General features: G+C 38.3%; 1 protein-coding gene across 2 annotated transcripts; it reads right to left on the bottom strand.

Annotated features, from left to right (window-relative positions):
* Nucleotides 1-40,220: 40,220 nt before the first annotated feature.
* LOC117001197 (KH domain-containing, RNA-binding, signal transduction-associated protein 3) lies at nucleotides 40,221-129,601 on the bottom strand. Of its 2 annotated transcripts, none has more exons than XM_033069329.2 (11): nucleotides 129,104-129,601; nucleotides 103,119-103,237; nucleotides 92,824-92,940; nucleotides 90,655-90,801; nucleotides 84,383-84,522; nucleotides 74,612-74,804; nucleotides 62,606-62,688; nucleotides 47,882-47,940; nucleotides 43,468-44,581; nucleotides 42,994-43,050; nucleotides 40,221-40,987 (listed from the first exon to the last, which is right to left on the bottom strand). In XM_033069329.2, exons 1-9 carry the CDS (start codon nucleotides 129,189-129,191, stop codon nucleotides 44,490-44,492), a joined length of 1,038 nt encoding a protein of 345 aa, XP_032925220.1. In that variant the 5' UTR covers nucleotides 129,192-129,601; the 3' UTR covers nucleotides 40,221-40,987; nucleotides 42,994-43,050; nucleotides 43,468-44,489. The 2 variants fall into 2 exon arrangements, with proteins under 2 accessions (XP_032925220.1, XP_042635560.1); XM_042779626.1 differs by having other exon boundaries at nucleotides 44,432-44,581.
* Nucleotides 129,602-144,179: the final 14,578 nt, after the last annotated feature.

Genomic DNA, 144,179 nt, shown 5'->3' with positions numbered 1-144,179 from the left:
ACGTGTATTTCTTAGACTATCCAAAAGGGTTCCTTCAACTTAGATGTAAGCCAACACAATGTAGGTTGAAAAAAAAAAAAAAAAAAAAGTAAAACGGTAAAACTAACCTAGAATTGATTGGTTAACTATAAGCCAAATTTCAGTTTCTCCAGGAGACATATCTGTAATCTCTATGTGCCTCAGGTGGAAGTATGGGGATTTCTGAAAACATTATTTGGGGATTATTTCAAGCTTTTTCTTTCCAGGCTGCAGTAGCTTAGCCCCTATCTGGACAAGAAAAGAAAAATGGTGCTTTCAGAGGCTTTTTTTTTTACACTCAGATTTGATCTGCCTCTAACAGCATGCTACTGCATGCTATGAATAAAGTCAGCTAGCAACATGATCATCTAGAAACAGGAGATCACAATTATTTTTCCTACTCTGCAAGTGACTTGGGATTAGACCTTGAATAAATTATTGTATTCCTCTGAGCATGTTTCCAAGAGAGACTGTGAACTTCCCATTCCTGGAGAATTCCAAGGCCAGGCTGAGAGGGGCTCTGAGCAGCCTGGTCTAATGGAAGGTGTCCTTGCTCATGGCAGGGGATTGGAACTGGATGATCTGTAAGGTCCTTTCCAACTCCAACCATTCTGTGATTGTACAATTACATTATTCTGTCTTCTTTAGTTTTCTGTTTTCTGCATGAGTAACAGAGTTGTGGTAGCTGCAAGGATTTGCAGCAGGTCTGGCTTTGATCTGAGATCCAGGTTACTACACAGCTGGACCAGAGCATCTATCTGTGTTTGCTCCAGGTCTTGCATCTCCCTGTTCTGTTCTGCAGTGCTCTCATGATGGAACGGTTTCAGACCACCCACAAGCACTGAACTTTTCATTTTTTACCCAATATATCCTTATCTTCTAAGAGAGTCTTTTCCTGGCAGTGAAGGTAAAAATTCTCCACGAGCTGAAAATGGATTTTAGTTTTTCACGGCTGATTTATGCACAAGGTGCCCAGTCAGTGCTCAGTAGGCTTCTTGATATTTTATTAGATGAAATTCAAATCATCTGATCCCCGTCTGTGCTTTTAATTCCCAATCTGTCCCTTTGGCTACATCCTGATTAATGAAATAAACAGGACCAGAACAGCACAGGACTGGGACCCCAGCATTGTTTGAAACACAAACTTCTATTTTCCTGCATTCTTCACTTTCACAGAACATGGTCAGGCTGGTCCAGGGAACAGTATGAGTCAAGAAGCAGTTTGGATGCAGACACATGTTTTGGAGAAAGGAATTTGGCCCCACATGCACAATCTGCAGTGTGCAAGTTCTCTCCACAGCCCGTTTGTTAGCAGAGACATAGACTTCCATATTTCACCTGGCTTGAATTTTGAATTGCGCCCTTAAAACATTCTAGGAACTCTGCTGCCTAATTTTGACACCCATAAAAGATTTCCCCATGAGGGAGAGGCTTCTTGGAACTCATATTTGGGAGAAAAAAAACTTTCCAAAAATGATCTGCAATTCCTAATAGCACAAGAAATGAATGACTGGTGCACTTTCCATCAAAATTTTGCTCTCGGATCCTCTAAGCATATCTAAAAAAACCCCTTGGTGCTCTTATGAGACCTGTAATGAAGTAAAGGCTGACACAGAAAGAACTTTAAGGAAAGCATGATGCAAATGCAAAATATAATTATTTCTGAACAGCTTTTAGATTTTGCAGAAAATATTTGCACTGGCTTTATACCTGTGCATCTCCACTGAGTTTTGCTGATCTACTTACAGAAGCAAGAAAGAAGATTCTGGCCTACAGAATCAAACATCAACAACAAAACTAGGGGGAAAATTTGCATTTTATTTTTCACTTTCCCAACATTTTTCTTAATAAAGCTTCAGATTATAAAAGCACAATAAATACAGGTAGAACATTAAAAATGCTTCTCCATATCAGGAAATTATGTTCTTAAAGCAATTTTGGATTCCCACCTGTCTTTACAATGGAGTGCTGAATAGCTTGTTTATGCTGAATCTATTGTGCAAAATATTAAAAAGTAATAAATCCAAATTACATAATAAAATATGAATTGAATTTAGGAACTAAAACCAGATTAAGAGGAAAAATATTCTCTTTTTTTTCTGAAACTATCTTAAAGCCTTTACTGACATTAATTTTATTTTCTCTACTAATTTTATTGACAGACAATTTTGATAGATTCTCTTTTTTTCCAGGTTTCAATATTTCATTACAGTTGGCAATCCAGCGTTGACATAGTGATAGGATTTGATATGACCCCCAATACTTAAAAGCCAACTTTATTTTAGAAGCAATAGCTTCAAACACTTTAAATAGACATGCAGTCCTGATACATTACACCTTTCTTGTGTGGGAGCAAAATATGATGTGAGGTGAGCCACCAAAATCTTTGCCTTGTTTTCCCTTGAATAAAAGTCCCCAAGGGAGCAGCTCTCTTTTTGTCTCTTTCCTTTGTGTTTATTTATGCATTTTATCTGTGCCACCATAGGAATACAGGCAGCAGGTGTTACAGCACAGCTGGTAAGGGTATCAGTGAGGTCACACAGGAAATTTTGGGGTGCTGCACCACAGCAGGGCCACTGACCAGACAAGGGAAGAACTTTATGTGAAGTGCAGTCTTCCAGTCCTCATGGTCTGCTGTCCTCATGGAACACAAAGAAAGTCTGTGACTGAACAGGGAACCAAAACAAAGATGTTCAAGACAATCCTTCACTGTTCCAAAGCAAGAGGAAACAGCCTCAAAACGTTCTTATTGGGTATTAGGAAATGTTCTGCACTGAAAGGGCTGTCAAGCATTGGAAGAGGCTGCCCAGAGCAGTGGTGGAGTCACCATTCCTGGGTATATCTAAAAGATCTGAAGACGTGTCACTGAGAGGCGTGGATTAGTGCTGGGCTTGGCAGTGCTCTGCTGATGGTTAGATTTTAGGGGGCTTTTCCAACCAAATGATTCTATGATTCCATGACATGGGATCTTAAGGACTGACCCAATTCTAAGCCTTCCCCTTCACAGACTCTGTAGCAGAGAGGAATCCTATGAGGTAAGGAGACTTCTGAGGAAGTAACAAAGGCATTCCTGAATATCCCTGGATTATGCTATGTCAGTGGAGAAGTCCCCAAGTACAGTAATTTCACGATTATAAGCCACACTGAGTACAAGCTGCATTTCCAGGTGTCAGTAACTTTTCATTCTGTGTCCATACATAAGCCGCACCTGATTATAAGCCGCACGTTACAATACAGGGTGTGATAAAGGTATCTATTCTATCACCATCTGTTGAGGGTGGGGGCAGTGATCCTTATCTCAATGGCAGATATTCTGCTAATGGGCCATCCATTGAAACCAGGTGGGGCATTGTTCTTTATCTTTTCACAACCCATCCTTCCTCCACAGAGTCATTTTCTGCTAATGGCCATTGAGTCCCACTGTGGGACTGATAAAATTACTGCATCCCATTGGGAGTTGCTCCAGCCAGGGGGAAAAGTCCAACATTTCTTACCAAGATAAAAACAGAGGTTTTGGGACACTAAGGGAGCCCCTTTCTCCACTGGACTACAGAGGAAAACTGGATTTCTCCACATCACCACTGGACCTCCGGAGGGAAACTGCACCTTGTACAGGAGCACTGCTCCAACTGAATCACATCTGTCACTGCAGGAGGATGCAGCCACCATTTAATGGGACTGCTACCAACACCCTGCCTGACAGGGTGTCAGGCTGTACTCTGACTGTGTCAGGGTTTGGGGTTTGTTTCTTTGTAGTATTGTATTTCTATTTTAATTTTCCTAGAAAAGAACTGTTATTCCTAATTCCCATATCTTTGCCTGAAAGCCCCTTGATTTCAAAATTATAATAATTTGGAGGGAGGGGGTTTACATTCTCCATTTCAAAGAGAAGCTCCTGCCTTTCTCAGCAGACACCTGTCCTCCAAACTAAAACAGCAACTTTTTGTTCTTTGTCCATATATAAGCCACACCTGATTATAAGCTGCACTTTGGGTTCGGACCAAAATTTTAGTCAAAATGGTGCGGCTTATAATCGTGAAATTACTCTACTGAACAAAATTTTGAACTTTGTTCCAATTATAGATATCTGCTTCATCAACTTCCAGAGCAGCTTTAGTCTTAGAATGACACAAAGATGTATATTGCTAGGGGCAGCAGTTAGGACCATTTTATGGTCTGACATACTCCAGCAGTTCTGTGCCATTCATTTCAATGATGCCAGCAGATAAACTGCTTCTCTAAATTTGACTTTAAATCTCTATAAGCACAACAATTAAAACCAACATCCTGATATCTAATTGTTCCCTTACGCTACAAGTGGGACATAAAGACCGAGTTTCTCCACATTCTTTCACTAGCCAGATCTGCATGAGGTGTCTATTCCAAGAGCTGCTAACAAGTAGCTTATGCTACCTTTACAGAGGCCTTGGCATGCTCCTATCATACTTTTAAGGTGCTTTAGCACATCAGCTCTGCCAAAACAAGATTTGCAACTTGGAAAACATGGATATTTGGAGAAAACATTTAGGCCTTTTGTCTTTTAAGGAAGCAAAAAGCTTTTTCCAGAAAGCCATTATTTCCTTGTTCCTACTGAATGCAACATTAGGGAGCTGTCTGAATATCAGTTATAGTGTTATTCATAATAACTGGATTCCATTTAAGACCCTAACACAGCTGACCTGACAAAAACAGCTATTACTGCACATCAGCCCCATGTCTATGGCAATGCCTTCTATTTAGGTGTCAGAGCTTCTCCTCAGGTCACTTTTATAAAGCAGGGAAAATGCAGTTATGCCCATTTCGTGCAAAGGAGGTGAGCACAAAACCACTGCAATGACTTACATGCAAAGCCTGTGCCCCAGACATGAATCACAATCCAGAATCTAAATTGCAACACTACTGTAATTTCCTTCCCTATTCCATTAACCCTTCCATTAAAATTTACCTAAACTAATGTAGCAGCAGATGCTCTGTGCACAGGAGTAGTGCTGCATCAGAGGTTTTCCCTCTGCTAGTCACAGACTGTGGAAGGGGAAGGAGTCACCTGAGCTGACTTGAGTGGCCTGTACTATAGATGTGCACTGTGTCTGATCATGACAGGGTAGTTGAGATCTCCTAGAGTCTCACAATCTGACTTTCATCATCTGATCTTGAAGACTGTCAGTCTGTGAAGTACTGTCCCACTTCAGACTTCCTTGTGCAGTTGCTCAGACACCTCAACCATCTCATGTGGCACTAAAAACCTGTTTGTAGGCAAACAAATCAAGATCCAGATTGGATCCAGCCAGCCCCAGTGCCTTTAGTTGGTGCAGAGTCACACAAGGAAACAATGCCTCTCTTTCACACCTGGCTACTCTTGTCCCTTTTAAAGCCATGTTCACTGCCCACTCTGCATGGTCAGCAATTTCCTACTCCAGCAATCTTCTAATGTTCCTCCTTGAATTGCTGCAAAGGTAATCCCCAACGAGTGAAAAACCTCATTTCTATGATTTTATGAGATGCCATTTGAAGGAGGTCAGGAGAAGGAGTTCTCATGTTTATTATTAGTAACTGGCAATTTAATTCTTCTGCTGCTTTATCTCCTTTAGCATCTCTTGCTTTAAGTTTAAGGCAGCTGCTCTGGGAGGTGCTCAGCTGTATGAATCATAACCTGACTTTGAGCAGGAGGTTTAAGTACACAAAGTGAGTCACTTGATTGATGGCTCGTTTGATCAGCTGTGCAGTCAGGGTCCTTGCTCTGCTGCAAACCTGAGTGCACAGTCAATACTGCAGCATCCCTGGCTGGCAGGAGGACTCAGGGTCAGTAGCTGTACTATAATAAAGCTCACAGCTGCATCACTGTGAGCTGGTGTCTTGTATCTCGCCTATCTTCTCTCCTCAGCTTCACTTCTTTGTTCATGTTCAAGTCCAGGTCTGGGGGCTTCCTTCTTGTCCTCCATTCTTCTGCTCAAGCCAGTCTGTCCCTTGTGAGCAGCAAAAATTCCTGTGGCCTCCTGTCTCCAACTGGTTGACCAAGAACAAGGTCTTTGTTGCACTGTTATATTTTCACGGGACTGAATTTAACCTCAGAGAATGTCCTTGAGCTTGAGCATAATGGACAGTGAAAATATCACCAGTGAGAGTTGGTCTGCTTCTATTGATTTGTTTGGTTTTTTATGATAGAAAACTGAAAAAGTTATGTCTTTTCTGTTTTTCAAATGATAAAATCTACTATTCAAAAAAGTGATATGTGAATCACAGGGACAGCTCAGCTATTGAGGGAACCATGGTGCCTCAAGGGAAAGAGAATACAGGTGAGGACACCAGCCTGAGGAAGACTGAAAAGCTCTGGACTATCTTTTTGGGATTTACCACAGCAGCTTAGATGGACAAATTCAATGGCAAACCTGAAAGGAGGTGATGTGGGTGTTCGTCTCTTTTCCAGGTAACAAGTGACAGGGTGAGGGGAAATGACCTCAAGTTTTCCCAGGGCAGATTTAGCTTAGATATCAGGAAAAAAATATTATTCATGGTAAGGGTTGTTAAGGACTGGAATAAACTGTCCTGGGAAGGGATGGAGTTGCCAATCCTGGATGTGTTCAAATAACTTTTGGTTTTGGCACTTGAGAATGTGGTTTAGTGGTGAACATGGTGGTGGTGCTGGGTTGATGATTGAATTCAATGATCTTAGAGGTTTTTCCCAACCTTAAAAATTCTGTGATTCTATGAAATATCTTTGAACTGCAATAGTTTGAGGTTCGTCAGAATGAAATATTTGGATGTGAGATGGGTGGACTTGAAAAGCCAAGTTTGATTTCTACTCTGCCAAATTCCCTCAAAAGGTCTGTTCTCTGGCCTCCAAGACCCCTGATCCCCCCAGCAGATTTTGTGGGAAGGCAGCAATGGCCTCTTCATAGGAAGATGTGGGTAGGAAGCACTTAACCCCACTGAACATGTTCAAATCCACGGGATCACAAGACATACAGATTAGGGTGTTGAGAGCTGGCTGATGCCGTTGCCAAGACCCTTGTCACTGTTTTTGAAAGGCCCAGAGGAGTGGTGGAAAAACTGTTTATTTGGTACTTGGGGACAAGGTTTGGTGATGGGCTTGACAGTGCTGGGTTAATGGTTGGACTCAATGATCTTGAATGATTTGGAGTGATGGTGTTTGTCTTCCCAAGTAACTGATATGAGTGATGGAGAGCTCCTTCCCTGGGCCCCTGCCTGAACTTGGGAAGTGGGGAATTAATTCCTTGTTCTGCTTTGCTTGTGTACATGGCTTTTGCTTTACTTATTAATGTGTCCTCATCTCAACCCACGACTTTTCTCACTTTTACTCTTCTGTTTCTCTTTCCCATCCCACAGGGAGCAGGGGAGGACTGCAGCGAGTGGTTATGTGCTACCTAATTGCCAACTGGGGTTACACCACAACAGTGTTATATAAAACACATAATTACATTGTATTAATATGGTTATTTTTGTACAATTGACATGTGTACCTCACATGTACTGTGTTCTATACATGTTACATGCAGTGCACAGCAGTTCATATGCAGACACTACAGAAAAAGCTTTTTATAGATATCTACAAATGCATTATGGAGTTGCCTATTACATAAAACCATCAGCAACAGCTTCTTGGGAAACCCAGTTCTGTCACTGCATGTTAGGGAATATCTAAAAACTGCACAGAGCTCCTCAGGAGACACCAGCCTTGTGTTGCCTCCTTCCTGCTCCCTGATTACATTTAGACAAGAGGTAGGGGCTCAGAGAGGGCTCTGCTGAGGATGAGGAAATTTGGAGAGGCAGGAGAGTTAGAATGTTAAAATGTCACCAGTCTTGAAAGACACCTAAAAACAAGTCATGGGAATGAGATTTCAGAGCCAGACACCTCAGTCTCACTTATTCCTTGTGCTAGCTGTCTGCATCCCTGCCCAGACCAAGCCCCCAGGCTGGGAAGATGACAGATAGGTTCATTACTAAACCTTCCATGCCTATACTCTTCCCAGGACCAGCCCCATGATTTCCTTTCAGGCTGCACTTTTCCAGCCACTCAAACACTATTTACAGCCATGTTTTGAGTCAATTCCCAGTTAGCAGCTTCTTGTGGAGCTTGGTGATGTCATTGGATGAAGTATCTTCTCCACAAATAAAGTACTATCCATTTGTACCAAACCTCTTCATAATCACTGGAATCTGTCCCACTTGCTAATGCAGAACAGAGAGGTCTGAGTAACAGGAAAATATTCTTAATATCACACATTATTTCTCCATGGGGCAATTTGTCAGAAACTGTTGTGAATGTTGTGATCCACATTCACTCCTATAAAATCACAGCAAGGGAGGGTACAAGAGAGTAATTTCTGGAAAAAGGAGCAGGTAAAGGGTGAAAAGAGCAGGATAAGCAATTCTCAGAAGCTCTTTGGAAAAATATAAACAATCTGGTAAGGGGGAGGAGGTGTGGGAGTTGAGCAGAAGAAAATTAAAAGGATAATTAGAAAAGGAAAAAAATTGCATTGCTGAGAACATTTTAGCTGGTGAAGCCAGGGATTTCAGATGAATTCACAGTATACAGATGGTAAAAAGGGGGAAAAAAACCACCAACCAACAGCACACCCTATAATCAGTTTCTTAGCATGAATATCAGGGGGATTCAGTTAGGGATAGGGAATAAGGAGCTGGCATCCTTAACACACAATTATTTTGTTTTGTATCTTTGCAACAGAGGAAGAGGGATCAGAGCAACCAGAAACAAAAGCCAGATCCCTGGTTTGTTGTGGGGTGAGTTGGAACAGACAAATAATCCTCACCATCTACCAAGACTGATATTTTAACTGCAGTTTTCATGTTTCCATGTGATTGTAGTTGGGATTCTCTTTTTTACTTGGACACAAATATCTCTGGGTACCTGGAAAATTAATTGATGAACAAATGGGTAAATAGATAAATCTTTTTGCCATATCAATAATCAATGTATCCTAAAGAAAAAGAGAAGTTGAATTCAAGAAAAATTATAACCAACTCAAACATCAATTCTCTGATAACATCAAATAACAGAAGCTGTAAGCAAAACAGGAAAGAAGGAAAATCATCTCCCCAGTGACTAAGAAAGCACAGATCTTCCCAAACAAATGGGTGAAGGACAGAGATTTGAAAGCTGCTCTGACAGCAATGCACCCCCATGGCATAGGGCAGAGACCAAGAAAGCAAAATTGCTTTGTCTCAACACCAAAAAGCTGTTGTCTTGCTCTGGATGCAGAAATGACCCACAAAAACCAGCTTGGAGGTCCCTTCACAGCATTCTCCAGAGCTCTGGATCTATGTCCCAGCCCTTTGGGGGCAGGTGGGGTGTCCCCATAGCATAATCTTTGGCAGAGATGTTTCCCTTTGGGCTGTTTCGTTTTTTTTCAGTAGCTAAACTGACACACTCTGCACAGTACGAGCTTCCTTGAGGGATATGCTTGCAGAGGTGACTTGTTACTCCTGTCTAGTCTAAAGCTGGGCTCAGCCTTTCCCAAGATGAAAAGAACCCTCCTGCAGACTTGGAGAGGCCCTAAAAATATGAAACATTTCATTAGAAAAACCATTTCCCACCGTAATTACTAGCAGAACTCCCATTGATTCAATTAAGGGAAGAACCACAGTGTTTGTGGCCCCCAAACCTGCTTATACACGAGGACATTTGAGTCATGAGGATAGTGACCTGAGGCAAGCTACTCACACACTTTATTTTTCATGGAACCACAATTCTGGACAGCACAGATGAGACCAAATTGATTTTAAATAGAGAAGCATTTTTATGTAAGGTCAAAGTATTCAGATAATTTTGCCGATTTCAATGATATTTCAAATTTATATTGTCACGTTAATTTGGGATGTTTTTAACAATGGTACTACTGAAAATAAAAGGAAATTACATGGGAATGAAAGAAAAAAATACCACAACCTTTGTGATTCTTCTAGTGGAGTCTCTTTCATGAAGATCATTTGATTTTGAAGCGCTGCAATTTGCACATTATTGGTTCGTGCGTGGCTGGAAACAAGTTCTATTTTGTGTGGCTTGGTTTGGTTTCTTTTGTTACTGCTGAGGTACTAAAAATTGTATTAAAAAAAAAGAAAAAAGATTTTCACAAGCACATGTGTCACAGAGAGTGGGAGATGAGGAGGTAGTTATCCATCCCATGTCCCGTATTTCCCCTCACTCCACGTGGTGCTGCCCATGAGCTGTGAATCTCTAGGCACAATCCTGGCTGCAAAGACACCAACCCCACCAAGGAGAGAACTGCAGCCCCCAGCCCTGGCCAGGGGGGCAAGCAGAGACCTGGCAGGCTCTCCCAACAGCATCTTTCCAGAAAAAATCCCTGTTGTCCATAGGGTTCCCGAATCCATCAGAAGCTGCTTCCCAGCCTTCCCACTCCCCCAGGACTGCAGTTCCACCCATCCAATGGGCTGCATTAAACATCAGCTGCTGTGGGAAGTTTCCTATAACATCTTTGGCCTAGATCATGTTCCCTCCCACCCTCTTCCTCTCCCAGCTCTTGGATGCTCCCAGACCCTTTTTGCATGGCCCAAAATTATGAATAAAAAGACTTGGAGGACCTGAAACTGAAGGAAATGTCAGATTATGGTGGCTAGCACTGTTTAGTACTGAAGTACAACCCTCCTTTCAGAAGAATTTCTAAAGAATAAAAATCTGCATTTCACCCTGGCACCAGGCCTGGCTTTGCAGCAGCCATTTCCATATTTCAGTTGTTTCTCCTCAGAAGCTGTGATTCCTTGATAGATCAGAACTTGCATCACTTCATCTCCCACTTAACTGATTTGATGAGGAAAATGGAGCTGCTGTGGTGGCAATTTAAGCATATTAAAGGAAAAAGTTAATCCAAAATTTTGATTCGCCAAATTTAAAGTCCATTTCCATTACATTTAATAACTTCAGCCTCTCTTAGTTCATCTGTACTTATCTTTAAGTCTGCATGGCTGGGTGGCATTAGAAATAAGGCGATTATTCATAGTAGGGTGCTCTGCCTATGAACTTTTTCTTAGCTCTCAGTAGAGATAAAGAATATTTTCTCAACTGTATATCATTTCATGATCACATGAGTGGTCGGCTCTTCTGTTCTTATAAAATCATATCTCACACCATCAGCCACAGACCTTTCAAAAAATACCAAAAAGGCTATAATTAATTCAAACAGAGTAATCATTAAAGTATGAGGATAGAAAGAGACATGCTTTTTCATTTCCCTCCGAGCACACATGAATTATGAGATCCAAGCCACAGCTCTTGTAAGGCACTAGTTCATGCATTTGTGGAGAGAGAGGAGGGAACTTGCTGCATGAATTCTCACCTTTTCTCTGTAAATCTGTGCACAAAGCACTTGTGTCTGAAGGCCTGGATCGTGACGTGCTTCGCCACAGCAGGGAAAAGAAGGTGAGGAAGGGAGCCCGAGGGAAAACTCTGTAAGGACTGACACTGGCATGGCTGGGAGGAGCAGGCTGGGCAGCTCCTCTGGGGCTGGCAGCAGGTGCTTCAGCTCTGGAGGATTTAAGGAGTGGCTGGGGAGGGGGGAAAGTGAGAGGAAAACTTCCACAGCACCCTGCAGCATCTGGTGCTTCCCGGGCTGTGGAGCCAAGGAGAGGGAGCGGAGCCCTTGGAGCCGGCGTGGGAGCAGGTGGGGGAAGGTGCTGCTGTTATTTGCAGCAGACGTTCCTTAGCAACAACCTGGAGCAGATGGAAGGCTGGGTACCACTGCTCAGAGCCTCCACCAGCAGCCCCTCTGCCTCCTCAGCTCTCCCTGCACTCCGGGAGCTGAGGCAACGCAGCAAATTCTACCCGAGAGCTTTTCTCCAGACAAAAGGAAGGGTAAGGAGATCACTTTGACTCATGCCAGTTTGAAGCTGAAGAGATGAGAGCAAATTTCATTAAACAAGTTTGATAAACACCAACAATGTTGTTGTAATTTGATAGCAGTTGTTACATATGCACATACACTTATATACAAACATATTCCATTACTATAACTGAGTAACTTGGACTTCTAGGAACACAGAGAAATCTCAGTGTTAAATTTAAAGAACATATATGTGATTACAAATATCTTTAGGTAATACTGAATCAGACTTGATTAAAAAAAATATATCAGGTCTTAATCTATATCTGAAGTAAAAGGAAGATTTCGGGTCATAATCTGCCTGAAGTAAAATACAAAGTGATTGATAATCCACAGTTAGAAAGGTTATTTGAAAATGGACAGTTCACAGATGCAGAGGATTTCAGAGAAAGTCTGCATTGACAGATGGATGTACTACCAAATTAAAGAAAACAGGAACCCTCTGTGGGATTACTAATTAATCTTGTACATGGAGAATGTGGAGAATCATCAAAGTTGAACATAGCTAACAGCAGAGGTGGGGCCTCCTGCAGAGAGCGTCCATAAAACAATAAAAATACCACCAACTTCTGCAGGCATCCCTCTTTTCTTCAAAATCAGGTGTGAAAAATTGAGCACTCTGATACCCTCTATTATGATATTGCATGTGTAAATATTGTCCTATCATTAAAGGAAGAGGAATTCTGTTTGTATTTGATCTGCCTACACACCCTTGAGGTTTGGCTGCAATCTACATGCAAAAGCAAGGGGGAACAAGAGTAAAAAAGCCATAAAATTTCATGGTCAATAAAGTGCCATAATTGTCTCTAGGGGGAAGGACAAAACTTCTCTTTTCAGAGTCTGTACATAACAATAAATATTGGTATTTCTTGCATCTTCTCAGGGGTAGAATGTTTGAAACACAACTCGTGCCTTCAATTCCTCTTTTCTGTTAATATCACCATTGACAAAAATCTGATAGATTAATTGATTTATCTTCCTTGATTACCTTGATTAATTAGGACCTAGGTGAACCTTTTAAAGACTTAGGAATAGCTCCATAGCCAGCAAAAGCAGATAAACACATGATTATGTATTCTGGTGAGTCAAGCTCACCCATATGGGATCTCATCTCCATTTCCCTTCTGCTAATCTACCTCTTAGCAACATTTTAGCAATTCCTGTGGGTGATACATCAGTGAACAGAAATTGGAAAACAGCAGATGAGTCCGAACTTGCTTCCATTAAAGACAATGGATGCTTTATTCCATTAACACCAAGGACACCAGTCTGAGCAATAATGGTATTTAATATTATTTCTTTGGCAATGACTGGATAAAAGGAGAAGAATTCCATTTTTTTTTCACTTACTGTAAAAGTACAGATTAAAAAGAATGCAACCAAAGCAAGGCTGACGTTTTCTGTTGTACCAGGAATTTAGGAATTATCCCAAATTGTGCAATTTTGAAGAGCTTTTTAATTTCCCAGGTTTCTCATAGGTACCCTACAGGTTTGCTTAATTCTAACCTTTCAGATCACTTCCTTGTCCACCATGCTACCAAATTTTCTGATAATTCCCGTTTTCCTGACAGCTCACCTGACAGACAGGACAAGATCTGAGCATGGAGCTGTGTCATGGATCCTCAAGAGCCAAAAATCCCTTTCTGATAATTACCAGACCAACGTGCTCTCAGGCTTACCAGGGTTTCCACAGCTCCAGTCAGGGCTCAATACCATGTCACATATACAATTCTTATTTTTTCCCCTTGACAAGCAGTAAAACAAAATTTCAGATCTTAGGTGACCAACTTCCCTACCCAGACTGCTCAGAATTCCAATCCTGGAACCAACTTTGGCACACAGGCATCACTTTGTTTTGTCGTTTCATGGTCTCATATGTGGTCATTTCCTAATTTCCAATTGCTGCCCTATCAGGTTCATTTCTATGCAGTATAAAGCAGGTTGGACTAAACCAGGGGGTGTTGTGTCTGTGTGTGTGAAATTTATCTGCTTGTTTATTCTGCCCTGTACCAGCTACAGAGATTTCCCAGACTGAATTACAGAGCTCAGGTAAAATCTGTGTCCCACACCACTGAGGTGGGAGACCCTGCACAGATCTGGCAGCACCCATCACCTGATTGTGCTGAGTCTGTGCAACCTCCCATCGAGGTCTCTGTGCACTGCAAAACAGCAGCTTCAGCATCTCACTAGATACTACTCCTTGCTGCCTTAATGTGAAATAAGTCTGATTTAAACTGATGAAGGATTGTCCAGGTAGGGATTAGCAGTACTTTTGTTATGTTGATTGATATCTCTCCTTTACTTAAACATTATTACTGTTGCTGTAATTTTAGCATATTTTTCAGTTGCAATCTTTCTCCAATCAGTAGCAGCAATTACAAGACACCATCTTTCAGCAATCTGCTCTAGTGGAAGGTCCTTGCCCATGGCAAGGGGCTTGGAACTTGATGATATTTAAGGTTCCTTCCAACCCAAACCATCCTGTGATTCTATGAACTTCTTAGCCATTATAAGGCAATAGTTCTCAAAATGCAGTATGGGCAGGAACTGAGATTATTAGGCAATCCCATACAGGACATCCTTACTCACAGCTGATGCCAGCATATCCAATTTCTTTATGTTTAATTAAGTAATTTAAAATAGTTTCTCCCACTCCTTTGCACACACACAAAGCAAAAGACATTATTGATATTTCCAATGTTGTATCCTTTATTACTTTATCCTCCATTCAGGGCTGATTCTTTTACCTGCTAAGAGAGACAACCTTTTTTTATGCAAAGCATTAGCAAGAATGACATTTCAGCACTCATCCTGAGAAAAGGACATTGCAGTGTCTTCATGGTGAGATAAATCCAGTGTAGCATGAATAAAAAAATTTCCAGTGCATTCACATTCTGATTGCATACCTAGTTGGAAATCTAGATAGCTTGTTTAAATCATCAGTCTGCTGAGTTCAATGCCATGGAAATTGGAAAGAAGTTATGCTTTTCAGGACCTCCTGTACTGTATCCTGTAGAACAAATTTGAATGTGCCTATGACCATAGCAGAGAAATTTGATTGTGACACTTGTTTTCGTGGATTGTGTCACTTTTTATACTACATTGACTTTTCAACAGGTTATGTCATTTGACTGCAGAATAATTAATTTTAAATACATTGGGTATTTTTCATTACTTCTGTTTGTGTTTGGGTTGTTTGGGGTTTTGGTGATTTTTGGGGTTATTTTTTTTGAAAAAGGTTCATATGAGCCTTTTTACAAAGGAGTCACATCTTGTATAATTTACTAGACTCACTGTTAATCTTATAAATAATATTGTTATTAATATTTTTATTATTGCTACTTCTATTTTCCACTCATGAAAGTAATAGCTTGGGAAATAATTCCTTACTTTGTCTTGTGAAGATTCATCCTATTATAGTAATTCCATTATTCTGGCTAATCTCTAAATACAAAGAGGAAATTTCCCTGGCAATAATGAAGATATTAAATAGCAAGTAGTGCATTTCTGGTGCAATCCTTGAAATTGTCACCAAGCACAATGATGGTGACCTGGGACATGAAATCCGTGATGCAAATTTCTCTAACCCACCCTTTAGTTTACTTTGATTTCAGTATTACACAATGACCCAGTCATTATAGGATACACAGATATAGTGCTGAGACTTAAAGGAACAATTGCAGAACTAACTTTTATATGTAACTGATTTAGAGGGAGGAAAGAATATAATCTCAAAAATGCTATTTAGAGAAGGTTTTCAAAGACAATAAAATCTAAGATGGAAGGGTAATTCCTGATATTGCATAGTTATTTCATTTTATTTTAGTTCTGGCGCTGAAACATGCCATCATATAAAACTCACTGTCTCTCATACTCCTAAGTATATTTAAAAATAACTGTAATTTTGTGTATCTTCATGGCATTTCTTTCAATATACCTTTTCTCTTATTTTTAATTTTAAAAGTTGTCTAGTATTAAATGTATTAGCTGTTCTGTCTCACTCTTATTTAAATTCTCCTGGCACTTCTGAAGAACTCTTTCCTGCAGAAGTGAGAGGCAGCTTTCATGCCAGATTGCCTTACAATTCCCCAGTGACAGCTCCCCCTCTCCTTGTTTACCTTCCTGTAATTAATGTAATGCCACCTTCATGGTATGGGGGCAGATAGAAGCCTTCTCCTAAATTCTTGTGTATCAGCATCATCCCTTGTGCAAGGTAGAGAACAGGACCTTGGTGAAGGCAGCACACAGAGGCTGGGGCACAAATCACCTCAAACTCTCCAGTCAGATTGTGGTGTAGTCTGAAAGAACATTGCCCCTAAACAAAGGTTTCTCATCATTGGCTTGTCTGGATACCAGCACAGCTGTAGGTCCATTCTGAGCTCTGTTCTGGACAATTTACATGTGTAAGTTGAGTCAATTCCCCATCTCTGTACCCTCACTCCCTTTCCTTAAAGCAAAACTCCATGCCCTTGTCCAAGATTCCCACCACCAAGAACACAAAGCTGCCCTCATGAACATCATGCAGCCATCTCTCCTAACCCAATGCTTTCTTCATCTGCACTTGCATCACCAATTTGTGCCTTACCAACGTTAATGGCCAAGAGGGTCCTTAGACAGAAGCACACATACCCTCAGCTCAGACACATCTCTAAATAAACCACCAGGTGCAGCTGCCTTTCCTCCCTTTTTGCCTTTGCTTGAGCACTGTCAATGGCACGCTCACCATGCTTGATAAACTCTGGAATAAACTATTCCAGACTCCTCAACTGCCTGTCTGTCTGTCTCTTCAGCAGCAATAAGGTCATTCTTAAAAATAAAGAAATACAAATTCTTTTCACTAGAAGGAAATGACCTTTATTTTTTGCATGTCTGAGTAAGCTGCCTTAAAACAGGATGAAAACTGTGACAGGAGATAACCAAAGATGGTAAATTTAGGCTGACACTTTGCGCTTAACTTGAACTAGAAAGTGTACAGTAAAAACAAAGATTTGGCCTTAAATCAGATTATTTTGGGAAACATAATTGTGCTATATGCTTAATATATTTTCAGGTACATCTGGAGCAGCCTTCTATAGGAGACAGAATCACTGGGAAGTCAGGAGTGCTGTAAGACCATCACTGGGGATCTGAGTCCCTTAGGACTGGATGCTATAAAGTTAAATCACAGCAACAGAGTCCCTGCCCAGACAACTCTGAAGTTAAATGCCAGAAGGGATACAACAGATGAGTCATTCAGGAAGACTAGGGAGGGATAAGAAGAAAGGCACTGGCTGAATGGATCTGATAACAGAAAGAATGAAGGTCAAAAGAAAAAGGTTTTTGAGTCTTGACAGGGTGGTTTCTCACAAAAGTGGGAGCTATGTGAAAGTACCAGTGAGCTTAAGGAAGAGTCCAAGAGAAACCTGAATGTAGGGATGCTTCTGTTACACATCTAGAACAGTCTTTTGGGTGCCTGGTGATTTACCAAAATATGAGTATTGGTCTAATACCGATACTCAACTTTGATGGACAAAAGACTCTCTAACAATTTAAAGTTAGGGTATGTTTATTCAGCGCTGGGCAGCAGAGTGGGGTAGTCCCCTAATACGCACTGCGAAATTACAGGTGGTCACAGAGTCTATTTATTAACAAAAGGTTTAAACAAATACATATTCATAATACCAGCCCCTCCCATTCCCCGCTTCCTATGGTAATTAGCTTGAATGGCTATTAAGCATGCGTGGTTGGCTTCTTGAATTAAGTCTGGGGTCGTTTTTGTGGGGAGGGGTCTTAGAAGGAGGAAGTAAAGTGAGTCTTCCTCGCCCTGAACTTTCAACTCTTTTCTATTAATGACAATACAAATGATTTCTGGGGATATTCCAATTTTTCAAAGAATGAGTTTCTGGTTGCGATTGTTCGTGCTTCTTCAGGCCTGCTTACCAGTTTCGTCTTTTCCCATTGTAAGCACAGTTGAGCAAACATGAGATGATGGACGATCAATCAATTATTTAAGTTTAACTAAAATCTTAATTTTTCTAAGATTAGTGTTTCACCTGGGAAGTTTTATAGTCTATCCAGTTTGAAGATAAGTGTTCTGAGATTAAAATCGTACAGCAAAACACTGTAAAATATAAAATGCAAAACCGCATCAAGTTAGACTTGGGACACTTGGGGGAAAAATTCTCCCACAGAGAAGTCAAGGCTGCTTTCCAACCAGGCAACCAATGAAGGCTCAACCCCAAAAACTTCCAGTGAAGCTGAAACTGAACACCTGGGTGGAAGTGGAACAACCAAGGAAACAAAGGCAAAAATCCAGGTTGCAGAGGGGATGGCTGTGTAATGTTAAATTCTTTGTAGGGCTCATGACGAGGATGGACTTTGAGGGTATTTAAGGAAGATGAGGCCATGAATTTTGCCATTTGTTATGGGAAACAAATGGCATTGAGGGAGAGGGCAACTCGTGGGAGCTGGCAGATCGTGGGTGGAGCCGAGGCAGGAGCTGACACTGTGATCCTGATTGAAAGAGGCTGGGGAGATAGTTCAGTTCAGTTCATTTGGTTCAGTTCAGGCAAATAGGTGCTTTGTTTTGGTGCACTTGTAATAAGAAAAGAGAATCCTGAGGGAAGCTCAGAAAGACGTCATGGTGGGATGATGTGGTCTCAGCAGCCTGGGAGATCACTCCTGACAGCAGTGATTACACAGAGAAGGAAGGGGAAGGTCAGCTTGTACATGACGGGCTGACAGGAAAGCTTCCTGCTTCTGAAAACAAGAGCTGATCAAAACCTGGGCAGGAATGTCATAATGGCTACAAAAGCCTTTAGTTTGGGAAAGAGTGAAACCTAAATTTGCACACTGCTGAGGAACTGAAAGTTCCACAGAATTGTGGGATTATCTGTAGCAAAAAATTTCAGATTAAGATTTTAGGCAGCAACATTAATAGGAGTAGGAGATGGATAAGGAGCAGAAATTGAGAAGGAAAATAGCTTTTTTTTTCTTTACCTTTTTTTCCTTTGAAGATATGTGAGATAAAGGAGCAGATAGGTCAAAGGGTAAATACTGGGATGGGAGAGTCAGTGGGGCAAAAAATGACAGAGTAGGGAAGTGGATTAAATTTTTCCACCTTCAGATCACTGGAAGGAACTTACATTTGAATTACCAAATTTCTTCATGCAGTTATGAAATACATACAGGAAGACCCAAGTTAGTGTAATCCCCAAGGAGCCTCAACTTCAGCTATAATTTAGGCACCAAATAATCCATATGGAAGGGGCATAGCATGGATTCTCCATCCATAGAAACACACTTAATAAGAATAATTATGTTGACATGAGAGCCAGAGCAGATGTTTCACCACATACGTTTCACTGCTCACAGCAGCATTTACTAAACCAGTACTCAACATCTTAAAATATTCCTCAGTAAAATACTGAAATATTAAATATTTCATTGTTGTATTGGTGCCTTTGTGATGTATATTTTGTTTCTTTTAAAGCAGAAAAGAGAGCTAACTGAAGCACACAAACTTCGCCCTGGAGCTGATGTTTTAAATCACAGTTTTCTGGGAAGATTGACCAGTAATCCTGGGTTATTCTGGGTTTTCATTATTCTTCATGACTTCAACACAGTGTCACTGTTGTCTTACTAACTTAATTGTGCTTGTTTGCTTATGCAGAATGCATCCTGACTGAAGAGTCAAATGCTCCTGGTAGAAATTCACAAAACACATCAGAATTTCCTCCCAGTATCAATAAGAAAAATAATACTGATTTGTCTTTAACAGTGACTGAGGTTCTTTCCATTCCTATTTCAAACATGGTAGAAATGTTGCTATTCTGAGCAGATGGTTTGTTAAAGTTGGTAGGTAGCTTCTTACATTTACAGTTTAAAATTGTAACTGTAAACCACACTGCATTGTAGATAAATTCCATTACAAGAATTAACACATAAAGTCTTATTCAATACCTTATTTTCATTTATTTTGCCATTTTAACAAGAAAGTTTTACCAATGGGGACTTTTTTCCATCCATATAGACCCAGTTCCAATTTCAAGGCAAGATGTTGGGAAATATTGCATCACTGTGTAAAAAATATCAACACAAAGCAGTAGTTCAGAATGACAGGACAACTTAGTGCCCAGCTGGGATGCCAAGAGAAAAATCAAAGCAAGCACTGGTGTCTGTAGGGTCCTGCACAACATGACAAATGTACAAAGTGATCTCAGGAGAAAGGAAGATGAGCTCAGGGAGGGTGTAATGAGCAGTGCTCTGTCTTTGGGAGTCAGCAGCACCAGGAGAAACTGTGGTTCCAGTAAAGCTCTGCTACCTAAAACACTTTATATTGAGCTGCAGCTAATCAATAGCAAGGAGAGCTCCTGTTGCTGTTTATTCCACAGGAAAGACACCACAAAAGCCTCCTGTGACAGGATCATGGCTGACAGGGGCCTTGGACACCCCTCTGAGAGCAAGGAAGGGCAGGACTGCCAGGCTGGGACCATCCTGCCTCCCCCTCCTGCAGTCTCACGGTGAACCACCCCCATGTCCAGTGGAGGGATGAGGATGTGCCTGGTGGGGGCATGGTCCCATCTAGGGTGACTCCTAAGGGATTGCTGAGGGTTTTGGTGCATGGGTGGGATGTGATTTCAGTTAAAAAGGGCAGCCAGAAGGAATGAAGAGGAGAGAGGGACAGGGATCAGTGCGGGTTGGTGTGGTTCACCTGTGCCCTTCTCCTGGGCTGTGCTGGTGCCTGAGGTGCCTGTCACAGCCTCACACTGCAAACAAGAGACAGGAACCATCATTATTCCCTGTAAAATGTGTGCCTGAAGCACTCACAGGAGAACATGCACCAAGTTTCTCAGCTGATCATCAAAAGGGAGGGGTACAGTGCTGATTGACCCTGGAAAAGGGCAGGGGACATGAGAAAAGAGGGTGTACCTGGTAGAGAGCTGAGTTTTTCATCCCAGCTACGTAGCAGGATGGCATTAGCTCTTGTGATTGAATGGAGGCCTATACATATACATCAATAAATAAATCAAAACCACAAACATGAAAGCTGAGAGTGTTTAATTCAGGCTTGACTGTTACTTTCTTCTCTGCCCCAGGATTGGACCACTGTGAGATATAAAGAAGCATTGACTCTATTAGGTTTGAGCTATTTACCATATTAATCATAATCCAGCTCACCTTTCAAAAAGTAAATAACATATTTAAGATTATCAGACTCAGTTTTGAGCAACATTTTTCTTATTAAACAAGCACACAGGACTGGCAAAAATCAATAGGAGAGTTAGAGTGGCCTCCCCGTAGAGGGTGTTTGTTATCTCCCGTAAGTCACAGTAAAAGATGACAAAGCTGCCACATCATGAGGAAAAGTAATTTTACAGGATTCAGGTGGGTTCAAGTTTCCATCTTCTCTGTAATCCAGTGAATCATGTGTTTCCAGCAGCTAAATGAGCCTGCAAGCCTGTCAGACACAGGTGGCCACAGAGCTCAGTGTGCTGATTTCCATTTCCTAGGCCATCTTTCCTTAACTTCCCTCTTTAGCAATAAAAAATGGAGTTCTAATTCTTCATGGGCAGTGCAGACTAGTGTGGTTGGGTGGGTGTAACAGCCTCCAGCTGCAGGTGGATGGCTGACCACATCCATATGGGGAGAGGAGGGGATTCTCATTTCAACTGGCAAGAGGAAACCTGAATGATGTCCAACACAGTCATCACCAAGATGACACAGTTCCCTTCCCTCGCTGTCCCTGTCACCTCAAGTAGCTGGAAATGACCATGTAAAGTGAGTGATATTGCTATACTTCAGATTAAAATTATCATGTATAAAAAAGTTCCCAGATAGTCTGATTTTTCTGTGCAGTTTCATAAATGTGAAACTTTAAAAATTAAGAACTGACACTAAGATTTTTAGGGAAGGGATGTTTTTTGTTGTTTATTTATTTGTTGTTTGTTAAGGGAGTGGTTGTTTTCTACCAAAGTGGAAGTTAATCTTAAATTCTTTGTTGGTATGTAAAGGCTATTATTTATTTGTAAATCCTAAGATATTAAATCTTGCAGCTGCAATTGGAAGATCAGTTGGAATAAGATGAGGTAAGTAGCCATTACAGATAAATATTTCTAATGCAAAGGAAAGATGGTAAAAGAAGAGAAGGATTAATCAAATGTCCTGTGGTTTTAGAGCATTTTTGTTTTAGAGAAAGAACCCTTATATTTGCCCTCCAGACCAGTAAAGTGCTTTTAGTGGAAGTTACTGCCCACTGCTGAAAACAAACCTATACATGTAGAGATGTTAAGGACACTGGGAACAATAACAACAGCATTAAAAAGTAAATATGTGGATTTGCAGTTGCACCTGTTGCAGTACCAATCTCAGAAGAAAGATACCACTTTTCCTTCTTCTCTTTAGTTACTACCTGAGTAGAATAAAACTTTTCCACCAGTGACTTTCAAACTTCACAGTTTGCTTCTGTTACCCAGATTAATGGGCTATTATTTTCTGTGTTTGTCTTACTACCTTTGCTATTTCTGACTTGAAGTGTAGCTCCTGATGATCAATAGGGCTTCTAATATGCACATACTTGCACTATTAGCAGTATTAAGTCATGCCCAGGACTCACAGCTCAGAGTTCACTTTGTTAGCTCTGTTCTCCAGGCAGTTTCGTAACCTTTACCTGTCCTCTGCATATATTTTGATAACTGGTATTGAGTGACTCTCCAAAGTGAATACTGTACCCTGTATAATGAAATTAATCAATAATACCTGCTATCCTTGATATTACATTCTGGGGACATTGAACTGTACATCTCTGGAGTACAGGGTTGCTTTCACAATGTTTTAATATTAATAGTGGGTTGAAATGAAGAACTATTTTTGTTCCATTTTTAATGTTAGAAGAATTTCTCCTCATTTGATGTAAAAGAGAACTGCACATTCCATGAAAAGCAAATTCTGATGTGAAATTCTAGGCTTTGCTGCAAATTTCCTGTCAGGCCATTGAAACTGGGGTAGTTTGCAATCAGGTTAAGATCATTCCAAGCCAACACCAACTTTTGGTGTCAATGCCACAACATCTGTATAAATGTGTGGCTGATGCACACCACAGGAAGGCTTTCACTGCAAGAAATCCCCATTCAAGGGGGAATGTGGTCATCTGAAAAAGCAATATATGGTGCTGTAACCAAGGGAAGGGAGCTGCCTCAAAATCTTCTGAGAGAAGGAAAGGTCCTGGCATGAAAACATCTGCCACCTGATTATTCAGAAAAGCTCACAGGAGCAACTTGAACACCCCAAAAAATCAATCTAGATACAGCTATATAAGATTGTTTCCCAAAGACATAATTCCTGCCTCTTTTTCCTCCACCTTTTTCGATTAAGGAAGACAATGAGTCATGGTTGCCTCTTTGTAACCCACTCTGAATTTGTCTACAACCAGTAGGTACAGACAATGATCACTTTTCTGAGGTGTCTTAAATAAAAGTTTCCTCCTTGGGCTAAACTACCTCTGAGTCTCTCATGGAGCATGTCTTGGGAGCTCTGCACTGGGTGGAGGGATGGTATCTAGTTCTTCAGTTCAGTATTCATGATAAGCAAGAAATCCTCACTTCCATGCCCATATTCTCCTTCTTATCCATCATATAAAACCTAATTGCTGCAACAAGCCACTTTCCTGAGCAGTGGAGCCCTTTCATTGCTGATTCCTGATTCATCTGAGGAGCAGGTCCCATTCACCCATGCAAGGTGTGCAGGTATTTGTACAATCAATGGCTGGAAGATAAGAGATGTTTATGAACAGAACCAATTCAGCTGCCACAGAAAATTACAGTGATTCCCAAGCCATGTGCTATACATATTTTAAAAACACATCGATTTTTTTAAAGTCAGTGATTGTGATTCTTTCCAGATAAAGAGGGAAAGGGAGAATCCAAACATGCTTTTGGGTTACAATATGGCTAGATAATTATGCTACATGTGTCTGGGATAATTCTTTGGCACAGATTTGCCTATATCTGTACTGTAAAACTCTCCCAGCCTCAGAAACAGGATGGGCATCCAAACTGGTCTCTGGGAATGGTCCTGGGTCTGTGCTGACTCCCCAGCTGTGTCCAGGATGCATTTGGGAGAGTGCCAGCTGAATGGGGCCAAAATCATAGCAGGAACCATTTAACAGGGCAGTCTATCAAGTTCCCATTGCTGGGAACATTCCCTGGTGCCATTCAATTAACCAGGATAGATGTAGTCCAAAAGTCTAAACTAATTACCATGAAAAGAGACAGTAATTCAGTCATGGTGTTTCATGGCCATATGCTGGCATCTTTGGAGCCTGGGGAGGAAATGAAAACATCTTAAGGAGACCTTTGCCAAATGAAAGCTCCAAATGACAATAGCAATAGGGGAAAAAAAAATATTGGGCATTGACAAATTGTGAGCCGAGTGAAAATCAACAAGAGAAGAAAAGATAAGCCCATAGGAATGGGACATGATAAAACTGCCCTTCTCTTGCTTCCAGAGTATTTCAATAGAAAGAAAACATGGTGAAGAACCAAAGAAGCAAAATATTTAATTATTTACAAAGTTGTGCTGTTTCACTTAAAAAAATACAATTTAAATGCTCTGTATGCTTTACTGGAGTGAAGAGTTAACCACAGCCTGTTCCACAGGGAGAGCCCAAATCAGCTTTCATTTAAACCAGATTTCAAACTCTGGTATCCTGGACTCAGTGATGTGAGGAACATTTACAAGAAACAGAAACACTTTGTCGAGAAGTCTTATCAGGACGAGCATGCTGGGGCCTTGTTAAATTCAAACAACGAAAACGCAATTGTAAATGACAAATTCCTCCTCGGGTTGAACTGAAGAGCTTGAGAAATTATATGTGTTTTAGAAATATCAACTAGTCTTCCCCAGGCATGGATTTAAAAATGGGGTAAATGAGATGAAGTAATCTAGTTGCACATGAGAGGAGACTGTGATACTTCATTTTACTACTGACCTCAGAATATTTTTTTCAGACCTCCAGGGCTAGCAAATATCTGGGTCATGGGAAGCTACTACATCAGCAAGGAGATAAACAACTTCTGCAAAGGCCATTTCTTGCACTGTGGTTCTGCATGGTATCAGCCACTGGACTTTGAATAAAGCCTCCAAAGGTGAATAAAGGTAAATTCCCTCCTTGTTTACTGGCCCACCAGCTGGGTATGATAAATTTCTCTTCCTACTCCTGCTAAATAGAAAATATTTATCTGCTCAACACCTCCAACTAAGCATGACAGTGAAAAGAGGAAAGGAAAATGTACACACAGGGCACAAAAGTAGTCTGGTTGCATCTCAACAAGTTCTTCTTTATCTGGAAGAATACAAAATTTGCTTGGTACCACTGCATACAAGAACTACCTCACTCCCACTTGTAAGAAGACAGTGTCATTACATGATGTATCTACCCTGTTAGCTTTTACCAACTTCCATTCACTAAATAGTGGGAGATGGATAAAGGTCAATTGGTAGCTGAGATAATTGAGTTTAATCATGAGCCACCTAAGCGAGGGAAGACATTACCACCTGGCATTATATAGTAAGTGCATTAAACTGACTCTTCTCTGGCCTATAAAGGTCATTGTACATTGTATAGCAAAGGTTGTGCTGTGAAAATGCTAATTGATTTTTAATACTGGCTGCTGACTTTCCTGTAGAGGGTGTCAAGTGCCTCTTGGGAGTACTTACTGACACTCATTCCAAATTCAATCACCATTGTCATCCCATGCCAGCAAAAACAAATGGATTTTTGAGGTCCAGTTCAGCAAAGCTGGGAAAGGACTAAGTGAAAGACTAGACCACCTCTGTCCAACTTGGGTAATATGTTTGAATCTCTCATCCTGAAAGAAAGATATCCCTGTCCTCTTGCTATGGGATTCAGAGATGGAAAGGGCAGGTTATTACATTCACAGAACAGGCCTGAGCACTTGGGGTTTAAGTGATTAATTTGTATTTCAGCTGACTTAACTAAGAGTTAAATAGGTCAATACAGAAAATGCATCACCAGCCCAGAACAAGTTCTGTGGAGGACTCTGAGGTGATCAGGGCTGCCCCAGAGGAGAGGCTGAGGGATGGGCAGTGCTCAGCATGGAGGGGAGGTGGCCTTGGGGCATCTTGCAGCAGCACCATGGAAAGGTCCTCAGGAAGATGGAGCCAGATTTTTCCCAGTGGTGTGTGGTGGGGGGATAGCAGAGTCTCACACTGAATAAAAGAGCTTTATTCCCCTATGAGGAGGGCCAGGCAGTGGAGCAGATTGCCCAGCTTCATTGTGTCTTCTCCTCCTTAGAGCTTTTCAAGACCCAAATGGATCAAACTGAGCAGTTATAGGATCCCATAGCTGACCTTGTTTAGAGAAGGAAGTTTCAGTAGAGATCTCCTGGGGTTCCAATCAACCTGAAATGGGCACCTTGGTGCTGGACACTCCATTTGTACATTGAGCCATCTGGGACGATGGACAGGTGGGAATATCCATCATTCCCCACATTCAGCACACACAGCAACCAGCGAGAGCCAGATGTGCTTCCAGCACAAAGCTCAAACACCTCTGGAGGTATTCCCTGTATATACAGGTATATCCCCTCTGAGGAGGGATACTACATGGTGGTATTTTGCCTTCTGAAAAGAAGACAATTGATGATTTTGTCTGCATCTGTATAAATGTCCAGCAGCCTGCTCCTGATTCTCATCCTCAGTGGCAAGAAATGCATTTGAATTGTGCACACAGTTAAGAAATGAATGCAAAGTTCAAATCTTCCTGGTGCCTGTCAGTTAGAGTCAGATGCAATTCTAGGAAATCCCGAAAGGAAGACTAGTTTAAGACTTGGAAAAATGTGGTTGGGAGGGCTGTGGTGTGACAGATTGCCTGGCTCACAGTGGTGGGCTTCAATGACAAAGAGAATCCCTGGCAAGGCATTGGCAAATTTTCTGTATCCATAATTCCCTCCATTCTAAAATGAATTCTGGAAGGCTGATCAACATTTATATTAGATCACTACTATGTAGGAGCAACAAAAATCTGTGACAGCAGGGAGACAGAAGTTAATGATGAAAGCACTTTAACAAAAAACCAAAACACAGAAACCAACAAACAAAATCCAACCAACCAACCGAACCCCCAAAAAACACCTCACTACAAAAAGCAAAACTTCCCTATTTCAGAACACTATATTTCTAGGAAAAAAAAAACAGCTCCAGAACCTCTTTCAATGGCACTTTCAGTAGTTTAGACAACATTATCATTTATGTAGAACTTGTCACAGCTTTGCACAAATAAAAAAAAAAATCTCAAAAAAACCCTCAAAAAAAACCAAACAAAAATTCCCCCAAAAAACCCCAAACAACAAAAGCAGATGAAAATGCACTACCAGGGCTTAAAAGGAACAGGTGAAAACAAAATGTATTCCCAGTACAATCCAAGCTCCTTTTGTCAGATATAAAGAATTTCATCCAGTTTCCCAATTAATCAGCTGATGAAGCAGACCCACATTCTGACATGAAGCATAAGATAATGTCAACATTATTTGCAAACTGCTACACTACGGTGACATCCTAGTGTTTATTACTATCAAATTACTGTCATTTTATTAAAAGGACCAAAAGCTCTGGCTTTGCTAAGCAGAGCTCCCAGTCCCACCAGAGCAGTGGAGCTGCTCCCTCTTTCCCCATGCTGTTCTCTGTGATGGAGCACAGCATTTGCATCCATCTGCCTGAGAATGGGCTGGCTAATGAACAGGGCAGGGAATTTTACACTCCAAGACATCTTTTATCTGAATATCACCCTTTGGCTTTTGATAGTTTTTTGTTGGGAGTTTTTGACTTGTTTGTTGTTTGGTTTTTTTCCCCCTGAAGCCTTCCATTGTATTATCCCAACAGTTTATTCTCCTAATAGCTATTCTCCCTGTGGTGTTTGTGTTGTTGGGGACAGATTCTGCTTGACTTATTCAGACTTTCTCTGCTGTGTCAGTTCTGGCACTTGTGAAGTGACATGCTATGAAATTTTAGAAAAGGTATCACTGTGCCACCTTCTAGACTTGCATTTCGTAGTGAAACAGAATGTAATATTCTCGTCACCTATGCTTTTCTAGTGTAAAATAAAAATACTTGTTAGCAGGTCCGGGCTAATTCACTCCACAGGACTGCATGCAAACACCCTAATATTTATTTTGGTATTGTTAACAAGGGCTGGAAGTAAGAGCCTACAAAATTCAACCTTAAAATTGGTGATGATACCCCAGAAATAACATTGTTAAGAGCTTGAACAGCACAATACTCACACAAGGAAAGGAAGGGCAGGCATTGCCTGCCCTTATGTGGTCATTTAAACAAGGCTTGAGATCCTTTTATCCAGCTTTGGAAAGAATTATTGAATTTGTGTTTTTTGAGGGGGAGAAGATACTTGAACCAATTCTGCTGAATTAATACAAGCACCAGCAGCAGCACTGAGATTCCTTGTGCTGCACTCAGTGCAATCACAGCACAGGAATTTAATGAAGGCTTAATAATTTCTTGCAGTACAAGTTAATGTCATCAGATTAACACTTATAATTTCCAGAAGGATTTCATTATTTTCATAAAATACAAAGAAAAAGGGCATCAGATTTAGGTTCTCTGTGCTCCACTTGGTGTGGCCCTTCCCTCCAGTTTGCTTCTTACAGCTGTTAATGAGTACAAATGTTACTGTTGGAGTTAGAATAACCTTTTCAACTTTTGTTACAGAGGAAATAAATGAAGGATATGTCTCTCTGTAAATAGGTGAACACATTGCAGAAATACACATTCCTTAGCACGTCCCATAGCAACATACTTAATGTGAGAGGTGGGAAATAGGATGGGAGTGCTGAGGGACAAAAGCAATTGTCACTGTTAAATCTTCCTAGCTAAAATACCTCAAGTCAAGCTCAGTGTCCAAACCAGGCACCACCCCACTGACCTTTAGCAGCTGATTTCCAGATATTAAACTGAGGTTTGTAGAATCCACCACTGTGAACCAGAACCAAAATAAACTTTGTCTGATGCAACCATGGGAAATTCCTGCCTCCTTCCACTGCTTCTCACAGCCTGTTCAGCCTTTTGCCCAGAGAAGGGGTGGATTCCCCATCCCTGGAAGCATCCAAGGTCAGGGTGGATGAGGCTGAAAGCAACCTGATCCAGTGGAAGGTGTCCCTGCCCATGGCAGGGCTGTTGGAATGAGATGGGCTTTAAGGTACCTTCCACTCCAAACCATTTTTTCATTCTGTGAATCAGAGAATCTCATACAAAACTGAATGACTTTTAATTAACCTATTTAAATTTATGCCTTTGCTTCATTTGGATTCATTATCTGACATCCATCATTTAGGGAGGCACTCCAACTCATCATCCCACCCAGCTGTGACCATGACTTGTCCCATTCATGAGACACAACCCTTCCATCATGTCAAACACTTATTCTACATTTTGGAAATTCTTTCAGCCCTCTACTTAAAAAAAAAAGTAAAGTTGCTGAAATGAAGGCAGCTATGGAGCTTGCACAGCAGGAAAGTGAATTTCGTGTATGCACAGAGAATCTTTGTGTGAAGATTTTTGATTGAACTGTACACAAAGAGCAATCCTGAGGGTCTGGAAAAAATAGGATCCCTGAGTTTTGCAGGAGCCATTTCTAAGCTTGGTTTGGCAAATCCTGAAAACCAGGAACAGCCCATGACAAGAAGGAGCTTCCACACCACACATGTCTAATCTGAACGAGCTGCAACAGGGTCACTTCATGATCCTCATTCTGTATTATGTCAAATTGCCAGGATGATATATCTTCCTTCTTGAAAGAAAAATAGATAGTTGGTGCATGAATGTGTTTTGGGCTTTTTGGGGGTTTTTTTTGCTAGTTTTGGTTTTTGTTTGTTTGGTTTTTTTGTTAACATCTTGTTTGCTTAATAGATTATTTACTTATTATCTAATTTTACCAAAACACTTATGTCAGATCTTCTAATATAAACGGAGAAAGTCAGCTGAAAAAACTACAGTAGGAATAAACACCAACTCAAATTAAATATAATTCATCCCAAAAGCAGGCAGAAGGAGCACATCTGGTAGGATTTTAAGGCTATTTTTTCAGTTTCAAATACAAATGACCTCTAGTACACTGATGCTTAATTACAACTATTTAGTCTGATTTAGTAAGCCTGAAAGTCTGCTCTGTTTCATCTAGAAGAGATCAGTAAAATATTTTTTCTCTGTGGGGGGAGGTGAAAAGAAGTAGTCATCTGCAAGGATATAATAATTTAAGGATGCATCCCTACCAATATCCCAACATCGGATTTTAAACCTGCAGATGTTTGAAAAAGATTTTAAAGTCAAATAAGGCAGAAGATTAGGAGCTTTTTACTCCCAGGGAATTTCACATGCTTGAAGAACAGCAATTGCTTTGTCTTCTGCTGAAATGCTGCTCTCTCTGGGGTAAAGAGAAGCAGCTGTGTAATAACACATAGTGATGCCACACAGGAACTTGACAGGAAAGGAAAAATTGCACGTGAAAGCACAGCAGCACCAGGAACTTCTCTAGACAAACTGTGCAGTCATTACCCTTTCAGATTTTCGGGACAGGAATGGAAATTAGGCTTCCTGTAGCACAGGGCCTTTAAACACTCCTCTGTGGCAAAGTCTGGAGTCTGATATCTTATTTGAAGCCTGGCAACCACCACCTCACAGGGCCCTTTGCTGCTGCTGCAAGTGCTGTTCTGATGTCACAACAGCACATACAAGTTCATTCACCAGCAGTCTCTGGTTACAGACAGAGTTTGCCGGTGCAAATAACTTTGGCTGATTCAAAAAAGGGGATAGGGAAAAAAAGAAAAGAAAAAAAAAAAAAACAGGGAAAAATCCTAGTGAAAAAAAGGAAAGGCAGCAATCCAAATCAAAAGCTGTACTACCTACTGAGTCAACAGGAAACTGAAATGAGATAATAAATACCTGGCTCTGGTGAGTATTAGAAGCTCATCAATATGGTTTGCTCGCTTCTTAAAGGGGAAAATGCAGATTTAAAATTAACATTGGTGCTAGACATCTAAGAGACAAATAAACTTCACCAGGGGCTTAGGAGGTGGGGATGGATTTTCCTATAAAGGAATTTTGCAACATCTAATTAAAGCATGGGTAAATCTAAAAGGCACCCAGAGAAGGAACACTGAGGCAGTTCTTGTGGGGCTGACAAATCTCTGCTCTGACCAGGAGGAGAGGAGCTGACTGAGGTCACCAGAGCTGTTTGTTTTGCACAAATAGCTTTGCCTGAGCAGCCTGGGTGGATGAGTGTGGCACTCTGTAACTCACCTACAGTCCTGGGCAGCAGAGTCAGAGTCATTGAACCATAAATGTTGGGAAACTGAGACCCAACATTAACCCAGCACTGCCAGGGCCAGAACTAAACCATGTTGCCCCAAGCACCACACCTACACATTTTCTGAACACTTCCAAGGACAGTGATTCCATCACTGCCCTGGGCAGACTGCTCCAATGTTTGATCACCAGCAAAGAAAATTTTCCTGATATCCAGTTAAGGTTTAAGTGAAGGATGGAGACAGAGCTGAAGAGATGCTGCCAAGTCCCACTGAGGACCTGATCTATACCCAAAAACCCCCAACCATTTCCAGCAATTTGTGGGTGAGTTCTGCTCTTCCCATTCACTGTATATGGACACAGGGTCCAACAGCCCAATCAAATGAGGCATTCAAGCCATTGATGCAGAAATTTTCATGGTAAGCAATGCTTATCAACCCCAATTAACACTGTGATGGCAATTGCTGTGTGAACACTCCCTATCCACATCTCCACACACAAATGAGCCTTTCATTATGTTTTCTCCCCCGACCAGTTAGGAAGAAGACTAAGAGTAGCTTAGTGGGCAGGAAAGGAAATGAAATCTTGTGATTTCAAGGAAGATAAATTGGGCAAGGTTTGGGCCACTTCTGTGCATTTTGTGTCATTTCATTAACTTTTCTTGTTTTCTTTGTCTTTTTCAGAATTTTCTCTCATCATTTGGTAGCATTTCATTTCTTCAATTTCTTTGCCTGTCTTTTTGTTTACCATTCTTGCCTGATTTTGGGAATTTGATGGGAATAAATTTGGCAAGTTTCAATTCTTTTAACTGCTCCTCATTTCAGCTCAGCCTATTTGGTTGCAGTCACTCCATTTGCAGATTTTTGGGCTTTTTTCTGATTGCATTTGATTTGATCACATCTGCTTTCCAGAGTGCTTGTTCTACTTTGTTCTCTGCTTTCAAGATTTCATTTCCTTTCCTGAAAAGAAGAATTTGCTTTCAGGAAAGGAAACGAAATCTTGTGATTTCAGTGAAGATCCATTAGATAAGGTTTGGGCCATTTCCATGCATTTTATGTAATCTCATTCACTTTCCTTGTTTTCACTTGTTTTCAGAATTTTCTTTTGTCATTTTGGACCATTTCATTTCTTCAGTTACTACTCCTGTCTTTTTGTTTACCTTTCTTGCGTGATTTCAGGGTGTCAGTGGGAATGATTTTGGCAAGGCTCAATCCTTTTCACTGCTTCTCATTTTGTCTCAGTCCATTTGGTTGTAGTCACTCCATTTGCATACTTTTTTTTCAGTTGCATTTTATTTGATCATATCTCCTTTCCAGAGTATTTGTTCTACCTTTTTCTCTTTTTTCAAGATTCCTATTCCTTTCAGCCTTGATTTGCAAATGTCCCTAATTTCAAAATTTTGAAATTTGCCCATAGGTCAGTGACTTGTGCTTGGATGACTGGCTGTCTAAATCAAAGCTGTAAATCTTTGCAGCCTGTCTCCATTATAACTAAATATACTATGGCCAGGGAATTAAAATTCTGATTGTTCTTTTGAAAGATATTGATACATCACGAAGCATGTCCTAAACTACAGTTTTCTAATTTTGGGCTTTTAAAATTTTAATGCCTCTTACATGGAGCTAATGGCAAAAAGACATTCAGAGATACATGTACTAATGCAGAGCTGTGTTTTGCTCACTAGAGCTGAAATCAGTAGGTGCTGAGAAGAAAATGAATAATATATTGCAGTCTGCTAGATTTTCTGATGCTTTAATACTGAGAAGCTCCTTGAAAAATAATTGCCTGCATATATTATGAGAATTCTGCCTTGTTTTCTTGAAATACCTGTGGTAGAACAAAAGATCTGCAGGGATAATTAATCTGTAGCACTGTTCCTCCAGCACCATCTGATTAAGAGTATTTCCACTCACACAGTCCTTCACTGGAATGAGCAGAACAAGGTTTCAGAAGTGAAGGACAATAACAGGACTGGTGGTGGAGCATCATCAGGAAATACTCTTTCCTGCTGGCATATGCTGTGAACTTATTCCTAATCAGCTCACTTAAAGTCTGTGCTTGCACAGTACAGAAGACAGAGGACGGAATACCAGCTTCATATGTAGTGTGTTCACTCATTATTAAATTAATTTTTAACTCTCTTAACAACTGCAATTATTTCAAAAGCCATTTCTGTGAGTCAGTAAGGAGGTGTGAGACAACCTGAGGCAACCAAATGAGGCTCTTGGTCTAGGAGCAGTTCCTGATGTTTCCCAGGGTAACCAAATCTCACCTGGCACACTGCTCCCTTCTCTCTTCAATGGCTTTTGACCACAACTGTCTGTAAAGTAGCCCAGAACAGCTACAGGCCAGATTTAGGTCACATTATCTGTGTCCAACACACCTGAAACACAGAAACCTCAACAGACACTGACGTTGTGCAGACACTTCCAAACTATTGAATAAAAGTTGTAATGGTCCTAAGGCCTGCTGGCTGAAGGAGAAATAAAGATATATAAACATCTTTCTTTTACTTTGATAGATTTGAGAAGAAAAAGTAACAGCAAGAGAGCATGCAGAGTATTTTTAACTTCCTTCTCATGCTTTTTTTACAGAAGCAGAAGGAAGGAGCTGTATTGGCTCTAGTTCCTTTCAAGTACCTTCATTTGGGTGTTGGCTAAATGCTGTCTAGTACACTATCCTGAAAAAAAGTCATCCCCTAAAAAGATACATTTTTTGAAAAGAAATTTTGAAATAAGTTACTTTAACTCTGTTCCAAATCCTTTTTTTTTTTTTTTTTCCTGCAAATCCATGTTTTTCTGGGAAAATTTCAGCTTCTGAGGAATATTTCACCAGTACTAAGCTTCAGGCTTGCTTTAGCTCTTTTTCTGTATAGTGCAAAAATTATCTACCTGCATCACCACTCCCTTAACAGAACAGTGTTTGAAAGTTAGTGAATTCCTTAAGTGTTATGGGCCACAGAGGTATAAAGTCTTAGATTTTCATTAGCAGAAGTGCTGCATATTTTCTCTTTCCCAGTTAAAAGATGCCCTGCACATATTCCAAAGGATAGATAATGTTATTTAAACAGCTCTGGATAACTGGATAAGTACACTGGAGGTTTTTATTTTCCTTCTGTGTAACATCTAATGCTTATTAGTGGGGACTGGATACTAATATTTCAAACACTAGACTGAAAGAGGAAAACTCTTACTTCACATTGTTCTAAGCATTTATGCACAGAAATTCATCTGCTTTTTCTGGTCTCCAGGCTTTCATTCAGAATTTAAAGCTTTCTCTTAAACAGTGACTAACATTTACAGCATAACCATAAATTCCTAGAGTCATTGAATATCCAGAGCTGGAAGGGACTCACAAGGATCACCAAAGTCCAGCTCCTGTCCCTGCACAGGATAGCCCCAAGAATACAGATTCAGAGAATATCCTGAATTGGAAGGGAAATTTCCTCTTGCACAAGTCCTCTCAGCCAATGTTCTACCTAATCCTGAGATTTAAGATGCTCACAACCAAAAGCACGTGGCTTTGTTTAACAGAAGGCTCAGAAAACAAATACTCAGCATGAAAACCACCTGATCAATGCATATACTAAGAAGACTGATAGAGAAATATTTGGAGCAGAAACCATAAAAAAGTCTGCCTTTCTTTGTTCCCTGCTGTTGTTTTTAAGATACCAACAAAAGCGGTTTTGGAATGGAAACATGAGTGAGATTCATCATGTTTTACTTCTGACACCTAAGGTTTAAACATCCAAATAAGTTTAATCACGCACATGAGTCAAGGGGGAAGAGCCAGGTGCTTTCAGAGTGTGAGCCAGTCCCCTGAGCTCAGTGCATTTCTCTCTCAAAAAGTTGATTTATCCTTTGAGATTGTTTCTCTTGGTCGATGATAAGGGGAGCCTGGGCAAATAGTCAAGAGTGTTTCATCTGAGTTGTAAGTCAGAACTAAAAAAATACAGCCTATTTCTTTAAAAAAATTAAGAGCCTTCTGTTAATTCAAAAAGTAGATGGTGTCTTTTAAGTGTAATTTGTGAGGTTACCACAGCAATACCCAGAATTTCTAGGTGCAGCCTGCATGGGGAAAAGGAGTTGTGCTTCTGTATCAACACCAGTAAATACCCCTCCAGTTTGCAAAGACAGTAGGATGTGCAGAACACAGATAACACAGACAGAAATGGAGAATTCACCCCTGCAAATGAAAGGAATTGTGGTCATCTTAACTCTCACATATTACTAGTCTGAAAATCAGTTAAAGAAAGTAGCAGTGAGAATTATTATACAATGATCATTGATCCATGACTCTCAAGCTCAGACACAGTTATTAGATCATCCAATCTAGCTGCTGTGTAGGAAAACCAAGAGAAACCCATTCTTTTCACGTAGCTTGCTGCTGTGGTTAATCACTCTCATTTGAGCCTAATTTCTCATTTAAGACTGCAGGGTTTTTACTCAGCATTAGTTCTTATTTTTTTTCACTACCAGATTAGAGTAATTTAGTACTTATTATTTTCTCCCTGTGCGAGCAATTATAAAGCATAATCAAGCTTTTAAAGTCTCTCACAGTAAGATATCACCTTCTGTCCTTTGAATTATTCTTCTGAAGGGCCCTTACCAAAACCATTAAATTATGTACACATGCCTATAAATATTATTCAGTACACAAAGTGACCTTTCAAAGGAATATTGATTGTGGCATTTACAAAAGTTATCTTATCTTATGCTTATATCTTTGAAGTGTATCACCAAAAATTAGTGCTGCTGGTCCTACTATGTGAGGAATTTCAATGCCAGACCAGTTACATATAGGCAGAAAAAAACCAAAGTAAATTATCACAGACCATAACTGTGACCTGTGTTTATCTTGTGTTTATCAAGTTTTATCTTGCCCCTCTGGACCAGCATATATCACTTCACCTTCCTGACATCAAATATGTTTAAAGTGAGAGTGAACTTCAGGAGAAAAAAAAAAAAAATAAAAAAAATTAGCAGCTATTGCATGGCTCCCCAAGCTAGCTTGGGGAAGATATGTTCAGGAACATGGTGGCTTTCCTCTTCTATTCCAGATTTTGAAATGCAAATTGTCTTTTAGTATTTAGCCTTCTTTTGAACAACCACTTCTCAGTTTCCTGTTGTGTAATAGGCTTATATTAATTTTTACATTTTCATTTCCTCAAGCCCATAATTAGTCTAATAAGGTAAATGCACTTCATGGTCACCACCATCAAACACACCACAAAACTTTGCACAATCACTTATGCATTCATCCTGTAGCTCATTCAGAACTGCCTGAGGATCAGCTCTGCTTTCTTGTTTTATTAATTCTGTCCGTCTTAGAGTGATCCTACTTCTGATGTAAAAAAAAAAGAAACATAGTCTAAAAGTGAATAGCAAAAAAAATCCACACACACTTTTCTTATTAGTAAGCTGTATGAGAAAATCATCACTGGAGTATTTTAAATATCTAAGGGAATTTTCTATTCAAACTTCTATTTGAAGTTAGAGCCTCAACTGCAGTAAAATAATGAAACTGTGCATGGTATATGCTCTAATTTTAAATTTTGAAAGCAGGCTTGAGCAGTCTTATTAGTTGCTTATAATTGATATTGGCTCAGTTGGTCAGAGCATGGTGCTGGTAACATCAAGGTTGTGGGGTCAGTCCCTGGGTCAGGCCATTTATTTAACAGCAGGGCTAGATCCTTGTGGGTCCCTTCCAACTCTGTGAATCTGTAAACTTCTAATAAAAATATTAAGGTCAACTTTCACATGTGGATAATTCTGATAATCAACATTAGTCAGATGATTTCCAGTATGCATGTAGGCAGAAGTCTATATAGTCTTGCTTGATTTCAAACTGTAATTGACTATCTTGAAAGGTCTATTGAATTTTCTAAATAGTAAATATTTATATTGTAATATAAATGTGGCAAAATGATTTAGCAAAACCCCAAGAGTCCATGAATGCAGGTCTAGCAGTGTAAACTTGCAGCAGTCTCCCTATGTGAAGCAAAAGCATCTTCATCCACGGATTTCTGAACTGGTAATTACACTATCAGAAGAATTAAGGACGAACGTATTTTCCTTCTTATTATTATTTTTTTTTCCCCCTAAAATATCCTAGTTTTGAGATAGAATCTACATATCTTCTGTCAGTAAGAAAGACTAAAAAACAGCTACCTCCACACTAAGAAACTTCTACTCTTAACAGAGGAATGAAAACAACAAGGCAGGTATTCAGAAGAATAAAAAGTGTTTCATCCTCCTGAGATGTTTAGGACATCAGGATCTTTGTGCTGATCTTCATAACCAGATCAGCAGCAAGAGCACAAGTTACTACTGCCAGCAAAAAACTTGAGTTCCTGGGTTACTGCTTGAGTAAGCATTTGGAGGAGTTTACTGTGCTTTGTCTAAGGGAGAAAAGAAATCACTCTGTGGAGGTCAGTAAGAAACCTCACAGCTTCCCACTGTCTTCACAAAGGGGCCAGAATTTCACTGTAAGAATATAAAATTGTTTTTGCTGTTTCATGCCAAATAGTTCCAAGCATAAGGATGGGTTCAATATTTAGCTTTGCAAAAGCAGAAACTGTACTCCAAGGACTGATTTATGTTTGATTTTTCTCTGTGTAATAAGATCAGAATCTTGTTTAGTCAGGACTTCTGGCCCAGTGGCTATTGTGAAAAAGCATGAGGTTTTTGATTATTCAATATATAAATTAATGAAATTTTTTTTCCATAAGCCTTTACTAAATATAAATTATTTTTATTTCATATTTTTCAAGTACATCTTTGACCAAAACCTGAAAGTGTCCATTAAGTCTATTTCCTAATGTCCTGTCTTTAGGAGTGTTGACATCTCTCACTTTTTTAATACCTTCCCACTGAAAGGGAAAAAACAGCTAAAAAAGAACCATGCAGCAAAGCAGCTTTATTTCGGCCCTTGGCTACAGCTTAAATATCTTTAAAATCCAAGTTTGCCAGAGATGTTCTCTTGACTTGCAATCATGTGTAAAGCCTGCCTGAAGACAAGGGTAAATGCACAATGAAGTATCTGAGGCTGCACAAACATTTATCTTCACAATATCTGCTTTAAAATTAAATACCTTCAATAATTTCCATTACCAAAGGGGTTTTTCTCCCCATTAAACAAATGCAGCTGTCTCAGACAAAAATGCTGAGCTTGTGAAAGTAATTCTCAGTCGCTTCATCCAATTAGTCTTTTTCAAAAAGTTATAAAGTCAAAGATATTTGGACTCTTGGTGTGTATGTACTTCAGCTGCCTGCAATGCTGGTGTTCTTTGGACATTGGCAACCTAGAAATTCTTCGACAAATTCAGCCTTTTAGCACATATTTGTTAACTTACTACAGGAATTCAATTATAACAGCTAAAATAGTTTTAAAATATTGCAAAATTCTGTGTGTGGAAATTGGACCAGAACCACTCAAGAACAGATTTTATATTATTCATTCCAAATTATTATATATGTATTTTGAGCTTTGCATTCGGATCCTTAAATTTTCGGTTCCTTCTTTACTAGAAGGATGAAGTTCCAACATGAAATGTACGTTCTTCAACATCACTTAGAAAGATGTCTGACCTCAAAGTTTGTTCTTATTCATAGTTATGGAACAAACATCATTTCATAGATTTATTATGTACCTCATTGTGGGGTCATCCCCCAAAGAGCAGACACAATGGGAAAGGCTGTGATGCAGACTGGACAACTCACTTGAAGCAGCAAGTTCATCTCAATGCTCAAAACCTTTGAAGCAAATTGATGTCACCTAGAACAGGCACCTGGGAACAGAGTATCAGGACTGTCCCACAGTGTAACACCACTGAGGCAGCACAAGGCTGCTCTTGGAGTGACAAATGAGACCCAGATTCCACTCAAAACACAAACACAAGAACAATTTTTACCTATGATGATAATAAAACCAGCAGAAATGGAGCCACAGAATCGGAGAATGGTTTGGGTTGGAAGTCCAGGCTGCAAAGGGCCAAGACAGCCAGTCCTTAAACTCTCAGTGAAACAAAGCAAAGCATTTGTAATCCCAACAGCTGGATGGCCACAGCCAGCCCACTTTGACCAGACCCCAGTGGTTCCTGTTAGGCCACTCAGCAATCAGACAAGGCCCCAGGAAAACCACAATTGCTAGGTAGCCTTGAGAGTCACACAAGTCACACCAGTGAAATGTTTTAGCACTGCCACTAAGCAGCTCTGTTGTTCATGACTCCAGACTGGAAGGTGATGCTTCACTCCTTGAGTAGCTCTTAGCACTCCTCAAATGAGCTTGTGCTCGTAGTCCTGGTGTCCAAATTACAGAAAGTGAAATTGCATTCTGCTTATCTAAATTCCCCACACAGTATCTATATACAGTTTTTATACTTGGCCTGCATTTAAAATGTCAGGCACTGTTCCACACCAGAGGCTCCTGCCTGTCAGTCTGAAGGAATCATTATTATACATCTCTTGTGGTTATTTAAAGAAGTTTTTTCTTGATTATGCTTTTGCTTATTTAAATAATTACTGTTGCTGGCTGTAGAAAACCGTTTAGAAATGCAGTTTTAGCACAGGGAGAGATGAAGGCAGGGAAAACCTTTCCAGATGGTGAGATTAACTGACAATCACCTTAAATATTCAGAGGTTAAAAATACAGACTTTTTAATGGTCAGTTTTCTAAGTCTATTACAAACTGCCTTACTCAAGATAATTTCATTGGTGCCACTGTTAATAGGAAATCTTATTTTTATCCACATCCCCACAACTTCAAAGCTATTTTTCAGTAGTCAATATATGGAATTAGAAGTTATGAAACCTGTTGAAGAGGAAGCAGTTTGGTGCAAAACTGACAACTGGTATTGTTTATGTTCAAAGCAGCAACAACACAGAACCAAATTATGCTTTTGTTGGCAATAAATTGAGGTTCAGTGAAGAAAAATGCATCTGTGATGGAACCATAATTGATGGATGGGGCACACATGCTCTGCAAGCAGTATTTGTGAAAAAGAACACAAGAAAATAAATTATCAGAACTTTATTTCTGTTACAAATTATCACAATCACAATTAATATAAAACAGAAAGCACTGAGGAAACATGACTGTTGGATACAAGATTTATCAAGGTGTAAAAGCCTCATCCAAGACTCTACTACTAGAAAACCTGTGACTGTGTATTAGAGAAAAGATTCCTATGCATCAAACACCAAGTGAAAGAGAATAAGCAGCAGGGATTGCTCCTTATTGATATAATAATTGACAGGGATTAAACACCTTCCTGTTATACAAGTTTTTGAAGGAAATGGAAGTCGGAGCATTATTTCTACCCAAGAGTCTTTTCTGGAGCAGACTTGTTTACAATTAGCTATTAAGAAAAGCTTCAGCAGACAACACCAATCTTCATTTTAACTTATCCATGTTGTTCATACATTAGACAAGCTACTTCCAAAAGCATTTAAGTTCTAGTCATGAGACTTCACACGCTCTCTTACACTTGCTGCATAAGGCTAAAAAGAGTCACTAAAGAATGGGAGGTTGCATTATTGCTTTGTAACAGGAACTTAGATGGAAATTCTTTATTGAGCTCCAAATAAAACATTGTTGCATCACTATACAGTTAAGAGTTTCAATATACAATTATTTTAAAAAGTGTATGTATGCTGTTATACACTTTAAGGCTTTCATACAAGAAACGCTGAGCAGGATTTTCATACTCGGTCTCGTCAGTGTCTGAGCACACAGGTAAGTACAGTGCTCTAAGCAGTCCATAATTAACATGGCAGAAGTTCCTGAAAAAGAGCAAAATACACTTTATTTGTATATATCTTGAGACTAGAGACCATGAGTTTTCTGAAGCCTGTCAGATTGTAAGTAGAGGAATTACACAATTACACATATAATAAATATATGTAGATCTAGACAAGCATTGCAGAAACTGCTATCATTGAAATTCAGTGGAAATTTTATAAAGATTAAATAAAGCAAATTGATGATATGAATAATTGTGCCAATTAACATTACTTTTTTGAACAGTAACATACAGTAACAGTCCAGTGTTAGAGTGCAGAACCCTACTAGAATGACACTTATAAATTTGTCACAATGAAGAAAGGCTGCCTTCTACATTGGCTTTCTTTCATGTAGAGGCCTTTTTAGATTATTTTTCCCTCTGCTCAAAAGCAAATGGATTTAACTTAAGAGATTACTCCACAGAAAAAAAAACACCCACAAGAGAAATACAATGCTATTGCATGTAATTTGAGGAAATGCCAAGAAAAGTTTTGCACTACAAAAATAAAGTTTTGAAGAATACCCAATACCATTTGTTTAAACTGATGTACTTTATTGTGCACACATAGGACATGAGAATTGATATAACAGTCTTCTTTTAAGCGGCATGAAAACACTTTTTCTTAGGAGAAATAAGATGTACCAATTTAGAGCATTGGAAAAAGGAAGACCTAATTCATGTGGAAATCATTAAATGGTGCACTGAGACCGTCTACTATCAGGGAGCCACGCTTTTCCACCCCAAAGGGAACTTAAAACAATTTAAGGTTCTCTAGGACTTCAGGGTAGAGTAGTAGAGAATCACACCTGCTGATCCTCACACATTCATCCTCCACACTGGAGGCAGTAAGAAAATATGGCATTAAATAAAAGAGTTGGATAAACAATTCAGAGCACTGAATCAACTTCTGATTCACTTATTTATCTACTAGCCACCCTTGCCACTAGGTATTTTAGTTTCAACCCCTGAAGCTTCATTCTGTCTATTTAATATAATACATGATGTTAGCAGATGAACACTTCCTATGTAGTTCATCATATTATGTGATTTAGGATGTGATCAGAAGGAGAGATTGTGCCAAATGTTATAAATATTTTTAAAAGATATTTATATATTCAGTTTTGCCATAGCAGTTCTAGCAGCTGGTATTAAATCTTTGCCCTCTGAGCCCCAAAGGGGAGAAATCTTCTTCAAGCTCTCCTACTCTTGGAGTCCTTTGATTTAAGCCTTTAAAACGGTCAAAACAGTTCTAAAGCCATTTTGTATGTACAAAAGGTTCCTTTAGCTTGTGACAACAGCCTCTTAAATTTACTGCAGTACACAGAGGCAGTGCAACTTATGCAGTATTTCACAGTCTAGAGCTCTATTTATCTGAGCCTTGTCAACTAAAAGCACTGAGATCATGAGGTTAGCAGGAAGAATTACCATTTCAAGTAGATAAAAAAATCTGTTTTATTTAAAATGTACGCCATCTGAGCATAAATACAGTTAAATTATTTCTTACTTTATATATTGAATTGACCAGAAACAGTAGAGCCAGCAGCTATTCTTTAGCTAATGTTTCTTAATGGATTTGCTCTCCTTCAATTAATGCCATAAATCAGTCTGCTACTTGTACAGAAATGCTTTACTTTGAAAATCAGTTTACAAAATGTATTTTTTATATTTTAGACAAGTTTGCTGACCAGATTAGAGCTTTAAATTCCTATTTGAAAACTACAAGCATCAAATTACATTTGGTTTCTTCAGCTTCCTCTGTCCAATCAAACCCTTAATTATTTGAGATGCTCTCAAAGCCATGCACACCCTTCAATAAACTGCCAGGGGAGCGTTCACACAGTGACAGGTGAATGTTCTGATTAATGAAAATTTAAAACTATTACTTTTCCAACCAAAATTGAACAAAGACAGTGACACTAACTTAAAGCGTTGTGCAGAATTAAGGACCTGATCAAAAGTACCATTATCTATTTAATCATTTCACAGATGAGTAAATATACCTACCAAAGCATCAGAAGATTAGGGTTTTTGTTCTTTTGGCTGTCCAAGGAGGTGAGTTTCCTGACAAGAGAGAAAAAGAAAAAAGATTTTACTAAATTTCAAAGAATTTCAAATAAAAACTAAAGAAAACAACATAAATCAAACTATAAGTAATAGAAACAATGCTTAAAAAAAAGCTTTAGATAACATTTGCAATGTTTAAGTTACTAGAATTTATGGAAAAATAATATATTACAAACTACTGGTTATGAGGTTTTACAGTTGTTTAATAGGGAATAGTTTGTCCAAATTTAACTAGCTAATCTAAGGCTTTTTAGATGACTAACACAAATTAAACGTTTTAAAATGAGAATTTAGGTGTCCTCACAAGTCTCTCCTACATTCTAAAATGAAACTTTCAAAGTTGTAGCCTCCCTGTTTTTATTGGTTATATTAAGATAACTTAAGTGAGATTAAAATCTTATTTGATTTATTTACCTTTGCAAATGAAGACCGTTTTAAGGGTTACACATCCTCTGCCTCTGACGAAAGCGACCTCAATTAGTCAAGTCAGAAAGTCTTTAAAAGCTTTGTGTTTATTGCTTCCAGCACGGAGCGAGGTGGTCATTAACGTACCAAAATTCTCTTAAAAATTCCAAAGTTGCACTAGTGAAAAAACGCTCAACAAGGTGAAAACTAGTCACATCTTTTTCCAGAAAATTCATTTGCTATTTTAAACCATTTTTTTTTAACAAAAGGCTTTTGATTTAATGTGGCACTCAAGCAGATCCATACCATTTGGATATTTTAAACAGCATTTATATCTACTGTGAGTATATAGAGAGATACATTTAGGTTTAAACCATTTTGTTTTAAAAGAAGTTGCACAATGTTTAATATGAGCCTTTTATGCTGATCACTGTTAAACATTTCTCCCTGTTTACTACTATTTATGAAGTTTTATTATAAGATAAAGCATAAAATTAATCTCACACACACTGATTTTCTTTCAAAAGTTTATTTAGTATCAAGCAAGGGTAAAACTTTGCTTAACACTACAGAACATTTCAAGACTTGAGTTACAAAATACCACATTATTCGCATTTGTAGTTTGCTTCCCTTTTTACGCATGTTTGCAAAGAGAAAATCTAGCAAATGGCTGAAAATAAAAGCTAAAAACTAAATTGTTGAAAACCTTTAAAATAAAAGGTTACGCTTATGTTAAAAAGAATGGACTAACGTATTTAGTAAACCTATTTTTTGTTTAACACTAGTTAATCAAAGGTTATTTTTTTGATCACCTATTCTTTCAAACACAGTTTGGAAATAACAAAGTTCCTTGTTTTACATATCTTTCTGTCCAGGTTGTTCTTTCAACAAAATGTTTTAAGTTCAGTCCATCCATTCAGATTTTTTATGCACTTTGAGTTAATAAAAAGGGATTGTTCATAGAAAAAATTACTTTGAACAGTATACAGGACTGGTGGAGATTGGATATTTCACAACATCAGACAGTACAATCAGTATCTGGCATATGGCTGGTCTCTGTAGACTCCTTTTGTTGTCCTTGCAGAAGGTGTCTTGTGTCGTGAGTTGGTCCATTCTTCTTGCCCTGCAAGAAAAGAAAATATGGTCAGAGCCCTTCCAATATTCTCAGACACTGAACGTAATTTTTCTTATCTGTGAATCAAACAGCCACATTCTGTTTACAGAAACCAAGCTGTACAAGTCTAACACTTGAAACAAGAAATCTGGGTACAGCACATCTATCTGAGCTATCCCACAGGGATTTCTCAGCACACAGGAACAGGGAACGTGGCAAGCTAATAGCAAAAATATTTACGACTGTCGAAATTTAACTGGAACTGGGTTGTTGCAAATGCACAGAAATGTCAGCTCCCACAGCAGACACACCAATAATTGCAATGGGATGAAATGAATGGGAGGTATGAATTATGTATAAGGAAATAAGCTGCCCTCAGAAATAAGTTTCTCTGCATCAGTGCCAATTTAGGCCTAATTCAAACACGCAAAGTAAGCCTCAAGTATCACTGTGGCTTTTAACATCCTAAGGCCAGGATTCTATTTCTCTGGAGGCAAACATACACCTCCTCTGAAATTCAAGAAATAGGAGAGAAGATTATTAAAAATATATTAAAAAGACAAGGAACATTGGTTGTTTGAATTTTGGCTATAAAATAAGTTTGTGAAAAAGCTTGTGCCATCTTTAATGGTTCATCATCGTACCACATTTAATGGCAATAAATATTTTTAAAAAGTAGCAAAAATTATCTTAAATGAGAGTCAGACCTACTATGCCAGGCAGTTGCAAAAGGGAAAACATAGGATTAAACACAGAATATAAGGAAACTGAGTACTTAGGTACACTTTAATGATGGAAATAAATCAGAGTACTATGTCACATCTGAGAGAACAAAAATAAAAAAAAAGCAGCAAAAAAAAAAAATCCCCCAAAGTAAACACACCTTAAAACAGTGGATGTGTTTCCATACATATTTTTGCAGAACTGTCCTGCCCTAAACAGAAGACAGGTGCTCCAGTGAACCCAATGCAATCCAGAAACTAAAATGGAACTAAAATGTATGGTAGAATAGAACACAGACATTACTTTGTCTTTCTAGGCCATTAAAAAAAACCCCAAAAAAACCTCAAAAAGAACCCCTGCACTTTGAATGCTGAGGTAACTTGCTCTGACATGAGATATCTGAAATTAGATTACAAGGATTCATATGTCAAGGGTTCAGTTTCACAATCCCTTTGCAGAAGCCTCATCCTAACTATTTTTTAATAATATAGGTAATAGGTGGCTGCCTGCAGGGTGTAGGCTATAAATCATACCCAGGTGGTCAGGACATCTGCCTAGGAGGTAAGAGGAACAAGTTCAAATTCGGTGTAAGGCTGAAAGAATTAAACTTTCACCTCAGGCAATTTTCAGGGGTATCTGGCAACAACCTCTTGCGCTTCTTCACCACAAAGAAAGCAAGACTTAAAAAAAGAAAAAGACCCTGAGCCTAATAGTATGGGCAGCTGAAGAGTAGGAATTAAAGTATCCTAGCTTTTAAACACTGCTGCAAGAACTGTTTAAATGAAAAGAGAAGTCTGAGTTACAGTTTAAGGGGAATACTTGCTCTTTTTCAAGCAGTTGATAAATTAGCAGGGTAAAGAGTTATCTTACTGTTTCTTAGTTTTCATTTTGGTGATGTCCAGGGCTCCAAATCCTAAAAACACTGATATTCTTCCTACATCCTCTCAATTGTCACCTGAGTTTCTCAGAGGAAACGTTTAAATACCTCCTGAGGATCTGAATCTCCTCCCAGCCAGCACTAGACAGCTACCTGCTCACCAGGCAGTGTTACTTATTTTGAGACATCTAATATTCTTTACCTATAGTGAAGATGATTATTATCTCTAACTGTGCTTTTAAGGGATATACTTGATTTCTTAAGTGTCTAACTATTTATATGTGCAAAAACTACAGTGGTTGCAACCCATAATCATTCTTCAAGGTATTTATAGTCTTTCTCTCAACTTGAATAAATACATCACTTAATATTCTGAGTGGCTGTGCTTTGATAAATAGAAAACCAATTTTAAATGCAAAAGCAGTGAAAAATCCATATTTTCAACCTTAAATACTGCAATCAATATCTCTCCCTGTCAGTCTATCTACATTAAGCAGTTTCATATATTTTTTCCCCCATCAATTTTGCATTAATGAAATAGTCTTAGAAATATCACGTTTATAATGGCAAACAGTTTATTTTAATGCTGAAATAAAGATTTAAGCTATATATCTATCAACACCAACTGAAAGTGCTGGGGGACAGAGGAATTACAAGTGACCTCTTCTTTTGATGAGCTGTCTTTCTCCTTAAGCAAAATAATGAGTTTAAGCAGATACACTGGGCAAACTACTGCATTAGGTGCATTTACCACAACTTAAGGTCATTTTAGTTTCAAGTAGAAAGCACTACCACATGGAGTTAGAAATAGACCTCAGAAAAATTCAACTAGAGCCCTAGTTATTGAAGCATTCAGTACTCAGAATCACAACTTTTACACAGGTTACTAAAAACCCTCACATGTTTGAGATTTGAGACACCTAGATTGTACTGCTCTGATCTCTATCCAGAGACTTAACGTTTACCCCTTAAGAAAAGGTGCCTTTTAAAATGCTTTATGCTTCTAATCCGTAACAGATTTCTTTAATTAAATCTGTCACTACCAGACTGCTATCGCAAAAAAAAAAAAAAAAAAGAAAAAAGTTATCTTTACAACTGGCATATGTTTTTTGCTTCATTACGCAATGTTTTGTCTCTCTACAGAGTAACCTGCTGCCCTCATGTCTATTAGCTACCTAAAGTACTTCCCTAACCTTTACATAATGACTCCCTGCTTGATTTCCCAAGACTGATGCATGAAAATGAACTAAAACAAAAGAACCATACAAGGCTAAAAAACACTCAATTAGGCCCTAATTCAGCTGGGAGCTTCAGCAGATTCCTACCTTGTACCAAGTCTCAATACAAGCTGTGCCACACCAGAAGCATTTGCTTTTGGCAGCCAAAAGTTCCCGGAGAAAGGTCTTCCACCCACATTTTTTTTCTTAAATCTCATTGAATGTGACATGAAAAGGCTGAGTGCATCATGATTTAAGTTTTATTTTCTCTACTTCCCTGGTGTTAGTTGCCCATGACTGCGTTAGCTAACAGACCACAGAGGGCATTTTTCTCAATAAGCACACGAGGAGCTCTGTGACATCTCAGGAATCCCTGAGCAGCCATTACCTGCTGCAGGACTAAGCCTTGCTTCACAGAAATTATCCTTTCATTATGTTTTTTTTTTTTTTCCCAGAGTCTGCTGTGCAGGATTGAGCTCACAAACCACTCACCGTAGGAGTCGTAGGTGTCTTCACTCAGTCCGTGGCCATAGTCGTAGTAATCTGCTCCACTGCAGGGCAGGAGGGGCATGGAGAGAAGAAAGAAAACATGACAAGAAATACTTATTACACATTCTCAAGCTGAAAAGAAAGCTTGAAGGATATAATACATGCCCTAAGAAAGGTAAGTATCCATGTGACAGTGACAACTGAGGTCCTGCTTGTTTATTAATTGGAAACTGTATTTAATTTCGTTTAGGATTTTTTTTTTTAAACACTTGTAAATGTGGATATGAGACTTTTCAATTTAAAATTATAGTTGGGGAGGTTAAAAGATCTTACAAGTGTTAATGAAAAAAATGGAGATATAGGCACTGAACCAATTAATTTGTCTTATAAATTCCTTTTCATTGCCTACTGTTACCTAGTATTTCACTTTTATATCTCCAAATTCACTGATAAGAATGCAATAAAGGGTAAACTATTTGATGATTGGAGTGTTATACAGCTGCTGTGTGTGCACAAGTTCCAGTGCCTTCAAAACCAGACAGAAGAATACAAATATAAAGGCTATCATTTTAACAGGAAGAAATGACAATAGCAGCTATGTTAAGAGATGAAATCTGTAGTTGTTAGGATCCAAATGTGTGGATGAATACCACAATCATGGCCTAAAACAGTCCTCCATTTCATAATGGTTTTGATATTTGTATTAAGACCCCTGAATGAAAACTGAAAAATTAGACATAATTCCATTATGCTTCCTTATTTCATGCAACTCTAGCTACATGCAGTCTTTTACACAGGATATGAAAAGCAAGTGCCTAAATAGTTCTTTTCCTTTTCTTTCCAGCCACAGCCAGACTCAGGGCTGACAATATTTGGAAAATACTCTATGAAATGATGCTACCAGAGCAGTAGACTCTTAAACTTTTTATTTCCCTTAATGGATTTATTCTACAAGGAAAGAACTTCTCATAGAATCACCTCCTGAGTGAGAAGGAAATCACTAATATATGATCACTAGCAAATAATTACTGATATTGACAAAATGTTCCTAACATCAGATTGATTGCTAACAAAATAAACAACAGAGTGAAAATAAACAATTTATAGCCTTAACATGAATTAGCAGGTAAAGCATTTATATAAAACAAACAACACATCTCAATTACTTCTGAACTGAAAAAAGACTGTTGTGCTTGAGTTGTTTGTGTTTTGGTTTGGGTTTCCTTTTTTTTCCCTTAAACTAAAAATTTGAAACTACTCAAAATTACCAGAGCAGAAAAAAAAATACAGTTTTGGTTTGTGCAAATGCCTATCTAAAAAGCCTGCATGAGTATTTTTTATTGCTGGTATAATGCTTCCTAAACATAAACTTAACCAACAGCACTTTGAAACCCACAAAGAATTATCTCTACAAAACCATTTCCCTAAGGTTTCTCTGGTGATGAGGACCCCAGAATAAGGGAGAAGTTTGAATAAGAAGTATTTCCTCCCTGCAGCAGCCAGTAATAAAAGTCTTTATTCTGAAAACAAACTGAAAACTGACATTCACTATCCTTCCACATAGCATTTATTTTAAGACTGTGATCAAGTTTAGAAGTCTATAGCAGCTGAGTTCCAATTCTGTATCTGTCAATCCTGTCAGAATGACTTTGTGGGGTCTCATTTCATAGATCTAATATATCTGTTAAACAAAAAAAAAATCAAACTGCAAAACAAATAAACATCAGAAAGGAAGAAACCTTTCACTTATACTGAAAGTATATCCCAACACATCTTTATTAACAGAAAAACCCTTCAAAATTAATACTCTGTCTGAAAAGTATAAGGTACAATTGGAAGTAAACTTGCCCAGTGAAATTCAGTACTCCCTGCTCTAATTCATTCATGTTCTATTAATAATGTCAACATTCTCCAGTCAATTCTGTGTTTAAAAAAAAACAAAGTTTCAGCTGAGAAAACCTCAAGACTCAAAGAAAAGGGGACATAAGGAGGCCTGGGTGAAAAAACGCTAAACATTTAAAGATGAATTTTTGTTTAATTTGTTAGAGTCTGAATATTCCATGGTGTCCACAACCAAGACCAATGCTAATGGGTTTTTTTAAGTTTCTTTAGAATTACAGAAAACTCTAGTACTGTATATGAACTTTCAGCTTATAGAATTGTATTTTGTTTCAAAGCAACTGCCTGCAAAAATCAAAATTATTCAAAACACCCTACAGCAATACTAGACTTCTAAACCGTACATTTTAACTCATTAACTGAGATAACTGAGATAGCTGAGGTCATTTCTGCTACAAAGACTTACATATCTACAATAAATAAGTCTTCCTGTGGGTAGAAGCTATGATATATATTTTTGCTTTAAAATCATCCTTTACATTTAGACTCTTTTATATATATCTGTTCTCTGACATCTTAGCTGTCTGACTGAAGACTATTAAACTTTATTTCCCTTAATGAATTTACTCTGCAAGGAAAGGCCTTTTCAAAGAATGACAGAAAGGCTTGGGTTGGAAGGGACCATAAGCATCATCTAATTCCATGGGCAGGGGAGCCTTCCACCAACAGGGAGCTCAGGTTGTTCCTCTTCATTTCACTGTCTCATAGAGGAAAAAGATCCACAAACTCAGTTCATTTTCTTCTTTATCTTATGTGACTCACTCCTTTCACAAATAAAGGAGAAAACATGACATGGATTCTTCCTGTTTTAACCCTACAAGACTGACATGGACTCTGCTTGGAGTTTTTTTGTTTTCAGAGGTGAATTGTCTTCATGAAGCCACTTTCTTTATTGTTCCTCATTTCCTATGCATCTATTTAAGATAAATAACTGGATTACATGCTGTATCCAGCTGAGTTGTCAACCATCTTCTTAACCATTGAGTAAATGGTACAAGTGCAATTAACACTGGAGTATCAGGTGGGATTCAGACCTTTTGTACACACAGACCTTTTGCTTATATCCCCTCTTTTTAACTTCTTTTATATTCCTATTCCAGCATAATGACTTTGGGCTGACAAGAGAGAACGCAGAGACAGCAAAGAAAAATTGCTTTGATTTTTCATGTCAGCATAAAAACTTCAAACCACTTAATGCTATGGAAGGATAAGAAAACAACAACAAATTTAAATATGTTGTTTCTAATTGCTGAGGGCTGGGCAGTGATCCTACAATGTTCAGAGGAAGTGTGAAATGAGGCTTAAATAGTGTAAGGCCAGAAGAAGAGCCCGTTTTCTGTGTTCAGAGAAAAAGCTTCAGACAGAAAGGAGCAAGCTCAGATTTTAGCACAGCAGCGCTGATGAAGCAGAAATGCTTCTCTACAGCTTTATTTAGTAAACTAGAGCACTGGGAAGCTTCCTGCCATTTCTCTGGAATCACTATGAGAAATATCTGAAAATACTTTAATTTAGAGGTATTCAACATCAGCTTTCAAAGGCCCTATGAAAAATGACCTCAGTTTTCCACTAAGCAGTTTTGTTTCTGAAAATATCTTGATGAACCATAATAGAACAAATGTTTATAAAAACCAAACAGGAGTAACTGCTCTACATGATGGTTGTAAGGAACTTTAACTTTTATACTTTATTAACTATTAGGTTATTATGCCTAGAGATACTGGAGTCTTCTCTCAGGACAGATATGAACAGAACAGTAGTTTCAACCCAGCTCTCACAGGTCCCTCACTACAAGACAGACATTGAGGTGCCAGAGTGTGTCCAGAGAAGAGCAGCAGAGCTGGGAAGGGTCTGGAAAGTCAGTCCTAAGAGGGCCAAGCTGAGGGAGGTGGGAGATGGGTGTGTTTGGGTATGAGCCTGGAGAAAAGGAGGCTCAGGGGATGCCTTAGTGCTCCCTACAGTGCCCTGAAAGGAGATTGGTTCCTTGGGGGGGATTGGTCTCTTCTCCCAGGCAACTAGAGACAGGATGAGAGGAAATGGCTTCAAGAGGTACCAAGGAGATTTAGGTAGGACATCATTAGAATTTATTCACTGAAAGGGTGTTCAGGCACTGGAATGAACTGCTGAGAGAGGTGGTGGAGCCACCATCCCTGGAAGTGTTTTAGAAATGTCTGGATGTGGCACTGAGTGCTGTGGTTTAATTGACAGGGTGGTGTTTGGTCAAAGACTGGACTCAGGAGGTCTGTTCCAATGTTAATGATCCTGTGATTCCATATCAGTAGAGGTCATTAGGCTATTTTTGGGACAATCTTAAAACAGGCAGATTGACCACAGAGTCCAAGGGTACTTCCAGAAATGCACAAAGGTAGTAAAAATATATTGCACTTAATTCATTCAGCTGTGATTGCCATCGCTATTTATATTTGATACATCTTTTAGAATGGCTATTATGACATTTCTGTGTTTGAAACAGAAGCAGTGTGGCAGGGAGCCCTGCTTGCTATGGGAAGATTAAAAGGTCTCTGAATGAAAGCTTCTAGTTTACTGGAAAATCCCAGATTTAAGCACTGATAAGCCCACAATAAGCACCAAGTGATCTGAAACTTTCTTTGGCTTCTGATGAAAAACAGCCTTGGCCGACAGTTCAGCTTCCAGTAGTGCTTATTAGGGAAAAACCAACCAAAATTTTGGCTTTTTCTTTTTACATGAGTATCACATGTAATTTTGATCCCTTTAGGCAGACCCACATCTTTTCTTGCATCTTGTAGATAAATTTTTATTTAATACCCAGTTCTGCTGCTACTTAGTAGAGATTTCTTTAGTACATATTTTTACCCCTGCAGCTCAGTTTATATCTGTCAACCAACAGAGACCTCTATGTGAATGCTTTATAAAATACAGAAAAATGACACAATTTCCCTTGTCACATCCTAAAATGTGACCTGAATGCCCTCTCAAGGGTCCCCTTAGCTACCACTATTTAGGAATTACTTTTTATGGCAGAAATGAGAGATTTTACTTCTGAATACTGAAATGACCACAGAGGCATCTGCATTCTGGTGCTACCTACCAGGCACAGACCTACCTAAGTATTTCTAGCAGAACTCTACACAGCTGCCTGGAGCAGTTTTACCATCTGAAATGTCCAGTTATTGTTGTATCAACTCAATTAGTCTTCCCCCACTATATTCTAATGTGCCACCTCTTAAAAGAGGAAAGGAAAATGGCAATTATAAAAGAGGTGATTGAAGCAGCTAGTACAAACAAAGTTTCTCAGGAACAGCAGCAGGAGCTACAGTTTTACTTTGAAACTATGAGTAGAACACAGCAACAACACATCCCTGAACATGGGAAGTGCTAACCATATTAATGTAAAAAAATCACTACATTGAATAAGAAAGTACCAGTAGAAAAACTAAAAACTCAGGTTGCATAAATTCAGCATTTTGGTTTGGCTGGTGAATCAGAACCAGGCTCCAGACACCCCACTCCTTGTCTGTCTGCTTTGCAAAGCAGGTTGTGAACTGCTACCAGAGGAAGCTGAACTTGAAATCCTTAACTGTCCACATGTGTAGTAATCATACTTCAGCTGCTAAATGGAGAAAAAAAACCATGAAACAATATTAACATCAGAAAAGGATGTTTTCTTTCCTCTCTCTCCAAACAGACACATTATTCTGGGCAATGAAAGCAGCAGGAAACCGTGAAGATCTGAGAGGTATCAGTCAAAAAATCCTTAGGCTATTCACTGCAATACTGGACAGACCTGGGGTATTATTCCAGCTAATTCTTGGTCATCCCCCAAGTTCTGCATATGTTGTTGTCAGAGATCCAAAATGTTATTTGTCACAGACTGGAGTACAAGACAGCACTGCCTCCAACACACTGTCCTCAAAAAGTGCACAGGTGCTTTGTCACCATTCCATCATCCCAAATACTGCTCCAGAAGATATACATAACACCTTATATTTTTATTTTACTGAAGGAGTACATCTTTCTAAAAATTTGAGGCTTTACCAGTTGAAATTGAAGAGCATTTGAGAGAAAAGGTATCATCCCATCCTGGTTTTATATAATTCAAAAATAATGGAAGTGCCATCGAGGAATACATTTGGTAAAAGAAAGATTAGGTTTAATTATTTTCAGGACTGCATAATCATAAGTTTTACCATGTTCAAGACCTTTCCAGTACTTCCCTTTGCACCAGCAGGGTCCAAACCTTGGCTCTCCAAGTACAGCAAGGCAGGACTCTTCCTCCTAAGGACAATTCTATCCATTTAAGTGCAAAGATTCATTTCCTGGCCTCGTGAGCTGCACTACCTCTATCCATATGTATGTTACAGGTGCTTTACATACAGTACTCATGATAGAATTACTCCAAGATAAATGTGGTTATGATGGTTACTAACACACTTCTTTTCACCAGCTATACCTGAACCATATCAAAATTGTGCTTAAAAGCACAATTTACAGCCCCCAGTATTTCTACTGAAATAAAATACAAGAGCAAACAATTAAGACCATTATAAAGTTTCCCTGCAATCATATCCCATTTTTAAGTTGCCCAATTAAGTAGGTATTTCCTTACCAACAAAAAAAGTGAGATTTTTCTTCCCTTGAAAAGCAAACTGAATACAACAGGGTCCTCAGAGAGAAAACTGCAACTTTCAATTACTGTTAGTAAGCAGCCAAAGTGTGTTGACTGTCAGCAAAACAGTGTCAAATCTTCATCTACAAAAACATGTTCTGTGACAAAAATATGTTCTGAGCTGATGCAGCCTGATTTCTCATTCAGTTAATAGGCACTGGCTTCCAAGTGTGAGTTTCCAGAGAAGTCCCTTCTTCACCCCACTCCAGGAGGAAAAAAAAGTCTTCCCTATATGTATCTATATGTCATTCTCTAGTCTGCAAATGTAAACATAAGATGTCCTTTCTCTAGTCTGAAGAGAATATGTAGTCTCTTTTGTTTATGTTCCCATCTCTTAATCAAACTGCTGGGAAGTTAAATATCATGTGAGCAGTTTGAGAAGTCCTTCCTAAATGAATAACTTTAATTTGTAAGATTGATTATCCTTGTTCAGTCTCCAAAGCCCACATATCCAGCACCATTTCTACAGCATCCTGCTGATGCCTGGCAACTGGATATTCTCCCTTTCCCTTTGTTACCTCCACCCTCCAAACTTTAAGAATCTTATTTTTAAAACAAACTGTAATTAATTCAAAGCCTTCATATAATTAAGAATTTTTAAACCATGACTGATTCCACAAGTTACACTAAGAGGTACAATACAGCATTTCATGTTTAAAAAATACTCCCCTTTAATGATTTTTGGTTTTTTGGTTTGTTTGTTTGTTTTTTTTATTTTGGACTTGGAAGATCCACTTTGACCTTTCTTTTCCTTGTGTTTTCACTGCATAATCAATCAAGGAAAAAAAATTCAAAATTCTACCTCCTACTAATCCTCTTTAATTGTATTGCAGAATTTAACCACCCAGTTTAAGATGCTGTAAAATCACCTAAGTAAAATTAAACCAACCATGCAAAATTAATAGAATTTTATGAAATAATGAGTTTTCTTGATTCTTCAATATTTTTAATTTGATGTTACTATTTTTGTACTACTATAACACCTGCATATTAGTTTTCTCTAACAGTTTTCTACATTTATTTTCAAATGCATTTTTACTTGTTTCATAAATATGGAGGCACAACGTTAAATTTAACAGCAAAATTATGAAGAAGACCAAATTAATGTTATTGATTATAATTAGTACAGATGAAGAGTAACCCTAACATTTATTAAATAGTGAAGCCATCTACCAGTACCACAAGGATTCAAAAAACCTTTTCCAGTTTAATGAGTGCACCATGAGATATGATTGTGTTTTTTCTATCACTACAGCTGAATCACCTTAGTCTTATTCCTTTTTACTGAAATTTCAGACCCAATTTCTACAAACCAATTCAAAGAATTAAAATTTCACAATTAAAAATATGCTAATGAGGCACTTCTGGATAGTTTACCTCCTCACATCTCAACATGTAATCAAAAGGAAAACATCTATCTAAACCTGAAAAATTAGATCTGAAAAACTGCAGTAAATAATCTCTTTCAATAATATAAGCACAAAAATTAAGCAGGAAATCACATGCCAGGATTTTCATTTAAAAGCTACATTTGCTTATTTATGCTAATGCTTTAAGGCTTTATTTTGCAGAATTATAACCTTCAATACACTCTGGTACATACCAGGTGTTCATAAACAGCAACACAAAATGCCAACCCTCTGCACAATCCTCAGAAATCAAACTCCTGCAGACTGATTTGATTTATAAGTCAAAGCATGAAATGCAAACAGCTACAAGCATTAAAATGGAGAGAATTACATCTTGGAAAACTACAGTAACAGACACTCGTTTGCATATAATGCATATTTATACATCCTGGAAATGCATGATTGCTGACAAACTCAACAATGCAAATTTAAAACACTGAGCATCACCAACAAACTGTTAGCAATTAACTTTCAAATACCAACAGCAACATCTCCATAAGCCAATTTCAAATCCATATGCTCAGCTCTTCATGAAAATCCTCCTATTAAACAGGAATGTCATCATCTTGTGTGACTACTAAGCATAGTTTCAAAAAACACCTGAAAATTTGAGCTCCTAGTGGGAAATGAGGAGGGTATTTCCAAGAGCTGCATACTAGGAATCAGCTTCTCTTATAACTAAAGTGCCTCTGGAGTAACATAAAAAGCAGTACTTAGAGATTTGAAGGATTTTAGCAAACCAATTTAGATGTATTCTTCAGGCATGAGTTGAACAATGGCCACTGCTGGATTTCAAGATGTTTTTCCAAGTCCTTTTCAACCCAACATCCAGTTCTCCATTGTGAGGTAACTACCACAAGCTACCAAACAAAATTCCTGAAACCTTTCATACCACAGGGTTTTTGTGCATAATCTTTCCTATTACAAAAATTTTCTGTCTTGAATCAGTCACTTTTGAAATAAATGGTAAATAAGGTCATGGATGATAAAGGAGGTTCAGGAGGAACCTTATCACTCTCTACCTGAAAGGAAGTTGTGGAAAGGTCTATCTGCCTAGAGAGGAATATTGGATATAGGGAAAAATTCCTGCACTGAAAGGATGGTCAGACACTGAAACAGGCTGCCCAAGAAACAGTGAAAATCTTAAAAGGAGTCTGGATGTGGCACCTGTGGACATGGTTTGGTGGTGAACATGGTGGTGCTGGGTAAGTGATAATTTTATTTGATGTTATTTGGTCTTTTCCAACCTGAGCAATTATATAATTCACAACACCACACTTTTACTTGCCTAGGACTTTCCATAGGGAGAGTTATGCTTTTATACATTTAAGTAAATGACCTAACAAAGTTGCAGCATTCAATTCTTACTTCCCAACACATCAACAATAACCACAGAATGATTTAGTGGCACTGAATAAACTTATGTCTACTAAAGAGAATTTGCCAGTTCCCTCAGCCCAGATTAGCTTAACTGTGTGGCTCCATGGTTCGCAAGAAATTAGCAGGGATTTGAATTTATCACATTTTGGGATGATTGGAAGTGATAGTAATTATTGTTAGATATGCACAAAGAGCAGTTGAGAAACACTATTTAAGCCAATGGTAAAATGGTTGTTGCCAAGAGAAATCTATAGCACTAACTAGGTAAATGTGGAAACCACAGAACAATGCAGAAAACTTTAAACAAATCCAGTAATTTCTATTTCTCCAAGTCCTAATTTTTATGTGTGTTTGTATCAAATTGTGCAACAGAGTGAAGGTGAGACCACCTCAACTGAAGATCTAAAATACTTTTTAAATTATGCATTATAATTAAACACAAAATGACATTACTACATAAATGACACAATCTTGTCCCTGACCAGACACTGGCACATGGTAACAGAAAGTTCTCATAGTTTAGGCTTATGATCTCTGTTGTAGGTTGAAAAATAAATCTAGAATAAGCTTTTTTTACCTTTTTTTTTTCTTCTAGGAAGAGTATCCAATTTGAAATGCTAGCAAACAAGCCTGAAGAAGTTCTTTGAAACTTCTGAGTGAGTGAAGCAGACAGATGGGGTTTGTCCACATTCTTTTTTTGCTCTACAGTAACTGTGTTAGCCATTCTCTCGCAGTAGTAAACCCAAAAGCACACAGTAAACCCCCTAATGCTACTGGAGAGGTAACAAACCCAGCCCCCTTTCTCAGCAACCTTGCCACATAATCTGGATTTCAGCTCCAAAGCTCGTTCCCTGGCATGTTAACTCTCTGCAGCATCTGTCACTGCTATGAATGGTTGATCACAAGTACCTCTGTAGTCATCTCAATGCCATTAAGCAGATGGCAGCGCTAAATCCGAATGATGTACTACATCTCCCTGGTGGACTTTGTTTCCATACACCACCATTATTCTACAATTCCTCAGTGATAAATCTTATGTATTCTAGAGAACATTAAACAGTGAGCTGACAGCGACAATTGATTTATTAGCATCCATTTCCCTTTGCCATATTATTGTCCTCGCAAACACTTGTGCAGATCATCTATGGAGTCACTAAGGGACCAAAAGCACTCTGGTTCAATTTGAATCCTATTTCAGAGATTTAAAATAACTAGATTTTTTTTCATGCTGAAAATTTTTAAACTACAGTTTTAAATGAAGATTGAACTAAATCCTCCTGATTCCTCCACAACACTGTTAGGTGAATTTTCATAATAAAATTGGTCTAGCATCAACACCAGGCTATTAAAGCACTTTCTGCAATAAATCCAAGTAAGTAATTATAATACTAGAGAGGCTTGGGAAGTCCTTAGAGCGTGAGGTAAATTGTAGAAGGATGCATACATGCTGGTGACAAATTTACAGGTGTCTGACATAGCAAATAGCACCAGGAGTCATGAGTTTGGCTTTCACAATAACAATTAATATTTTACCATAAAATCTTGAAAAGGTTTTTTGGTACAAAGCTGCACACAGGACATTAATACATATGTATATAGGAGAAATTTTATGAAGGAATGTCTGACTACAGAACATCATGTAACCCTAAAGCCTGACTGCATACTGGGGCACAAAGTGGTAGGAGAAGGTATGGCTTTAAACTAAAAGAGGAGAGATTTAGATTAGCTATAGGGCAGAAATTCTTTATTGTGAGGGTGGTGAGGCACTGGCAGAGGCTGCCTGGAGAATTTGTGAATGATCCATCCCTGGAAGCGTTCAAGACCAGGTTGGATGGAGCTTGGAGCAACCTGGTCTAGTGGAAGGTGTTCTTGCCCACGGCAGGGGGTTGGAACTGAATGATGTTTGAGGTCCTTTCCAACCCAAACTATTCTGTGATTCTATGAAGCCTTTGCTACCCTCTGATTTCCAGAAATTTCAAACTATTTTTTAAAATTTAGATTGTTTTGGTTTTTTCATAACAAGACTAAACAATCCAGTTGATTAAACATCCCAGTTTATACTGATAAAATTATCTTACAATCCCTCTGCAAAAAACTGTACATGTAATTTAATCTTCTAAAAATCAATTAGGTATCTAGTAAAGCACACTACAGCTTCAAGGGATATTTTAAGTCTTTTCGACCATAAAAAATAATTCTGTTAAAGGATATCCTGAAGCACTATTTGGGGCTTTGTTGCATGAACAAGCAACAGTGGATAATAAAATGTTCTAAAGGAAAACAATATTTTTTTATAGGATTACAGGGCATTAAGACAGATGAGAACTCAGAAAACTCTCATGTTTCTCTCTCTGTTAGTGCTGTGGCAGGTTTTAACTCATCAGATTGCCAGACACAAGAAGGATACAGTCTCACACAATGTCAAATAAAATACCATTCAACTTCAAACCACTCATGATTTGGTATCAGCAAGCAGTTAGTACATAAAACGGACTAACTTATTTGAAGAATAAACAAAGTCTCAATCCGTTTAATGTACACAGAAATACAGTTTTCTATTCTTCATATCTAAACATGTCATTCATCTTAATCCAACTCAGATTTGGTCATTTCTGGGAAATACACTTGAAATGTCCGGATTAAAATACAATAGAGGAGAGTCACATGGTGTTGTGCTGAAGACTGAATTTGGAGAATGCACTCCTGTGCACCTACAGCAAAACAGCTGCTGGCATGCAACCTATTAGAGATCTCTAAATTCCTAAAAATATTTTAGATTCTATTGCAAGTTTCTGTCTTTAGCAGAGGAATCACTAAATAAGCAAAATTTTTACAACAAAAATGAAAATTTTAACTGCTTCCACCATATCACAGCTTGTACACTCGTGAGCATTAAGCCCTGTTCCTGCACTCAAAATTAGTCATATACTAAAAACTACTGTAAGCAATTTGATAAGCCAACTGATTTTCAGTTTACTAGCTATTTCTTAGATTTTCTCTTTAATATACAGTATCACTAATATCACAGTACTTCTAGAGATATCAGTATCAGAAGATATGCTAGAAATACTATTACTTCAAGATCACTATTTTCAATTTAGAAAAGGAAAGAGTAAGTTATTTCCACAAGCTGGTCACCAAATGATGCATTTTAAACACATCACTGCTCTCCATGTGCAAATGCAGTTTCTTTCCATGTTTTATGAGGGCAAAAAGTCAAGAATAAATAAGGCTAAACTATGAAAACAACGCAGTGTGCTCTAATTCCCTTCAGAGTAAGGGCATTGTAATGCACCTAAATATGATAAGTATCTCATTGTGCTTACAGAATGATATTTTGCAATATGGGCTACTACTTGATATTCAGATTAAAGACAAGAATGCTGGTCTAGGTAGTTCAGATGGCTGTTTATAGTTATTACCTTTTGCCTGCCAATACAATCCTAAAAATCTTTCTGCTAAGCCAGAAAATATGCCAGAAAATGAGTGCCGGTATCCTCTTAGAAACATGCAAATGAATAATTTCTTGTCTTCTTTTAACATAGAGTGCTTAATAAAATTAGGGGGGGAAAGTCAAGTAATCATTAGCAGGTAATAAATTCGTTAAAATCTAACAATATATGTATTGTGATGCTACAGGTAAAATACAAAGTAAAGCAATTATTTTATGAAATATCCCCTTTAGACAGCTAAGCCTGTGCATATATATCTAAGAATATTATACATATTTTTACGTATAAATCCTTTACAAGAGCAATTCCTTTACATTGAGTAATTTCAAGAGATTTGCTTTTTTCCTAATTTTAGTTCAAAGGAAGAAAATCTTAGTGAAAATCTTCTTAATGTGGAAAAAAATCAAATCCAAGTAATGTTTAATTTTGGCTCAGGCAAATGACTTTGTAATGAAGTCCAAATGTTTGTGTGCAATAAACCCATTTACCAACAGTACAAGCAAGAAGGCAGAACAGAATTGCCAACATAAAAGTTGAGGACTACTTTGGCAACTGTCTTTGGGGAAAAAAAAATCCATTACCAGCAACTGTTCTCAAAATGTAACATTCTATAGAGTCTCATATTTTGAAGGTTCTACACTTCAGATTTCTTAAGTCATATTTTTATCAAGCTTAGAGTCTGTTGGAGCCAAGTATCAGACACAAAGGTAATTTCATTATTTTAGTTCTCAGCAATAATGACACTTGAACTTTCCACTATGCTTTCTCACATTGACTAAGTTGTTGAGCACAGAAAAATATTCATTTACACAACAAAACTGAAGATAGGTGTGAAAACACCAGAGCAGAACAGATGCCAGGTATAAACAGCTTTGTTGTCAACTTTGCTGTGAACAGTTCTGTACTGTTTTAGATAAAGCTGCATTGTAAATCTTTCATATTTAGCAAAAGGTAGAACAAATCTGCCTCAAATACATGGTTCAGTTTAATTCACCACAAAGGATTTATTAACAGGAACCTCAGTAACCCTACCTCAGAGTCAGGTCATAACTTTGTCATAAAATTTTGGGACATTGTCAAAGACATTAAAACATCTACTATTGAGCAAATTATGAATGCTTGGTTTGAAAGATAAAGAATGAAAATAAATTACAACTCAGTAAAAGGTGGACAGAAATGCTGTTTCCAGACAGGCACACTGGAAACACCCAGAAACGGAAATGATCATCCAAGTTGCAAAATTTGTAATGGTTTTTTTACCAAGAAGTTCAAACCACATAAAGGAAGCACTTCGTACTTCACAGCATGTTTCCCATCATTGGGTCACATTGTTATTCATGGAGCCAAAGAGTGACTCCTTCGAAGAAAGCAAAATTAAACAAAAATAAAAGATCAAAGGAGCTTAGAAATACTGCTGAAAATAAAGGAAAGGGAAGGAAAACAAATGGCAAGAGATTCAAATTTGTCACAAGAAGTTCTAAAGAGTAAAAAAACCTGACAGGTGTACTTTTCTTACAGTGAAATACAGGTAAAATCTGGAATATAACTTTGCAAAAGTAGTAAGAAAATTTAATCAGTTGTGTTTCAGAAAATTTAATACTTTCTATAAGGTTGTCTTTTTTTTCCCCTCTCCCCTCCTTACCCACTCCTCCCTCCCATAATGAATCTGAATTAAATTTCTATGAATTTCCTTTTGAAAACTTTGATTTAGGATTTGGTATCACAAGAATTGCAACAAGTTTTCAGTTCTGTTTCTTTTCAGCCATTCAGGAATTTAACTTTCATACTTATGTGATATTAAAGACAAGTAACATGGGGTTATTTCCAAAATCTTCTCATAAAATTTTTGCTGTTTAAGATGAAATTAAAAAACTCTAAGTAAAACTAACTGGCCAATCACAGAATTTTTCAAATCTAGTTGTAGTTTGATTTGGAGACTTACCTTTGTGCTTGAGTGCTATAGCTGTTATCATAGGAATCATAGCTTTGTTCATCATAAGCAGCTCCATAGCCATCATCATACTCCTGAAATGAAACAAAAGATGAAACATGAACTTCCAGCACACTCCAGAAACAGAGCAGTGACTTAGTTCTATGTGTGAAAGACAACACTCCTGAAATTTGGGTATAACATATGTACACCATGAAGTGGCAAAATCTTGAGACTACTTCTCTCCATAAACATTAGACTATAATTTTTTAAAAGGCATTTTAAGCTATTGGTAATGTGCTTCAAAAATATGGTTTTTTTTAGTTAACACTGGCTTGTGCAGATTACAGCACAAACATTTAACATCTCCATGTTCTTGTGTTTGAGTGAACTACTGATCTTCAAGAAAGGTCTGGGGAGCATCCCAGGAATCAAAACATCTGAATAAATATTGTACAATTGACTTAGGTAGCTGACTTATTTCTGGACAATAAATTCAATATTCTATGTAAATTTGGATAGGAAAGAACTTCCCTCTGAATACTCTGCAACTTGTGGGAGTTTAGCACGAACAAGAAACTAGAAGTAAGGATTTCTTCCTTCTCTCCACATTATTCACACTATTTAAGTATACACTGTAATACTCTTCCCAAATCAGTGCTGAATTTGAACACCAATTTGAACAAACTACTAACCCCATATAGAAGCTTAGGATAAAAAGAAGTGACAGTGATTGCACGTTTTCATAGAGAAGTATGAGCTACAGAAATCTGAAGAACTGTCATCAATTTACTGTTTTTCCAATAATACACCTAACTGAGCTAAACCCAGGAAAAGCAGAAATAGTTCATCCACTGCATTGGTTACTGGGATTTAAAGATTGTGATTTCCTGTCTAAATATGCCAAAGACCTCAATGGATTTTTAGGAGTATGTTGCCAGATGAGAATGACCTAATGAGAAGACACTGTGAAGACTGGAGGATCATTCTTCATATCCATATGTGCATGTGTGTATATATATAAATAAAAATGGTGCTTTCTGAATAAGTGTGTATCCAGCCCTGGAAATTAAAGGATAGAGCCTCATGAAAGACCCACCATTTCCTCTAAAAGGGATGTTTAAGAATCTTTCAGTAATGACAGAAAACAAAACCAACAATTAATATCAACCTAGATAGGAATGACAAATATGGGTTGTCTAACTCTAGTAGAAAACATCTCCAATGATGGGAATCTGACAGCTTTCTATAGCAAAAGCAAGCGACATCCTCAAAACAACTGAAAGGAAACCTAATTTTCTATGAGTTTTTAGCAAGTTTTCCAGTTATTTGAAATTGCTTTTCTGGAAAACAGGCAACCTGCCTATCAACAGAGCTTCTCCACTGCCAGACCAGTGCACATGATTGTTTCCAGCAGTGACTGGGAGAAGGGTGTCTGTGAGCATTTGCCAGCACAGTTGAGTGAGTTTATTCATTGGTTTGGAAGAAGAAACTAGGGTTCTTTCAACTGTCAGCTGCACAGAGATCCATTAATAAATAGGCACTCTTAAAACGAAATGCATTTTCTCTTTCAGTAATTCACTGCCCTGAAACTAAAAATTAAAACAGACTCTTAGGATTTTCTTGCCAATCAGATATGGCTTTTTCCTTGATAAGCCACAGACTAAACCCCAACTCCACTGCCTCCTGCAGTTATTCCAAACAGTCATTTTATTACTTATTGATGCAATACACAGACATCTGCTAACAATACAGAACCTGACCAACAGCAGAAGTTGCCTGAGTCCATTTCTTTGCTCTGTTCCAGAACATTTATATGACATTTGGTCTCCTCTCACAGACTCTCCAAGCTGTGAACCAGTCATCCCTAAGAGAGACTTCCAAACTTCAAACTGGGCACATCCAGCAGTGGCAACAAATGAAAGCAGAGGACTCAAATTAACCTTTTAATGTGTTAGGAAGCTTTGCCCCTAAGGAATTATTAGACACCTCATGAGCAATCAGTGCTCTCATTCACATTTATGTTAACTATTTCACTGAGAAAATAGATCATGAAAGAAAGATGGTAAGAGACTACTTTAAAGTCACAGTATTTCTATGACTTCTTGAAAACAGAGGAACAAATTAAATTTGAAATGAGAAGATCCTTCGTAAGATGTTCAGCAGAAAAAAAGGAAAATTCAGGGAAGGTCCATTCTGTATCAGACTGAACTATTTTTTTAATCAAAAAAGAGAATTAAAATTTTTCTTCCAGAGATTTTTTGGCCAGGATTCATCACTGTTCACCTCTTCATGTGTTAATAATCTGACAACTGCTGAAATTAAGCCCTGCATTAGGATACTGTTGATGGTGGCTCATAGAAGCCTTGTATGGAAAGACTTCTGGTTTGTGGTTTATATGTGGGACTCCTGTCAGAATTAAAATCAATCATCAATCTGAGCTTTTGAGATTATTATAATCTGTATAAATAGATCAATTATCTTTTATTGATGTGTTTCATAGAATCACAGAATGGTTTGGGGTGGAAGGAACCATAATGATCATCTTGTTCCATCCCCTGTCATTGACAGGGACACATTCCACGTGTCCACACTAGAGCAGGTTGCTCAGAGTCCCATCCAACCTGACCTTGAACACTTACAGAGATGGGGCAGCCACAACTTTTCTGGGCAGTCTGTGCCAGAGCTTCACCACCCTCACAGTAAATAAATTTTCCCAAATATTTACAGTTACAAATCTCAAAAGTTTACACTTTAAACCAAGATAAATATGTGAAACATGCTCCAAAAATAAAATGGGGTTGCTCTCAATAGCTTGTTCTGTTAAGAAATAAGAGATTCAAATTCCAAAATATGTCTTTGTACGATTCCTTTGAAGTAGCAATTAGGCAGGAGCAGCTGAAGTATGTTTCAGAGCTTTCCCTGAACTAGGTCTGACAGTATTTGCTCTTAGTCATAAAGTATTTGAAAACTTTCTCTTTCAGGAGGTTACAAATAATGTCAACCAAGACAGATTTTTTTACATTTTAAATTAAATCCATGCTACTTGAGTGTGTTCATTTTGAAGCAGACCTCTAGTGGCTTCAGTTTTCTTTGACTTTATTTAGTGTTTAGGTGAAATATACTTGGCCATCTGGAATGTTACAATGCTATAAAATATCGTGCTAACTTAAATGAAAATAGCTATCTTTTTACACATATATAATGAAAATGGACAGAACTGAACTTAAATGCACAGAAAGCCTGCACTAAGTACATCTTTGTACTAAGTACATTCTACTAAGCTCAAGCATTACTATACAGATTTCTTTCTATGTAATAACAAAAGAATTATACCTTCATAAGAACCTTCTCATTACATTTTTCCTGCTGATTTTTGGGCATCTTTAAGGCACTTATGAAAGCATTCACTTTTATATTTAAAGCCATTATTCTTCTTCACATGGACGACAGTGTCTGTATTCCTTCCACCTATGAAACGCAACACAATGGACTTCTCTCTCTATTCATACTACATGTCTATCTCCCATAGTTCATCTCCCACTTCAAAACCCAAAAGCTCACACCACATCATGTCTTCATTCCATGAACAGAAGCCTTTTCATTGTTATTATTCCACTTTTCAGGATAACCTAGAAAACCTAACTCTTCTCAGATTAGTCTGATCAAAAGACAGCAAGCATGCTGAACAGTCTGGGCTTACAGCAGAAGTGCAGTGGGGGAAGGACCTGAAAAAGCTGAAGTCCCTTTAAACTACAAGTATTTATCACCCAACATTTGAAGTATCCACCAGGAAGGTATCAAGAGCAAATGTCTTCACTTCTGGCTTAAGAATCTTCCCCCAAAGTAACAGAAAAGCTGGTGTTACAACACAGATCATACAAATATAATACGAAATTACTCTGTAAATTCTCAAAGCTTATTAATAAAGTCCTTTATTAAGCCAACCTATAAGTGTTTCTACTTAAATAGAGCTTCTGCCTGCAGTGGTCTCAATGATGGTGCCCACAGGTGAAATAAATCCAAAGAGCAGTACTGGTAGCTGTAATTGCTCTGTGTAAAGTACAGACATTTTTCATTAATAGAATCAAAGGCAATGTGTAAATATGCACTCTTCAAATATATTAAGGTACTATCATGGGTCAAAAAATGATAAAAGCAATCTTTGCCAAAATCTCTGCATTTCCCAAAACATCATAAATCATGCTAAGCCTTGCTCATCAGTGCTTTTTAATTACAGCAGTACTCTGAACAAACCCTTGCAAGTGGAGAACAGGAAATGGTGGTTTTAAATTGTAATCTGCTGGCAATGACAATGACAGACTACTGTTTGGACCCTCTTTAAGGAAAAAAAACAACCTTTCAAAGAGTAACACAGAGAAACAGGAAGAAGGAAGAGGGCAAAAGTGGCCTTTAACAAAAAGACCATTTGCAGAACTGGGAAAAAAAGATAATGAAATCAATAAGAAATCAATTTTCCACCTGTTCCCATCTAAGGAAATCCATCCAAGGAAAAAAATAAGGCCGTTACCACTACAGCTAAAATGTTTTCTTTTTTTCTTTTTACAGTTTCTTTTCCTCATGATTCTCTGAAATACTTACACAACTACTTTACCCCAGAACACTGGAGGAACATATTCCTTTTTGATAAAAACTATCAAATTAAAAAAAAAAAAAAAGTTTGCACAGAGATTAACTTGGATAAAACACAAAACATCAGTGCAGTGCAATGAACTTCTTTTGGCAAATTAGAAATATAAAGGGAAGGAACAGCCATTTTGGTACATGGGAATAACATCCCCCCTCATTTAATCAACAGGGAATATGGGGCAATCAACACAAATGTGGGTAGCTACAACCATCTGAAGTCTGAGTGCCACCATCAAGGACATTAGCAGCAAACAGGCACAGACTGTAAGATCTTATTTTGGAGATTTTCATCTGTTTTCATCCAGAAGGAGCCTGGTGCATATCCAACCAGAACAAATAAGGTTTTCCTAGAATGAGAGATGTAGGAGTGGATTGTTTTTTCATGCACCTGAAAAAAACCCTGAGGAGTTGCTAATGAATATAGACAGTAACATTTAAAGCAAATTACCAGCAGACCAAAACAAGTTTGGTTTTCTATACACAACAGCAGGGAGCAGTGTCAGAATCAGGAGGACTCATTCAGTAACTCCAAGTTTCAGATAAGCAGCTTAAACTAAAATGCTTGGAAAATAATTTTATAGGAGCTTTATAGGTGAAAACTGATTTAGGCAAGGGGAAAAGCTGTTCAGCTTTTCTCCAAAACACACTTCAGTTTTTCCACAGTAAATGTCACCCAGTTCCTGGGCAAATAGAAACATTCTGTATTCTCTCTCCATCTCATCCTGAAAAACCCAGAGAAGATAAAAGATTTGAAATTAAACAAATCAGTGAATTGAAGGGCTTAAAATATGAAACATTTCTTTTTCCCCACATTTATTTCTTCTTGTTTCTCCTATTTACTATGAAAAAGAACATTGTACTGGGAAGAAAAAAACAAGAAATAATGTTTTCATGTTATGAACTTGCTTTCCAATATTCTTACACAAATTCCCCTGAATTTCAGAACAGTGATAGCACTTCTAAAAAGCCAGAAGTCAGTGAGTAAACTGCTTTAAAAATGGCACAATACCTAAATGGAAACCACAACATTATCCACAAAGGGGAAAACAGGGACAGCATGGACAAAAGATAATTTCTCCATTTCTTAGAGACTGAAGCTAATTCAAGCAAGTCTTTTTCCTAGAACCCAAACAAAAAGCTTCACATTCAAAACAACTAGGCAAATAAACTTACTGATTTAAAATGCTGCATGTCATTAGGAAGCTATCAACATTCACAAGACTAAGGTAAATCAAAACATGGTTTAAATCTTGCAAAGTGACACAAATTATACTTGAACTCCATTCAAGAATTTAAATTCTTTTCGAAGTCTTCTGTCTGGACTAGCCCTTACTTTCACTAATATTTTGCTATCTCAACTTCATAAAGCCTTTATTATTAAAAAAAAAATTGGGTATTTTTATATAGTATACAGAGATTTTTCTCTCTTTTTCCCTACAGCTCTTACCTTCTTCAACCCCAAACAGTAAGTGAATGTTAATGAGAAAACTCTACTTTAAAAACAGTTCACCACGCAAAATCAGCAGTGTATTAATAGCTCCAAGAAATTGCTTCCACATTAATCCTAATTTTCAGTTTTTCAAAATCTAAATTAATTATGATCTCAATAGGGAGACAGGGAATTCAAGCTTAAGGCCGGAGATTAAATCAGAATTCGCACTGGCTTTCTAAGGAAGTGAACTAAATAACAGGCTATAGGTTTTTCAATGGAATAGAATTTTTCCCCTGTAAATACTAAGACTGCAATTATTTTTTCCTCTAATGGATACCTACACCCATATTTTGTAATAATCACTGGATCATGAAATTAATTTCTTAGCCATCCAGACAAATATTTGTGAATCAATCTTCCCTAAGGTTGACCAAATTTGTAGGATTTCCTGCAAAACCAAAAGTACAGAAAGAACTGTGCATGCTGGCACAGTATCCTGGTGGTCAGCACATCCTCTCCAGAGAGAACCAGGGGAACATGAACACCTCTAACAGGAATTTGAACCACAAGCCTTCCACTACCAGAAAAATACTGAGATTTCACTCAGTAAGAGAGCAACACACCATCTGCTCATTATTTGGGGCAAGATCTTGTTAGAGAGCAGGTTATGGTCATGTTTTCTCATGGCAAACAGGACAAGAATAGTCTCATAGTATTGTAATACCTGTAATACCCATGTACCTCACAGCATACATATAGTGCTAATTACAGTCTCACAATACAGGCTTAGTGTGAGAACTGCAATCTTGAATCTGAAGTCTGCTTTGTTCATCAGTTATAGTAATGGATTTTTGGAAATATCCACAAATGAATGCTTCAGGAACTATAAAGCTTAAAAACATCCCTAACCTTTATGGCTTTGCAGAAAGAAGGAATAACTAAACAAAGATTTTAAAGGGAAGGTTTTTTAAGTTTGTTATGAGTAACTTTTTTTGCATCCAACTGTTCTGTACATACTTCTGAGTGGCCTGTATCTGTATCCAAGTTAAATTAATCTTGAAAACCAAGTGGAAGCATTTCACAATAACCTCTTTCAAATTACAATTTACTAAACATTAGAAAGGCTCCCTTGCTCTCTATTGGTAGACATTCCATTTAAGTTCCATTTCTTGATACAAAAAGCAATGTCATTGAAGCAGTAGCTGCTAGAAATGATACATGTGGTCAGTGCATCAGAAAACTCTGCCCCTGAGTTAACCCTTGTTTGAACACCAGAAAACATCAATAAATTGGCCAAAATAAATAAAGCTCTGACACAAATTTTCCCCAGAACAGGGAGAAATATTTAGATCTGTCTTCTAAAGTAGTGCTGAAGCAAGTCTTGGACACAACATGTTAGACTGATGAGTTATTTTTTTAGTGTAGACATTCCACACTGCCAGAGCAACAGGTTTTAAATCCATGTTTAAAGTTCTTGATGCCTAAAAATCTGATTATGAACTCAGATAAAACTCACTTTTACATTTAACACAACTAAGCAGCCAAAGAAGGACTTGACATAGGATCATCACAAATATATTCATGCAAAGAGCAGAAGTGAAAGACTGGCAGAATATTTGCAAAATATTTGCCTTTGTCAAATGAAAACAGTATCAAAAAATCTACTCTTAAAAAGCCTCAGTCGCACTGCTGTTTTGCTAATTTGGAGAAAAGCCTCAGAGGTTGGAAGTTGCTAAGAAGACAACAGCAGGACGAGGCCAAGAGCAGCAAATGTTATGAGACAGTAACTGAGACTGAGCAATTCTGGTCTAACCTATGTTTGACTCAACATATGCTAAGGAATTGACCTTACACTGTTACTAATTTCCTGCTTATTGGAAAATTGTGGAAAAGCTTAGAATTTTCAGCTGGTAGTTAAATACAGTTTCTATTTCTTATCTTAGTGGAGTGAGTTGTCAGCTTAAAAATCCATTAAAATATTTTTATCTATTACACAGTATGGTTCAATCAGTAGAGAAAAATACACATTTAATTAAGAGAAAAATGTTCCTGAAACCATCTGTAAGTGCTTCAAGAAATGTAGCATCCCCCTAGTACGATTTCCCTCATCCAACTATTACAAAAATAACGTAATGGCCATGCTTCACATGTCACAACATGTTTTCTCCTGACCTGAGCAGTTGAGGAAAGAAAAATGAGAGTCCTGTTACTCTTCAGAGCAAGTTTACCACAGAAACCAGAGCACTGAGGTCAGGACAGTGATTATAAATCTGGCTGGCTGCAGAGGCTGGAATTTTTCCTATCTGAGCTGATGCTGCAGCTATAAAAGAGTCAGTCTTTAGAGAAAATGATAAGGAACTGTCATTCAGTGGCTTCATAATGGTACTAACAGTGTGGTGGGGTCTCAGGAGGAATGAATCCTGCAGTTGAGACTCATATGTGAGTGAGACTGGCAACAGTGGAGTGGGAAAACTACTTATACTGGACTGGAAAGGTGCGCCAGCATTGCTGCTAGTCCAGTGTGACTCCTGCAGAGGAGGGCAAAGCATTCAAAGGCCACCAATGCAAAGACCCCAGAAAACTGACAGAAGACAGAGGCAGCTCACTCTGAGTAGAGTGTTCTGTAACAGGCAAGGTTCTGGAACACTTCCCTGTGGGCTCTAAACACAGGACAGCAATGTTCACACGGTTTTCTTGATCTTGAGCCCACATTAAAATGCATTTCAAATTAACGACTTTGCCTGTGATATTTTCCCATGTGAAATACTGCCTCCAGAAATAACCCTTCCAATTTTTCAGAATGAAATAGGCATTCCCTTTCCTATTTTGATGATAACTTTAAAAAAACAACAGTGACTTAATCAAGAAGAGGAAGGAGAGATATCAGGATAAGCAGGAGGCAGAATTGAGTTAGTCATAGATATTAAAAATTCATTGGTTCCAGGGACTACATAGAGTTAGCAAAGGGAGTGAAGGAAAAGGGAAGCTGTTTGTAATTCATTGTCTGTAACAAGGTAGATTTAATAGCACTCAACAGAAGGAATGGGCAAGAACTTGACATACTGAAAGCCCTAAATCACTTTTGAGATATTCACAGTTACAGGAGTGAGTGGTTCAAAGCTTCCATCCACACACAGTTTGCTTCCTCCTGGACTTGTAGAGTTTCACATTAGTTTAATGAGTACAAGGCAAAGGCTTTTAAGCCTAAGGGAATGAAAAGCTTCATGAATCCTCAGGACTTTCCAATCCTCAATGGAAAGTGGGTTGACTCTGACTGGACACAAGGTGCCCAGCACAACCACTCTGTCACTCTCCCCCTCAAGTGGACAGGGAAGAGGAACCATAACAAAAGTCTCATGGCTCAAGATAAAAGCAGAGAGAGAGATCACTCACCAGTTACTGTCACAGGCAAAACAGACCTAGCTGCGGGATATTAGCTCATTACCAATGAAATCAGAGCATGATGATGAGAAATAAAAACTCAATTTAGCAACACCTTCCCCTGCATTCTTCCCTTCTTTCCCAGTCTCAACTTCACTCCAAAATTCTCTATTTGTTTTCTCACAGCAATGCAGAGGGATGGGATTGGGGGCTGTGGTGAGATCATCACACCTTGTCTCAGCTCATTCCTCCTCAGGGACAGGAAACCTCCCACTCTTCACCTGTTCCAGCATCAGATCCCTCCCACAGGGACAGTCCAACACCAACTTCTCCAATGTGAACCTTCCCTTGGGCTGCAGTTCTTCATGAACTGTTCTGCTGTAACCCTTTCCATGGGATGAAGTCCTTTAGGAACAGACTGCTCCAGACTGTTTTTTTTTTCCCCTTTTCTTAAATACATATCCTAGAGGCAGTGCCACCTTTGCTGCAGGGCTCTGGCTTGGCCAGCAGCAGGACCACCTCAGAGCTGGCTGCCACTGGTTCTGCTGGACATGGGGGAAGCGCCCAGAAGCATCTCACAGAAGCCACCCCTGCACCCCTCTGCTGCCAAAATATGGCTACAAAAACCCAATACACTTCTAAAGGTTTCTCTGTAACCTCTCTGGATATCTCAGTCTCCAAAGCTCTGATGGTGCTCAAAATAGCTTATGGTAACCCCCAATCTTTCTGATGTTCTCATTCTGCAGACACTTCTCTATCAATAAGACCTTATTCTGCTCAGGTTGGCAAACTAATGCTTTAGTATTAGATATAACTAAACAGGAATTAGTAAAGAAGGCACAGAAATACTACTAATGACTCTGACCATGTTCCCTTAACTTGAAAAAGACATAGTTAAGGCACTTAGATAATGTACTGCAAATAGACATATTTAAAAATAACAAGCATCAAATTTAACACTGAACATGCTTATGCTTATTTAACACCAATGCCTTATGTCCCTGCTACAAGTTCTTCAAAAGAAAAAAAGACCACCTAGGACTGCTTTATCAACTACAGCTTTAAGTATTATACCTATCTATCTATATCTAACCCAGCTAAAGTATCTTTTTTTGGAAGATAAGTGATCCAGTTCTAAAGGAAATTCTTTTTATAAGTTATTTAGCACAGCACTATTTTTCTGTACAGTGCTATTCTCTAATTATTCTGCCAGAAGTGAAGCATACTTCAGGATACTAATGCAAACAGCTGTTACTTGCACACCACTTCTGTAGACACATGCCATAAATAGCAGATTATATATAAATATGAAGTTACCCAAAGAGGTTTATTATACATCTCTCTGTGTGTTCTAGAATGTATGTCCTGGAAACAGACTGTTCAATGAGGAGTGATTCTTTTGAAAGCATTGTGAGAGAACCACTTATCTGCTGTACCCACTTTGATTAGTCAAGTACAGCCAGGGGAAATTTAGGCATGTTGTTAAAGTATTCTTCCTCAAAATTAATGAGCTACATTAACTCCTTCTGAATTTTTCTGTTATATGTATAAATGTTTACATTAACAACATTAAACTTCTTCCCTATTAAGCTACAAGTGTTATATAGAAAACTGGGTTTCCTCCAAAAGGGAAAAAACCTGGTATTTGATTTAGATGGTTTTGGCAGAGATTGTTGGTGGAAGAGAGGTGAAGCTAGGTAGAAGGAAAGGTTTAGAGAAAACAAAAAAATATCTAAATAGCAACACCATTTTCAGGAAAGCAGACTCTCCTTTTTTTCTAGTCTAAACAACAAACTCCAAGACACACTTGGCTGCAAAGAGGAGAGGGCACACTAAAACTTTCAGCATATATAAAGCATTAAAAGCATTGTCCTTGAAGGTATTATTTTCCTATAATACTAAATTCATTTTTATCACTATAGTTTTGATTCAATGATCTTTTTTCTCTATCTTACTGCTCTCTAAGTTCAATTTAAATTTTCCTAACAATTCATAACTACGTAATTTTGTCATATACAACATAAAAAAGTATTTTGATATGATTCTAATGTTTAATACAATAAAACCAAGATGAGTATGTATGGTTTATTGAGATACAATGTGCATTGTTAAAATTTTAGGATTAGTTCTGAAGCTTTCATAAAAACATTTTACTTGTCTAATCATTAAACAACTATATGATCACAAAGATAGGTTCGGGATGGAAGATTAGAATATTATTCTGTTTTAGCTGAGAATTAAAAATCTACAACATTTTGATTTTTCAGATTTTTTTTTTTAAAGCAGAAACCTAATATTAAACATTTAAGAGGTACATAACTATTTTGCCAAATGCACTGTAAATATCTTTGTGGTAGTGTATACACATAACCTGATTTTTAAAAAAATTAAACAGTTCAAGTCTGAAATGGAAAAGAGAGATGAGCATATTTGTCAGAGATGTTTGGTGTAGGATTTAATTAGGTGATAATTCAAGAGACAGCGCAGCGTTCTGGAGGATGTGACCTCTCCAGCACGATGCACTCCATGCTCAGCACATCCCCAGCCCCACTTACATACTCCCCGTAGGTGTCCTGGGCCGGGGGCGGCGGCAGGGGCCGGTACCCTGCCGGGGGAGGAACTCCTCGTGCTCTGGGTGCCAGAAGTCCCCGGCTCCGACTCACTGGTCCTCTGCTGGGAGGGACTCCCCTGGGAGCTGGTGCCCCTCTGGGCACTCCTGCTGGTGGTGGAGGCACTCCCCCACGGCCCCTGTGAACACAGATCACTCACCATTAAACACCATACCCACACCTCCCTTCCAACACCTCCCTCTCCCACGTTATGACAGTTTTGCTTTGCTACAGCCAGAAGAAGTCTAAAAAGAGATTTAGAGTTTGTCATTTCTCTGCAGGCTTAAATCTAATTATGCATTATGCAAAAAATGCTGGAAGATACAAACTAGACATGGGATTCAATGATGAACCTTGCACTGGATTGAGTCATTCTCACACATGCAGACACGCCCAAAACAATCTGCTGGAATCAGTCAACTTCACTGGAATTTGATTTCTAGTAAGTGAAATCACAAGCACAGAGTAACAGCTTCATTTGAGGTGTCAGGCTGTATCATATTCAAACCCTGCACAGTTGCCACTCCCTTCTAATCCCGTGAAAGCTTCTGAACACAACCCAAAAAAATCACACTTTGTGTAAGATACTGAGTGGATCACAAAAAATACATTTTCTTCTTCTGAAGAAGAAATTTCCATCTGTTTCAGGAAACATCCCAATGTAGTAAAACGTGCAGGGTGATTATAGGATATAACCTGATGTCCTACATATATTTAGGAATATTAAATGACAGTATATTTGGTCTATAAATTCTGAAAGGATGATAAGCACTGACTTGCATTCCATCACTTTGGACACTTAACATATGAATGAACAAGATGAGACTTCAGTTGAACCAGTTTTCAAAAACATTTGATCCATTTAGAAGTGGCTTTTCTTCCTGCCTCTCCATAGTAAAGGGAGAAACTTAGAGGTACAGTCTGTGAGAAATTTGCATCTTTACTCTTTCAAACAGGCTAATAGACATCTGCTTTTTAAGGAGATAATTTCAACCCATGAACTATAACAGAGTCTGAATGATTGCTGCTGGCAAATAGGATTGTTCCAAAGAAGTCAGACCCTTATCATACACTCTAACAGATACATAGAAGAAAACAAGGCACAAGCTCTACCCTTTCTACCTACCAAGCCATTATCTAGTTAAACTCAAAAACAGTATTGAGTAAAAATGTCCTGATTTCAGTAGAAATTTCTGACTTGAACAGTATTATAAACATACAGATTTGGCCTTGTGATTTCTTATCCCCTTTCATACAAGTCATAGAATTTCACAACAATAAGCAAATCAGAAAACAAGGTAATCATTCCACCACAAATGAGTAGTGTTTCAAAAACTGCATCAATGAATGAGGAATGCAAAAAAATTAAAGATACAACCAGGAGAGAATTTATTAATTTTAATTACTGATCAAAACACAAAATATTTTAAATGAGCCTAGAGAGTGATTTAAAACTGTGCTCATTACTTGACTTTGGCTAATCTGCAGAATGCCTCCTCAGGACAGGGTACCAGTTGCTTATTTGACTTCATAGAAGTGGGGGCAGGGGTGAGCAGTGAAGTTCCCAGACACAGCCTGCTAAAGTAATATAAAGAAATAGCAAATGTGATACTTTCCAAGAGAAGTCAGAGAAAGAGAAATGAACCTAGAGGCACAGACTATAGTCAATACCAAGTCAAAAAAGAGAAAAAGGTCAGTAAAAATATTCAAGAATCACTAGGCATAATCATGACAGCATCCTTCAGGCAAGGTGCAAGTGAAAGCAGGAAATGAGATGCTGAAAAACATGGAATAACATTTAAGGGAAGAAAAAAGGTACAGTTTTCAAGCTAGCATAAATTTATTCTTGAGAAGTAATTAGAAAACCAGATCCACGTGCCTTTCCTGCATTTAAAAAAACAGTTAATAGGACTGGAATGGTGATGGGTAGGAAATAATAATTCTCTTGTATTATGAGATCATTTATGATCTTAACTTTTCATAACTATTCATTCCTCTACAGGATCTCTTATTCTGAGATGTATGGTTCTCATGGTTACTGCAGCAGGCTGGAGGAGACTGAAAAGCACCAAGACAGAAAACCCAGTGACAGCAGAGTTCAATCAGCACCACACAGACTTGAGTTTTATTAGGTTATGATGCTAAGAGGAAATTTTTAGATACTGTAAATTGTTATTTAACTTGTATAAAATTTGTATATTGTAAATTGTATATGTGTTTAATTTAAGAATTGTTATTTCTAAAGAAGTTCTAATGGAACTAAAGAAGCTTGATGGACATTTACAATGAACAGACTCAAAATATTGAGATACCACTTGAACAGGAACCTTTGCACACCTTGGCAAAACCAAGAACTGTTCAGGTATTGCTTAATTTGAAAAGGGCAGTTACACAAATTATGTTTAAAAGTTGTTAAAAGAGTAAAAGGTACATATGTGATATGGGGAGACAGCAGTTCTGTGGGAAGTCAGAGCACAAAATCATCAAAAAAAAAAAAAAGCTTGAGAAAGGGCAATAGGAGCTCACTAAGGCTAGAACAGGTTTTAAAAGAAGTATCACTTGAAAGGCTGAACCCAACTCTAACCTCAGAGGAAGAATCCTAATAAAACAACATACTCAGAACAGCGGGTCCAAGATAACCGAAGTCCTTCAATTGTCCTAGAATCAAGAAACCTCCTAGAGTGAGTCTCAATCACCAGTGCAGATCAATTCAGAGTTCACAGAATTCACAGAATGACTAGGTTGGAAGAAACCTTCAAGATCAAATCCAACCTATGTCCTAACACCTCAACTAGACCATGGCACCAAGTGCCACATCCAATTCATATATATCAATGTCTACATGCACATGCACATTAACATTTTGCTACACAACCAAGAATAACTGAACAAGTTTCTCAGGCTAGAGTTGTTCTTACAGTAATCCACTGGATAGAGTTGCCAATGTTTTAGAGACAAAATATGGAACAAAAAGAACGAATAAAAGTACGTGCACTATTTTCCAATAAACTGTAACAGAGGTTCAGATGCCTACTCTAATCGGTAGCTGAATTCCAACCTGAATGTTTTAGAAAAGAAAATATCTAAAAAAAAAATCCAACTTACAGGAGGGGACACTTGGGAGTTAACACATAGACACAGATAAATTTATATATCCTACCATTACGCAAACTAGTAAGTTCTGCACTATGACTGCCTATAGAACATCTGCAATTAAGATTGGCCCAGAGATCAGGACACTAAAAAGAGAGTTTTAGAAAACACAAGAGTACACACAACTTTGCTACTCAACTCTGTGTATTCACACACTTGTTTCCTAAATCAGCTTCTTTCCTAATTAAAAAAAAAAAAAAAAAACTAAAAACAAGCATAAAATAACTGGAAGTGCATCAGAAACTATGTCAAAGACGGTGAGCAGTCTAGAAGTGTTCACGTATCAGGAACAATTAAGTAGAGTGAGGCACTTCATACTACAAATGACAACTGAGGCTTATCTAATGGACCTCCCACAGATGTGTCTCCAAACTTTTGGAGTAGTTTGACTGTGCAAATACTTTGGAACAGGGTTAAAGTGTCTTGTTTTCAAGAAAGGTGAAATAAAAAGGTCCTTGTCAATAACTCTGCAGGGTACAACACTGCAGTGCACAAGTGCTGGAGCATCACAGGGGACACTAGCATTTGATTTTCTTTTTGCCATGTTTTTGAAAAAAAAACAAAAAAAACAAACCTTTAAGTACCTATTAACTGCAATTTCTATCACACATACACTAGTACTTAATTATTGGCAGTAAACACTCAGCAAATCCTATCATCTAGCCAGGTTCTGTTAGTCTCTCTTCTAAAAAGGCTTTAGCAACAAAATACTCATCAATGCATTTGAGTCCATTGTGCTCTGCTCTCAAAGAAACATTTTATTGCCAGATTATTACTGCTTAAAGAAAATTTGAAATATTTGTTTCATCTTTATAATTACTTTGGTTTGATTTTCCTGAATTTATTAATCTGGCAGTAGTGAATCTAGCGAATAGGTTAACCCTTCTCCAGTAAATACACAAGTAATTTTGATTGTTATTTTCTGAATAATTTTACTCCTAAAGTTGAGTAATTATCTTGTAGGTTCTGCATTAAAAAAGGCTTTTATATCTGGGTAGCATGGACTAGACTAAGTAAAGCAAATCCCAGTAAATCCCTTAATATATTTTGTTTCACTACAAAATGGGAGGAATAATGTAATTTAGCTCACACACCACATCATCCCTTGCAGATACTGTCATGAAAGCTGTTTTTGTTGGAATCTAACTCTCCTCTCATAACATTAATTCATTACTTACACTTCCAATTCAATAAATGAAGAAAGAGAAAATACAAAGAGAAGCACAATTTCTATAAAACTATAAACAAACTAGAGGAGGGCAGAAACAGCCTCTAACCAATGTATCAAAAGGTGATAGGTGATTTGTAAACACTAATGATAGAAGGTGGTTTATGTCTAAAAACATGCAAATGTAAAGTGTACCTTACTGTGTCCACTTACAGTATTACTAAAGTATTGAATTTTGTGATTACCATCTCATTGTTTGAATCCTGAATTTATTGTAGGTAAAAACATTTTCAAGAAAATCTAATACCAAAATCCAATACCACTTAGAACTATGCTACACAATGTTAGACTCAAAACATGTAAGAAGAACACTCAGAAGGAGTTCACAAGTACTAATCTAATCACTGATTCCCACTGAAATAGTATTTTACCAGTTTACACAACTTAGATATTTCCTCTTTGGTCTTTGTTAGCAATAATATTTGATATTTGTAGCTTCCAGTAGTCTCACACTGTTTCTAGGATTTATTTACAGCAAACCAAGTTACTGCCCTTTACACAGTAGCAGGCACAGCATCTCACACTCATCTCCAGCTGCCCTCAGCAATAGTCACTTAGAAAATTTCATTTAACACTTTCTCTGCTCTACAATCACACCAATTTTTATTTCAAGTTTAGCCAGTCACTGGATAGCTGAGTTAGTAAAATTACTCTGATCATGTAATCACAACTGGAGTAAGTTCACAGCTTTCCTTTACTTTCAGTGAAAAAAAAATAGAATAGTTTGTGATATGAAGACCCTTTTCACTATCTCCTCCCCAGAAACATTAAATGGAAGAATAGCTTTAAAATAAAAATACTTGCAAAATTTAGGACCGGTTATCAAAACTATCTTATTGAATAAGGAAACACTTGAAATTCTTTAATTCTAACATTCATAGTTGTATATATCTGCAGGGATTTACACTGTTCAATAAACAATTTAACAAATTTTGTTACCAGATGTTGATATATTATCTTCATTTGAGCACAGTCAGCTACATTCAGTGTTCCTCAAATAGTAAATATTTTTGGTTTTTATTATATATCTGAAAAATAACAGACCTGATGTTTTGGTGCTGGCATTTTAAAATACTAAAACACTGATATCCAGATACAACTCAGAACTCGAATTCCTGATGTTTCATTCTTTTAGGAAAAAAAAAGACCCACCATTGAGTTAACACTCTTACACAAGTTTTACTTCATATATTTATATTTTAAAACAATAATACATATGTTCATGTTTCAATTTTGTGGAAAATGGGAGATCACAAAACTAAAACAAAATACACTGAACATTAATAATATCTGCCTTTGTCCCAGATCCTGAACTGGCTTTGTCCAATATTTCGTGCTACAGAATCTTCTGCACTTCACTGCCTACATGTTCTCAAGAAAGTTATTCTTCAAAAAAAGAAACCAGTTAATTCCAGACATGGCAGGAAAGCAGCTGGAAGTTGTGAACACACTGCAGTAGTGATCCACATCAGCTCATCTTACTTCTAACATAAAAGACAGCAAGTTCTAACTCCTAACTTCTGTAGCAGTTTTATTTTTCCCCAGACAGTCACAGACATTCAACCATTAGGATCCCAGCCATGCAAAGACTGAATTATGAATAATAAATGGAAAAGTATAAAAACAAAAACTCCACACCATCTTCCATTTATTTAATGAGACTACTGTTTTCAAATACAATCACTCAATCTGGGGTGTGAACTCAGCCAGCTCTACCTTACTGTGGCCTTTCAATAACTAAGGGGAGCTGCTTATAAGAAAAAGAGAATAATTTTATCAGGGTCTGTACTGATAGCATGAGGGACAACAGCTTTAAATTGAAGAGGCCAGGCTGAGATTGGACATAAGGAAAAAAAATATGATGAGATTATGTGAGACAACACTGGAACAGGTTGCCCAGAGAAGTTGTAGATGCCCCATCCCTGGATGTGTTCAAGGTCAGGGTGGGATGTAGAGCAACCTGGTCTAGGGGAAGGTGTCCTGCCCATGGTAGGGGGTGAAATGAGCTGGTCTTTAAGGGTCCCTTCCAACCCAAACCATTCTGTGATTCTAGCACTGATTTCTAGCCATAAATGACATTAAATGCTTCCCCCATGCCACCCCAAGGTATCAAGGACCTTTTAGCCAAATTCATAGATGTGTTATTCAGTTGGAGTCACAATTGAGTGATCTTTGACTCTTACTTTTATTCTTAAAATAGTGTGAAGTTTTAGAGAGAAATTAGTTGCAAAACCTCCTTAGAGGTATACATTAACATGTATAGAGTCACAGAAAGGTTTGGGTTTGAAGGCACCTTAAAGATCAAATTCCTACTCTGCTGCTGTGAGCAGGAACACCTTCCACTAGAATATTAACATGTGTATTTTAAGTCTTTAGTTAATCAGAAATCAAAATTCACATTTTGGTTGCTATCATTTATAATGCACTGATTCAGGATGGGAATACAAATGCACTAAAGAAACACTGATTCCTAGAGAGTCACATTTTCTAGTTTCACACCTTAACAGCATCACATTAAACACCATGGATCCTTCTAAGCTTGCTATCACAATAAATTAAAAAGCAACTGGTATGATTATTTTATACAGTTGCCTCCAGAAAAGAATTTAAGATCATAATAAAAACAAAGGAATAAAAACCAGACTTTCACCACTCTCCCTTCTTGTTGTACAGAAGAGGGGTCATGTCAAAATAGTTTAGGTGCTCAGCATGAACACTACAGCAAATAGAAGTGCTATGATTACATCTGAAGGTAATCTTTAATGGTATTAGGGGTAAAAATTTGGGGCAAGGGGGGGAAAAGGAAACAGCTATATGAAGCAGCTGTGTCCTCCGAGATCAGTGGAGGATCAGAAAACAACGTTCCTGAGTGTAAAGCTTGAGACCCACACACAGCTCTTCCAGAATGAATTCCAGCCAGTCACCCACAAAACCTTACTTGGCTCTAGAGTAATAAAAATTTAGTCAAGAAAATAAGGAACAATCCAGAAAAAAAGAATACAGAGTTGCCAAACTACAACCATTAGGAAATTACTTACCAGACACAAGAATGTCTGCACATAAGCTAGAGTTTTTTGTATGCAATTATAAATGTGGTGTTTTCCACAAAATGAAAACTAGATTTGATAAGATGTATTACATCCAGTTCCCACATGTCTGATAAGAAGCAAAAAAGGCATAAATTAGTACCTTTCTTTTTTTTTAACTGAAACTATTCAGGAGCAATAAAGGTTTCAAAAGTGGGAACTTAAACACACTCAACAGGATGTTTCATGTACCAAGGCTGGTATCATAAAACCATTCTGCAGATTACAAAGAAAGGTTAAGATCAAGGTTTTAAACTTCGTTTTGCAAGTCTTCTGAGGCTTTGCTTCAACTTCTGGATATCTCAGGGATGCTGCCTATTGAAACTGTTTTATCCAACACTGAGACAAAGCCTTAAAAGCTTTGCTTCAACAAAAGTATTATTCATTGACACCCATTTCTGCTAAAAAAGAATCAGAGTTTGAGATCTTCAGCTCAATGGCTGTACAATCTCGGTAGCAACAGAATTGAACTTCACTTAAGGAATATGGTAACAGAGCACTTCAATTTGAGAGAAAAGTGTCTTGGAGTTTAAGAGAAGCCTTGAAGTAAGGACAAGTCAGATACCCTTTCACTTTGCTTTAGAATATATGTGAAAAATGCTGATGAAAAAACCACAACCTTTTACTGCCATCTCCAAATCCAACACTAATTACATTTAAATTTACCCTAAAGACCCTTCAGTAGCTGTAGACCAGCTATGCAGGATTCTCTAAGCTGTGTAACAGTGTCTCTCTTGCATAAAATGCAGATTTGAAAAAAATACTTTACTAAAATCCAGAGGAAAGAACTAATTATGCTGGAAATGTAATACTCCAAAAAACTATTTACACATGCACATGCTAGGTACTAACAATGTAAATTAATTATCAAGCTTTGATGACAGGATCTGACCAAACAACAACTTCTGTATCCCAGAAATATTAGTTGAAGGACATGGAAAATGAAATAAACTCGAAATAATACTGCAAATGTATCTGTACTGAGCGTCTGGAGCAGAATCATTACAGATATCTGTGGCAAAGTTACAAACAACTATTAAAAAAAAAAAAGAAAAAAACAAACCTCCAAAATCAAATTATGGTCTTCAGTTTGAAAGAACTCTTGTATGGTTGATTACAGTGCCAAGGAGTGAACCTTGGGATATAATTAACACTACTCAGAACATTAAAATCAAGAAAAGCAGAATATACACATATATATTTACACAGTATTACAAAATACAAGAATAACAATTTGATGATTGAGAGAATTTTTTTCCTCCCAGGACACAACCCACAGTAAGAATAATTTCTTTAAGTTAAGATGCACTCTGCACTTCATTTGAATCATTGTCAGGATACATGAAAATAAGCAGATGTATACAAACGGAATATTTCCTTAGTGCTGCTTCTTCTAACATGCTTTATCATCTGAGGCAAAATGCTTCAGGGTATTATTCAGAAATTAGTTTACAAAAAATGCATTGAAACAAGAAATTAGTTTACAACTTGTATTCAGAAATGCAAGTTTCAAGTTGCATTAACAAGAACTGTACACAAACCAGATTACCAAAGTTAAGTCACACTTAGGTGCTGCAGCCACAATCTCTGCACTCTGTAACATAAACAGTTATGAACTTTATTTAGGTTTTGCTTTCACACTTCAGAACTATGAAGCTGAAACTGTCACCTCAGTACTGCAATGAAGATGGGGGATGCTAGAGTAAAAATAAAACATCTGTGACAAAGAAAAAACAGTAAAAGCAGCAGAGTTTGCCTACTCCAAATCATACAAAAGCCACTTTTCACAAAGTGCCACTCAGACAAGAAAACCCAAATTCTACCTCCAGAGCACTTCTGTATCATTTCATCATGACCATGAAAACTTACTAGTATGTTTTTCTTTTTTTATGGTACTACTAAGTTGGAAATGCTGCCTGGAATTCACATTGAGGAAAGGCAGATTTACTGCTGTGGACTCCAAAGGGCCCAGGCACAGACTGCACCTAAGGAGCAACTCAAGGCTGGAAATCAAGGTGATCACAGTAGGATTGAACATCTCCTATGCTGTGCACTGCTTCTTTACAAAGGTAGCATTCAAATTCCACAGCCCAAATGAACTAAACTTTCATCAATAAATGAAGGTCGTTTCCCTGACTTTTTGCTCTTCTTTTGGGAATCTTTCATGTATTTTCCTGTTGTACTTGGGGGAGGAACTGTGTTTGAAGGGAGGAGCCTGAAGTACATAAATACAAATGAAATTCCACATACCTGGACATGGCAGGAACAGGCACTCCTCTTGCTCGCATTGATGCTTTTCCACGGACAACTGGAACTTCTGCAGATTCTGAGCCACCATTTAAATATGTTAATTCTTGAAGCTGTGCCTGTCTGATTTCATCATTGTAGTCCTAAAACAAGGGGGAGGTAGATGAGAAAAAAAAATTAATTGTTTACCCACCACTCTCAGCAGACACTGCTCCTGAAAGTCCTCTCTTAAAAAGTTAAACATTCCACTGAAAAAGTTTAATATGCATAATAAGATAGGAATAATATTCAGTCCAAACATTATTAGAGAATTCTACATAATAACTGGCATTTTTGCTCGGGCATGTTTTTATTTCCCTTTGCATATATTTTTATGTAGCTTTCCCAATTAAAATGGCAATATTAAGATGCTGCACAGATAGGAGGGAACCAGAAAAAAAAACAATATCCCATATTCTGAACTGATATCCAGTGTGTAGTTCCAGCTGTAGAATGACTGTGTGTTAAAAGCAGGAAAAAGAGAGAGAGTTGAAAAAAGAGAGTTGAAAATACACTGTTGAGAACAGCACATGAAAATGAAGGACTGGATTAGGAAACCACACTTTTAAAGTCAGGAGTTATAGAATAAACACAGGAATTCATTCAATGCACACATACACTGTTATCTAATAAGAGCTCAAAAAATTAAATTCTATTGTAGGCAATGGTGAAAATGCCAAGGACACATGGCTTATTTCTGTCTGCACAAATCCTCTACTCTCAAGGTCTAGCAATAAGAAAGCTCAGGTTGTTACACATGAAATTAATATGGTACTCCTCAAGCGTATTTTTCAGACTGAAGAAGAAGAGCACACAGGAATAAAAACAGACCCAGCACTGAACTCTTGAGATATATTTTTCCATCATTTCTCCTCCACTTAAAGTGAGCCAAGCAGAATGCAGCTATAAAGGTGAATTAAAGATAACTATTTTACCCAAGGTGCATCCGTACTGAGTATCAAAATATTAATAGGTGCTCCCACAGGAACAAAGGGATACTTCTCATACAACAGCTCTTCTGCAAATCCTCCCATTTCAAGGAGGAAGGTTTGTTCTAACACCACCCATTTTACAATTCAATGACAAAACAAAGAATCTGCATCTCACTGCAAATCTGAGTTTATTACATTTATTCACTAGACAGGGACCAAAAGACTCTCAGGCAGTCTTAGAGACTTTGAAACATAACCCTGCATTGAAAGGAGATTAAAACTTCCATGAATTCAAATCTCTCAATTATCCTTGAAATATTCTGCTTCTCCTGGACTTCTATAAATGGAAATAAAAAAGTTGTCCTTTATAGAAAGAAAGTTACTGGTGTTAAAAGAAGAAGCACCATAACAGCATTTTGTCCAAACTGCCTTAAATAGGTTCTGCAATTTCACTCCCAGCTGCCCACCTGAGATCACCCTCTATTTTGCAGCAGAAACCAAACAGCAAATATGAAAAAGGTCTAGAAGACTGGAATAACTCTTTCAAATGGCATAATTGAAGCTTTTGAGAAACAGATTCCATTATGAAATGGCCAGGACCCAATATGTAACCAATCCATCACAGGGAGTAGACTACAAACAGGAAACTTAACACAATTCTGACCGGTTGCGCTACAGAAACCTGCTTTGCATTTTTTTTTTAATTTGTTGCTGGATCAGAACTGGTTACAAATGCAAAATTCTAAGTCCTGTATAGAACAAAACTTCAATCTTGACAACAAAATGCCAAGAAGGTGTACCAACAACATACAATATCAAAGTTCTGACAGCCTGTATCAGATGCCCTTTACTTCAGATAACATCTTTTTTCAGAAATCAGCCCCTGACAAAATACCTTTGATCCTTTTATATTCAATTTAATTCCTTAGCAAAGATGGGTTGCCACTGTGTGTGTTGGGTCCCTTTTCTCCCTGATGCTTTCTCACTTTCCTGCAGCACATTACCAGACACAGCAGCAGCCTTAGGCCACAGAGAAGGGCTCCACTGTGCACAGCCCAGAACAGAAAGCATGGCCCTTATCACATACACCACAGGCAGCAGGAGAAGGCAGAGTGAAGGGGCAGAACAAGGCAGCCACGATAAGCTGCAGTGTTAATCCATTAGACTCTGAAATGGATTCCTCAATTAAAAGTAGCAGATGGTCAATTCATGAATACTCACTGCTGGAAACAGCACACTTCAAGTCAAATTAAGCAGACAATCATCTTTTTCTCACCTAGAAGATGGACAGGGAAATGCTTTAGACTGCATCCTTTCTCTGAACAGTTTAGGCAGTGGAAACACTTGAATTTCAGTCAAATGTTGCTGCTGAATTTCAAGTGAATAGGTGTACTCTCATTTTATGAATAAATTGCCTACTCTAACTACAGTCTTATCCACCCATGGAGGGTGCATTTACATCAAGATCCATGCAAGAGATTTTCAACCCACAAGTCCCAATACTTACATGATCTAACTAAATTTTCTTTAAAATTTTACCTATGATTTTCACCCAGCCAGATCAACACATTGGCAGCAGTTCTTCTTGGGATCACTTTAGCTTAAGACCTTATTTCACTTCATCACTCAAACTCTTAGCAAAGCTATTTATTTATATCATGTTGGGACAGATCTCCACAAAACCCCTTGCAGTTATGCAAAGCTCTCAAGTAGATCTTTAACCTGACAAGTAAGCAACCAATAATTACCAGGTTTCCAGTCACCTTTCTAAACCTTAGTTATTTGCCAGCTTACTTACAGAAAAGTCTGTAAGAGCTTCCAAATGCCACCAAGCTCATCAAAATGCCATTAAAAGTTATTTCATCACATCTTACAAACCAAATATGCAGACATTAGGACAGACTACAGGAAAAGGTGGTGAATTCTGATCACATTGTCATATAACTGGTATAGATTGTTCTCTCAAAGACATTTCTACACTTTGCTTTAAGGACAAGGAAAACAATAAACTGGTAACCAACAGCAAAGCATAATTAGTGTTGTATCTGTCAGAAGACAAATGACTGCCACTACTCAAAAATTATACAAAATAGACTTAAGTTCTAATGGTCAGAACTTTCATAACCACAGAATCACAGAACAGTTTGGGATGGAAAGGGCCTTATAGACCATCTTGTTCTGACTCTCCAGCCATGGGCAGGGACACTTTCCCCTAAACCAGGTTGCTCAGGGCCCCATCCAGCCTGGCCTTGAAACCCTGGTATAATACAGCAAGCAGGGGCAGGTGAGGTTGCAAGTACCTGGCTTTGTGACCTGACAGAAGTAATTCTGACATAACCAGTATCAAGCACAATACTCACCAATCTAATAATCAAACTAGAGTGTTGAACAAAGAGTCTGGCCAGAATAAAGGGACTGATTAATTTAAAGGAAGATGAAAGAATATACTTAAAGTCAGAAGCTGCAATTCTAACTGCAGAAGAAAGGTAAGACTCAAGGCAACATAAGCACAGTCAAAAATACCCTCAAAACCAGTTTTTATGTTTTGGGTTGAGTTATGCCAATAGTTTAAATGAAACTACACTACTGCATCTGATTGAGGTTAAACTTCAATGCAAGGATGCTTGCCTGTAGATCTGAAGATACAATAAGAGGCTGAGGTGTTTTTGCTATAGTCAGCTATCACAAGGATATTCTGTATTCTGCATTGTAGCACCAAATGTGATGCTATATTCAGCACTGATCTGAAAGATGAACAATAAACATATTCATAAATCTGGTCTAGCATCTAAAACTGTAGGAAGTCATAGTGACTCTACATTGTAAGGAGAATGCCAATTATGATCATATTCATATATACTCATAGCAGGGCACCTTTCCTGAAATAAAACAGGTAATTTCTTAAGAAAGCAATAACAGAACCTGGAGGGAAAAAAAAACCAAAAACCCACCCAAAAACCCCTAAAAAAACCAAGTTGCATTTGGCAGTAGTGAACCAAAAAGTAGTTCTAGAGAAGAAAAAGCTGCTTCTTATTCCTTCAGTGGCTGCTGCAAGGGGAGGCAGGCAAAAGAGATTAAGGCATTTAGAGCAATTCTGATAAGCTTACATTTGAAAAGCCAAAGGGAAATTAAGACAGTGTTGGCTTGATCCTACAGTTCAGGAAAGATTATGCAGCATCAGTTCAGCTTAGTATAATGAAGATGCAATGATCAAAAATAAAGATGGAAAAGTGTATAAACACCAGTCAATGGAATTGCTCATTATCAGTCTGTATTTCTACTGGCTTAACACACTAATGACCAGGTTTTGATAAGCTTACTTCATTTATGGCAACATTAGGGAAATCAAGCTCAATGAAGAAAAATAAGACCTCTGATGGAAGGGGCATGGAGATCAGACATATCCTTCCTTCCACCACGTGCAAGAAGTATTTATCAAATTGAACATATTTCTATCTATAAAAGGCAGCTGTTTGCTGTCTAGAATAGCCAAGAACTTAATTCTCCCTTATCCTTCCACACCATTAAATCATGAATCGTGTAAATAGAGGAGCCTTCAACATTATGACAGCTCAGCATTCCTACAAATGTTCTGTTGAGTATCCCCTGTCTGAACAGTTAGGATGTCTGAATGTGTATGCATATTCACCTCTCTTCATACGCATCAAGAAAAAGCAATCTGGAACCTGCAGACAAATGTACAATGCAATGCTTGATTTTTTTATAAGATGACAACATAATAGCCAGGACATCTTTGCTTTTTAACTCTTCTAAAGTGCATCTACATTAGGGTTATTTCACATCAGGATGTATTTCTGCTGAACCTCCTGACAGTTGCTATTTATCATGCTTTGGTTCATACCATGGGGTAGTATTGAGGCACACGAACTCACTTCATCCAGACAAAAACAGGTTCAGAAGGAACACTTCAGAAGGAGCACACGGCTCCTGGAGACTTAGTTCCATAAAATACGTTGAGTTGGAAGGCACCAACAGGGACTATTTAAGTCAAAATCCTGGCCCTGCCCAGGACACCCCTAGAATCCCACCATGTGCCTGACAGTGATGTCCATTTCTTGGATTCTGTCAGGCTTGGTGCTGTGACCATTTCCCTGGGAGCCTGTTCCAGTGCCCAACCACCCTCTGGGTGGTTTCACAGCTGTGGACTAGGTTTGGTACAAGATATAATTACCAAAATACATACAGGAGCACTGTCAAGTCATCAGCACCAACTGCTGTATAAGAGCCATCCCCAACTGGTTCCCACACTGGTTCCACTCAGACATTTACAAGCTGCTGTCACTCAGATACACACCTCAGGAAATTTTCCTTAGCCAGGTCCCCACACTTCCCAGATGACACAAATGAACACAAACACTCAGGTAACATTTTCAGCAATAAAAATAAACAGAAGTCAATGCGCTCTGAGAATGCTTTGCTTTCTATATTATTCCTTTGATCACCAATAAAGACAGAAGAAATGTTCACTCAGGAGCTAAAACAGTTGAGAACTCCACACAAAACCATCACCTCAAGTGCTCCAGAGCTTCCTAAGAGAGGCTGGATTTTTCCAAGCAGTTTAATATTGCAGAGAAGTTGGTTCTCACATGAGGAGCAGATGAAGTTATCTTCTAATAGAAGACATTAGAAACCCATTCCAAACTTGGAGTACAAAATTGTACTGGAAACCAGAAGACATTTTATACATCCATACATTGGAAGCTGAAGTATACACCAGAAAACAAGTATAGCTCATGTATCACTTATATTGTGATAAAACTAAAGATACAAGATAAACCTGTATTGACTCTTAGCACTCAACACTAAACCAGGATTACAGGTGAGAGAAATACTACAGTTTTAAATGTATTAATTCTTAAACAGAACTGATGCTTCATGTGTACCAAGAAAACAGAAAACAGGGGCACATTTTACAGATTTTTGCAATTATTTGTAGTCTGTGATACTTTGCATATGATTAGTTAAGCAAGAATAAGTTTTTGCTGAGGTCAGGTGATGAGATTTGTGTGGACAGTTGCAGATTCATCCAGTAACAACTGCCTGTATCAAAATGCAAATTATTTGACAATGATAATTTCTTTCAAAAAGGAAATTAAGCGACATGACCTGACCAATGTTGTGCACTGTTCAGAACAGTTTGGGCTGGAAGGGACCTTAAACAACATCTAGTTCCAACCCCCTGCAATGGGGGCTCACTAGACCAGCTTAGTCAGTTTTAGAGACAACATTTTTCACTCTACCAGACTACCAGAATTCTCATTAAAAAAAAAAAAAAATACTAACAGGGATGAGGAACTTCTTGATTTCTTCTAATGCATGTCCCATTCTGGCATATGCTTCTGCAGGTGGAGCAAATACTTCAATTAAAACATGTAGGTCATCATTTAGGTGGAAATACTTCGCCTCTCCACTTTTTCTCAACTCTTCCTCCTAGGAGATAAGAAAAATATTGGTTTTACACATTCTTGTTTGAAACATTGTAATGTAAGCGTTGAAGGAGTTGGAAGATACTGTTCACTCATGTTCAGATGTCTGCAACTAAAAAGTAACACAAAGAGCCAACAGCTTCTGCTCACATACAAACTGTAGCACAAGGAGGAATGCCCCCAAGAGTTTTCCCAGGTGCACCATTTCCATGAAGAAGACACTTTTCTTCAAAGTCTGCAGAAAAAGGTTTGATCTAATATTCCACAAGAGCAAGCTTCTTTTTACCAATATTATTTCAATCTCAGTTTTATTATGCTGCTCTCACTGAGGTTTTTACCCAATGAGTGCATCCTTCACAGAACTGTGCTATTTGGACATAAAGCTCACAGCATATGAGATGAGAGAACATTAGCAAAAAGAGTTCACTAGCTATTTCAGAAGCAAGCTTATTTCTTTCATCTTCCTTCACCTAACCCACTTCAATGACTGCAAAGTTGAGTTCAATGGAGTGAAGCAGTGCTCAGTTCTCAAATACTGACATTCACATGCAAAATATTCAGACCAAAAGGGCAGCACTTGCTTTTCTCAGGTTGCCCCTCGCCTGTGTGTACTTGACAGGTCCAAGGGATGAAACCAGCACTAGAAATGATTTCACTGCTTTACCAGATAATGTCATATCAAATAATTAGCAGTTCTGCTGTCTAAAAAACTGACCCTCCCTTGCAGTTTCCTATATTTGGCAAGCACCAGGTAAGCACTGCACCCTTTAGATTACTAAAATTACAAGCTGCAATGATAGCTGAAATCTCCTCCCCTGCACACCCCTAATTACAGGTTGAAGTTTATATGTGACAATCCATTTCTGCTTCTCATGAATAACATTCTTATCTACATGATTTGTGTTTAACTATGAAGATGTTTAGACAAGTTAAAAAAATACCAAAAATCAGCCTAGATCACTGTCAGAGCATGACTAGTATGAGGTCACTCAGCAGGATTAGACTCTGTCAGCAAAATCATTATTCTGTCAATACAAATAAGAGAGCTTAACAACAGAAAGTAACCTAATATAAACATCACAGCACAAACATTTAGTTATAATAAGAACTGCTCTCAGTTAAATACTTTGGGCACAGTTACTCAAAGCACATGAGTCACTAGCACTGGAAGCTGAGTTCCCTATATACCAGTTTTTAGTATATACTTGCACCATGCATTCCCTGTCCTTTTCTCCTAAAGAAAAATCACTGTGCAGTTGATTTGTGCAGAAAACAGAGTGCTAAGAAACTTCCTTTCTGTGTTTATCAATCAAGTTGGTTGATAACAGCAATAAGCAACAGAGAAGTCAATTTTCTGTGTAGGAGCTGGTAAAAAAGCATTTCAATCAGCACCTTTAACAAAACATACAGAATTTCAGTGCAGGCTTTTTCTTTTTAAGATCATTCCCATAATCAAACTTTTGAGGTCAATCTGTGATTTTTTTGCTAAGTTTACTTTTATTATTTTATTTTACTTCTGTAACATGACTTGGCAATGCTTCCATTACTTTCTCCACTACTTGCAAGGCCAGATTTGGACTTTGATGATCCATGCAGGTACCTTCTAACTCAGGATATGCTGTGATTCTAAGAAAGCACTACACACTAAAACTCTTATGACAGCACACAAAGTAAAATGAGCTCACTCACTCACTGGATACATTTTACAACCTTGGGAACACATTTCAGGGTTTTTTTCATTTACTATGTAGACCAACACAAAAGCCTCAACTTGTTCCCATTCCAGTATCCCTCTTTGACAGGAATTTAGCTCCCATAAAATTCTTTGCCTTCCACTATTTTCATCTTTTGGCTTGCTTTGCCCACTGCATGTGGAATCTTGGCTTGACTGGCCAAAGAGACATTAACCAATAACCAATATTAGGATCTCCTATGCTTTTCACTTGTTCCAATTTTCAAAGGTTTGTTCCCCTCCTCAGAAATTTAAGGTAAGCAACAAAACTCTACTGACATACTCAGGCCTTACCTTTGTCTTGTCCCTCATCGAACCTTTTCCCAAAATAGACATTTTTGTCAGTGTCTCTTCCTGTAAACGCTTTAGAGAATTACCACGTGGACCCAAAAGTTTTCCCACGAAGTTGAACTGCAAGAAAACAAAACAAAAAAAAAAACAAAACAAAAAAACAAAACAAAAACATTAACCTCATTGGACTTTTAACTGTAAATTGAGCAATGAATAGTGAGTAAATTAAAAGGGGTATTTTGCTGAAAAAACTTTTTGTCATAGGTGCAAATGATTAGATTATAAATTTAAAACCATTAAGTACAATCATATAGTACATATAATAGAATGTCAGTGACTCCAGCAATACAGAAATATCTGAACTCAAGGATAACCTGGTGTCCACTACAGGCTGCCAGATCCAGAGGAGCCTGTTGATAAAGCCCTCTTGCTCCAGCTGACAGGAGGCATCATGCCCAAAGCTTTTGTCCTTCTGAGACTCCAACCACTCCAACATCTGCTAGAGAAGAGGCAAGGTGAGCTGCAGGCAACCCTGGAGACTCCTGGAATGCACAGAGGATAATTTCCTGACCCAGGTAATACAGACCTATGAAAGGGGAGGTGATACTGGACCTGTTGGTCACCAAATGAGCTCACTGGGGACAGCAGCAATCATGCTCTGGATATGGATCAAGTAAGGAGTAAAGCTGGGCTCCTGAACTTTAGGAAAGCAAAATTCCAGCTCTTACGGGAGCTAGTCAGTGGGATCCTCAGAGAGATTGCCCTCAGGGATGAGGGAGTGGAAGAGAGCTGGCAGATCTTTAAGGAAGTCTTCTACTGAACACAAGAGCTAGTGATTCCCAGCAGCAAGAATGCAGGCAAGGGATCAGCATGGCTGAGCAGGGACAGGCTGGTCAGACTAAAAGGCAAGAAACAAATGCACAGACAGTGGAAGTTGAGACAGGTGATCTGGGAAGAGCACAGAGATAAAGTGTGGTTGTGTAGAGCTGGGGTGAGGAAGGCCCAAGCACAGCTGAAACTGAACCTGGCAAAGGACAAAGAATAACAGAGAGGCTTCTCCAGGTGTCCCAACCAGAAAAGAAAGGTTAAAGAAGGTGTTACTTCCCATTCCCACCAATAAACCATGATGGAAAACTGGTTGCTACAGATAAGAAGGTTGAGGTACTCAACCGAACACAAGTGACAGAACCATATGTAAAAGATAGTTTTAGGCAGAAATAAAATATAGTGATGCTGAACAGCAAACAGGTTTAAGCTTTGTGGCCTCAAATTAACAGAACAGTTCATAAGTTCTTTGCTTGTCTTTATGTTACTGTGTCACTGAAGAATCAAGATGGGCTTCACTGATCTCCCTGTTTATCTGGAGTTATTTGAAAGGACTGAACAATGGGAAATAGCAGTCCCAAATCTCCTGTAGCTACACTTGAAGTTCTGATAAGCAAAGGCCCAGCTGGACTCACCCTACAATGGAGAAAGTCTACAGCTCCAGTTAATTTCTTTCAGCTTTAGAACAAAAAGGAAAGTAAGTATTAAAAGTCAACTAAACAGGAAAATATAAATTTATTCCCCTTATTAGTTGCAAATTCAATTCCCAATGTAGACCTGACATAATATTTTTGAGAAAATGGCTTATGGATTACTATAGTCCACAGAACCTATTAAATTTAAGGCCTTGCATGAACCAGTCTTTCCTAAAATTCTCAGGGAATTTCTTTTTTTTTATTAGAGTTGTCAATTTTTTTTTCATATAGTACCTAAGATATAGTCAAGAAAATTATTAATTAGAAAGATTGAACAGATACAGGTAGAAATTTCCCATGCAGAGAATAGTCAGGACTCAGGGCCACTGATGGGGTCCTGTGCAATTTAATTTACAATCATTATTTCAACAGAAGGTTGAACATCTGAAGGCACAGATGTTCTCTAGAGATTCCTTTTAACTTGGACTTCTGATTTTATTGCTTCTGAAGGTATAACTAAGGAAAGCAAACAACTTGAAACCATTTGTAACAAATTTGTATTTTGAGACATCACTTACTCCTTATCAAGAGCTTCCTTAAAGGAAGGTGATAGCTAAGCTCAAAGCAAAGCTTTCATGTAGTGGAACACCCCCTCATTTTTCAAGCATTACTTAAGATTACTTATGGCTACTTACAATAGCCTTTTAAGCTACTAGGAACAAAACCAAACACTCTTACTATAGTTATATTCTTTTAGTTAAAACCAAGTAGTTTAATGCTGTGTAAATCTAAAACTTGACCTACCAAACTTTAATACCTCCAAATGTTCTCATCTTTTAAAAACTATGAAATCTCTAGGGCCAAAATCAGACATTACAGAAGCTATAACAGGACTGCACAGATGACATGTTCTAGACACATTTAATGAACATGAAAAAGCATTCTGTATCCTGAGATCCACTGAACTATTCTTTTCTGTGCACTGAGGCTCCAAATATTTGATTTGACAAGTCTGAAGCATAAGAAACTTGTGTTGCAAGTCTGAAATTCTGCTGATTTGAAAGCACAGTACCTCTAACTGTAGCATAAAAGCACAAACAAAGGTTAGTAAAATATGACTTACAAAGCATCATAAAGCATTTTTGCTCCCACATAACAAAACTAAAAGGCTTTGGAACATTTCAGTTGATTATTCCATCTATAAAACCCATTTATGATATTGAAGGATCCTTTCAGTAGAAAACAGATTATTTACTTTCAACAGGTACTGCATTTTGTTAAAACTATTGGTCTATCTGCCTTTTACATTGAATTGGAAACATCTGATCAAAGGTTTATTTTGAAATATTTCATAGATACAGAAACACTCAGTATCAGTCACTAAGTTATTATTATTACTTATACACTATTTTCAATCAAATAGTAGAAGCACTCAAACCTAAAGGTACAAATCCAGCACACAGTAAGACAAATTTTACTTACAAAACTAGCAAAATCTGTGTATCTGCTGGTGTTACAGAAGCAAGTAAGCCTGGCAGATCCAGGTAAGCTCTTACACAAGACTGCTCACATACAAGTTACATGAGTGCGTCCCATGTTCCACGTTTAGGGTTTATTTGCCCCAAGAGCACAAGAACAAATAACAAATTCAAGTTTATTATTGATCTCAAGCCTGTAAACTATCTCTGAATTAGATACCCTGACATCTTAGACATCTGAGCAGTTCTGCCTCCGTCAGACCAGTCACATTCACTAGTGCTGGATCAGAACCTCCCCTCTTTACCTGCCCCACTCAACACAGCACAATCACCTCCAAACTGCTGCAAATACAAAAAACAGTCCTCACATTCACCAGCTTCAGCTTAATGCTGTGTTAAAGCAGTCACACTGTGCTCCAGTGCAAGCTGGTGAAGTTTTCAGTTCTACAGGACAGATGAACTCTTAAGAGTCAACCATAAATGTCCCTACACTGGATCACCTTGGTCAAACCAGGAACTGTCTGCACTAAGACAGCTTCTAATGTATTAGGTAAGTACCAGGAAATTATGGACAATGGCATATAAAAGAGGAGATAAAATCCCCAGCTCAAATTTGCTTCTAGACCAGCTCTGAAGGATTTGGCTAATATGGAATCTCAAGTAAAATTACGGGCACCTTTGCAAAAACATCATCAAGACTCAGATCAACAGACATGGGAAGGAAACAATTTTATAAAAAAGGAAAAATTAGCACCTCAGCTACACTTCTAACCAATTAACACCCTGCTATTGATAAATGGTACCCTCTGAACAAAATATCATCCCATAATACATTAGTCTGAGCAAAAGTAGGCAAGATTTGAGAGGTGTTCTTATTCCTAAAATCTGTGATCACTGAAAGCTCCTCCTGTACCTCTGCTTTACTTTGTGGGTAAAGAAACACCATGCAGTGCAACAGTCCTTCCTCAATATCCTGGGATACAGCATTTTCTCCTGAATATAGTTACCAGTATTTGCCAGCTAATGGACAACTGTACTGAAAGAGTGTATCTGTTTCCTTTTACAGATTATCCTAAAGTCTGTGACAAATTTCCAATTTAAAATACATCTTACATAGAAAACATCTTTCACAGCAGAAATAATAAAATAATTTATTATAAGGTTTTTACTTCAATATTGTTTCCTTTCCTAGATGTTCATAAACTCTCATTTTAAGAAATATTTTTTTCAGTTATCATACATTTGTTTCCTTACCACATCACTGCTTGAAACTATTCCCTGAAAACATTTCTGGAGAAACACAGTTACAAAGAACATTTAAAGAGCATGAAATTCTCTTCAGAATCATTTGGTCTACTATATGAGCTAAATAACCAAAAAAAAAAAAAGAAAAGGAATTAATGCCACTGCTACAGCATTTTTTTAAATGTATGTATTACAGAAAAGGGGATATAATAGAAAAAGCAATCCTTGTTTATCCCCAACCAAGGCAAGTCTGCTAAGAATGGTTCATCCAGCTTAAAACACTTAGTGAAAGTATAAATGCTTGACCAAATGCTTTCCTGCAAAGCTTTAAGCACTCCATTGTTATTAAAGCCATAGAAAGCTTTCTTGAAATATTAGTTTTCTGTAATGGTTTTCTGTGACAGGGTCACTAGAAAAAAGAAAAAAAAAAAGTTAATTTAAGATGCAGAGCACTTTCCTTTAGAATGACCTGAAACAAGGCAAACTTCAAGGTTTTTCCTATTCATCTCAGGAAGATAAAGTTTCTATAGAAAAGTAAGTGCTTCAAGCATCAATATTCTACCACAAACTACTCTCCTTCATGTAACATGGTAATAGTCTTTAAACATTTAATCATAGCAGAAAGCTTGGTCAATTTTACTATAAAGTTGCTCAAAAGTTATCCCTGCTATTACAATTGATGCTTGTTCCTCCACATCACTTCTGGTTATGCAACCACATTTTCTCATTTCTGCTTTAAGAAATCCTCAGAGCTGACCTATTATGAAAAATTGCTTTCTAACTGGTCATGTGATTAAAATATTAATCTCTCTGTGACTTTACATAACAATGGCAGATATATTGTACATGACAACATTTTAAAACAGGTATTTTCATTTTTAAAGTTGAACTAAAAGGCTTAAATGGATACAGTTCCACAAGTCAGTAACGTTTGAGAAAATATATTTAAAGTATTGCTTTGGGGAAAAACAGACCATTTCTTCCTAACTTCTGAGATTTACCCAGTATTTAAGTGTAGTTCTATGAGCAATTTTTAAAATGGTAGCCTGTCAAAATGAAAATAATTATTCCCCACAGTTTTGATCCATCTCATGGAAAACCATCATGATTCCATTTAGCATCCATGGAAGCTATTTTTTTCATCTAATTCAGAACACCCAAGTTCAGCAAACTGTCAAAGCAAAATCAGGGTTCTGAGACTAAACTACTTCACAATGCATATTCATCATTAAATGTATGGGAGGGGGAATAAAACCTTCCTGCCTCACAGGTACTCAACAAAGCTCTGAAACACCTTTCACATGTGATGGCTCCTCATAGCAGAGTTGGGAAAGATCCACAGTCCCTCCACCAACACAACCACATCAAGACCTTCATTAAGTGATCAGCTCACCTTTATGCCTTAAAGTCTGTGCAAGTTTGAAGATTATTTTCAAGCATGAAACAACAGAAACACAGGTTTAAGGGTCACACACAGGACCCAGAGTCAGATGAGATATTCAGCAGATCAAACAGCAAGTCACTCTCAGCTCAATGTCCTAAGCTGACAAGATCTCATTGCACTACCTGCAGTTTAGACATCCAGCATCCACATGGACTCCTATCTATAGGCAGCTTGATTTAGAAATCAGTTCTACCCCAAAAAGTTGCCCCTTTTCCTATAAGATTGCATAAAAGCCAACCTCTCTAATCCTTACTTGTAGCAGATGTCCCAGTTAAAACAGGATTGCAGACAGCATTACCAAAGCTTACTCAAGCTTCACCTAAATACCTCAGATTAATTTCTGCATCACAGCACTTCAGGCCTCTTGGAGGCATCTGCAGGGCTGGATCAAAGTAAAAAACTAAGACTCTGCACTATCTTATTTTGAAAAGATGTGACTGGGCCTGCAATCTATAAAGGAGTTTCCACAAGGTTTTGTCTTATCAGGTAAGACTATCTGTCATCACATCAAGACATATTAAATCAGGGACTTTTTTCACAGGAGTCTGTAAATAACACAAGGAAATTTACTCAAATACACAACCAGCCTCAAGGAGACATAACTCCTGGGACTAACCATCTTGAGATATTTCATAGCACAGACAAAATTCAGGTTGTCTTAGTTATTCTATCAGCTTCTATCACGGTCCAGATATAGGAAAAAAAAATCCATTTAGACCAACTGTCTGTAGTAAGCATGAGAGTAAGCATGTTAACTAACACTGCCAAGGCTGTACAAGACAAAATTTCTCAGTTAAAGGATATAACTCTAGAGTATCACAGAAAGAACCAAGAGCTCTTAGGTAGGAGGCCAGTTAAGCACATCACCAGGAGCACTCAGCTATTTATGCACTAAGCAAAAAAGCAAAAGACCAGAAATTAATGTTTTTTCAATATATGCAAAGATGCTCAAAAAAGAACAGTACATGCTTTTGAAGATGAGCTCTACCAGATTCTTTTCCAACAGAAACCCAGCTGCTCTGCACTTTAGTTGAAGAGTTTCTGCTGCACTTAACCTGTCACCTTCCAGGGTTGTCAGAGGTAATTGCACAGGAGCCAGCCATGGGATCATGAGAATTTATCTGGCAGGACAGGAAATGTGAGCAAGCATTACCATGCCAGGCTGATCTGATCAGAGCCTGGACTGCCTGACCTGTGCTGAGGCTATTATGATTTATTCAAGGAGTCAGAGTTACAGAAAAGTTCTAAAGAAGGAAAAGGCATGTACTACACATTTCAGATCTAGCGAGCTGTCATGCTTGGGGCAGGGCACTGATGGGTTGTTTTGGCTCACAGACTTCTTGTATAACAAAAAATTAGGATGGGATTAATGAAATACCAAAATATGTAAACAGCAGAGGTCATCTTTCTTTTCCAGAATCATCTGTGAAAAATATAAACAAAGGAATAGAGTCTGTTGGCAAAAATCAATTAAATTTGCGGTTAGTTTCATTTTCATCCATTTAACCCTGATAAGCATTTAACAATTTTAATAAATTGGAGGTGGTGGTTCATCTATAAACATGTTCATTTATAAACATGCTCATTTATAAACAGGACCCTTTATTTTGGGGACTATTCTGTTAATGAAGTTGAGGTAAACTTGTTTTTTCCTCAGTAATTCCTGTTTACCAAAGTTAGATAAACCCAAACTGATAATCCAAAGTTTGTTTGAGAGATTTATCAATTATTATAACAATTCTGTCAGTTTCAAACAGCAGATTCTCAGGTCACTAACCCCATAAAGACTTCATCTCCTGAGAAAATGGAGATGTCTGTTCAGGATCTTGTGAAATAGGTAACAGCATTAGTGTGGACTGCAGGCAAACATGCCAGAATGATAGCAGAACTCTGAATTCAATACAGAACTCAATACTGAATTCAATACTGAATACATGAAGAAGATTTTTTTGCAGATTTCATCCATATTTAAGTCTATAATTTCATTCTTTTGAAGTACTTGGCACCAACACTGATCAGCAGGAAGAAAACTCAAAAATGAGAAATCATTTAACCACTTTTCTTAGGAACTCATCCTTCGTATTTTCTAACAACACATTGCAGCAATACCAACACCTACCACAGATGAAATGGTCTAGGAAACTGCACACACACAGAGAACAGCAATGCAGAGACACAAAGCTTTTATGTGAAACACTACTTCAGATTTTTATGAGGACCACAACAATTTTTGTTAAGTTCTGCAGAAGAAAATGACAGAAAAGTATCAGATGGAAGAGACCTTAAAGATCACCCAGTTCCAACCTCCATGCCATGGGCAGGGACACCTTACACTCAGTCAGGTTGCTCAAAGCCCCACCTAGCCTGGCCTTGAACATTTCCAGGGATGCAGTATCCACAACTTCTCTGGGTAACTGTACCAGATGCCTCACTGCTTTTTTAGTGAAGAATTTCTTCCTACTATTAAATCTAAATCTCTCCTCTTTCAATTTAAAGTCATCCCCACCAGTCCAATCACTCCATGCCCTCGTAAGAAGTCTCTTTCCACTCTCTTGTAAGCCCATTTCAGGTACTGGAAGATGCTGTAGGTCTCCCTGGGGCCTTCCCCAGCTCTCTCATCCCATCTTCCTAGTAGAGGTGCTCCAGCCCCCATCATCTTGACCTTTCTAGACTCGTTCCAACAGGTGCACATCCTAAGCTCTGGGGATCCCTAAGCTCTGGCAGAATCCCCTCCCTCCCCTATTGCCCACAGGGATTTAGATGCAGCTCAGGACATCTTTGGGTTCAGGACTGAGAGAGCACATTGTGGGATCATGCTGAGCTTCTCTTCCACCAACACCCCAAGTCATCCCAAGGTTCTTTGTTTGCTGTGTCATTTCATACAATGTGTCATTGTTTATTAGATCCCAAAAATAAAACCACAAGCCTTGCTCTAATACCAAGTGATAGCAAATTTCAGTGACTGGTTGTGGTTTAGGGCAGGTGCTTCTCAGAGATATCAGGAGTACCTATCTTAATTCTGAACTGATACTCACCTCCCAGACTACTCCTATACTGTGAGAAATTTTAGTTCATTTTGACTCAACAGAATCTTTAATGAGCAATCTTTATCAAATATCCATCTACATGTAATAAAATGGAAATTTCTAAGAGAAGCTGAGTCCCCAAATATTGTGGTAAAAATATTCTAATTAAGTATCTAGGATTTTATTCACTCTGGCAGAAGAGAAATTTATGTGCATAGAGATACCAATATTTTGCTTTCTATGGAGCAGTCCTAGTGGAGATGCAGGAACTCACATGACATATCTGTTCTTCACAGTTGTTTTACTTTGCACCTCTGGATCTGCCTGGACATGAATTCAGGTTTCTTTCCATAGCATACACCAGGCTTTATTCCAGTTCAATGTCTCTATGGGTCAGAATCAAACAGCAGAGCAGCCCTAGCCATTGAAAATACAGCAAGAGCTTTCCTACAAGCTACCCTAAATAATTTCAGTGTTTAGTCCTATAAAAGTTGACACTAGATAAAGAAGCAGAAGTACCTTTCAGAAGGCAGTTTCCCTTTTTAATAACCAGTTTGCCTTTCTTGCCCCTGAGCTCAAGTATCTACATCTCAACATTTAGAAGAAAAACATCCTGTTTGCAAACACTGACTACAGAGTAAGAGGTTCCTGTATTTTACATCCCAATCTTTATGTTTCTGTTTGCTTGTATACAGCTCTACTTAGTCATAAAGATGACTTAAGTCAGAGTTCCAAAGAGGTGCCCACATGATGTGCAGCCTTGCACTCACTCAAGGAATATTTCATTAAACTTTGAACAGCAGTAAAGAAATCCTTGCAAGTTACCCTGCATAGGTCTATGAGAAAAACACTGATACTGTGCAGGGATAAAAAAACAATTATAAAATGTTTTCTTTAACAGAAGGAGGAATGAATGGTGACTTTTTTCCTCCATGAACTGAAAGTCTTGAAATTTCTAGCAGGAAGAAAAAGTCATTTGAAACAAATTTAAAAAAATGATAATCTGATTGTCATAACATTAACCTTAAAATTTTAAGCAGCACCAACATAATAAAGTTCCACAGCCTACTGAATGTTGCATAAATGCTTCCAGGCAGAAATATTTTAGTGCAGGATAATACTTGGCAGCAAAGAAGAGTTAAGAATTCATGGTGGGCAAAGATACTAATGAAACAGTCTCTACCCCTCCAGAAAAGACTGCATAATTTAGCAGTCAAGCTATAATTCATTCAAGAATAAAAATGGCTGAAATTTAGGAGGATAAGAAAATTTACGCAATTAATTCCTTAATGGTGTATTTTAGGCTGCACTTCCAGCTACAATAATAAAATCTCAAAGCCTGGCATCAGATTCAACTTCAAAATGTGCTCTTCCTTTTGATATCCTGAAGAGGAGGACCTTGATATCCCAAAGATATGGTTTAATTATTTGCTCACAAACACTATTTTGTGTGACCAGCACCACTTTCCTGCACATTTATTCCAACGAGAATCACTTCTGCCTCAGAGCTCCTACAGAACAGGATGCACAATAGTAAGTAGTGACTGGTAGTAGTTTTAAATGCTACATTAAAAAAATAGTTAAGATACTAGTGAAATATCTTTTATAAGAACTCAAATTTATCAAATATGGAAATTAGACTTACCTTAGGGAATTGTTTTACTGGAATCAGAACTTTTTGTCCCAACTTCATATTCTTATTGATGACTACATCAATATACTTTTCTTCTTCCTTTCCTTCCCCTTTTTGGAATTTTTCAATTTCTGTTAAAGAAAAGTTATTTTTTCAGTTTAATGCAACAATCTAAAAGCTTAGAATCTTCAAATTAAGCATAAATAAATTTCAAAGCTAACACTGTATGGCATATACATAGCATATTGTGTAATTAATACATGTAATTGGTTATACAAGGCCAATAGGTAAAGCATGTTTTCCTTTTTTTATATTCATGGTTATATCAGCACCTTGAATTAGTATTGCAAACACTGTACTCACTTAACATTTAGGATACATTTTTTATATGGCTCAAGTAGTGAAAACTATTCCTAGATACCTTTGATCACGTTTAAATTTAAAAAAAAAACAAAAACACATAACATAATTTAATATTCATCAATTTGATTATCTTCTATAAATAAAGTATGCAATTTTAATGGTGGCTTTCTACAGTGCACTTAGGAACAAATGTCAAGTTAATCTTTCAGAATTTCAGGAATGTAATTGAGGCACATAGATCACACTCAAAAATCTGAGATTAGTGTTATACCAACAATGGCGTAATTAGGAATGGGATTTACGAGTTCAAAGCCTGGCTTGCGTGACTATTCACTCCAGAGATACACACAAAACTGACTCTTGATTACACTTTTCTCCAAGTAGTGACTCTCCAGTGTGCTAATGCAAAACTGCAGATGTCATTTCATTAGAGAGGATTCATGAGGAGCATACAGGGAGACAAAGTGAAGCATTTCTTGAGGTGTTTGCTGGATTGGGTCCATCATGCTGGGGGCTGCAGCATTAAACACGTTAGCATGCACCAAAATCCAACCCATTTCAGAAGTGCCACAGAAGTTGTTCTTTGGGAATCTAGCACTTGTCCTCCACAAGCACCTCCATATATCTTGTTAATTTGTCACCACAAGAAACACTCTTCTGCTCTACTCGACCCCTAGAAATTAAGGACATTCATCAAGACCTGGCAATTCTTTGGTGGGAATGTGATCTTAGGCCAAGAGAAGCCTGTAATAAAAACTTGAATGAAAAGAAAAACAATCAAAAATATAGGGGAAAGCAGCCTTTAGTACACTTTGAAAGACAATCTGGTTTGAAATTAGGTCCAATGAAAAGCAGAATAAACCAACAAATTTCTAACTATGGAAAAAAATCCATGCATGATTAGCAGATTTGTTTAACGAATACCAGTCCATTTCTATTTACCACTACAGAAATTAAGATGCCAACATCGTTTTTAATAACTAAAGCTTATCTTCCATGCAAGTTTTAACCTCACCAACACAAAACAGGAAATAAACAATTTATCCAAGTCACTCTTCAGTGGTTGAAAACTAAGTAAGTCAGACCAGCCTCAGACTGTCTGAAGGCTTCTTCAAGGGAAAAAATTCCCCAGTTGTATTTTCAAAACTTCTTGTCAAGTCTCTCTGAAGTTTTTGATTCCTATGGATTGTAGCAATGTAAAAATTCTGGAGGAGCCATATCAAAGCAACCTTGCTTCATCATGCTCAGTAAAAAAGAAGCCTTCATCATCATTATCCCACCAGCTAACAACTGAAGAACATTTCAAAAGTCAAAATCCAGGTTAAAATGGAAATTTGGAAATGCCACATCACAGACTAGGGAATTACGAGCAATTAAACAGATGTAAAGTTACATCAGTTTAATTTGGAACTCATTTCCAGGTGAAATTAAAACTAAAATTTTATAGGATGTGATGTTCCCACTCAGCAGTCAGGTAACTGGTATCTTTTAGAAGTCGAAGTTTGCAAACATCACGTTCAGGTGCAAAATCATAATGCTATCACAGCATTCAAACACAGAGATACATCTAACATCCCTCTTTCCTCATGTAACAACAGCAGTAGTGACAAAGCTCTTTGATTTCTCTTGAAAAACAAGATTAGGTACTTAGAGATTTTTATGTTTTACGAGTAAAACACAACACTAATTTTTAAGGCTGCTGATGCTATTACACTATTAATATTAACATTCAAAGCTTAAAACTGACCAGAAATCTGCTGTTCTTAGCAATATTTTACACCACAGAATGCTGGTTATTAATATTGTGATAAAAATACATCCATTTCTTATAACTGAAGCAAATGCAGTTGCAAAAAAAATTGATATTACTTGATTTAGTATTGATTTTAAATGTTAGGACTAAAATTTGTTCAAAGTCATAAAAGCACAGTTAAGCTTCATTCAGTATTAAATTCAATTAATGCATTTTGTTGTATTTTTTTGTGACAGAGCAGTGCACCAAGACACCCAGGTAGTTCAATTGATCTCAGCCTGGTGCAAGACCTTTACAAGTTCTCTTTCACTGCAATTACTGTTACAGTAAAAGACTTTTTCCTGAAGAATCTAAACTTACAAAATAAGAGCACATTCAACATCAAAGTGCATCAAATTTTTATGAACTGGTAAAGATAAAAATTTGTTTTCTCAAGATGAGTCATATGCTGTTATCCCCAAATCCACAGCATGGCATACACTGCAATCCCCCTGCCCACCTGAAAGTGAGAACCACAAGTTTTCAATCAACAGTGGTTTAAGGAACTTCTTAGAAATTGCCAAGAAATATTACACCTGGAAATGAGTTGTTCCAGACACCTCAGATGCACTTAAAATGCTCTTGAAGAGTTAAGTACAGAGATCTACCTCAGTAACATTCTTGGGCTGAGCCAGCTGCACAAATTCCTTAACAGATCAATACACTGCTAATTGTCTTTCCTAAATACTTTAGCTTCGAAAGTTATTTGAATTAGGTATTTCAAGGACTTGGTTGCAACAATGTGATTAATGCTGAATATGCTCATAATATGGGACTGCTTTGAGCTAATAAAAAACCTAAGACCATTCTCTTCTTGCTCTAGTAGATACTGAACTTCAAGTCACTGAAGTCATTATTAAAAGAAACACATTACTTACTCCAAAAATCAGTTTTCCTATCCCAAGTATCTACACACTTTATTGAACAGTTTAAGCAAAAACCCTTTATCTTTTACTTGCACTGTTTAAATAACTTTCGTTTCACTTGAAGATGCTACTGAAACCCCTGAAGAGGCTGCAAATCAACTCCCAGCAAAATGAAACACAATTTTCCCCATTTGTTTTAAAGACAAATGACTTTACTAACAAACAGCCACAGCCCATTGCCAAAGCAGTACCAAGTAAGATTCAGTATTTTTTTTTCCTGTTATGCTCTAATGTTAATCAAACTGATTTAAGACCTTCTGCCTTTTCATTGTTATTGTAAAAGACTTAGGTTTTGTATGAACAAAGTGTCCAGTCCACTGATCACATTTTATATCAGATTGCACTTTTTTATTTCTTTGTACTTGAAATCTAAGATGAATGGGAAAATCCAGCTAAGCAATAGAATTTTATTCATAGTTGTACAGTTCTTGCAATATTATTCACATACACCAAGCTTTAGATAATTAGGGAAAAATCTTGCCAGATCGCACAGGAAATCCAATCAGATTTTCAAGGTCAAATGGATAGGAAGATTTGCCTTTTCTTAATCCTTAGATTACATTCTGCACTGCTTAGCTATATGAAGCAATGCCATTTCCTAGATCACAAACAGTAAATAAACATGTGATTAAAGGTTCCCATAATGCTAGAGATTAAAATCTCATGTTCTCAGACCAAGGATGCAGCTAATGCAACAGGAATTTAACTGCATGCAGTAATAACTGCATGGATTTTTTTCTTTACATTTAATCATAGCAGAGATCTAAGCAATGATTAGTCCTCAGTTAATTCACGAAATAACAGTGGTAGATACATCAGATAATGACAAAGTAGAATTGTTTCATATTATTCTTCAGTTAGAATTAATCTTCCTGGGGCAGAACTACAATCCAGGATTCCAGCTCCCTTGGCTAAGCCAATATAAACACTTGTGTTTGATGCTGAGCACAGTGATGCCCTATTTGCCTGTAGTAAATCAATATAATAAATCTAAGATTGAATGTCAACCTCAAAGTAAACAGAAATGTTTACTGCATTTGTCCTTAAGGTAATATTTCCTTTACACAAGATCAGGGGAAACAGAAGTCAGGTCAATTTGACTGCAAATCCTTAAGGAACTTTCTCCTGTATTTCCTCAGATTCAGATGTCTTACCTAATACCCCATTATATCTAAATAATTTTCTATAGACTTTTTCCTACTTTGGATGGAGGAACAAGTGAAAAATGCAAGGTTCATTCAAGGATATCCACATGATCACGGCTTAAGAGAACAGGGCATTGATGGAACTGCACTGCAATTGCATTGAGGTAGTTTCCACATTCATTTTGAAAGTGAAAATATTCTAAGAATTACATTATCCTTTAAAAATACTCCTAAATCAAGTGGGTTTGAAAATTACTAACATTATACAATAGAAGCAATAGATTTTGCTTTATTTAGGCAATTTCATTGCCTTGTATCTAAGAAAAGGAAGCATCAAAATTTAGACTGATTCAATCAAGCATGTTATACAACTACTGAAGCATAGCCCAATAGCAATAATATTTCTCAGTGAATTCTCAAAACTTCACAGTTGACTTAGAAAAATCACACCCTCCTCAATTCAGAAAGCTCTTAAGTCAAAGTGAAGGTTAAATATCTTTATATACATCGCCTGTCCTCTTTAGTTCTTGAAAACTCACTGCTTATGACCATTGCTGGAGACAGAACACTGAGCTGGATGGCCACCTCCTCTGGCAGCAAGGTTCCTTTTGCTTTCACATCAGAAAAAAAAAAAAAAAAAAACAAAAAACCAAAATCTAAGTCATGGTACTGCAAAAAACAGACCTTGATTTGTTAGATTGCATTTTATGAAGACCCCCTTTAAGGGACACATTCAAGCTTTGGTAAGAGACAAGCTCCCAGAGGAAAAGGGAGACTCCAAGTCAGTTGTAGGAGAATTTCAGGGAAAAAAAAGGTTTTCCTTAATAGAGAAAAACTGACAATATCAGCATTCCAAACTGTTTATTTGGAAATCTTCACTATTGCAAAATCCATAATTTATCTCAGAAGGAACATTTTAAGAATACCTATTCTTAAAAAAATATTACAACTTCCCCAACAAACCCAAGTCATAGGAAGTCTGCTGTGCTGGATGCTGACTAATTACCCACAGTCCTTCCAGGAGTTCTGTAAATCCAGAGTACAGTAACACAAGATGGTGAATCCAATTACAATTCTAAGTTTGATTAAATTGATGAGAGCTTAATCTCATTATTGTTGTAGTAAAATGGTCCTGATTGTGTTTCAGATTATACATCTTTTACCCAGGACTCCTTTATTCCCTGTCCTACTAGGGGATGATTAAAACTTCTTTGAATCAGCACCTCTCCAACCAATATTTCTCATCTTTTGAGCTGAAAACAGTACTGCACAGCATGAACTTGAACTAGAATCACCACACAAAGGCTCTATTACATTTCAAAAGGTTTGCTGAAATAAACCCCACAGATTTCCTTACAACAGCCTCTGAGAGACCTACTACTCACTCCCTGTCCTCTTGATCAGCATGAAGCTGGACAACCTTCCCAATTTTTGCTATAAACTAGAAGAAGTTGGCCTCCTACTTCTGAGTATCTTAAAACACACCTAGCACAGTCTAGTCTGCTTCAAAGCAGTTTCTCTGTGTAGATATTCACCAAAAAAATGCAGAATTTCCCAATTGCAATTGTATATAGCATCCCAATCTCCCAGAAAAACACAATTAAGTTCAGCAACTAAACATCATCTGATATGAGCAAATGCTTAGACAAATACCCCTTTTTCCAGCCTCCAAGATATTTCCCAAGTAAATACTAATTAGTGTATCTTCATTAAAAAAGGGGGAAAATTAGAGAATTAAAGTAATCAAGCAAACAAAAACAGCCTCAAAATATTTAAAATAAGGAAACTAAATATATGTGTAATGGTAACATTTAGACTCATCCAGAATGGGTTCTAAAACACAAATAAAAAATGTAATAGAATTTTCAATTTTTAATGCTGTTGATCTATAACTGCACCCACTCCCACTCCTTTAACACCCTCAGAAAACTTTACCTATTCGCCTCATTCAACATTTTAATCTTTTAAAAATCGCAAGTTTAGCATCCATAATAGGCCCTAATTCTGAACTGGCATAGAAAGTAATGCATTAAGATTATGAACTGTGCATAAAAAAAACCCACACTAATTTGTTTCATCTAATGCACATTATTACAAAAGTTGAATTCCGAATAACTGTCTTTCATATGCCACCTTAATTTTGTAAAAGCAACTGACAATGAATCTAATTTCAATTTACAATAAAATAAGCAGTTCATGCTAGAACGATGTCTACAGTATTCAGAATCTTCAAATTAATAATAATATCCCTGTTGAAGGACTCAAACCAATCTTTATTTAAATTGCATTCACATGCATTATAAGTTCAATTTTACAGTTTAAGTACTACTATCTGCACTGATCTCAAAATACATTTCAGTCACCAATATGACAAATATTTTGAATGGGCTTTTTTATTCAAGCAATTCAAAACTAATTGAACACCCATTACCTTCACATCAAAAATGACTCCACTAAAATCTGTTTAGACTGATTAACATTAGCAGTAAGGTAGGAAATACCACAGTAGGAACTGTCAAAATCGTGTATAAGGTATTAATAGCTGTTTAATCAGTCTTGCTCAGGAAGAAAACAAGATGTAGACATAGACTTCAGTCCATATCCTCAACCTACTCCACTGAAAATTATTTATCTCATTGCGAAGATAACTTATAACAAAATGCTAAAAGTAGCTGTATTATTTATCTACTGTACCTACTGTACATTTATCTACTGCAGATCTTTCTTTAAGCATGAATATTTTTTTAAATTAGCAAGGTCAGGCATCCACTAGCTACAAAAAGTCAACTCGTTTGTTCTGTAACTTAAAAATAAAATCCAGTACACAGAGCATGTTACACTACTTGGTGCACAGGACTCAGGCAAAATGAAGTTAATATTCCTTATCAAGAGTCCTTACAGGCAGCTGTTCCACCTTTTTCATTTAAGCATGTGAACACAGCCAGGTAGCTCTTACACAAGATTTCACTTGACATTTTGGTGAGACATCAAGAAGGGCCTATAATCTTTCTTCCTTATCATGTACTTAGCACTGCAGAGTACTACAAACTTTCTGTGACTCCTCTGACAACTTTCACAAGAAAATGTGTAAGTCACATCTCAACTGAAAAATGGATACAACCTGCAGCTCTCTATATGCAAATATCACATTTTAAACTATTGCCAAGGTGAAGCAGTAGCCACAGCACATCCAGGTGTTGACCCTTACAACAGACAGGCTTGAGCACTATTAAGACCACATGTTAAGGCACAGGTAAAGAATGCAATCTAAAAATCTGCAAGCAGATTCAAACAAACCATATTTAATACTAGAAGATAGCTATGCTAACAAAACACATCCCTGTGTTTCATGTAAGGATAGCTAAACAAATACGCGTACAGCTGTTTCCTTAGCATTATGCAAAATGCATGTAGTTATCAGCAAGACAAAGTAGTGTTAACTTCTACTTCTCTAAAAATCACTTTTAGATAACTAGAGCTTTGCCAGGAGCCTCCATCCCAATGACAGAGGCCAGGGTAGAGCCTCACACTCTGGCAAGCCTTACTTCAGTAATGTATCATTGCCCACTGATTAATACCAGTAAAACACAACTCACTCCTTCTGTAAGTCACAACTTACTTGAAATCACCACTAAAGCAGAAGTTTCATGAAACATCCACAAATACTGAGGGAGCTGGCTGATGTCATCAACAGGGCACTGTTTTTGTAAGGTCATGGTCCTATCTTCAAGAGCAGGGAGGAGGATCTGGGGTAGCACAGCATGGTAAAAATCACCTTGATCTCTTGGAAGGTGATGTAATAAACAGCTCTTGAAAACCATTTGCAAGCATGGAAGGACAAGATGAGAGCAGTTTGCACAAATTTATGGCAGGGAAGTCATACGTACTAAACAGCTATGAACACTATGAGATAAGAGCTGGTTTGTCCACCCCATCTGTAGTAGGGCTTTTAAAAAGCCTCCCACACCCCTCACATGGACTGACAAGGCACAGGATAGAGACATGGACCTTGAGTTGGACTGAAAACTGACCTGCCTGGCTCAAAGGACTCTGTCAGGGGCATCACAACCAGGCCAGACATCAGTGGTGAGCTCTGATGGTCAATGATATTTAACATCTTCATCAAAGCCCTGGCTGATGGCACAGAGTACAGTTTCAGCAGCTTTACACATTACAGAAAACTGGGAGCAATTCAAACACCAGAGGGTTGTGATGACACTCAGAAGTGCCTCAAAGAGGTGGAGGAAAAGACTGACAGCAGTCCCATGCAGCTCAAAGGGAAGTGCAGAGCCCTGTGCCTGTGGAGGAATAACCCCATGCACAAGAATGGCCTGGAAACCAAACATCCAGAAAGCAGCTTTGCAGAACAGGACCTGCAGCTCAAACAAGCTGAGCACCAGCCAGGAAGGTGCACTTGCAAGGGCCACCAGCACCTGGGCTGCACCAGAACAGCACTGCCAGCACTTTGGAAGTGGTGATCCTTCCTCTCATGCAAGTTTTACCAAGTGTCTTGATTTCTGCTGTTTTGAAATTTTTTGAAGAAAAGATTTGTTCCATCTTTGGTACTTTTAAAAAAATACTAGTTCTAATAAATTCTTCCCCCAGCCCAAGATTTATTTCTCATGAAATATTGGAACATAGAAAGCCATGATTTGTTACCTGAAAGCACAGCAGAAATTAATGCTATTCATTCATCATAGGAATGCTAAAACAGTCCAGAGAAACTGATAAGGACAGAGCCAGGGTACAGCAGTCCATTGTTTTCCCTCTCCATTGTGCATGGCTGAAAATGCACACAGCATGCAGCTCTTCCCCAGAACGCCACATTGTCCAAAATGCATTTTCTGTCCAATAAAAACTTGTCACTGTCCATATTTCACACAGAGTTAGGGAAAGGAACAGAGATAAAGCTATTGCAAGTATCTATAGTGTTTTTAAATTCTTATATTTAATTCAGTGAAACTCAGAGTTAGCACCAGACACTGCTATGACTTAAACTCACACCCACTGATTCTACATAAGCTCTACCAACAATAATAACCTCAATCTTACTGCAGAATTGATAAAAAAGCATCTATATATTCTGTGGCATTGCACTGATCAAGTGAACTCAAAGTGAATGCAAACACTTCTTAGAGCCTCTAAAAGATGAGCCATTGAAAACAGTGTACACTGGAGTAACCTTCATGTATAGCCTCTTGTTCCAACCTACTGTTTGAAATTTTCTCATCTTGCTGATTTTTAACACAAGCTTCCTGCCCCTTTGATGTAAATTTCTCAGAATCCTGAAACTTCCATGGCTGAAACTTTGTTTACTAAAGCACAAACCATTGATGTGCAAGTAAGCTGTTAAAAAGCAATCTTGTGAAGAAAGAACACAAAACCATAAAAACAGGTGGATGTTATGGGTCATAAAATAAATTAGTAGTATATTACTTTTTAAAACAACAAAAAAAATCACAAATTTTAAAAATGCTTTCATGATGTTTATGAAAAAGGTAACAACCTAAAGCATCCTAAAGCATTTGTACATTTTGATCCACAGATGTAGGAAACAAACCTATGGACATTAGTTGGCACATGTAAAAGAAAAGAGACTAATTCCAACACCCCATCCTGGATTAGGTTAACACAACCCTAATCCTCTAACCTCCAAGCCAGGTTGGATGGGGCTTTGAGCAAGCTGGTCCTCTGGAAGGTGTCCCTGCCCATGGCAGGGGGGATTGGAACTAGATGACCTTCAAGGTCCTTCCAACCCAAACCACTTCATGATTCCCTCAGAAGGAATTCCTTCCATCACTTCCACTGCAGCAGATAAGAGGCAAAGTACCACTTTTGACAAAATTATTGTAGGCAGTACTTTTATTTTTGCCACCCATTACAGTCCTGGGCTGCAGTAATGTAACTTGCCAGGAAAAACATATAAAGGCAGGTTGCACATCTACTGCTCTATGGGAAAGTGCAGCTTAAAGAAATTTGTGTGGTGATTTTATGTATGAGTTTCAACATAAATTGGATGTTATAAACTTCCAGCAGCCAAGTTAAAAATTAACTAGCAGAGGGATAACATTAATTACTATCCCTTCCACATGCTCAATAGCAGGCAACTCAAAATTATTTTCTGTGTAGGAAGACACATATTACACAGAATTAATGCATATTGCTACCACATTCAATTTTTTCCCCCAAATATTACGCTATTAAACTTATTTTCATTAAATTAGTTGAACCACTTCACAGAATTGTAGAACAAGATAAGACTCCTCTACAAGTGTTGTAAAGCTTGGGAGTCCATCTTATAGACTCAATCCAGCTGCAAATCATAAGGAAAAGACCAAACATCTTTTAACAGGCCAGTTTCTGCACGAAAGCAGCCACACCTACAGCTGCAATAAATCTTCTCTGTAGGACCACATACCTGTCCATGCAGCACCTTCCCTGAGGAAGGTAATCTTCCAACTCCCATGGCATCTAAGAATAGTTTTTGGTTTTTTTCGTTAAACTAGTATTTCTAGCCTTCACCTAATCGAACATTATTCATCTTTCTAAATCTAAGAAAAAATGCAACCGACCATGTTTTATGCCTGCAAAAATATCTGAAGTAACTACCAACTTATACAATAAGCTTTTCTGGAAACACACCTTACAAAGTTAAAATATACTGCAGTTTTAGTAGCATTTATGGTATGGGTTTACTTGCCATAAGAAACAGCTCTGACTCAAAGCCTTTCTCTAAAGAAAGTGTCTTCATGTTTACCTTAAACAGAACTAAGCAGTTCCTTCTGAATTAAGTTGTATTTTGGGTTAGAAAAATTGTTTACAAAAAGTATCTTTCTTTGGTAAAAAGTATTCTTAATGCTGCAAGTTTCTTTCCAACAGACATGGTTATGATATAGCTGCATGAATCAGGAAAAGTGCATCTCTATGCAACTATCCAGCAGCCAAGACATTGCAAATTATTTTGTCTAATTTGCTTTGAAGATAGTTTAAAATCAAATGCTTATGCAGAAATCCAAAATATGATGCCTGACTTCTACTGCAGCCAAATTATGTCACATAGTTATTTCATAAATTAACTTTTCTTGTTACTGCTTTAGTTTTAATCCAGTTAATTTCAAAATGTCTTCTTTCACTGAACACAATTTTTTCCCAGTGATGAGAAGGTGTGCTCTTAGGGGAGTAATTGCTGTAGTCAATAGTTTAAACAGCAGATTTCAGTGTGTTTCTACAGGTTCTGCACTGAAAAGCAGCTACTACAAAGTGTCACAGGCACAAGGCAGCTGACACCTCTAAGTGCAGTGGAACAATTCACAGCCTGGGAAGTTCACCTACATTCAAGGTGAGACAGCAAAAATAAAACTGGTCATATTTTTAACAGCAGTGCTGGGAGCCTGCAGGAGCTGCTTCTAACCAGACACCTGGCCTGCATGTCCCCCACCTGCCTTCACAGCCCCATATATTCAAGTTTCTGCTCCTTCATCACTTCTGCCTGCCAAGAAACAATAAGAAAAGTGCCAACGCAAACTACCTGAGGTGCCATTACTTCTTGATTCAGTGATGCTTAAATTGCTTTTATATGGGAAAGAAAATGTTGATGCTCCATTTTCCAAAAGTACAGAATGAAGTTATCTTCTAGATGTGGCAGAGGACAAAGGGAATGCATTTGAAAAAAATACAGCTGCTTAAAAAATTTAGAGTCTGGGTACTTAAAAGATGAAAGACAGCTGAGACAGCAGTAACCAATCAATAGGGTAGATTTTTCTATTGCTCCTTGCTACTAGACAGAAACAAAGTAAAAAATTGCATTTGGGAAGAAACTCAAACAGTTGCAATGGATACTTGTGCACCAAGTCTTCCTAGAGAAAGGGTCATGTGCTACTAAGTTTCAAATCTCACTTCCCCATCTGAGTTCATTGACCTTAGAGCAAGTGCAGGAATGGCATGGCCAGTCACACACAGAATAACCACCTAAAAAGGCTGGAATGTGTTATTTTGCATACATCCAAGAAATAAAGGTGCTCCACTGAACTGAAAAATCTGACTGTCCACTAACACATCTGAGAAGAACATTTAACCACGGGGAATATCAGCTCTTTCTCGTGCAGACAGGAGAGACACATTCACAAATCCCTCTACCAAACCTGTCATGTGGGTTTAAAGACTCAATCATCAGTGTGTCACAGAGTCAGAAAATACCAGAAATGCTACAATGAATTTTCGTTGATCATAAATGGAACTACACTCCCAGAGCCGCTCTTTTTGCAGTAACCCTTTCTAAAGCAAGGCACAACTAATTTAATAAGTTACTACTCATCCTTTAGTAACTTTTAAAATACAAATATAGCACTAAATTATCATAAAGAGTTGAGAATGAAGAAAAGCTTTTTTTTCACTGAATTCATACAGCTTTTACTATACCTTAGCATAATAACTATTGGCAGTACCCCTTGACAAGAAGCATTAGATTAACTATGTAGCTGGCTAGGAGTATCTATTCTGTTTAATCTATTTTTCTGAAGGGACCATCTGCTCTTATTTCTTCATTTTGAGGCTTAGCTTGAAATTGCATTCACTGTTCTGTTAGGATTTCAATTAGGTACACGTAAAATTTCTTCCATGTCAGGATGGCTGTCTTGAGGATGAAATACTGTAAGGGGAAAAGGTGTTATTACAAAAAAGTTGATTGACTATAATTGATACAGCTCAAACAGCTAATTAGTCAGCAATAAAATGAGAGAAAAATAATGCTAACATTTGTTTTATTACAGCACAGCTTGACATCCATTACTGGCAGTATGCACAGCCATGTTTAAGGTACCAAACCTGAATAAAGGAACTATGCTTTCTGTATTCCCTCCACTCAGCTCTTTTCCAATGACTCTGCAGAAAAGCTTCAAATCTCAGCTTTGATAACAGCAATGAAACCTTTCCAAATGAGGAGCCAAAAAAATACCTCATACAGATGCTGACAAGACATACCTGCTTGATTAGCATCATTAGCACGGATTTAGAAACACTGAATAGTTGCTCCTAAAACACTGAAATACAAGCTACAGGGTTGAGCTCTAGCCAGTTACTACTCCAGTGGAATAATATAAAGTTAAGAAAAATATTCTGAAAGAATTGGAAAAAAAAAAAAAATAAGCCTACAGTTTTGTCTTATACTTCATCCAAGTGGGAAAGAAAAGTACTTTTGATTCAATTATTTCCTATCTATTTCACTGCTTTCCCCAGAAAAATGACCAAGTAGGCGGCTATCCAGCAAGCTGAGTACTTTAGCTACTGCCTAGAGTAACTAAATAAATAGTCAGCATCAGCCTCATGCAAGGCATCATTGCAAGCAGCCTCCTAGGCCAGGCAGTCATTGGAAGCTTTGGCCATTGCTTTGAACACATGAACAGGAATAAGGGATTGGTGCCTTCAGGATCTACAACCTACTCAGTGGCAGAAAATACATTATGTTAGCACAACGCTCAGCACACCACTGAAGTCTAAGGAAACTATGATCCACTAGTTAGAAAGCAAGTCACATCCATTTTCCACTGTCAGGGCATTAATCTAAAGGATAATTTGCTTAGAGTTCTTCATAGAGCTGATCCCACAGCCAGCTACTTGCCACTTACGTGAATGAAACCCACATCAGCATTTTTAATTAACCTTATCTTGAACTATGTGAACTATTACTTAGGATTTCAAACAAGGCCTATTATTTCAGGTCTGCAAACTATGTAAGTACATCTATAAATAAATAATTTATAAACACCATTATGGTGATTTCCCTGTACTCTCTATTTAATCAGCTGATAATAAGGGAATATTCTAAGAGCATGAAGTTTAAAAGTCTGGGAAAGTTTCTTTTAAAATATCAAATTGGACTGACAGCAGGCTTAACAGTTCAAGTACACATTAAGAAAACACTCCAGACCAAAGATACTTCAGGTAATAGAAGCATTTGGGGTGGAAGTGACCTTGAAAATCATCTAGTTCCACACCCCTGCCATGGGCAGGGACACCTTCCCCTAGCCCAGGTTGCTCAGAGCCCCATCCAACCTGACCTAGAACACTCCAAGGGATGGGGCTTCCACAGCTTCTCTGGCCAACTTGTGCCAGTGCCTCAGCACACAGAGAAGGATTTCTTCCTCATATATAATCCATACATCTCTTCTTTCAGTTTAAAGCCACCCCCATGTATGATATGACATCATCTTCAATATATAAAGTGAGGGGCATAAGGAAGAGGGGGACATTCAGAGTGGGAGGAATAAGGAGGGGGGGATGTTCAAAGTGGAGGCATTTGTATCCTCGAGCCACTGTCAGGTGTGATGGAATCCTGCCTTTCTGGAGATGGCTGAGCCCCTGCCTGCTCCTGGGAGGTGGTGAATGGAGTCCTTGTTTTCATCTGACTGTGTGTGCATCTTGTACCTTGCTTGCTAAGGTAGCCTATCTTAACCCAGAGTTATGAAGTTTTTACTCTTCCCATTCCCTCCCCCATGGCCCGGAGGGAAGGACGGAGCGGAGCTGAGGCTGGGGTCACAGCAGGACAGGGACACAGCTGCGCCCTGCGCTGCACACCAGACAGAACGCAGCTGGCTGCCGAGCTGCCGGGACAGGGAGACCCGCTGGCACCCAGCGCCCGATCCCGCTCTCCGAGGGGCTGGACCCAATCCCGGCCTTCCTGGGGGGATCACACCCGATCCCATTCCCCAGAGCCCGCTCTCCGAGGGGCTGGCACCCGACCCCGGACCTCCTGGGGGGAACACACCCGATCCCCCACCCCCGATCCCGCTCTCCGAGGGGCTGGCACCCGCTCCCAGGATCACTCTCGATCCCAGGAGACCCGACCCCGACGCTCTCGATGGGCAGACGGCCGATCCTGGGAGCTCCGACCCTGTTCCTCCCGAGGGATCACACCCGATTCCGCCTCTCCCGGGAGGAATCACATCTGATCCTCCAAGCCCCAATCCCGGCTCTCCCGGGGAATGGGATCTCATCACGCCCCTATCCCGGCTCTCCCAGACGATGGGATGGGATCGCATCACGCCCCAATCCCGGCTCTCCCAGGGGCTGGGATCGCATCACGCCCCAAGTCCCGGATCTCCCGGAGGATGGGATCGCATCACGCCCATATCCCGGCTCTCCCGGAGGGATGGGATCGGATCACGCCCCATATCCCAGCTCTCCCGGAGGATGGGATCGCATCACGCCCCAATCCCGGTTCTCCCCGCGGATGGGATCGCATCACGCCCCAGTCCCGGCTCTCCCGGAGGATGAGATCGCATCACGTCCCAATCCCAGCTCTCCCGGGGATGGAATGGGATCACGCCCCATATCCAGACTCTCCCGGGGATGGGACCGCATCACGCCCCATATCCAGGCTCTCCCGGGGATGGGATCACGCCCATATCCCGGGAGTCCCGCAGGGCCGCGCCGCTGTCGCCCCCTCCTGGCACCGCTCGGCGCGGGCGGCACCGCCACAAAAATAATTCCCAAAACGCTCTACAGCCCTCCCGAAACAGCTCCCCCAAAATGAAACACACACAGTACCTTATCTAATAACTAGTGACTTGATCATAACAGAGTTGCCTGGCAAAGATGCGTTCAAAAGCCTTCCTGCATAAGCTACATCGTCAGGAGTTCTCTGCATCACTACATGTAGATGCTGTATTAGAATCTTGTAGAAGAACCCACTGTAGAGCTTCTCTCTTCCTAAATTGTGCCCATATTAATAGTCTGTAATCGCCCAAGAACCTCAAATTCACAGATGATACAGGGCTGGCAAAAGTCTTCAGAGGTCATTAGTTCTCTGTCATGGTTCAGCCCCACCGAGCAGCTGAGCCCCACACAGGTGTTCCCTTCCCCCCAGAAGGATGGGGGAGAAAATCACAAGGGTAAAATTAATCAGTCAACTTCATGGGTCGAGATAAAGACAGTTTAATAGTAGGTAAAGCAAAATCCATGCACATAAGCAAAGCAGAACGATTCATTCACCACTTGCCACAGCAAGGCAGGTGCTCAGGCATTCCCAGGAAAGCAGAGCTCTATCACACATAATGGTGACTTGGGAAAATGAACATTATCACTCCAAACTTCCTCTCTTTCTTCTTCCCCCCAGCTTTATATGCTGGGCACAATGCCACACGGTCTGGAACATCTCTTGGGTCAGCTGTCCCAGCTGTGTTTTACCCCACTCCTTGTTCCCCTCCAGTCTCTTCACCAGTGGGGTGAGGATCAGAAAGGGCCTTGAAGGAGCAGAGAAGGCCTCTGTGTGAGCTCTGCTAAGCAGTAATGAAAACATCTGTGTTATCAACTCTGTTTTCATCACAAAAAACAAAATACAACCCCACATTGGCTACTAGGAACAAAAAAATTAACCCCAGCCAAAACCACCACAACCCTCACAAGCACTTTATGACTACACTTACATCATTCCCAGCATTTGTTTCACACGGTATTAACAGGCTTCTGTGAAGGCTCAGGTGCCTGCAGAAACAAAAAGGTCTCACAAACAGATAGAGTAAGCCCTTAAAATGTGACAAATCTTTTGTTACATTCTTTTATACAGTAGGCCAATAAAAACCCAATCATTTTTCCAGACCATGGATGCACAGTGTAATAAAAAGGTCAAGGGTATATGATAAACGAAAAGAATCTTTAAGCCCAATCTGTGCAACACAAGACAAATTGGACCACAAGAGTCTTTTCCAGCCCTTAAGATCTGGTATGAAAGGTGCTGCATTTCACCTTGCAGACTATCCCACCTAGGATATTACTGGCATAACTCTACATAGGGAGCAAGTGTTAACTTGGACTAAAGGTATTATCATCTGCTGTGAAACAGTGGAGCTCCTCCAGAAACCAGTCTTTAAATGGAGAAACTGAATCAATCATCAAGAACAAACTCTTTTGCTTTGAGAAACATCTCTACTCACCACAAAGATTTTGGGGAACCCTTTTAAGAAAAACAGAAAATTGATCTGTGATCAAGTTTCTCCAAAATTAGGACTTCTTGAACCTAAAATAATAGGCTGGAAATTGTGAAGAAGCAGTTGAATATTTTAAAAAGTGAAAAAATGCTTCCTGAACTTTCATGACTCAACAAATGGATCAAGAAAATCATACCCAAAGTGTGATTCTACAGCTGAGAAAAATCTGCTTTTCTTCAAGCTCAGGAGGGGAGACGGGATACAGTTAAACGCAATAAGACAAATAACCAAACAGACATGATGAACCATAGTGCCTTTCACTTTCACAGAAGTGAGATTCATTTAGCATTAATCTAGAGGTGGGTAGAAAAGGAAAGGTCATTTTTTTACTTCACTGCTTTACCCCATGGAGCTGTATCACTGAAGTGGGCATAGAGGGCACCACAGCATTTCTGCTTCATAGCAGAAGAAAGGCAATAAAAGCTTCCTTAACCCTTCAAATACTGCAGATGTGATTGCAGGGAGCAGAAACCTGGCTTCTGACCAGGGACACATCAGGACTGGTACTTGACCTCCTCTACTTAATTAGGACATGGAGCAAAGTGAACCAGTAACAAAAATCACTTTCCACTATCAGAAAGCAGAAAAGGACACACAAGAGGAAGAAAGATCACATTAAAAGCAGTCCTTCCATTTCTACATCTGAAAATCACAATTTTTATCTCTGGCTGAAAACATCTAAAACCTTTTACTTTCAAACACATCTGCTTACCAGAGTACTGTTACTGAATGGCCTGAGGCAGTAAAAGGCTACAGACACATTTACTCTCCAAGCATTCAACAAATGAAGCAGCAGTAAGAGGAGAAGTAATTTTGATTCACAGAATCCTAGAATATCCTGAGTTGGAAGGGACCCACAAGGACTGAAGTCCAGCTCCTGGCTCTGCACTAGACCAGCCCAAGAATCCCATCATGTGGCTGAAAGCATTGTCCAGATGTTTCTTCAGCTGCGTCAGGTTTGGTGCTGTGACCCCTTCCCTGGGGAGCCTGTTCCAGTGCCCAAACACCCTGTTGGTGTAGAACCTTCTCTCAATATCCAACCTAAACCTCTGACACAGCTTCAGGCCTTTCCCTCAGGTCCTGTCATGGTCAGCAAAAAGAAGAGATCAGTGCCAGCTGCTCCTCTTCCCTGCACAAGGATGTTGCAGACTGCACTGAGGTCTCCCCTCAGTCTCCTTCTCCAGGCTGAATAGATCAAGTGACCTCAGCCACATCTCAAGTGGCTTCTGCTCCAGACCCTTCATCTTCATAGTCCTCCTCTGAACACCCTCTAATAGTTTTATATCTTTCCTATACTGTGGTGTCTGAAACTGCACATAGTATTTAAGACAGTCTCCTTGTCCACGTAAAGGTATCTTCCTCAGACTATTCCTTTTAAACAATCCTGATGGATTATTAAAGCCAAAGAAAATCAGTAAATCCTCAAAGGATTTGCAACTTCAGGTTTTCACTGTCACTGCATTATACCAAGATCAGCACAGCAGCAGTTGTTATAACAAATCTTCTGTTGGATCAAGTACAACGGGTTTACTGAAATGACTTCTAATCTTTTAGGTTTCCAATTACTTTGTCAACAAATTCTTCCCAGAAAATAAAGATCTATAAAAGAACACCTCTACAAGCCAAAAAAGTGAAAGATTTACCATCTACAAGAATTAAACTGACATTTTTTTTGCTGCCTTGCAACTTTGTTGAAGTTGAGTTGCTACCTGCAGCCAAAAGTCTGATAAACACATCAAAATAAGAAATGAAAGGTATCCAGTAAATAGCAACTAGAGATGGAGAATAGAAAGACAATCCATTTAACTGCCTAGTTTCTTAATAAGTTTACCTTGACAATAAGGTAAAATGCAGAAAAACAACAACATAAGAGAACCATAAGTTATAAATATGAAAAAGGAAAATTTAAGCAAAGGAAAATTTTAAGATAGGATAAACAGACAAAGAATAAAACATTCACTGCTCAGCTGTTGAGGTACAAAAATGCATCAGCCAGTCTAACAATGCTTCTTCATGCTACCTCTCCAATTACTGCTCTTTAATTTGCTCCATGGCATAAACAACTGACCTACAGTTACTGTGCAGCCCAAATAATTGAGAGTTCAAAGAGCTCAACAATTTAGCAGGGATCAGATGTCCATAAACACAACTCATTTTGAAGCAAAGACATCAAGACACGCAAAAGCTACTGGTCCTTATATGTGGTTTAAGAGTTAGGCACCCATTGCTAAAGTATTGTGCATTTTTTCATTTGTACTTCTTGGCCAGACATTTCACTATCAGTTTAAAGGGTCTCTTTGCACCTTTATTCACTCCTGAAGGCTGTCAGGCTCTCAAAGCACAAGCCAAAGATCTTTCACACACCAATCAGACTAGCAAGAGGCCTACAAACCTTCTCAAGCTTGCAAAGCATTGTATTTTTTTCCATGATTTCCTCAAAGATTAAGACATATGGACTTCTGTAACTAGAATGTCACAAGAAAATTAAATTCCTGAGTCCATATGCCCTTATGGCTTTAGCTTAAGGCCATAAAGATATTAATTTTCTAGCTACCATTACACCTGGGAAAAAAATAAAATCACACCTGGCTAGAAATAGATGGCTCTAAAATAATTCCCAGAACTATCACCATCCCCTACCAAACAGCTCCCATGGCATGGGGGAGACTTGCCTTGCCAGGATTCAAGGGTAGAAAACCCCACTTTACCAAGACATTCTACTTTGCAGTATAGAAGCCCAGTCCTTCATTATCTTTTATTTGAAAAACAGTATTAATAATGTAAACATTAAGCAGAGCTCAGCTAAGAACAGTCAGTTAATTCACCATAAAATATTAGATATGTCAGTTACCAGCTAATCTATTTAAACATGCTTTTTACTGAACCCTGCTAAATAGTAATTAAAAAGTCATGTAGTACCACACTGAATACTTTACAGATGCTTCTCAACTCTGATCTCTGATACCCGATTCTTTCAAACAAAAGTGCATCCTAAGTTTTTGTTTCTTAATTATACTTGAGAGGAACAAAGTCAGAGGGCAGAAAGGTCACAAACACAAATTTTAAGTACATGCAAGGAAAGCCAAACAAGCCACAGGCCAGAAGAGCAGCACTGTGACCTTCTGATTTCCCCAGTAAATAAGCACTCAGAAGGTTACAGTTTTAATTTGCATGGCTGGTGTCAAAAAGGATTGGAAGTGACAAACCATGTCAGCCTGCATTTGAAACCTTTAAATTCAATCTCTCTCATTGACTGCCAAAGTGGGTGTGCAAGTGAATTAGGAGTCAGCTTTACACTAACTGTGATCACAGTGAATGGCTCCAGGCTCAGTCAGGTTTCAGAACAGAGGAGCCCTGGGTGAAGAAAGTATGATTATCTTTGGCTGTTGCAGAAGCCCTGTTAACATGACTGGAATATCTGATAAACCACTTCCCAAGCCTTTCAAGAGAGCAAGATTGAAATCTAACTTTTAGGAAGCCCTCTGACTGTTCCAATACAGTTTCACTGCAATAAAAGTAAAGAGCAACCATAACAAGAATGTGAACTTCTGAAGTTTTACCAAATACAGACAGTTGAGATGACAGACTCAAACATCCCTTCTGCCCTAAAAGGGTTACTACTTTTCATGCTGCTTTAAGAAACAGAACCCAAGCCAGCATTCCCTAGTTTGATGGTGCAACCATTACATCATATTTATTCCCACTACTGTCATTTAAATTTCTCATCACACTTAGCCTGGAAAACATCCAATTCCACCAAAATGTTTTGCTTAGACTGCTGTCTTCTAGTAATCAGACTAAAACCCAAAGAGTTTATGTCTGGTTAGCCTCTAAGAATGACAACTAAAAGTGACCAGCTGTCTCAAATAAATCTGAGGAGCACAAAACTTACTGTATTTTATACAATACTCCAAATAATTTTCAAACACTATCAGCTTTCTACAGTCTCATCTCATTTTCAAAATACCTATGACCTTCATGAAGTGCTTTGAAATCCTCAAAGAGTAGGACACTTGGAACAAGGATTGTTTCTGTGATTGCTACTATAATGACAAAAGAGGAGAGTTTGAGGTTACACCAGTACATTCAATACCATTAGAGGCTGGGAATGAGCAGCACCATGTGTCTGTGCTGTGCCATGAAACCTGTCCACAGAGGAAAGTGGATGTTTCAGTGGCAAACTGTTTGCTTGCATTACAACATATAGATGCCACTACACAACCACATTCATTTTTGATAAATTAAAGAAAAACGCAAAACCCCTCACATACTTAGATTTATTGAAGGTTGTCCTGGTTTTGGCTGGGACAGAGTTAATTTTCTTCCTAGTGCCCATTACAGTGCTGTACTTCAGATTCAGTAGGAGAGTTGACAAGACAGTGGTGTTTTGGTTGCTAAGTAGTGCTTACTCTAAATCAAGGACTTTGCAGTGTCTCACACTCTGCTGGGGAGCAGGTGCACAAGAAGCCCAGAGGGAGCACGGCCAGGAGAGGTGACCTGGACAAAGGAATATTCCACACCACAGGAAGGATGCCCAGTATATAAACTGGGGGGAGTTGACTCAGAGCCACTGATTGCTGCTCAAGGGACTGGGCACCAGTCAGCAGATGGGGAACAACTATTATACATCACTTGTTTCTCTTGGGTTTTAATCCTCTTTTTCATTTCCAGTATAATTATTATCTCTTACTTTATTTCATTCATTAAACCCATAAGCTGTATCATTTTTCAATTCTCCCCAGATTCCACCAGGAGAAAAGGAACAAGTGGCTGCACAGTACCTACCAACCAAGCTCAGCTTAAACCAAAAATCAGTAATATACATGGAACCTTAATTTATTGTTAAGCTCCTACTTCAACCATTTCTACAAAGCCATCTCTGCTAAGGAAAAAAAATAAATTAGACCACTAATATCCTCCACAAAGCAGCAAGTGAGCACATTCCCACACACTCCCTTCTCCCTGATATTTAGGGAGGTACAGCTCTGATTATTGAACTCCCAACACAAGACACAGCAATCCCCTGCTGATCACAACTAGACATGTGGCTCAGGAAAGCCATTCAACACACAGCTAGCACATACAGCCATCTACTGATGGGAAGGCTTGGAATTCCTGTACATCATCTCATCAACATTTTAAAGGAAGCCTTGCCAACTTCAGATATCACCTCAAATCTCAAAGCAGCTAAAATGAGTTTGTAAGGAAGAATTACAGAGGTCCAGTCTGCACCAGAGAGTTGTCTTTCAGCAGTGGCAGCAGCCCTAACTTTCATTATTGACACATTTAATTATCTACACAAACCGAACAACTGCCAAGCACCCATTTTCATGTCTCCTGTTAGAAATGTGTCTGGTATGCCCATGTTTTATTTACAGTTAGCTTCTTCCATCTGCAGTTTCACATACTTCATTCAACATCCACAAACTGCTCATCTTAAATCACTACTATAAATAAATGTGAAAGAAGGTAAAATAACTTCTCACGGATCTTTCAGTATTTTTAGAGCATCACTTGTGAACCAAGTCATGACAATCAACACTACACTTGCACATTTACCAACATTTACATACCACCACAACTGCAAAGTCAGCCTTCAAAATAAGGCTTGATTTCAGAACCACCAATACTCCCACAGACAAATATTTTTCAGATAAAGATGAGCACATGACAGTTAAAAATAGGAAAAATACAAATGTACTAAGCTCTTTCTTCCTCACAGAATCTCATCGTTCCCAAGGTTCTTCATTTACAGAACTTACTGTCAGCTAATAACTGGACAATATGTTCCAGTCCCCATTGTCTGGTACCAGCTGCAAATTAATCCTACTAGCATGGCCATCTTACTACCCATGCAAATAAGTCTACTTCCAATCTATAACAAGTCTAATAGTTCACAGGCAAAAAAAAGTCCCCTTTTAGAATGGCTCGATGTTCAAGTACACAAATATATCACCATAATTAGAACAGGGAATAAAGTCTAGTCTCCTGGAAAAGATTCCCACTGCTCTAAAATTTAAGCAGCAACTGAATGCTTCCATGACTGTTTAAAACAAAAATTAAGCAATAGATATTGTATTTGTGTCCCAAAGACACAGGGCGTCAAATCCTTGAACAGAGTTCTCAACAAGAAAAATCATGACTCAGTATGCAGGAACATTGAAGGATACTGATATTTGATTTTGGTGCTTTCAAAGCAAGGTTTTGAGGCAGAGAAATTTCTGTCATATCTTAATTCAGAAAGACAGATTAATAATACTGCCCACAAAAATATTCTTACAGAATCTTAGTTATCATTCTTTTTCAACTGAAATGCTACCAAGGAACTTGAAGCAGGTCAAGCTCCACTTTTTAAATTTAAAATTATGTAATTTGTGTGTACACAAACCATAATGTATAATTATAAGCATAACATGCAAATTTATCCATTTCCATTTGACAACTATAATTACCAGATTTCAGAAGTCTAGACCCAGGATTTTCCCTAGAAAACAAATTTCAACATGACTGGAAATTTGTTTGCAATTTGGCTCTACTGTCTAAGAATAAACACACCTGAACTACTTCAGCATCTCAGAAGGATTCTACTTGATCCATACAACTCATACAAATTAGTCTTGAGTTTCTGAAGAAAGCCAGCTGACGTACAGTATTTCAATGTAAGTAAATACAGATAGCAAATTTAATACCACTAAGACACCAAAATGCTATTACATAATTAAGCTGGTTATTTAAAGCACTTAAAATCCTTGCTAAGACATTCTCACAGATACCCAAAAGAAACCAAATTTGGAAACCTGTTTCATTCTAAACTTAAAAGATAACAAATCCAGTCAAAAAATTAGACAAGCTATTTCATTTGCCTCCACATGAACTAACAGAAAAAATACTCTGTGGACCTGGCACACAAAATCCAATCGAGAATCATTACATATACACTTCCACTAATAATTGTCATTCATTTAAGTGCATAAAATTATTTGCAATTGAGGGAAAAAAACAGTCTCTGGTAAAGTTAGTCATGGCAGGATGGGTTTTTATAATGTGCCCTCCTGAAGTCTTATTTCCCACAGTCACTTCATTTTGTCTGGCTCTTTGCTGATTCTACAATTAAACTATCTATTTTACATAGATAGTACACAAATTTCCATTTTAAACTACAGTTAACCAGTTGATTAGTCGCCCTCAATCTTTTGTTTCCCCACCTCTAACATGTGTAACACTTCAGATATAATCCAAGACTTCAAAGTAAACAAAAAATCAAGACACCTACTAGATTACAGAGGTTGGATGCACATTCATCTATGTTTTTTCACTAATAATATAATTATTTTTAGCTGAATATACACATGCTGATACCACGATGAAAGGCAAAAGCTCCAGCCCTCCAATTTATCATTTCAATGAGAACCTCAAAAAATACCAAACTCAGTCAAAAGGACAGATTTACTTCCTTTCACATGGTTTACAAAATAGTAAATTACATACTTCTATAACTCTCTGGATAAAGATTGCATAAAGATTCTTCACTACTTGAAGAGGAACTTCAATAATTTGCAGCCATCAAGTTCAATTTTTAACAGCTTTTTTTCATTTACAAACACAACAAATAACTTTTTTTAACATAATTCTCCTTTTCCCCACAATCAACAGGGACATTTTTACAGATTCAAAGTTTGGAAAAATATGCAAAATACCAACCACCCATGGACACAGACCTTCAATTCACTCATCATATGCATTCCATAGCTGAAACTGTGACAGCTACCCCCAACTCTGAGTATTTCAGACAACAGTAATTCCCCTTCTGATTATCAGGCTGCCATTCACATCTATTACACATCAAAACCTACAATGCATTAGAAGAACCCACATCAACTTAAACTTGTTCCTGTTAGAGGATGTAAAGTACGCCAAGCACTGCTTTTTAAGCATTGCAATTGAAGCCAAAATCATTTTGGCTGTCACTGTGTTTGGTGTATTAGAGGATCAGTTCAACACTTATTTCACTGAGCATCCTAAGCACAAGAGCGAGCATTTGTCTCTCCAGGGTTGTACTTGAAAGTCACCTGCCAATTATACAGTATCTCCGAACTCACATTAAATCCTACTTTAATTCACACAGAATGACTTTTATAGTCAGTATTGCATCACTGAAGCAAAAACCTAGCACTCTGAAGCACATCTGACATGACAGACGCAGAAGTGGCAGGAGCAATTTATTATTTGGAGTTACATAATTGCAAAGCAAAATATGCTTTGTTTTTTAAAGGTTTACTAAAATGTATCGTTGGCTCCTTAGCATCTTAGCATCAGAGCCCAAAGTTTCTAGTAAAGGCCATCGGCAGCAGGCTCGCTCTTAAGAAGGCTCACACGCGTGTAAACAATCGGCTGTTCATTGTTCAGAAACGGGGTAAGACAGGAAAACCTTCTGGGGCTTTAATTGACGGGCAGCCCGAGCCGAGCACAGCAGACCCAGCCGTGTCACACAGCCATTCATTTCGGAATGATGTACAAGCGGAGCAGCGAGCGATGGCAGGGAAAGAAAGCGCCCATGGCAGAGGGGCAGGGGAAGGCGCCGGCAGCCGGAAAACACCGGCAGCCCGAGCACAACAAACCCCGCCAGGCGGTGCGAGGCGAGGGCGAGCCCCTCGCCAGGAGCCGAGCACAGCAAACCCCGGTGCGATAGGAAAAGAAAGGATAGGAAGCTCCGGCTCAGCACCCGCCGCTCCCTCCGGCCCGTCCCCACCGCGGGACAAGGCGCCCGCTCCGCCCCGCCGCCCCTCACCTTGGTTGACCAGCCGCAAGGCGTGGGTGAAGGACGGGTCCAGCGAGTCCTTCTCCGCCATCAGCTCGGGCAGGTACTTCTCGTCCATGGCAGCGGCCCGGAGCGGCAGCGGAGCCGGGGCGCCGGGTGCGCCCGCGGGGAAGGAGCGGGTCCGAGTCCCAGGCGGCGATAAATCCTCGGAGGCAGCGCTTCCCCCCGGCCGCCTCCCGCCCGGGGCTGCGGGGACGCATCCAGAAGGAAGCGCCGCAAGCCCCCGGCCAGGAGGGGGGAAAAAAGGGGCGCGGGCTGGGGGGACGCCCCCCCTCTGCGGGCAAGCGGTGCGGACAAATCACTCTGCGGAAGCGCACAAAGAGGAAAGACGGGAAAGAGACGCGCCCCGGGAGCCGCTGACCCAAGCAAGACGGGGCCACGCACACAATAAAAGAGGGATTGTTAGGCGGCGGCGGCGGGCGCTGCGCACAGACGCGCAATACAAACAGCAGCGCCGGCGACACTGCGCCCACTGAGCGGGGAAAACGCGCCGCACCAGCTTTATATACCGCCCCAGACCACTCCCCCCCCGCGGCCCTTAGCCCCGCCCAGGAGCGCTGCCCCGCCCCAGCTCCCTCCAATGGGCGGGGACAGCTGAGCCCCACAAGTGTCACCGCCTTCCTCCAATGAAGGCTCCTATTGGATGGCGTGGCCTGTCAATCAGGGCCGAGCCGCAGCTTCTCATTGGTCGCTGCTGCTGGCCCCGCCTCCCGCGGTCGGTGAGGGGCCGGTGCTGAGGGAGCGCTCCCAGAGCGGCTCCGCGCCGGGAGCGGAGCGAGGGCTGCGCTGTGCCTGGACCGGCGAGAATCATAGAGCCCCTGAGACCCACAGCGACCCTTCCGACACACGAGTTCCCTTCGAGGCCCTAGCCAGGGCCGTAGGATCTGTGAGAGGGGTCGGGAATTCGGGACGGCGTCCTTTTCGTCCTTGTCAGATGTTATGGAGAAAGGCAGATCTTGTGGTGAAAGGAGTGCAAACGCGATTTGATTTTATTTTATTTTTCCCCTCCCTCAAACAGCGCTGTCCTCTATCCAGCGTTCTGTACGTGCCCCTCTAGTAATACAAACAATTTCATAAATACCAGCCAGAAACCTGTATTTCTGATGAGTTGCCCAGATATGAGGATTTGGCATTCACCTTGCTCTAAAACAGGAAACAGAAACAAAGTTTAGAAGACCTTGCTCAAACTTGTTTTCCTGCTTTTTCCGAGGATGCATTTGTTATACTGGGTCATGATTCACTCTGTTCTTTAGCTTTGAGGCTTTACATCGCTTCTTTATTAGTCCTTAGGTGTCTCATCAATGAATCTTGGGTGACAGAAGCCCGGAGGAACCAGAGCAGCTCTTCTCTGTCACACAGCACAAGGGCAAAGCAGAGGGAAATTACTAAATCGCTGCAGCCAAACCCATAAAGTAGCATTTTAAATCAATGTTTATTGGAAAAGACGATAAGAAACTTTGATGATCTACACTTAAAAGATCACTGAAAATAGTCTTATATAAATTTGTGAATTGAATAAACATATGTTTACTTTTGTATTTCATGGGAAAAAAAAATCTGCAATGTATCTTACTCATATCCTTGCAATACAGGAAGGAAAAAAAGCTCTGAAAAGGTAAACCAGCATGAGAAATGCTCACTCAAAGCTTGGGAGCACAGGTTAAGGCTCCCTTCTCAGAACTGCAAGTGCTCTTTCACCCTGAAAACCAAAAGAATATATTTTAAGGTATTTTATTCCTTGTTGTATTTCACAGATTTCAATACCTCGTGAAGCAATGTCTGGTATGTTACAACATGAAACATACTCAATTTATCCTCTCTGTACAACCATTCCAAATAAATCTTGATCCAGAACGCACAGAAAAAAAATTTGCAAAGTTCTATTTAAAAATTTATTTTGCATGACATCAAGCTCAATTGACACAACTAAAGCATACAAGCAGCTGGAAGAAGTTGAATTAAAACAAATGTTTTTTCCAACCTTCCATATACATCTTCTATATAAAAGCACTGAAATGCAGCCATCTGTTGTGAAACAGGCAGGCACATACAACTCTGACACAGAACAATATGTAGGAGTGTAATCTTTCTTGAGTGACCTTGGGCAAAAAAATCTCTATTTTGCCAGTTAAGCCTGAGTGTACTTAAAGTCGTACTAAGACATGCAGGACAGAAAGGTAGCTATGTTACTGCAAATTGTGTAAAACACAACGCACCTTTCTTGGAAAGAGTCGTATTCTCCCTGGTAACTGATTAAATAAACATTTGGTGTTTCAAGAAACCACAGTATTTCTTCCCAAGTTATGCCAATTCCCTCGGGCTTTCAACAGGGAAAGACTTACTGGAAGTGTAAAGACTTGATTCCCTCCAAGTCTGTAATAATATAGGAATTATAAAATTATCCACTTTGTGCCCTGTTGTTCAAACTCAAACCTGCACATAACAAGTGCAGGATATTGTTCTCTCCAATGAAATTCACTGGGATGCAATAAAATAAGACGAGGGCAGAAAGGATGGGAAATGATGAGCCTTGGGCCCTAGAAAGCAGCCCAGGATGTGGTTAGCTGGGAAAAGCCTTGCTGAGCATCACTTTTACTGTCGAGGAAAGGCAGGAAACACCACCTTCTTAAGGACTGAGTGCTTTCTTACTGCTGAAATCTATGCAAAACTTGAAAAGCAACCTGCTCAAGGAGCTGCCCAGTAATTATTTGCTGTAGGATTCATGAATATTGAAAAGCCACGAGTCCAAACTTTTAAAACTCATTACTTAAATGTGTTTTCTCTCCAACAGTACATCTGCTTTGCTGTTAAATGCATGTAGTAGTCTCAAGAAGTTAGTTTGCTAGGTGGGCGTCAGTCAGGAACCATGTCAGACTAATATCCTCTGCTCCTTTTTAAGCACCAGTTATCTGACCTGACAGTGTGCCTGTCTATATGAGCTAAAGTTGTAGGTGCTAAAACTAATATTCATATGTGCTGGAAGCATTAGGATGTGTTGGTATCTTCTATCTCAGGAGTGAGGTTCACTTTCTTGTACCAACAGGATGTAAGGGCACCATGTGTAAAGGGGCAGAAACTGAGCTGTGCCCTTTCTCTGGAATATGGATTCTGTACACATTAACCAATTTATATTTTCATTATTTGTTGGGTCAACATAACAAGCAGTGATTACAAGCAGTAATTTCACTGTTAAGTTCTTTGTTCCAAGTATTGCAAGTGCAACTAAATATTTGCCATTTCCATGGAATCATTGAATGCTTTGGGTTTGGGTCATCTAGTCCAACTCTGCTCCTACAATGAGCTGGAACATCTTCAACTAGCTCAAGTTGCTCAGATCCCCATCAAAACTGACCTTGAATGTTTTCAAGGATGAGACATCTATCACCCCTCTGGTCTAGTGTTTCACCACACTCATTGTAAAGAATTTATTTTTACCTAGTCTGAGTCTACGATCTTTTACTTTAAAACATTACCTCTTGTCCTATCACAACATCTCTTGGTAAAATGTGTGTTGCCATCTTTCTTATAAGCCCCCTTTAAGTACCAAAATGTTGCTGTAAGGTCTCCTCAGAGCGATCTCTTCTGCAGGCTGAGCTGTCCCAACTCACTCAACCTGTGTTCACTCAACCTGACCATCTTTGTGGCATCCTCTGAACCTACTCCATATCCTTCCTGTCCGGAGGAGGCCAGAGCTGGATGCAGCACTGCAGCTGGGGTCTCATGAGAGCAGGGCAGAGGGGCAGAATCACCTCTCTCACTGTGCTGCCCACTGGGTGCAGCCCAGAACAGGGCTGGCTTTGTGGGATACAAGCACAGTTAGTAACAGCTTGGTGTGATCATTGAATAGATGGAACACTTGTCACAGGAGAAAACCCAGAGTGGACAGTAATGTGGGGAAAATCAACCTTGTGGTTGGGATTTACTGCAAGGCACCCGATCAAGGGGAGCCTGTAGACACAGCACTCTCACTCCAGATACAGAAGACACTGCACTCACAGGCTGTCACCCTGCTGAGATAATTTCCAATTCTGTGGTAGACTTTACATGCCTCTAATGTCAGTCTTGCCTCTGATTAACTCCTAGGTTCCTGATTTAAATCTCAGACCCCAACAGACTGTTACAGAATCTACAGAATCATTATTTATTTGAGACTTCAACTCACTTAACTGTGCAGCTGAAGACCTGTAGAAGCAGGGTTTGTTTGTGGAAATAGTTTGTCACAAATACCACATTTAGTGATTGATGTGACTCACCACAGTTCTGACTAGCATGTTGCTAAGTGGGTTCTAGCTTCCTTAATATTATAGTGTGTTACTTGCCAATTTCTATTAGGCATGATGAAAGTATCATTGCACTCCTTTCTCCAATATTCCTATGGCTTTTTTCTTTTTCTTTTTTTTTTAAGCTTACATGTGTTTTAAAATATGGAAAAAAAAAAAAAAAGTGTACTTTCATATCAAAGCATCCATGACAAATTGTTTTCAAAAGCTGTTCTCTAAAAATTCACATCTTTCTCTTTTATACCTTTTGCCTCAGTTCAAAGTTTGGGCTTTTTTTGGACCTAATCAAGGTGATCAGCCAAGTTAAAGTAGAACACAGTACATAGAATGTATGAGAGCAAAACGATTACATCATCTGAAACAGGTAAATTTTACCATTCCACTTTACTTTCTTTCTAGGTCATAAAGGCTAACACACTGTGTCAGAACAGTCTCTCCGATTTCTAGTGCAGTAATTGAGTCAATACTTTGCAGTGAGCTCACCACCTTTGTCATTATATTCCAGTATGCCATCTTCTGAAGGTTTTTTTTCTTTTCTCTAGATACTTTGCTAATGGCAGTTGTAGCAGTGCTCATAGTCCTGGAGCTGCACACACGTGTGCCTTGGTCATATGATGTGCCTGTAGGCATCTTGGTGAAATTTGTATTCTCTGCTCTGAAGCATTTTGCCATATTAAAAGAGTCTTTTCCAATCTTGTTTTGAATAAAGTGCAATGATTTTACAGCCTGTTATTTTTTTTGTACAAGTATTTCTTTAAAAATCTAGATTTTGTCATTTTCTATTATGTACTTGCTAATACACACTTCCTATAGTTCTAAGGATGCAAAAGATATCATTATCATGGCAAAAAAACTTTTTCTGGGTAGTCTTTTACTCTTGTGTCATATTTGAATATAAATACTTCTTTTAGTACTCCTTTCTTGATCTTATACTGTAGCTATAAAGGAATGTTGTACTATTGCTAAACTCCTCTGCTAGGAGCTTTTGCAAAATTGCACGCTCTTTAATTTCCTACATTCCTGCCTAGTATACTTACAAAAGTGGTTTGCTTTGAGCACTTTGTGACTGCCTTCTCTGATGCTGGGACAATCAATGTGTATTACAAACCTTGATGCATCTGGTCCTCCCACATACCTCTTTTATTGCTCTGAACGTGGGTGATGCCAAATCCAGTATACCCTTATCTCTGTTATACCTGTCCTCTTCCTGCTTTCACATCTTTTAGCACATTGTGTTGTGTGCTAATGAATCTTCTCTTTTGTTCTTAGGACAGCTTTTTACAGGGTGAAATTGTTTGTTGCTAATTTTTTTTTTCTTTTTATATTCAATCCATTAGAAGCTTGTCTCTCACAGCCTGTCTTCCCTAACTACCAAGGCTTCATCAGCCATAAGTTATCCATTGTCTTGTTAAGACAGTGATGTGTCTCCCAACATTTATCTCTGTGTGGTGATGTTTTCTTTAAAAAGAAACAGAACTCAATTCAAAATTGCAATCTATGTTATCCTGCCTGATTGCATGAGTTTGCTGGCTACTTGAGCTTTAAAAATTTTGGTGCCTTTTTCCATGTTACCTAGTGGAACTGAGGTGAAGAGTATTAGCTACTCCATACCTGGAATAAATCTGCTGCATTAATATCTTCTATATACCACTATTTTCTGCAATATTTCATTTCTGTTTTACCCATGGCCTATTTCTTTCATTATTCTGCATGAAAACCACAGTTTCTTTTATTCTGATAATATATCAGAAAATAACACTGTTCAGACTGCTCAGATCCTCAGAGAGTCAGAGTAAACTGAAGTTATTATATAATAGAGGGCATTTGGTGATGGTGGTTTATTGCATTTGTCTTTAAACTTTAACTCTATACAGTAATAATAAAGCAGTCTTATAAAAAAACATTTCTTAAGCTTCTCTTAAGAGGGAGTGATAACAGTAAAATGTCCATTTTTCTCTTGGAATAAAAAAATCTTATTTAAAAAGCTGGAGGTGAGCCAGAACACAGTTCACGAAAACTTCACAGACTATGTTAAGGCCAAAGTGGGTACAAAAGTAATGCTGCTCTTAAGTGACCTTCAGGAGTCTGCATACTTGAAGTGAGAATATGAAGCAAAGCAGCAGCTGTAGGAAACCCCTGAAGGAGACAATGTTGAGGGGAGAGAATAAACAAAAAAAGGCATAAAGCATTTTCTGTTTGGAATGGAACCATGCTCCTTCTCTACAGGTGAAGGAGGAACTCCCGTGTAAGACAGCAAGACTCAGCTCCCACTCAAAGCACACGAGCAGATCAGCCTGTGAAATGTGGATTTTATACATGCACCCTCTCTGCCAGGATTCAGTGGAAGGATCAAGCAGTACCAAATGTTCTCAGCATCTTGTTCTTGGTATCTTTTGTGATGCAAAGAGTTAAGGAACGGAATCATCGGACTCTGCCATGAGAGGTTTGCTCAGCTCACCAGCAGTTGCTGAGAAGGTTGTTTTGGTTTTATGTCCAGCTCCAAATGATGTCATTTGCAATTATAACACAAAATAGGTTTGTTTTCTAAGGCTAATTCTTTCAAACTACTTATCAATACCATCTCCACAATTGTTCCATGTGTATCTCATTGCTTAATTTTTTAATATCATGAAACCAGGTAGATGATATATGCAAAAGAATTTTTTTTAATTTTTAAAAAATATTTCAGCTGTGTATACATTGGTAATTATTAATAAATTTTAAAAATACCTCAGGTAGCAAGGCAGAGTTTTGTCACATTCTACATTTATTGATTTTGTTTCACAAGAAATCTGTTCTTTAAATCTGTCATGTAATTTTAGATTAATTTCTATTGAAACTTCTAATCATTGTGTTTTGGTCCTATATTTTGAAATAAAATGTTTACTGACTTAACTTTAAATTTTTGCAGTAAGCAAACTGTGTATTATGTACTGTTAGTAGTTCTTCAGCTTTAGACAGTATATAGACAGAATCATAGAACCACAGAATATTTAGAGTTGGAAGGGACCCAAAGAGATCACTGAGCCCTGGTGCTGCACCCCAAGAGGAGTTGGCACTGTAAGAGTTAGGAGAGATGTTGCTTTGGGGGATGCTAAAGGAAATGTGGCTGTGAGGAGAGAAAGAGAAGTCCAAAACAAAACAAACAAAAACCCAACAAAACCCCCAAACACCTGTTTCTACAAGCTATGCCTGAGAATTCAATGGGTGGTAATGGCTTTATTTCAGATTTTTAATTGAGAACTCAAATGGAAAGAAAATAGTCCTGACCATACATTCATAAGTATAGCAGCACTTCCATCTCTGGATTAAGTTTTCACAAAATGAGGGAAAGTAAGAAGCAGGACTATTTCATTATAGCAGGATTATTGCATTATACATCAATGTAGAAAGTGAAATGTTAAGGCAAAAATACGACTTTGCTTTCCTGCTGTAATATTTTCATTAAATGCAGTGTCCCTCCCTCACCCCATCATTCCCCCTCATAATTTGGGATTCTGACTTAATGCAGTTATGTGACTTATATTGAGAAATATATTTTTGTCAAAATAAGTTACTAAAAATCAATAGTTTGAATTTTATTCATGCACTGCCTTATTTTGGCAGTGAACAGCCGCAAATGTAAACTCGGGTAAGAACTGCTTAGTAAGGCTTAAAACGTATCCAAGCACACACTTCCTTAAAAATAATACATCAATAGTCTAATATCTCAATTCTGGGTCTTATTTAGGGGCCTCTAGATAGTTTATTATCTTTTTTTTTTCAAATTAGTGGAGGATTAGAACATTATATTTCCCATGGAAACCACTTTTGTTTTCTTAAGGAAACTGTTAAGTTTTATTGACTTTTGAAGAGTTTTACCTCTTACAGAGTTCAAGTAAAAGTGCAGTGCTTGAAAAGTAGGGAATGAATGGGTGTTTGAAATTACCTTGAGAAGCTAATGATATCTTTATAGCATTAGTATTTGGTAATTGATGCCTTAGTCCTAAAATCTCTACTTTGCTGCTCCAGCAAGTCCCAAAAATTAGCATAACAATCCTAAAGAACAAATGGGTCCCTTGCTGTAAGTTTCTCAGCTACTGATTTTTTCATTCATTACTGTGATTTTCTTTTCCTGGTGTTTTGCCACAAATCTCTTGTTCCCATGATACCATATGCAGTTAAAATTATCTCATCTTGGATTTGTTTTTCAATAAACAGAATGTGTTACACAAATGTGCCATATTCATGGCTGTATATAAAACAAATACTGTGCTCTAAATGACACAAATAATTAGATTTTTAATATCCATTATCGTTTGTTGGTTTTGGTTTTTTTATTCCTGATTGCTTATATTATAGCTATAAGTATTACAATGTGATTTCTTATGTTCTATGTTACATTAGATTTCCACAGCAAAATTAGGAAACAATACTAAAAATATCCAAAGCTAAGTATAACCAGATACATTTCTATATTTTTTTCTGATACCGCAGAAATAGAGCAGCTATAATTTTATACTAGTAACAGATCTAATTTCAGTAAAAACACTTCAGGTAGGCTGGGACAAATTAAAGCATAAAAGTGGGAATGTGTGAAAGAAGCATACTTTCATTTCAAGATTTATGGTATTTATCTACAATGGTGTTAAAGTCTTGCTGATTTTTCAATATGGAAGACTATTCAAATGTCCTTAACACAACAGGTTAGTGGTCAAGTGCAGCTTTATAAAACATTGCTTAGCCTGATGCTGTTGTCCTTTACATGCAGGAAAAATATCAACATGAATATTTTTTTGTTGTTGACAGCACAGAGAACGCAATCTTACAGTGAACTGCATGATACAGAACCAAAGAAAATGAGACGAAACAGACCCCACAAGGCCATCAGTTTGCCCAAGGAAAGAGTCCAGGGAACACAAATATCTGCTGAACTGCCTTGTCAAAACTTGGATAAATGCCCCCAGTAACAGCCTTCCCTTGCACCTTCAGACACCTCCTTTGATGTAAAGCACTGGGGGCTGTGAGTGCACCAGAGAGAGCTCAGTGCAGGACCTGAGCTTCTGGCCCAAAGCTTTCAGACAATAAAGTTTATCCCACTTGTTCAGGTTATGCAGGGTGGTTTTATGCATCCTGCATCTTGCTTGGTAATATTGACCCCACCTAAAGATTGTGAACAATTATGTGCTATTTTTCAAACCTTAGTATCTATAGAAGTGCCCAGTTACCTTTTCTTATATCAAATAAAAGATAAACTCCTAAATTTACCTCCCCCTACAGTGCCCCTCACTATATATGGAAAATATTTTCCATGGTATTGTTATGCTGAATTCTTTAGACCTAAACTGCTGGTCCAGTCAGGCTGTCACTCAGGACTTCAGGAATCAACAGGAGGATCTCTGTTACCCTGTTTCCTTCCTTACCCATTTGTGTCCCTGGTCTCAGCAAAAGACTTTGTAGGTTATTCATCAATCATTTTTTTATTTGTGTTCTTTATTTATATAGTAAGCAGTAGAGTGAACCTTGCCTTCAAACTTTGTCATGCTTTTGTAAATTTGTATCAAACCTGCTTTTGCTGATCCCTTGCTGGTGATTCTTTAAGCAACTTAAACCACTCATTTGTGGGAGCAGCAGCTAGCTTTTTCCTTATTTACATTGAGCTCTCAACTTCTGTTTTCTTTTGGGGCTTTGTTTGGTTTGGTATGTGTTTTTTATTAAAGAAAAGAAACCCATACATCATTTTGTACTGATTACTTTTATCCAGATCTGCTGACACAGCAGGAGTCTTTACTAGAATAATTTCTAACCTGGGTTAAAAAAAGCCATCAGTGTCCACCCTTAAAACCCACAAAACCCTAAGGCCTCACAAGCAGCTGTTGCTATTTATAATGTGTTTCTTTATCCAAATTGAGAAAAAAAGAAGCCCTGAAATTCTGAATCCATTTCTGCTTCTCCAGAGTCTTAGCTCCAATATAAGAAATTCTAGAAGAAATAAAAGTTAATATGCATTAAAAATGTTAAAAATAATATTATCTCATATTAAAAAATCATATGTGTGTTTTAAAAATTTTAAGCCCCCCCCAAAAAGCTCACAATATAGCCCTAGATGTTTCCTGTGGCACATGTCATTTAAAACTTTCTGGGCTGAGAAAATTCTTAGAAAATCTTATTCTTCTTTTAAATTTTGTTATTAAATAATCAGTTATAATATAAAACATTATACAGATGCAACAATGGAATGAGCTGAGACAAGTGTAAAAACTTACTTTTGTCTTCATTTGCAAATACCTGAAAACCCTGAACTGAGAGCAGCTCTACAATACCAATGTATTGACTGATTCAATTGGGTCTTAAAATCCATTCTCTGACAAAGGTTCAAGAAGAAAGTTCTCTGTTATATGGATCTTGACAGGTATTGAAAAATAACTGCTTTGCAAAAAGAAAACCACTCTGGGAAATGTAGTTCTACTGCAAATGGCTATTTTGCTAATTAATTAAACCTTATTAATACCCTGGGAAAAAGCAGATGGAGAGTTGGTAGTATGTGATAAATCTGTGTCTTACACTTAAAGACTGTGGCACAAGCAAGGGAGCATTAGAGTGTCCATAACCTTGTTTGTGGTCCATTTGGTCTGGGTTATCTGATGAGTTTAGGGCCTTGATTTCTTTCTTCAAAGAAGACATGCTTTTTTATTAGCATAATACAGGACCATTTGGTTTGGGTTTCATTATTTCCTTCATAATAGGGTCTGAGAGCAACCTGCAATAAATCGTCTGTTAAGCTCTTGTTAAGATAGGTGGCTTTTTGGGGGGGTTCGTAAGGTTTGTTTTTTCTTCTTGTTGGTTGTTTTTTTTTTGTTTTTTGTTTTTTGGGGTTTTTTTTGTTTGTTTTGGTAGTAGTAGATAGAATCCTCAGTTTTATGCCATTTTTTCAATATTCAGTGGGGTGATACAGCTTTTGTTTATAACCCTCTGTTGTCTGCAGGGTGTAGTTTTAGTACACTGCAGAAGTCAGTGTCCTGCAATGCTCCCCTGAGGCAGGTGTTGCTCTACACTGGAAAGCAGATTTAGTGAGTGGAATCTGAACAGAAGAGAATTTCTAGGAAAATGAGACTTGCTATTTACTTATCTCTTATATTTTATAACAGGGTCACCAGCACTGTGTCACTTACTTTTTAGAAATTCTCAGTGAATTCTTTTTGCTGTCAATCTGAACCTACTAATGGATGTTTAAATCAAAACACTCATTTCTAGACTGGGTTGTGCATGAACTGTGTCTGAGAAATAAAAATGTATGGCTTAAATTTCATATATAAAAAATAATTACCTTTAGCTAAAATCTTAACACATCTTATAGAGGTGAAGGAGGGAGAATAGAGGGCAAGTAAGAATTGCTGACAATCATGGATGTAGTTCTGACTTCTTTGTTTAAATTACTGACCATCAGTAAAGGTGGGCAGTGAGGTTATTTATATAAGCTGTGCTTCAGCACTGAGTGCACAGCAGGGACTGAGCTCTCAGCATAAAAGTGACACAGTAGTCACTTGGAAGGGAGGCAGGAACCAAACACATGTCTGATGTGACATGAAAAATCTGGAATAGCACAACTGACATACATGCATATAATTTATATGTGTTCCCTAAGGTGTATATATAAATATATATATATATATATATATATATGTGTGTGTGTGTGTCTATCTGTCTATGCCTTAGCATTCAGTAGCATTATATGGTTGTGCTTACACAACTGAATTGAACCCTTTCCCATCCATGGAGAATTTCTTTGTAGCTGATGGAAAGTCCTTGAAAAACACCATCTCCTTTTAGAGACAAAAATGATTGGAATTATTTGGGTTTCTCGTCTTGGTTAAGGACACAAATATATTGGTTTCAGACGGTATTAATTCTCCTCTAAATGGCTGAGGTGTATTATCCAATGGCAACACGATGTTTCCTTGATGTTAACCCCAAAGAAATCTATCATAAGATTATTTGTTTTCACAGATTAAGTCTAATCTGTAAGGCTAATGGTTTCAAAAATGTTTTAAAAATGTAAATATTTCTTCCTCTGTGATTTAGCCTTTTTTTTTTTTTTTCTGTAGGGATTGAAGTTCTCTACCAAGCTTTTCATGTCTGGATGCTATTTAATGACATTACAGTTCTTTGGTAAACTCTTATAAACAAACTGAGAGCAGATAAAATAACTACCAGCATAACTGGTAATAGCTATGACCTTGTTGTGCAAAAGGTTGTGTAGGTATTTAACTTCAAACATATGTGAAGGCCTCTTTGATGGACTCTAATGAGCACATTTATATTGGGAACAAAGAGCCACCAAAATTTTAGCTGAAATGAACCTTCTGCGTCTTTGTGCTTTTTCCAAGACTGTAAGTCTGTGGATGACTATCATCTGCTTCAGGAGCAGAGTTATCCTCCAAGAAGAGCTGATCTGCTCAGCTATTTTCTATGGCAGTACTTCAGTTAAGTAGGACTCCTTCAGTATGAACAACCAACTGCACACTAAAGACAGATGGATAAAAGACTGCAGTGATTTTGTGCAATTTTTTTTTTAGGAGGCTGATCCCAAGAAATGGAAGCCAGAGCCTGCCATATGCCTTCTGCAATGCTCCAGGAAGAACTAGTTCCCTTGAGGAGACAATCACATTCACTAGGGCACTGCTGGTATCTCTGCAGTTTCCAGTGGAAAACTTGGAGTGTGGGAGGAGTCCATTTTTTGTGTCCTTTCTACAATTTGGGGACCGTACAGAGTTCTGTTAAGGACATCCTAGATAACCTTCTCAGAGTCCAGAGTCAAAACCAGCTATGAGGGATGATGTCTAATCTAAAAAATGGAAAAAAATTGTGCTAAAATCATTGTGATGCTCTTGTGCAAAATAACCTGCTGGGTTTAACACTCAATCAGAAATCCTTTGACACCAGTGCTTAATGCCTTGAATTTAGAGTGTGGAGTCCTGGAGTCTCAACTTGCCCTCGAGATTATTTCTTGTTTAAATCCAATGTCTGCTGAATGCAAAACATGATAGCCTGTGGGTACATTCAAAGTGTTTGCCTGCATTGAAAAAGAGGAAAGATTCGTATCTCAAGAGGAGAATGAATGTGAAAGAGTGAATTGCTGACTAGGGTAGCTTTCAAGAGAGGAAAATCTTCCCAAAGCATGCAAGTTAGTTCTCACCAGTTTCTGGGTAAATATTGTGGCTACTGGGCTAATATAATGACAGATTCTGCTGCAGCTCAGTTTTTATAAAGAAATAAGTTGCAAGTGTATTTTGGCAGCTTTTGTCCTTCTGAGTATGTCTCCTGACTGTTCTCAGAAGACATCTTCCAGACTGAGTGTCTGAGTCTTAGGCACTGCTCTGCATATTTCTGGATCCTGACAGAGCTTATGCTTTGGGCTGTGAGGGAAAGAAGACAGAAGTACATCTGTTTGAAAAACGAAAATGCTATATTTCTGTAAAGAATGGAGTTACCATAAAAAATATCCCCAGGTTGTTGTTTGTTGGGTCTTTTTTTTCACTTTTCCTTTTAATTGTACATGGCTATTCCTAAATCCTACAGCTAATTTAGTTATAAAATTAACTTAAACAGCCAGAGAATCCATTTTCTAAGTACATAATGAACATTAAAAAAAATCACTATCAATCCTGCAGGAATGTAAACTTCCTATTCCATTTGTTCTGCAGATGGAAAGATGCAGGGAGGCAGCAACTTAAACATATCTCAGCATCTCCAATCTAATACTATTTGGATTTGTGGGGGTTTTTTGGAGGGGACATAAGATGTTGGGGTTGAGAAAAGTGTTTGTGTTCATAAAAAGGATATAAACAAACAGGAGAAGCATTTACAGAGAAGTCCTGAGAGCCCTCTTTATTACAACAGAAATTCCAAAGCATCTAGACTGAAAAAAACAATCTTTGTGCATAATTCATTTTATTTCAGGAAAGATGTGAGGAAAAAGCATTTACTGAAGAGTACTTTTGATTTTTTTTAAACTTAGGCAACCTAAGGGAACCCCTTGGGAGGCCTTCCCTCATTTATCAGTTCTCTTTGAGAAGCAAGCTCAATGTGCATTTCTGGTGTGTCCAGAACAACAGAATATCATCACCTTAAGGTTTAGGAACATCTATATTTCTTTATTGTTCTTGTGTCTCCTTACCCCAGTTAAAAATACTCATCTGCATGATTTATGGTACATAACTAGGTGCATGCTCTATTTATATAACCTAGTTTTCAACATTGTTTTTGTTTTGCCCTTTCCCGTATAAAAGTATATAAATCCAGGAACTCTCCATGGAGTAAATTTTTAAACAAATGTCCTCCAAGCCTATCTTTTAACTCTACCAGCTACTACATTATTGACATGGAAAAAATGGACAGCAATTTCCAGACAATAAGTCTGGCAAGTGCATATTTTTCTTAACTTATTTATATATGAAAGCAAGAAAATCTTCAGTTAGTTTTAAGGTAATTTTGAGGGCTTATGCATCTGTGTTTTCATTGTTGCAAATCAAACTCAAAATTTCACTGTAAATGAAGTTAGACTCATGTTAGCAGTTAAATAGATAAGCACAAATACTGTCATTCCTTCTTCTTCTAAAAAAATATAATCCTATTCAAGATGAAGACTATAATTAATTATAGATGGAAATTTCTGCCAGGTTATGACATTGTAGTGAATATTACTAAGTTATTAATTATGATGACTATTCTATTCAGTTCACAACATAGCAGTTGTTTATAGCTTTCTACTCCCACCAGCTTGTAGA

Source organism: Catharus ustulatus, chromosome 1 (assembly GCF_009819885.2).
Source record: "Catharus ustulatus isolate bCatUst1 chromosome 1, bCatUst1.pri.v2, whole genome shotgun sequence".
Lineage (NCBI taxonomy): Eukaryota > Metazoa > Chordata > Aves > Passeriformes > Turdidae > Catharus > Catharus ustulatus.
The sequence above is the reverse complement of the archived record's forward strand: the minus strand, read 5'-3'. Positions and strand labels throughout refer to the sequence as shown.

Bases quoted from the DNA above. Each gene is read 5' to 3' on its own strand.
- LOC117001197 (XM_033069329.2), bottom strand. From the start codon at position 129,191: ATGGACGAGAAGTACCTGCCCGAGCTGATGGCGGAGAAGGACTCGCTG. The intron at 92,941-103,118 runs GTAAGTCTAATT...GTTTTCTTGCAG, and splicing joins CAGTAAAACAATTCCCTAAG to TTCAACTTCGTGGGAAAACT. The intron at 62,689-74,611 runs GTAAGTGGGGCT...GTTTCATTTCAG, and splicing joins AGGACACCTACGGGGAGTAT to GAGTATGATGATGGCTATGG.